General features: G+C 33.8%; 4 protein-coding genes across 10 annotated transcripts in view; all 4 read left to right on the forward strand.

Moving 5' to 3' along the window:
* The first annotated feature begins 6,604 nt into the window (after positions 1–6,604).
* LOC113508460 (carcinine transporter-like) lies at positions 6,605–8,579 on the forward strand. The gene has a single exon (XM_026891530.1). The coding sequence runs from the start codon at positions 6,684–6,686 to the stop codon at positions 8,385–8,387; it is 1,704 nt and encodes a 567-aa protein (XP_026747331.1). The 5' UTR covers positions 6,605–6,683; the 3' UTR covers positions 8,388–8,579.
* A 17,805-nt stretch (positions 8,580–26,384) lies between these two features.
* Positions 26,385–85,777, forward strand: LOC113508425 (transient receptor potential cation channel subfamily A member 1). Of its 7 annotated transcripts, none has more exons than XM_026891520.1 (21): positions 26,385–26,507; positions 32,347–32,499; positions 61,079–61,235; positions 62,403–62,493; positions 63,046–63,115; positions 64,533–64,658; positions 64,922–65,218; positions 65,600–65,839; positions 68,438–68,545; positions 71,889–72,067; positions 73,060–73,339; positions 73,841–74,010; positions 74,494–74,638; positions 75,466–75,573; positions 76,700–76,964; positions 77,224–77,429; positions 77,736–77,942; positions 78,449–78,721; positions 79,065–79,224; positions 81,545–81,675; positions 82,501–85,777. In XM_026891520.1, the coding sequence occupies exons 1-21, from the start codon at positions 26,445–26,447 to the stop codon at positions 82,636–82,638; spliced, it is 3,567 nt and encodes a 1,188-aa protein (XP_026747321.1). In that variant the 5' UTR covers positions 26,385–26,444; the 3' UTR covers positions 82,639–85,777. The 7 variants fall into 7 exon arrangements, with proteins under 7 accessions (XP_026747321.1, XP_026747304.1, XP_026747313.1 ...); XM_026891471.1 differs by lacking the exon at positions 75,466–75,573 and adding an exon at positions 75,294–75,416 and having other exon boundaries at positions 26,393–26,507; positions 71,877–72,067; XM_026891479.1 differs by lacking the exon at positions 75,466–75,573 and adding an exon at positions 75,294–75,416 and having other exon boundaries at positions 26,393–26,507.
* A 9,853-nt stretch (positions 85,778–95,630) lies between these two features.
* LOC113500144 lies at positions 95,631–127,880 on the forward strand. Its single transcript, XM_026880845.1, has 8 exons — positions 95,631–95,790; positions 96,241–96,393; positions 105,139–105,274; positions 107,907–108,034; positions 110,704–110,829; positions 115,320–115,484; positions 126,683–126,907; positions 127,712–127,880. The coding sequence occupies exons 1-8, from the start codon at positions 95,631–95,633 to the stop codon at positions 127,831–127,833; spliced, it is 1,215 nt and encodes a 404-aa protein (XP_026736646.1). The 3' UTR covers positions 127,834–127,880.
* A 15,630-nt stretch (positions 127,881–143,510) lies between these two features.
* The window catches only part of LOC113500154 (band 7 protein AGAP004871), a 9,732-nt gene continuing 9,063 nt past the window's right edge, over positions 143,511–144,179 (forward strand). Inside the window, exons 1-2 of the mRNA XM_026880856.1 lie at positions 143,511–143,562; positions 143,934–144,058. Of these exons, the coding sequence (XP_026736657.1) occupies positions 143,511–143,562; positions 143,934–144,058 (177 nt within the window). The remainder of the gene's footprint in view (positions 143,563–143,933; positions 144,059–144,179) is intronic.

Here is a 144,179-nt window from a genome sequence, read left to right on the forward strand (position 1 = left end):
CTTGCTTTCAATATTGCTTTTTCGTTATCAAAATATTTACAAACCAAAAAGGTTTCCATCCGACTCAAAAATCCGAGTTATAAAAAGGAAACCTTACCTAAAGATTTTAAATCCATAAAATCTAAGACAAAACAAATAATAATAAAAAAAACATGTTAAATCTTTGATGTGTGTCCACAGTGTCCAGTGTGCCAGTGTCCATTAAGAAGCCTTTGCAAAGTTTCGTGAGTCGGAGTCGCATCACGCATGCCTACTAGAGGTGTGAGCTATCCACGAGCCGCAATGAACTTAATAACCGCGCCGCGATCCGTCGCCTATCGCAACGCAACTTTTAAAAAGTTTAATTAAAAAAAAATCCGTTTACGATCCGCATCGGTGGGTTTCTGTGATTTTGAAGGTAAGTTTTTTTCATTCTAACATATTTACATTATAGATATTTCTCTTTAAACTACTAATGAATGATTTATTTTCGTATTTTTATTAAATAAACAAAAACTTCAACGGTATTTTTGACGGTTTCTCTGTTTTTCAAACTTATATCTATTTTTGGACCACTAAATATTATTTGTTGGACTTTCTGTCGTAACTGTCAGTCCTCAAATAATATAATTTAAGATAATACGGTTAGTTTTATGTTTATATATCACGCTGTGATTATTTTTCGTAAAGATTTAATTAAGTAAACAGTGTTTCTGTGTGCGTTTACTTCATCGTAATAATTTTATAATATTTGTTGTTTGATGTCATTTTACTGTGCGTATTTTTATTGGATTATCATTTCGGTGTTTCCCTATTACGTATTATAGTAGTAATAAGATAATTAATTACGTAAGAAATTATTATTGCTGTGGGTAGCGAAGGTTAAATCTTCAAAAATATGTTTGTTTCTTCAATATATCTTTGAAATGTTTATTTCGTAAATGCGTGAAAGATTTTCTTTACAAAATAATTGAAAATCTGCTTTTCGTCGCGAGTAGAGATCGCCTTTCATTCAGAATTGCTGGTGTCATCGAAACTGTATGCGATGTGCATTTGTTTCTCAACAAAAAATGCCGAATAAAAAGTTTTATCATTAGCTTTCGGTTAGAGAAGTGTCACAGTCTACTTATATTTATTCCAAATTAGATATAGTGTGTTAACCGTGTAGATTATAATGGCACGTTGTTATCACACGTGTCATGTCGTCAACGAATTGATCTGATTGATACGATTTGTATCGATTAGTTGTAGCTTTAATAAAGCTAGGTTAGGATGATGATGATCGAGTTAATATTGTAATTGATCAAAGATTTGCGACTAAATAAAATACTGTTTTCTTAAATTTTTGAGATAAATGCTGATTTAAATCAAAGTTAAAAAAGCATCGTCTTCAGCGAAATTTATTTTATCATGTTATGGTAAGAATTAAACTGGAAATGACTATATGCAAGATTTGGTCGACTCCACTCGTAAATTAAGTAATATACCCAAACCGTATTGTCTAATAATAGGATCATTCTTTTTGTTCTGCCTAGGTAGCCAAAATACTTTTCGTTCAGTTTATTTTACTAGAGATCATCGAACCATCAAATATAGGATCATCCAATAGAGAGGGTCTCTGGATGAAAACAAAATTTAGACCTTGCCTTTACTTTGGCAGCTTGGTCGAGGACAAAAAAAGAAATTAAAAATCGAAATAAAGTCAAGCGTCGTGCAATTATTCACGTGCAATTATCAAAAAGGAAAAGCTTGGTACTAATAATTGCATTAATCTTCACTACTTTATTTTAGAATTTCTTAGGTAATATTCAGTCTAAATAAGCCACGGGAACTTTTGCTGAAAAAACGATTGAAAAAGCAGTTATAACAGTTTTTTGCTTTAGGGCGTCGGAAAAAATAGGATTACCACCAAAATATAAACACAGCTGTACCAATCTTAATCCAAAAGATAGAGATATATCTTATGAGATCAAATCAAAATGGATGCAGGTTTCTTCAAATAGAACTAGAAACTTCAAAAATTGTCCTCTTATATTAAATCAAAAACATAATTGACTCAGCTTTTAGTAGCTGGGCGTTTTTAAGAAACATGATTGTCTAAAAGAAAACATTCTTCCATTATATGCAGGTAGAAAGTATTTGTCTTTTAAAACCTTAGATCTTCTACGAATCACGGCTCCTTACTTCCGCTAGATACAATCAAAATGATAAGAGCATCGTCTTACATATTTCGAACTAATTTTGTAACTGCAATAATAATAGGCCCCTAGCGTCATTATAAAGCTTACAATGAATTCGATAATAAGAGCCAGTGAGACTTCCAAAAAAAAGCTGTAGGATAGAGCACTTGTTTATTGCTGACGTCACTTGTAATTGTGGGTGTAACCTCCACGTTTTCATTGCGGTGTAAGCTGGGCTGTATGTAGGTATACATCGAAGTAGCCAGCGAGCGAGTAAGTGGGATACGGATAATTAAATCCTCGTACAGGAGACCTATTTTGGGATCGCTTTTTACTGCTTCTATGAAAACAAGTGACGTTTAACGATCATTTTGTTGTCGATTTCGCTGAAAACTGGATGATCGGCCAATGTCTAATAAAACGTTGATGCAATTGAGGTGATAATGTTTTTAAGCTTTTTGATCTTTTATAAATTACTGTTTGGTTCTCATTCTGGAATAATTTTCCATCGAAAAATAGACACATGAATGCTGCATATTGAGATTAGAAAAGAAAAAAAACATATTTCTGGTAATTTCGTGCAGAAGTGTGTACTTTAAAAGTTAAAGCACCTAGTCGTGGAGTTAGGAAAAAGTCTAAGGTCCATATATAGTAAAATCTCAGTTAGATATATCTATCTCTACATTCTGCTTAACTGTGATAAAGACCACATGATACTTATGAGTACTTTAAATTGAATGACGTGTGACAATACTGTTACTGAGATAGTATTTTCTTGTATAGTATTTTTAACATTCTGAGTAACAAGATACGAGGTCACACGGTTGGACTCCATTACATTTGACCGACTTAATAAATGCTGCTCTTAATGATCTTTAGATAAGTGCACAAGTAAGGGTTCAGCGGAAAATGGTCATTGTTACTACAGTAGTATTATATACACTAACAGTAAATAATCAAACGACGAAAACATTAAAGACAAGAAATCACTATGAATTGTAATTAAATTTTCGTAGCACTTATTTGGGCGTAGACGTAATTTTGTCCCCTTGGCATTTATCTAGTTGTAATTGTATTTGGAAGTTGTAAAACAATATCAAACCCGAAATTGTTGGTCAACTTTTAGTCCCATAGGATGAAGTCTAATTCCAAACTTATACAGAGACAATACAATTACCATTCCGCAAGGCGAGATAAGACAGCATGAAATATACATTACACTTGACCATCAGTAACTGAATGTAGCTCAGCCTTATTAAAGAAATATTTGAATTAAGGACTCTTCATTTTAAATAATAGTATGTGTTATAGGATTTCAGATTGATTAAGTTATAACAATCCAGCAAAAAAAAACAGAGTCGCCAGAAACATCTCCGTTTTTTTAAATGTTGCTGTATTGATATACAAAACATTTTTTCTCTGTAGGCGACTAGAAGTAATCTAGAAGGTGTTTACTTGGTTATGATTATTGCAAACCATTACACAATATTAGATCATTACAATCTCACCGCTACGTATTAAAAATGACGTCATAAAATACTAAAATAAATCTTAACAAATGTAAAGTATTTTACAAAATTATATTTGCTTAAACATTTTCGACCTTAAAGCAAAGCTATTACAGAATAAATTAACGAGTGTGAAAGTTGCACCATTACGCGCAACACGAGCTGCAGATAACCTAACAACTATACTTATGTGTCTCAATTTACATTTTAATTGGTCATTGTAGAACGACGAGCTCATTGAAAGAAAATTTATTTGGTACTGAAAAGACTCGATTGTTTTAAAACAATATAAAGAGACATCAGTGTGATTTACTTTTACTGTCAGACAGAAATGACTTAGAATCTACATATATTTTCTCTTTTTGTACGAAACTCTAGGAAGGCAAAATAGTTTGTATCATTATCGGTTCAATTCGCGATCCCGCCGCGTCTGCTCATGATTAAGGACTCCGGTTGGGTCCGAAACTAGTCGGGCTACCCCGATAAATACGCGTGAGTAAACCGTTACATCATTTAATAATGGATCTATAACAGCCAATAGAAAACTAGTGCAGATTGATGTATAAAAATATTAAATAAACTAGGTGTTGCCCGCGACTTCGTCCGCGTGGTTAGAAGATATAAGTTAGGAATTTTTGAACGAAAGCCCTCGAAGATTAATATTTTTCCCCGTTTTCGCCACATTTTCCGTTGTATCTTCGCTCCTATTAGTTGCAGTGTGATGTTATATAGCCTAAAACCTTCGTCGACAAATGATCTATTGAACACGAAAAGATTTTTTCAACTGGAACCAGTAGTTCCTGAGAGTAGCGCGTTCAAACAAACAAACAAACTCTTCAGCTTTATATATTAGTATAGATTAATAGGTATGAAAAAAATATATAAAAGGTTGTGTTTCTATCACCACAAGAAAGTATTTTATGAACGTTTTGTACTAATATACACCTGTATATTAGTACAAAACAATATATAATAATAAACCTAAAAAATTGTCTTACTTCAGCTTTTTTCTTCTGCAAAAAGTTACGCGCAATCGATTTTCAATGATGAAACGTGTCTGTCGTAAATCTTAAAAAAAACTTATTCATGTAGTCGGCAAAAACGAATTTGGTAACGCGATAAAATATTCATTGAGTACTTTAAATTGCCATGATGCCTCTCAAATGGTTTTTATTACGGAGAGCGAGTTTTATTACGACTTTTTACAAACTTTTTATATTTCCACCATTTGCTAGTAGTACAAATAAATGAAAAGTCTATCATTTTTTGGAAGAGAAAACATCAATTCGCCCTATATTCAGTGTCGGTTTATTGTTCAAGGTTTTGTGACTTTAACCGCAATAAAAAGAGGACATTTTGAGCTGAAATGAAGTGTTTGTCGTTACACGGACCATGCCACCCCCGACCTGATATAAAATTCTCGGTTCCTCATCAAATCAAAGGGTGCCAAATTGAATACCGTGGCGTTTTTGGTTTTCTGTTTCTTTTGGATCAGCATGTTACGATGTAACGGGGAAAGTCATGTCATCTGACATTGCTGCGAAGCTTCAAAACAAATGATGTGGTCTCTTTTTTTAATTAGTATTTAAACTGTTTGGACAAGGGCTAGTCCTTGTTCTTGACTATGTACACGAGATCCATTTACTTATAATTTCTAAAAAGCATCGATCAATTTACGAAATACTTATAGAATAATTTATGAGTGTTACTTGTAATTTGTTATAACATCACCGTACCAAATCAAACTGTCCTGATTCAATCCTGGGCTGTATGAAGGCTGTATGTACACAAGTTACATTTTGAGTAGCAATGACATGTCAAAGTGACGTCACATGTCGGAAAGGAACGTCATTCTTGTATTTCCTACGAGTATCTTTCTATTCTCCTGTATAATATTGTGTAGGCCTTCGATTTTCGTCTCTATATCCTCTTTGAAAATGGTAATAGATCATCACCATGCAATCAAAATATGGAGTTATTTCATAGTTTATCTATATGTAATTAATAATTATTTGCACACTACTTCAAAGAACTTTAAACGACATTAATATACTGATTTTGTAACTTGTAGATTATAATCTGTCTATTAAAGATACTATTTAACGAAACTAACAAAAAATATTAAATGTAACAATCTCTTCTAGTCCTCGCAAGTTGTATAGACTTTGGGAAAAAGTTGTTCGATTAATCTTCGTTAACATCATCTGCGGCAAAGCTTGCATAGGTCGAAAAAGGATTTACGGAGCCATCAATCGACGGTGACAATGTTGTTTACGTTATTTACCAATTAACAAATTTACTAACTGACCTCGATCTATATACCTATTGCAGATAACACTCAGACATCCGCATCAAAGCAGAACCTTTTCCATATTATTTTATTTTATAAACAATCTCGTCTTGATGTCTCGTGTAGTCTTGAACCCCTTGCGTCATTTAACCTTCAAAAGTTGCCAATTATCAGGCATATTCTTTAATTAGTTCAATTATTGAAACCGTGATGATAATTAGCACTTAGTTGAGAGTGCTCTAAGAAATCATTGTTTTGTTTAATTAACATGTACTTAAATAACCATACTCTAAATAATGGGCTCCTAAACATTCAAACCAGCATGAATGTGCAATTTAAGTATAGCTATTATTTTTTGGAAAACACATTAAACGTCATTCCGAAAAAAACAACATTTTAATTTATTTTGTAATAAATGTAAATCATGTGTTTATTTTGATTTCCCACTTACGTTCAGGAGTAATGACAAAAGTCTTATCTTCTTTAAAATTTTCAGTGTTTACGCACATGACACTTCCTAATCTTTATTTCTATATTCCACGTATTTATGTACACAAGTAATAAACAAAACAAATATTTTAATTATACTACTAAACCTTATCACGAATCTCTCAACATTATTTGTATGAATGTTCAAAAACTTACTTAAGCAGTTGTAACTGTAGCTTCGATGGACACAAACGTGGTGAACATTACAAACAAAAGGAAAATATATTATTATTTAAAATGAGCGCGAAGGAGAAAATTGCACGTGAAAATGACGTCAAGAGTGAAGTGGTCGACTATGACGAGTTGCTAGTAGCTGCCGGTGACTTCGGACGATACCAACTGGGCCTGTTTCTTAGCACATTTCCGTTCTACGTTCTTGGATCCTTTTCTTACTTCACTCAATTGTTCCTAACTGAAACATCTCCCGACTATTGGTGTATGGTGCCTGAGCTACAAAATGTATCAATCTCTGAAAGGAAAAAACTGGCCATACCGTGGGATGTAAATGCTCCGTTTGGATATTCACAGTGTCACATGTATCAAGCGAACTGGACCGAAGTGTTGATTTCTGGAGTGACGCCTAATGAAACCTCAAAGATAGTGCCATGTCAATACGGCTGGGAATTCGATACGACTGAATTCCCTTACCCAACAATATCTAGTGAATTGGGATGGGTGTGTGACAAAAATAGCTATGCTGCTTCTGCACAATCCATTTTTTTTGTTGGTTCTATTTTTGGAGGATTTCTGATAGGATGGGTCTCTGATCGGTTTGGCAGACTACCAGCTACGGTAGCTAGCAATTTAGCGGGAGCCATTGCAGGCGTAGCTAGTATCTTTGCGACTAATTTCATACAATTTGCAGTATGCCGATTTTTCATGGGAATATCGTATGATAACTGCATGATGATGATTTACATTCTACTTCTTGAATATATTGTACCAAAATATAGAACGGTCATAACAAATATGGCCTTCGCTGTCTTCTTCACTATTGGAGCCGTTGCCCTGCCATGGATTGCCCTGGCTTGTGGAGATTGGAGAACATTGTCTGTTGCCACCAGCGTGCCGATGGCTTTCACCTTGTTGGCCCCATTTTTGTTACCCGAGAGTCCCAGATGGTTACTGTCTAAAGATCGGGTTGACGATGCTGTAACCAAAGTTTTGAACATTGCTCGTGTCAACAAGAAGCAAGTACCTCAAAGTCTGATAGAAAAATTCAAACGATCTACAAAAAATAATAAAGAAGTGCCTGGCAACATAATTGATATGATGAAGAGACCACTACTAAGGAAATTGTTTATTTGTGCGTGTATTGAATTCATGTGCTGTATATTAATTTTCGATTCTTTGATTAGAACAATAGGACAGTTGAAGTTTGACTTCTTTATATCTTTTTCTGTTATATCAGTGACTGAACTACCTTCACTAGTTCTTTTGTCATTCATAATGGATTACACTGGAAGGAAACCTTTACTTATGGTTGCACTGCTTCTTGCTTCTGTATTCAGTTACCTAATACCGTTTGTGGGAGGTGGGTGGCAATCAGTGTTATGTGCAGTGGCGGCAAGGTTTGTGATGAATATGGCCTGTAACACTGCTATGCAGTGGGCAGCTGAAATGTTACCCACATCGGTGAGAGGTTCTGGGTCATCAATTATACATAGTTGTGGATACATTGCAACTGTGATATCACCATTTGTAGCATACCTCGAAATATATTACTTGTGGTTACCAATGGTTGTCGTTGGCAGCACCGCAATATTTGCGGCTTTAATTAGTATAACTTTGCCTGAAACAGCCAAAAGAGATATGCCTCAAACGTTTGATGATGCAGAAATTTTAATTAATAGTCAAGGCTATTTTGATTTTCCGTGTCGTAGAAAAAAGCAAATGGGTCATGTGCAGGGATGTGCGAATGAAAGTTTCGAATTTAATTAACTACAGTAACTAAACACTAAAATATCTGCACTAATGCTGTATTCTTGTTTTTTTCGTTTATTTTATGCGATTGTTTTCATTGTGATTTGAAATAAAATATTTTTCATTGATATTTATGTGTAATTATGGAGCTATTTTTGCGCTAGCGTATTGTATGAGCTACAAATATATTTATCAAAATGTAAAAGCGAACTCTGCTGTTATTTATTAAATTGTACCTTAGTCAGTTCACTAAATATTATTCCTACAAGAAATATTAAACCTTTTGCTGGTGATCAATTCACTAGAATGTAAAAGTAACGCTTTTGGTCCTCACAAATAAAGAGAAAAAGCACCGACTACCTGCCTGTCCTTTAAGCCAATACAAAAAATTACCTCGAAAATTCAGATGGAATCATTCTTCTCTAGATTTGAAACCTTACCTACTTAGATACAAATTCTAAAACTATGTTTGTTTTAATTTCACTTCTTAACCATAGAACAGATTAGATAGAAATGGGGAATTAGATTTATCTCCCAAAAATGTCGTGTTTCTTCCCGCAAACCTACGGGCCATAGTGCTCAGTAGACGTGTTTAATTCCTAACTGGATTGAGGTCACTTATTAACATGCAATCATTCAACCTGAAACAATTCAAAACATATGCTTTTCCACTGATAATGTGATTTTCGGCTTAAATCACAACCACACTAGAGGCCGTTATTATTACAGTTGATGCTCCTTATGATATCCGTGACAACTATAGTGAAAATGCCTTATAAAAATCGGGGCATGTGGGTTCAAATCCCGCCGCGGTTATTCTCCACCAGCTTTTTAGTGTTTTATTTAATTACTAGCTGTTGTCCGCAACTTCATCCGCGTGGCTAGATGATATTAGTTATGATTTATACCAACCCTGTTTTTCCACATTTTCCATTTTATCTTCGCTCCTATTAATCGCAGCGTGATAGCAGTAGTTCATGAGATAACCGCGTTCAAACAAACAAACTCTTCAGCTTTATATATTCAGTATAGATTCTTATCTTTTGACTTTATTTTTTAATATAATTACTTTACTTGTACTTTGAATTGTTGTGAAAAAAGTGTGGGGTCTGGCATAAATTGTATGCTACCGATATTTATAACGAATCAGCACTGACTTTATTTTCGTGTCTATCTTTTTTTGTAACGTACAATAATATTTGTAAAAGTGTATTTTGTACTGTTTTATGAACTCTCGATTTATCTCGAGTATTCCGTAATTGAGTTAGACATCAGTATTTAGAATGTCTATATAATGTTTAATCTTTATATATTATGTATTATTTGTGCAACTTCTAATAATACTTACTGTCGCTTACTTTATTTATGAGCTAGTACCTACACATTTAAAATATTTTAAATTAAATTTACTACACATTATATCTTAAGGCCCGAGAAAGGACAAAGATTACTTTAAAGATGGTAAGGGGTTATAAAGTAACAACAACATAAAAAACTAAACGCACGAGGAATAAACAAAAATTGTAACCATGGCAACGGTCTAAATACTTTCGCATTGTACTGGGTACTTATGAGAGGCAGACAATAATCTTCTAATATGTAAAACTCCCGTGTCACGATGTTAGTTACCGCACTCCTCCGAAACGGTTAACCGACTTTTACCGAATTTTATATGCGTATTCAGTAGGTCTGAGAATTGACTAACATCTATTTTTCATACACCTAGGTAAGTGATAAGAATCCTTATCACTTAGGTGTATGAAAAATAGCTCACCCTAAAAAAAAATATTTTGTTTTTTGGACGAAATTGTTTGTTTTTATTTTTTTTATAATGTGGCATTAAAAATTCATACAACTAGAAAAAAAAATCGGTAAAACAACGTTTGCTGGGTCAGATAGTAACAATATAGCTGCAATAGAATGGATGCGAAGGACACGCAGAGAAAAACGTAATAAACAAAGGGAGGTCTTTGCCCAGCTGTGGGCTATTCAAGCCTGATAGTGATGAATTGAAATTATAGTGTAAAAATACAAAAATGCATTTGCTATTATCTTTGTTATTTAAAATATTGTTGTGTGTAACGAATAATAAATAAAGGAAACCAACTACTGGAATATCAGAATACTTATTTTACGGCCGTGTAACTATATACTCGTTATTATTATTGTATCATTTTATAGCACACAATAAAACATTATCTCATAGTAACTATGTAAAGAGTACCTTAGGAGCTGTAAACGCATAATTAAAATAAATAAATGGAACTGTCAACAAGTTGACATGACGTCAGAGTATAAGTAATGAAAATTTTCATTTATCACTCCCTATATTAGAAGCGAGTCCCGCGTGGTTTACACCTATAAATTACCCACCCTTTCACTTTTCGTGAAGTCCGACTAATATTGAAAACGCGAAAGTTTGTATTTATGCCTTACTAGCTTTTCGCCCGCGGCTTCGCCCGCGGCTTCGCCCTCGTCGAGGTCGGTTATATCGCGTTTCCAAAAGAACTCTTCAAAAGCTCGTGATAAAAACTTCTTATCCCATGTTCTTTCTCAAGGTCAATTCTATCCCTGTACCAAATTTCATTAAAATCGGTTCAGTGGTTTAGACGTGAAAGCATAACAGACATACAAACAGACAGAGTTAATTTCGCATTTATAATATTAGAAGGAATGGTTGTTTGTTCCTCTTTCACGCAAAAACCAGATTTAGACGAATTTTACGTTGGTTTCAACCCGATTTGATATTCCCGTGGGTGTTCGATTTGTAGTGGACGGGCCCGCGGTGAAAAAAAACTTGTATGTGATAACGTCGTCCTTTCTGAAAAAAATTTGACATGTGGAGGTTAAGGTCGTTCGTATAAGACGCAACAAAAGTCTTGGAATGAGGCTTGAAAGACACTTTCTCAGCACTTCTTACTGCCAACAGCACGTGTAGAAAAACTTCATAGTACTTCCTAAACTTGCACGATGATAGTTGTTTCTAGATTGTGATTCCAGATTGCATAAACTTACTTGCGAAGATCCATTTAATGTACTTTCAATGAATTTAAGTCCAATATGGTACAAGGGCCGAATAACGTGTATTAATTTACTTCAAAATAACTATTTCACGATACTATTAACTTAGTTATTCATCATCATCATCATCCACGGCCTTTATCCTCCCACTGCTGGGCATAAGCCTCCCCTTTCTCGTGCCAATTTCTACGGTCCTGTGCTAGCCTCTTAGTTATTACGTACCAAAAATTGTAAATTGTAGAAATATACTAATAATTTTCTTTTCTTTTTAAACCCGTTGAGACTAGCTTACTATCTCAAGGAAACTTGATCCTGAAAAATGTTCTAAGAGTCAATTTGTCATTCTTACGTTCTTGTCATCTCAGTTTTACATATAAAACTGCATAATAAATTAGTTTCATGAGACTGTGTCAGTGTTCTGGTTTAGCTGATAAGGGTCATAAAAATAGTACGCAAGAATTTATTTTTTTAAATATTGGTTGGTAAAATGTAACAGGCTATTATTCCTACATCTTTGACAGTCTTTACAGGTAGTAAGAAGCTTGAAAAGTCTGACAACCAGTCTAACCAAGGGGTATCGTGTTGCCCAGGTAACTGGGTTGAGGAGGTCAGATAGGCAGTCGCTCCTTGTAAAACATTGTTGGGAAAAGGCTAGGCCGATGATGATGATGAAAATGTAACACCAACAATATACTTCTAGTATTTAATATTTTCCTAAGAACACTAATAAACTTCTGAAACGGTAAATTAAAGCATTGTAAGGTATCGAAATCGTAATCGTAATATTAATGGAATCTGGGATCGTCAAGTCTTTGTGAGCAAGTTTGGCGACCAATGTTCAATCCTTCTCTATAATACAGCGAGTTGCCCAACTGTGGGTCGTTGTTCAATACTCAATACTCAATCATTTATATAGCATTCCATATGTTACAGAGATAGCACAAAAAAAATAACATTTCAAGATCAATATGGACCCTGTTGGGCACTACATAGTGACCAACTAACCAAAGACATAATATAGTGTCGTGTTAGTAGGTCAAGGACGTTTCTTATTTAGATACTTCATTTCTTGAAGCAGAACCGTTGCCATTTGAAAATAAGGTAAGTTTTGGAAATAATGCGGACAACATCACATATATTGTTTTGAACCCAAAGTAAGTTGCTAAAGCACTTGTGTTATGGAATACAGATACAACGAAGGTACCGCAAATACCAGACCCGAGAAAATTTTTGAAATATTTACATTTACCCGACCGGGGATCGAACCCGGGACGCCACTCGACCACGGAGGTGTACTGGAATTAATTTGAACAACAGTAGCTGTTTAAAAGAATGTTCTAATTAGCTATCGTTAAGATGGTATACGAAGCAATATTTCTACGATTAAATATTTCTACTTTTATTTTTTTATTTCTGCAATGCTAGAAATTCCAAATTTAGGTATTTTCGTCTTTACATTTCGTTTGTTTTAATGACAAAAACAGCATGAAGCTTAAGAGCTATTTTCCTCTATGTCTAACTTCCTTGTATATTTTGAACAAATTGCTACGAGTAGCTTGGGGTACATTATCCTTATGATAAACGTGCGATACGTAGATATATAGCGGAGATACATTTAAACCATGTCTCTGCTGAACACTTAGAAAACTTCTCGACTTAGCACTTAAGAAGTTAACGAAGACTCGTTTAAAGATTGCGTAAGCTAACGTAACCAAGACCATGATAGCGCGGCATGCGTTTTTAAATTGTGCGGTAAGGAAACTTACCTGATAATGTATCTTTCAAGGAGTATTACGAAATATTTGATCTTTTTGAGTTTTCTAGATAACGGTGAGGTTTATTATAGGTGTGTGTGATAAGCTGCTGGCTTGAGCCGGTAGCATCGCCCACTTCGCCAAGGGGTATTCAATACGCCAAACCCTGTGAGGATGACGTGTCAATGGTCATCCCCGCGTGGGACGAAAATTGTGTGTTCTATGCTTGTTATGAGTTTGGGCATCTTCTGCATGTGATTTGAATGATAGTGATACACTCCGATACTAAAAAATAAATTCAGAGAAATTTTAACACTAGTCAGCTTAGCCTAGACAAACATAACTTATCCTCATTTTTTATTTGAGTTTAGCTGTAACAGAAATTTAAAGTTTCATCTGTCTAGCTATCACGGTTCATGAGAGCCCACTTAGAGGGCAGGCAGTCTCTCGGTCATATTTTTAGTAATTAATATCAATTTTACCCTTTGGGTATAGAACCCTAAAAATACGTGTCTAATATTTTCCATTAATTAACCTAAAGGACTATAAAAATAAGTCAACATTCCCATTACGATATAACGTCTCACACACGGTATTTCTACCTCGCTAATCTCAGGCTTATGTGTGTGGCTGTCATGTCCAACTATACCTATGTTATCTTATTTGCTCAGTTGATTAGTTTTATGTGTCGCAAAGGTTGTATTTATTATAGTGATGCAATAATAATAGCAGTATTTTCGCGGCTTAACAAAAGTGTGGGAGTTAATTTTGTGGTAATTCGTAACTTGGAAAATTTAATACAGGTGCGTTATGACTTAATTACTTTGTCATTGTTGAGATTAGTTGGTAGAGAAGCTTAAAGAGAGGTATTAACGTGAATAAACTGTTTTAAATATTTGCCAATTTTGTGTTTTACGTGAAATGGTGAATATAAATAGAGTGGTGTTTTGGTCGTCGTATCCATGTTCTTACTTATAAGCTGCTTTAATACAATTATCATGTTAAGTGCTTGAGAATCTTTACATAATGTTGGGACATTATTCAGAAAAACTGTGTTTTTATCTACCCCGAAAGTTCCTTTTATTCACCGTGCTTTCCCATTATTTTTGTTAAGTAAATAAATTTGGAACCATGGTTCTGAAAATAAAAGTTAAATAATCAAGGCGGTTTTTTGAAAATATATAGTTATATTGCCTCACTGATGAGGCTCTTTCCAAATTGAAGGACACTTGAATACCACGCTTACTCCTACCGGATTTATTTATCGTTCTTTATTTGCCGTTTGCCAGTATCTGTATAAATAAAGTATTTGATACATATATATGAGAACTTGTGAATACTGTAAAAAATATTTTACCAATACTGTATTAATAGAGTAGAAAACAAACGCGTATTGAGACGTCATAGAGTTGTTAATCTGTATCATATTTATGACATTACCTACGCCTAAAATCTTTTAAAACTAAAATGAATAGAAATAATTCGTTTACTAAATTGGAATCAAAAATCACACTGCAATACAGTAAGAGGCAATCAATGCTTGTTAGCAGCGACCAAATGCCTGATAAGTTTAAAAAAACACACACTATTTATTCAGAATAAATATACTCAATCCCAACGTGTTAGTTTTCATGCTAATTTCATGCATATCTGGCAAATGATAAAGACTCTTTGTAGGAACAAACGTGGCTTTGTATGACAACATCTGATGAGAATAAATGTGGGATCACTTCATTTGTAAGAGGCGTGCGATAATTTTGTAAAATTAACTGCTAAATATGTTTTTGTTTTACAAATCTCATTTGCACATTGTGCTATTGAATAATACGTCAGCAGTTCAAATAACGCAGTTTTTTTATTATATGGTTTTAATATTTGAACGAATAAAATACTAAACTTTCCGCTTGATTTCCCGTCATCAGATCCCAATTTGTAGTAAAACATCGAAATAGGACAAAGTAAGTATAAAATTTGGCGAACATAAATAAATAAAAGTAAAAATAATAGTTTAAAAAAACTAAAAACACGCTTTTTATAGAAAGCTGACCTAAAAAATAGAAAATAAATTTAAATTAATATAAATTAATATAAATTAATTTAAATTAATATAAATTAATAATAGTGTGAATAAAAAAAAAGTGCATGGTGTCAATGGTTATAGATGTTTTATTGACAGATACCTATACGAGTAGAGTGATTATCATTTCGATAATATCTTAAAAAGCACCGCACGCGTTTTTTAAAATATTTTTTATTTCGCCAAAAGAAGTCGGTTACAAACAAACATACAGGTGAAACTAATAAAAAGCGTGTAAAAATAGTACATTTAATCATACAACTTCTTTCTCTTTAGAAGTTGGTTAAAATAGACATTGCTAGGTATGTCCATAATCCACTTTTACTAATGGACATTTTATTGAGTAAACACTAAGACGGCCATAGCCTATATATCCACAATATCTGCTCTCGTACAAACGCTTTATTTTCGTTACCACCTAACGTCTGGAAAGGTAAAATATCGAAATTGTTCTAGAAAACAGGTGCCAAGATAAATACTTATTGCCAGATTCAACGTTTAGTTTGGCACGTCTCTACGTCTAATAACTGTATTTAGTTTCTCAAAATTTGTGAGTAAGTGATTATGAACATAGGTACTATAGATAGGCTAAGACAAACGATTTTTCTTGCATTAGAATAAATCAAAACCAGAAGTACCGGATAAACAACTCCAGAAGTTGGTTAAGACGTTTATATTCATATGCAGATGGTGTGCCATTAAATAACAAATAAGGCTTGACATCTAAAATAAGACACAAACACCAATACGTTAATCGGATAGAGATTCGATTTTCTTTTATTCTATACCAATCATCAATCATTAATTTTCGAACTGTAGGTATTGAAATACGGTCTTTTTGGTCCTCTCCACGCCAAACATGTTGCAGTTTTCTCCAAACCTTACGCACTTACATAGTCGTAACACATATTCGAACAGGACCCGTATTGTAATGCATACTGAATGTTTAATATTACTTCAATCTTCATAGCTTGCTCCATTACATGTCATTTTAGAAGAGTACTTTTACAGACTTTTACTATTAAGACAAGGTCTGCTGTATAAGTAGATTTGTTTTATTATTGCGTATGTCAGGTTACGGTGACTGGTGACGATTAAACACTTTTCGACATGATTAGTCTTTTACAATTATGATAGGCATGTATATACAACTTTTACGAAACCAAAAAAACAATTAGGCGGTTGAAACTTTTAGGGGCACTTTGAAGACATGTGCCAAAAACATAAATACTCAACGAATTGCAAACCTTTTTCATTTTCGTCGGATTTGCCACTCGGTTGCCATCACTGAAATCGAAAGTGTGTGTACAATTTATTCATTTTGAACATTCCAAAGAGCTACAAATAAGTACCAGAATATAATCAGATGACAAAAATAACGTTGATAATATCAAGAATATTTTGTCGAGCGATTCTTTTGGATGTCTATTGTCTACTTTGATTCAAATGAAATGTCCTCATTTCCATTTAAAGAACCACGAGTTTCTTATCCAAAGAATACATTCTAAAAATATCACCTATCGGGTCTGACTTGTCTATATTCAATTCATCATTGTCTCACCATTAAGTAAAAAGGAAGAGGAGTGGTACATGTTTAATGTTTATACCTATTACCACGAGACGTCGAGAGAGCACTTTTATGCATTCCACGTTCCAAGACATATTACGAGAATGTAGTTATGTTTCACGTTATTGTGTTTCACAAAATGGGAAGGCTGTACTGGATGTCGGTTCTGTAATGTTTTTCAATTAGGTGCGGTTCTTTGACTTCTTCTGGCAGTATATTTTTTGATATTTAGATAAGGTTCATTGGACTCTTGATAACTTTTGTGTTAACAGTTTCATAGCTTTTCTTGTAAATTTACTGTTGTTCCACGGCCTCCGAAGTTTACGATCTTCACTTAGACTTAGAAGTTCTTAAAATTGTGAGCCTAAAACAGATAATTTATATTAATAACTTAAAAGCACCCGACTCATCTTTCACTCGTCTCTCCCATAAGCCGCAAGTGACCAGTTGGTTCAGAAATTTCGTTTTAACCGTACTCGTAGATGAACAGAATAATATTACGGAATTGGTTGCCTTTTCAAGTTAAATTCTCGATGGCATTGAATTATTGATTTCTTGACTTGCATTGCTATTCACCAACCGTTTTATGATCTTTGTTTATCATCGCATCATCAATTTATTGTAAGAAACATTTTTTTTTACCTTGTCGTCCTACGACTTCTCCAGCTTTATGTGGCGACTTAAATGTGCTTTGATTATCTATTACTAAAAACCCTGAGGGTCATTAATTACCTCAAGCAGTCATTTATAGTATGTTAACCTTTCATAACTTGAAGCTAATTGAGTGTATCAAACAGATCAGACCCTCACTTTCTTCAAAGTTTCATTTTAGTTAAATTTAACGCACACAATCGTTTTTGTTTGCTTGTTTTATCGCAAATGACCCAAAACTCCGTGTATTATATATTTGACATTGTAACATGTGAGTTTTTTTACCAATCCCAAAAATAGAAAGGTAGTCTTTTTGCAAAAAGATGTTTAAATGAAAATTTTGCATCTTTATTTAAACGCCTTTTCAGGCATAAGACGAGTAAGTATGTATAATTTCATCCCTCAATAGATGCACTGTTTTATGTGCGTAATTTTTGGAGATCTCATTTTGCCACTGTCACTGCAAACATAATCTTTAATGCGGTTATTGTTCTTGACTTCAAGTTGGGTGGGGTTTTAATCAATGGTACTTCTTCAGGCCCTCATGTTGGGTGTTGGACACTTCATAATTTTTATGCAATTGGGCAGCTTTTTATCATTGAAATCACCTTGAGATTATGTCAAGTCATTGAGATTTGATGACCGGTTAATAGACCGAAGCTTTTGGATTGTGGCCAGTTTTTTTTAATCCTAATTTATTAACAATATTTTTTCCTAGGCCAGATTTTGGTTAGTATTGTTTTTCGATATTGCTGTCAAGACTCGAGAGCTCTGCATTGCTCAGGTACTCAATTCTTTCTTTTAAATATTATCGAAGCAATCTTGATCCTCCTTTTGTCCTTGCACTCTCTTACACTCTGTTAGCCATTATCTAGACGCGAGCTAGCGTTTCAAGCCAAGTTTAAGTATCAAAACTGGCGAATACCACGGTGTGTAATTACAAGACAAAGTTCCACGTGTTTGTGCACGCTTTTAATCAATGTAAGGGATTGAATAGGAAATCCGGTGCGAACTGAAAGTTAAACGACCTTATGAACTATTTTGGGTATATCGTCGTAAGTATAGTAGGTACAAGGGGTTAGGGACCCACACGTGTAAGTTTTGAAATGCTTTGTTGGCTTCAGTATAGAACAACCTAGTTAGTATTTACTGATTCCTTATAACCCTTTTTGTTCTTACTAGTTTATACAAGAGCCTGTGTTAGGAAGGAGTTTGGGTAGGTTTCTCTTTTCTTCTCTTCCGCGGAAATGACTCCTGCCCAAGTGGAAGGAGTGACTTGGTGATTCCCATTCGAAGAAAAAGGATAAGAAGAGCAAAACGAACATGTTTATAAGCTTCATATTTAGGGTCACTTAAATGTGACAACACCAAACAACTGCTTTCTCCGAGTTCATTTCCACACCAGGGCTGTAGCTATCTTTCCAAAATCCGGCCAGATGTCTTGGCAGATGGGCCATTTTAGGGAATTTAGTTCTTTGGACCTTCTCTCTTGGTACAGAATAGTAAACGCCCCTCGTTGCTCTACGTTAATAAGAATAACGAAAAGACTATATCACCTCTCTGCCTACCCTCCTCTTTAAACCGAAAACATTCGGGATTGACACCGAAAACGTTACAAAAGCTAAATGTTAACTGACGCTAGATACTGATGACTGAGAAATGGTTTATATGGTCAAAAAATGTGGTGTAATCTGCAAATCCCACTCTGCAACTTGGTCCTCCATTTTGGCCCAGCTGTAGTTGTGCTGGGTCCTGGTTGCCAAATCAACCATGTCGAGAACTAGCTGAAAGTATATTTTGCCAACTTCTAAACCGGTGGTCTAGTAGTAACAGTTCGAGTATCACGTATCACGCATACCCTAACAGCACATCATGCTCATAATTTGAACTTGCAATTTATCTCCCAGTAGTTTGGTTCCGAGCAATCAAGTCACTGCTCTCCATTCGTAATGATAAACCAGTATTCGGTTTTGTATAACAGATTTTAAGTAAGTCAACATCTTTGTATCTTCATACCGTCTCTGACATGTTAATTTAGTATAATAAACCTTATTTTTCACAATTTCAGGAATCTACTTACCCTTATATTACTTTACCGCTCTCTGTAATAATTTGCTTGTTAAACATTATTATCTAAAAGCCCGCAAACATTTTTCGCGCTTTTTTTACTTAGTGATTGAACGTCTTAATCAACGCCCGAAGCCCTTCACTGCCCTTTATTTGGGGCGAATAATATTTGTTCTCTTACTGTATTCACATGGCTAATAATAGGGTTGATAGGCCCCATAAAGTTCTAAAGTACAAAAGAATGTCGACTTTATCGTTAAACAAATTAGTATAGTTTTCTTTTGCCGTTTTGTGAGTAGTCACCCTAATGTGCCGACTTCAAGGTCAAATTGACTGAGATAAAATGTGATATACGAAGAAATCATCTTTTAAGACAACTTTTGCAGTTGATTCCACACAGGGGACTTTATGGAATCATTAATTCATTGAATACGCCTTGAAGTCCAAACTGGATGGATTTATGTCGTTTAAAAGTGGAACTACTATGGCCTCCTTTAACCCAACCGAAAACCGAAAAGTGACTCAAATTTAACTTGGAAGTTGATGACATTACGTCCAAAAAAGACAAGATGTAAGTTAAAAACCAAAATGCTCATGAACTAGTGAAGACAGTTTATTCATATTGCAACTATTGACTACACTCCTTCTAGCTGATTCAAAAGTAATTGAAAGATCGAAAGCGCTTTTGTTTCGTAAATGAAGCTACACAACAATTTATCTAGATCACTTGATTGAAGCTTTTATTACTGGCAATCTAATTACATTTTTACATCATCTATCTTAATTCACAGCTTCCTGCAAGAAGAAACATTTTTAGTCATCTATTCGTCAATACAAGTATTATTTTACTCGTAATTAATTCACTATGCAATTAATAGATAGGCCTCATCTTGAGTAGGAAAGAGTACATACCAACAATAATAATATAATATAGTATCTAAATCAATCAAAATGCACTCGTTTTAAATTTCGTATACCACAAACATTTGAGTCTTTGTCCCAAATGACAGCGAAACCAGTGGCGCGGCCATTTGCATTTCCAAGGCAGTTTTAATTCCCCGAACGTAACTAGATGGCGTTGGGATCGATTTAGATCGCGCTATTAAGATTTTCACGGGCCCTTTATAAGCCCTGAGCAACGTAGGCTCTGTACATTAGTGTAAGTTACAACTAAGTTAGCTTGTAAGTTACAACTATAAGATATACCTATATAATTTTCAAATTTTTGAATAACTCGACACTTCGGTGTCGAGTTTGTAACTGTGCCGCTTACAGATTGTGTACTTTACAGTTTTCACACATGTAGTACACGACCTGTAAGCATTAAATACATCCATACATAACTGATTTGTAATTTCAGATCAGTTTTAATTTCCTACCCCATTTTGCCAGTGTGCTTTGTTACTTTTCTTGAGATGAAACAAAAGCAAAAATCTGGCCTAGTGTGATAGTTGCTTAAATTAATTTGGCCGAATAGTTTTTTCACAGACATTTTATATTTGATTTAGTTATTGAATACGCGTTTGATGTAACGCTTTACTCACAACCGTCACTTGACTTTCCAGTTTTAGTATAATCAGAAATGATGCCTTCCATCTGTGGATTCAGATGTGACATTGAAAGATGTTTCTTCATAGAATATGTTGTTACTTTTGTTAGAAATTTAAAAGGCTTAAAGAATCATGGCTCTCTGAATACGTGAACTACAGGGTTGTATAGACTTTGTGCATTACCTTTCTTATTCTGTGAACTCATTTGTTAAAATAAACAATCAGTGTTTTCAATAAATTTTCATTGCTGTCTATAATTTGCAATCTAGCTTTTCGCGACCATAAATCTTCTGAGTGTTTGCTTTCGCGTAAGACTATAAATTTTTCATTCGTTGCTCTCATATAACTTTCTTGAGAACAATTTTGCACAAGTTTTTATGTAGTCATATTTTTATCTCACACTTTTCTTAACCTTCAAATCTTAAGAAAGTCCAAGATGTAAATCATACTTTTATTCTGATTTTGAAATTATTTTAGGGATAACAGTTTTCTTTGCTTTAAAAATAATAATTTATTAACTGTTTATTATTTAAAAATAGATTTCCAAAAAGAAACCAAACTGTAATTCTCAATTTTCTTTTTTTTAAGAGCACATTTTTTTTACACACAAGAACTATTGTATAACACATGAGTAATGAACAGTGAATTAATTTTTCACCTTACGCCTATGTGAATGTAGCGAAATGGCCAGGCCACAAAATTTGACTCAGTAAGTAAGGTGTAGAGTTTGTGAAATTAAGCCTTGTAGATTTAGGGCGTGTAGTGTTAGAAGCTTGGCTCTACATGAGATCTGATAACTTTTTGACAGTGCGAGTCATATGGGCTCGTCTTGGCAACATTTTACATGATTTTTTTTTGGTGGGATGTGTTATTCTCAATGTTATATTTAAGTTCATTGTATGTGCCCAACGGGGTCCATATTGATCTCTCCTTAACTGATATTATTTTGTACCATCTCTGTAATATAATGGTATGATATAAATGATTGAGTATTGAGTATTCCAAAAGTTAAATAAAGATGATAAAAGTTTATTACGTGGTAATAAGTTAACATTTTATATATTTAGTCAGTAATTTTATTTACTTGTTTTATTTACACAAGTCAGTATCGCAGTTAGTTTGTGTTATCATTTTCATTATGCTTTAAAGTTATATTTTTTTTCTATTTTAATTGTAGCTCTTTGCCTAATCTATATTGCAACATGCGTTCAATATGTTTTCAGGGTAAATTTTCTTTAACAGTTTTTCGTGCAAGTGATGCATAATTTATTGATGACGTATCGTGGAAACAATTCGAGAGTCCTTGGTGAAAATAAATTACTTAAAATTACTTAAATTACTACATCAGGTGCTTATAAAATGTGTGTCTTTAATGGTTGGCTCTTGCCAGTAAGCTTGTACTCCTTTGACATATTCAAGTGGACTCAGATTTATGTAGGCGCCCTAGATATGATTTACCTAACACTGCCCAAGGATCATCTGAAATGAAATCAGATACATGTCCCTTAAAAGGGACCGGTTTTTGGTATATAGTTCCGTAATGTTTTCGATGTATACACGGCAAAAATAACAGACAGGTAACTGTCCACAATAATCCACCAGCAGTGTTATTTAACATTCAAATTAGTTTAATCTGAGATGTTTAAATATAGGCGCTCTTTACCTGGACTCCGAACTCTTTAGTTATATGGTCATGTGACAAAATCACGTCGCACCTTTCTAACCCTAGCAATTTTTACTGTTGTTGTCTTATGCTGCCTAGCGTGGCAGATTACTTTGGCACTTTTGTGCCGACGACTCAATCTCTGTTGAAAGACGCCGCAGTATTATGCAGCTGCTGCAGTCTGTGCAGAAACGTCTATTAAACATAGTACCTCAAATTTTATCTCTACAATCTGCAATATTTTTGTTACCACCTTGGGCAGAAGAGAGGCGATGGATAGTCTCTAGCAGACCTATAAATTTTTTCAAAAAGATTATCTCTCACAACAATACTTTTATCGTTACATATAATAATTTAAAATATAACGGGGCTCCCTCCAAAAGCGTTGAATTCCTTAATTGCATTTAACTTTAAATAAATCAGTGATGTCGCACACGGGACTTATAGGGTCATTGCCTGACACAATTCGAATGCCAGACGACCCTTTTTAATTAAGGTTTGTTCGCACTCCTCCATAAAGGCGACATTCTGTATTTAATTATATTGTTTACTACGTAACAATTGGATGTCTTGAAAATAGATACGTTTCCTTCAATTTCTTCCATTGATCAAGGAGCTAAAGTAGAAGCATTGTCGAATTCAGCTGTAGAAAACGTTTATTAAATGACAAAGACACTGGTACTTATGTGCGTCCATTAAGACTGGAAGACCCCAACATAGTTGGGAAATGGCTAGGCTGATCATCACCACGGGCACAGTGTGTTTCTTATATTAGCAATTAATATAGATTGCTCAAAATTGCCTGAAACTTCTTATACCCATTTATTTTATATCGATATCAAAGTACTTTGTATTCCAAAGGCATTCTTCGGAACGATTTCCGAATAACTTACAATTTAACAGTGGCGTTAATACAAAATTTAGTTTTGTTCGTTGAAATATTGAGGGTAGCAAAGCAATTTTGAGGCCATGAATATTTTTAAATTGTAAGTGGATTAGTAACTTTATGGTAAAACTATTTAAGTGTTAAATTGACGATCAGTGTTATGATATAAAATTTATTTCGTTTCGGTGTTAAATTTGTCTAGAAAATATTTTTGTAATTTTTTGCTTTATGATGCAACTGATCAAACCTCCAGATCGTCAATCACATTTTAAACCTTCCGCCATCACATTAAAAGGGGCAAGACTTTTGACCTTCGGACGAGTTATTGGTGCAAAAACACTTCGATTTACCTACACTATGTAGGTCTTTTGGTTCCACATCTTCCACACTTATAATTTAAAAGGCTTTCGTAGGCAATTTAGACCGCGAGATAGTCCGAGGGCTGCCATGTTTCCAGTATACGAAAGGCGACGGAAGAAACATGTTTAGGTTTAAGTCAGTAAAAGTGTGACATTCTCTTTAGCATAGGCATCATGGATTCCCGCTCTTACTATATAATCATAAATGACTGTGTTACGACATCCACGTGTTTGTGTCGCACCCTTCATACAATTTACTCAGCCAGGACTGACCTGTGGACTGTACCGACTATATAAAATACGACCGATCATGATCATCGACGCCAATCGACCAACTTAATTAGACGATAAATGTTCCCAGTTATGAACTCTGTATTTATGTCCAACAAGATGGAGTTTAATAATACTTGGTTATAATCATTTTCTAACCATCACACCGTATTTTGTTACATTATCATCCTTGTACGCTTACCTACAGTCGTGAGCCTGCAATTAGACCCTCGCCATCTGTTTCCAGCTGTTTTTCAGTAGAAAGAGAAACGAATATACGACGAAAAGAGAAAGAAACACCTCAAGCACCTAAGTAATTGTCTCTTAGAGAACCTGTGTTAATTTTACTTACAAGTACTCTATCAATTCTGCTGCTCCTCGTTATGTCACGTCAGTTCACTGACTTTATTTTGGGACTATTAATAAAGGAAGTTTTATACATAAAATGGTAAATATATCGTCTTATGTTCATTATTTCGAACAGTCTAATCATTATCATGGTTGGAACATTATCGGTGAAGTCTACCAGCCAATAACATCTTTAGTATCAGATAGGCTCAAGTAATACTAGATTTAAGAAATATTAGAGAACCCTATTTTAACTCTACATTTTTTATGATGTTGGATAGTTATTAGCTATAACTTATTTTCAATTTTATATACATTAATTCCTACTTAATTGCCACTGACATCTTTGTCATGAATATAACTGATGCATCCAATTTCTTAATGCAATACCCATCCCAAGAAAATGTCCGCCTTTATTACTAACATTGGAGATGATTGCGCCAGCTCATGATTGATTGCTAGATGTTATGTGTTTTTAGTGATACTCAGTTAGTCGCAGGGTGCTTGTTAAAGCAGTCCGATGCGTTTCTGCTCAGTAAATTATTTTCCTTCTTCAATTACGGGTGGCTTTCTCAGTCTTAGAGGTGTGGTGCCATTACCCCGATGAGCGATGTTTGATAAGGTACGTCGAATTACACTATTAATTGATTAACGTGGCTGGTATGTGGCGAAATAATTGGAGTTAGTTGTATTGCGTGTTTTTCGTGCACGGGATTGAGTTAGTTAGTCAGGCAAAATACTTATGTTTTAGGTATATCTAGGGCCTCAGGTTTCAAGCTCCTTTAAGAAAGACAGGTGAGAACAATCCCACGTTATCCGTTTTTTTAGAAAAATCGTTGTTTTTTTATTAATTTGTATTTTTCGAATTTCGTATCAGCAACGATGATACTGTCAGCTTTCAAAATCTACTATTGTTATGGTCATAAACTCTGCATCCTAGTCCGTCATCACACTTACGTATTTTTGTATAATTATTATGTTGTGACCACGTTGTAACTCTAGAACGGGCACAGAAATTTTAGCATCAGATGAAAATCTAATTCGGTCATAATATTTGCATGTTTAGCAAAATTCTAGACAACGGATAACCAGATAGCGTTTCCTATGGCTGCAAATGTTTAAAGTTACAAGAAAACAGTTTGAATTAATAGATATTGTTGTTTGTTTCAGAATTTCATGTTATGCCGAGCATGTGGCTCCTAGGCGGTGGCGGAGTGCGTCCACCTCCGCAGCGTCCAGCTAATGGCCCGGCCATTGTAGCCAGTGCCGACTGTGGGATACCTCCTATCCAGGTCATCACTCATAATTGCGCTATGGCACCCAGGAAGAGGGGATTAGCAGTGAGTATATACAAGTGAAAAGTAATTGTAGTTACACGCGCTGTTGTCTTTTTTTCTACTTTTTTGGTTCCCGTACTAAGGGAATTAATCTTTGAGTCATGCAAGTCTCAAAGACAAAGTACCCTGAATTATAATAAGCATTCGTGCATCACACAAATGCTACGTAATGCTGTCATACGGGGATGGAACTCTAAACATAGCGTATTTTATAGTCCAAAACTATATGAGCCAGTACATGTGCCAGAGTGGTATTCATTGATCAATGCTTATACTTTGCATAGAAAGTGGTTTTGATCTAGAAGTGGCAAATTTACGGGGCAAGAGCATAATAAATGTATATAAACACACTTCCCACTCCAGCACTCACTTGATCCTTGGTGTGGGTGTCTCAGCCCACTTCTAAAGTAAGCTAGAACGATATTCCACTACAAACTATAATTATCTTCGTAAACCGTTCGATCAGTGTACGATGACTCATTGATGTCGTGTTGTTGCGAAATACTCAGTCATTCGTGTTGAGTTATGGCTGCCAAAATTACGTATCAAAGGACATACGGGCCGTATGTCAAATTCCTGAGATGTTTTGTAAGTGTTTCTCATTTGTTTTGTTGCTTTTATCTTCTTTTGTGAGTTTTTGGACACTTGTTGTTAAGATAGAGAGTTTATTTACAAAACTGCATGCTGTTTTAGGACGATTGTCATCTTTAGATCCGAATTAACGTGTAGATGCAACGCAGAGTCTATTCCTTAATCTTATTTTCGATATAACATGTAACACATAACAGAATGCGTGGAATAAAAAAAAATCCAATTTGTTGACCAATAAAACAATAATAATATCGACAATGTGGCCCATTCGAAGTATGACAAAAATTACTCAACCCGCCCTTTTCTGCGAATTGTACCTAATAAATTAAGTTAAGTAATTTATAAAAGGTGAATAATACCTTTTCGTTACAATTCCGCAAAAGCTGACAAATGTATTGACTTTTTTAATTATGTACACATACCCATAAAGATAATTAGAGATATTTTATTGCATCAATTTGTGGGCTTAGTAATATGACGTCATTTTATGGACCCTGGGAATAACCTACACGTCTCAAAGTAGGTAGTATTGCAGTTATAGGGATGTTGACTGAGTATTAAATAAAAACCTCTTTGGTCTTTGGTCCTTCCGATAGATGATAAATATATAAGACACGTATTGTTGCTTTTATCTGAACAATACAAATTAAGATAAATGTCTGTAAAGTTCTGGATGGCTTGTGATGTAACGACATCGCGAAATTTATAAGCAGAAGTGACGTCAGGAGTAAATTTTATTTACTGTAATTTGATCAATTAATGTTTGTGGGGAAGAAAATGAGGAGCCATTATTTTACCTGCATTAAAATAAAAGATTGATGTTAAAAAAAATATCATCATCGCTATTTCAGAGGGGGCAAACATGACGGTTTTTTTTTTGCACATAGCTATAATAATCTGGCTTATAAATAACTTAAAATTTTAAATAAATTATTTTTTTTTCTGCTGCTTTTACATATATGGTGATTAGCATCTCTTTAAATTTGAATAAAATTTGAAATGATTTTTTTTTTATGAAACACCAAAACAGATTCCACGCCAGCGGTACCATGGCAGGCAATAGTATAATATAAATAGTACTTGTTATAAATTAAGAATATTGAAATTAAAACATTCGTTCCCACAATCACAAACAAAGCTGTTTGTTATTTCAGGACATATTTGAAACAAACTTTATCACACACTCCACGATACGTATTAAATTTGTTCCCGAATTGACCACTAGTGGCGCCATCTATTATCTTTAACTTAGAACTAAAGATGTTAGCTATGATTAACGCTTTCAGATTACAGCGTAGAGTTTCTGTAATGGCATTGTTTACTTCATTTATGAGCTTTGAAGGGAAATAATAAGGTTTTACCAGTTTCTAAACAGATATTTACTATTTTATTTTGATAATTTTCTGTGGCATTTCTATAGTAATAACATGAAATTTGAAATAATCTTAGACACTTATGGTACCTAATTAACATGACAGTGGCACTCCTACGGCAAACTAAGGCTCAATTTAAGGCGTTCCCTAATTGCCCGTTCAATTCCTAGTAGTGTTGCTTTAGATGACCTTGACACTTTCAGAGCTCAACCACAGTAAAATAACTCTAAATCAACTCGTAAAGGAGAAATGCTCATGTCGTCTGATGATGCTGACTGCTGCAAAAAACCTATGACGTATATAACCTGCTTTCATCAAACCTCATTCATACAACTTAACCTAAACACATGTCATGTATTTCTCTAGAAACCGCTTGAAAACACTGAATCTAGCTCAGAGTTACAGGAATGGCGGCATGACACCCAACTCTACTAATTAATAGTCCTGCACTAGCTATCGTGTTCAACACCTACTCGCTCGCTTGTTTACATAATTAAATAGAATTAAAAGTAATAACATTATTAGTTGTCAACAGTATTACCTGAGATTGGATTTAGAATATTTTAAGTGTTATTAAGGGATAATTATGGGTCAGAATGTACATAACAGGGTTACAATTTTGTTTGTTTTACTGCTTTTTAAATTACACCATACTTGGTACACTAGCTTTTAACCGTGGCTCCGCCTGTCATCAGTTACGACTTTAACTTTAGAACTGAAATTTCTATAAATTTTGAAATTGATTAAATCATTATTTCATGAGGTTGTCCTCGTGTAATAAAATAATCATATCAGTAAATAAGTCGGTTTGTATTAGTGAATAGAGGTAAATAAATTTCTTTAATATGATCATTTCAATAAGTAAAAGTAGTGCTGTCTATAAGACTGTAAGTAACGCTTAGACAGGAAATCTTTAAACAGAATTTCCTGAATTTTATAGAAAAACTTGTGATCCCAAAAAAGAAATGGACTACTCCTATAATTTACGCTTTACACTGTAAGTAGCGAAAAGCAAAAGCTAGTTAATTACCAAACAATCAAATGGATCATTCAATCATTGAAAGTTCCTGGATGATAGTTCGTTAACCTTATGTTGCGGACGTATTTTGACCCGGGACTAAACATCGAGACATATTTTCATTAGTTATTCAGTAAAACCTGAAGTAGAAAATAACGAGAAGAGTCTTAAAAGTGGCTATAAGTTTATACTACAATTTTGTGTGTAAATATGTTTTTTTCGTAGATTTATACCTCATAGATACGGAAGGAAACGGCTAGCCAAGTTTAAATATTTAACTCTCTACGAATAGTATTCTGAGCTAATATCATGTGCTAATACATCTATGCTAATATTATAAAGCTGAAGAGTTTGTTTCATTGTCTGTTTGTTTGTTTGAACGCGTTAATCTCAAGAAGTAGTGGCTTAAATTAAAAAACTATTTATGTGTTCAATAGACCATTCATCGAGGAAGGTTTTAGGCTATATAACATGCACACGCTGCAAGTAATAGGAGCGAAGATACAATAGAAAATGTGGCAAAAACGGGGAAGATATTCATCTTCGAGGGCTTCCGTTAAAAAATTCGTTACTTATATCTTCTAACCACGCGGACGAAGTCGCGGGCAACAGCTAGTACCGATATATACCTACAACATTTAGAAAAACGGAAATTAAATCACGCATAATATAATCTGAAATACCAAAATAACAGGTTAACTCAATACAAATGTGCCTAATAGGGTAAAACAGTTTAGTTATTTCATTAGAGTACAAATGTTTCGTTAAAAGCTTACCATTAATGCTTTAACTTCTGATCTCTTTGATACGATCATAATTGCATTTACTTTAACGTAAAAATATAGAAAATCCTTTTGTTTCAAGTAAAGTGTTCTTGTTTTGTCACTGGGGTAAGTGGGGGGCTAAGTAGCACTTATAGTTCAAGTGAAACTTGGTACTTGATACGTACGTCTGTTTATCTCGATCTGTTGTTTGTCTTGATTTTTTTGGGTGGTAGGTTTTGCCTTCCCTTGCTGATACAGAATAAACAATAATTTATACATACAATAGTGAATAAAATTGACAAATCAGTAGCTAGTCTGGAAAAATGATAAATCTAGAGTATTTATGGATTTTACCGTTTACGAATTTGAACTATTTATAGAACGCTAAATTATCAAGCAACATAACTTAAACTAAAGAACAAAATAGTTGGTTAATTAAATTGGCTCACTGGAAATAATTCTCTCTGTCACCTATCTGTCAAATTCAACAAGCGCCAACACTTATAAAAACTAAGTTATCTGTTAATCCGGATTTGTATGAACAGTTCGTTTTTTTTTTATTTTAAATGTACACTAAAATAAGTCAAAAGTAGGTTTTATATTTTTTCATATTAGTTATCTATACTTGTAGCGTTATACGCATTACGTTTATTGCGTTACTTTTCAAGGAGGTTCATTACCCAAAAACCGCATTTCCCTTCAAATTGGTTTGTCTTTAGAATTATTTCACAATCGCCCCAGGTAACTAAACAACGTGTTTCTTTCATTATTTTCTTTTGTTTTACTTTTTTCGTGAGTTTGGGCTCACTCACTTTTATGGATACACATTTCCTAATTTTTTTCCTGTCATTGCTCAATTTGAAAATTGTTGCCATAATAAGTATTATTGATTACAGCATACGTTACTTATAAAATAATCCCACAATTAATGCTAATCGCCTATAGATTAGAGATATTTTGTTGTAAAAGACGAAAGAATCGTTTATAAATCTTTCGAGATTTACCGAAATTGTCAACGCAATTCAAGTTTACATTGCTCATTTAAAATCAATAATATAGCCTAATGCTAAGTCAACAAATCCTTGAATGGTAAAGTAACTAAACTTTTACATTTAATTAGAACAATGTAAACCCCCTGTGTGTCGTATGCTGTCATAAATTCATGAATATAATATTGTTTCTAATCCTTAGAGGTATGAAAGCCGAAATTTTGCTGAAATTATAGACCAAATAACCCGAGGGTTAATGGATGAAAGCGTTACCTGAGCTTTGTTTATTTTAGTGTCCGTTTTTACTTCATTAATTTCATATATGTTTTCTTTTACCACATTCTTAGAAGGGTTATTCACCCAAACCAGCAGTTTGTCATGTAAGTCAATTTAGAAAAGGGCTATCATTGTTTCTTCACACAACTTGAGTCAGAGCTCAAATCTTAAATCAGATAAGTACAATGCAAATCTAAAGTCGAAATGCGGAAAGGTACCTCACCACAAAGTAGACTCCAAAGCGTTCCTGCATGTTCTTTGGTGAGAGATCATATTGTAATCTAAAATGGTTGTCCAACAAAATGAAGTCAGCATCTGTGCATCTGGCACAAAAAAAGAGGAAAATATTTTTTCAACTGAGAGGAGTGGAAAATCGAAGCTTCTAGGGCGCCAAACAAAGCAAAGTTTATTGCGAAAGTAATTGAAAGTGCAAGAAGAAACGGTCACAATTTATGCCACGTGAAAGTTTTACTTAGCCTTGCCATTATAACTTGAACTTCAATAAGTATCACGAATACTGCTGTACTTCTTGGAGTCAGGGTGAGCGTTAGGCTGGATTTATGAGAACAAGGTCAGATCTAACCACTTTTATTGAAAACTGCTATACTTTCAATGTCCTTTCTAATAAAATAAGATCTGGACTTCAGTTAAATTGCTAAGTACTGTAAATTCCCCATTCGACACTATAATTTGTTGGTACTGCATCTAAAATTATCTTAGCTGTGTCTATTTATTTATCCTTATCTGCTTCGAAACACACCTGTGTTCCTCCGGGCCATATCGCACTCAACGAAGAAATCCTTTAACAAACTCAAATATATTGTGTAAATTAACATTATATTGTTGTTTTCATTACTATTACTGTAATGACTTAAATAAAAATTCTAATATTTTAGAACAATATTGAAGTAAATTAAGATACATTTTTTGTACAACCTCGAAATCGACTTTTGAGCTGTTATCCTTATGCTATACTAAATAGAATTCTCTCGCGGGAACAGTACCAGGCAACTAGTTTGGAAACCTTACCCTTCTTTACGTAACCAATCAAATGAGATTGACCCATTAACCTCATTGTAAGTTGAAATAGGGCTATACTGTAACCGTACAAGTAACTATATGTAAATTGAAAAATAGATGAGGTTTTAATCATAATGCATTTTTTACACAATTTTAATTTTAAGTTAGAACCATCATGGATCAATCGAAACAATATAATTGCAGATGACGCAAAATACACGCAAAATCGAAAACCGCAACAAACTTTGTTTAAGTCTTCGTAACACGCCCACTGATTCAATTTTAATTTGGATTCTGCCATCTGCCATCTTTGACAAAAACCCTTACAATCCCACACTTTATCATGCCAAACTATACCAACGCTGTTTTTAAATTAATGTAATTGTATTCTTCCAGGAATGGGTGTGGACCTTAACAGGTCAGAACCGTCAGAACCGGGAGCAAGTGGATCCTGGTGGTGAACTGCAGATTATGCTGCCTTCTCAGCCTGAGAGGGTCAATTCTGGGGAAGTGTGTCTGCTGGCTGAGAGCCCGTTCCGAATCTTAAGGGTAAGTGGTTATTTGTAGCACGTAGTAAAGAATGGAAGAGTAAGATTGGAATTGAAAAAGTGCATTATTTTTATCAAAATACATAGTATAGTCGCGCTGCCAGTAAAACTTGTTGTCATTTTTTTAGCTGTGCGTTTCTTACTGATTATTTTTAGTTAAAACTCAGGTGCGATGCAAGTCAAGTTAAAAGGCTCCCAGTGTCTTAATTTAACATATTTACATATTGTTATACTTATCATATTGGTCATAGTTTAAAACTGCTCTCAATTATTTTAAGAGAATATTTACTTAGTACACTTATTTTTAAGTGCAATCCTTCAAAAACTTTATTGAAGTTTCAATTTTTAATCTACTCCTCACATACCATATTGATCTAAGCTAAACATAAATGACACTGTCACTACGCATCGTTAAAACACGTTGGAACAAGCACACACTAGAACTTTCGAATGAAATATGACTAGACAATACTTTTATCTTTTTTAACATAACATTATCATAAATAACACCCAGTAATCCATGTCTCGACATTTCGTAAAGATACGATACGTTTCGTCATCCGACCCGTCAGTGCGTTCGTACTCTCAGCGAGATATTATGGAAAACAAGCATGAATCAAAAACATTATACCGTGGAATACATTTAGCTTGGACTGCTAATGGAGTGCTCAGTACTTCAGATAGTGGTTATCAGTGTCATTCAGCTTAAATGCACTTATACTAGATTATGGATGATCGATACGGTCCAAATTATGTAGAGCCCCTCGGTTTTTTGCGGCTATTGATCTTTGGCCTTTGTGGAAGCATGAATGGGTTTTGGACAAGTGACACACACATAGACAAGTCGATTTAAAATCAGAAATGACATCGTACTGTTGTCAAATATTTCGAGGCGTCTGAGAAGAACGAGACAACTGAGAGAGTTAATTGAAATAAAAGTGCTTTTCCTCTTTCCTTTTTAAATTTTGATGGCCACTTACAATATGTGAATTTGGTAGAAAAAATGAAAAAATTATCAATGTCCCCCCACCCCTATCTCCATTAAGATGGTATGCTAAACTTTGCTGTGACGCTTTTAGGATCATCTCTTTAATGGAAGTCATAAAATAAGACAATAACCATGGACCCACTCCATATGCTATCGACATAAGCCTTCACCTTTTGTGCAAGGACAACCCTTTATTGAATTTGTACGAATAAAATATACGTTGTGTAAAATAAAAGAAAATGAGGGTGGCCGTGATGGCAGGTGAGCCTGGCAAAATATGACGTGTAGTTTAACAGCATGGTTGGTATAATACTGATAGATACTATACTCATGATTTACTCTAACACCATCGAAAAGCGGATTTCTTTAATTTTTGGACTTTAATAAGAAAAAACTTGTAACATTTTTCTTTGAAGCAGTTTTTGCGTGCTATTTCTAAGGGCGTTGAGTAGAATACAAGTTAAGTACCCTGACTGATGATCGGCGTACTTAAGTGGGCACAATATGTAAATATCTTAATACTTACTTCATCATCCTTGTTGGTATTCCGCACTATGCCATTAGTGTGTAGATAGATGTATGTTACTGCCAGAGGACAGACGTTACCCTGCGAGATATTTTAGTCATTTCAGTCGTTTAAAAAAAAATATATCGTTCGTCTTTATTTTTGAACGGTAACAGCCTTTTAGGAGTTTAGTGATACACACATATACAGTAGAACTATACATAGCATATGTATAAAGATAATAACAAATACAAGTACAATACATCCCATTATATCCATTTGCGATATTGCCTAAAATGTTTCACATACACATAAATGTACGCATGTGCCCAAAACTATTATAAACATGTGCTATATAGCAAACTACAAGCTTCGCAAAGTAATGAGAGTGTTGTTTTCGCCATTTGTTGTTTATTTTTATAATGGGAATGGTCACAGTGAAAACAAGCAGCGGAAAATGTGTGACGTACCTTATTTACTAATAGACACCTGAAGACACATGGCCTTTATTAAAAAGTAAGTAAATAATGAAAAAGAGTTGGTCTTCTTACTTTCAATTTCATTCGATGAGTGAGCTATGGAGTTTCGTGCTGGTTTTTTTTCATAAGAATGATATTTTGGAATCGCGCAAGTAGATTCTTTAATATTATCTTTTTGAAGGAGCCGGTATCAAGATTGCCTCTAATACTTGAAATAATTTTATGATTTTTATTTTGATTTTGAATACCTCAACAGTTTTTTGAGAATAGTGGTCGGTAGAAAGCATTCCTTTTTACTTTCGACTCAAGGATTTAAGGGTTGATTTTAATGATTTAACCTTTAAGTGTTCTTCAGGTGCCTGACCTCTAAGGGATGTTTTTTTTATTAAATAATGGTAATAAAACCTAGTACCATTCGGGTTAACAAAATCCGGCTCCTGGTTATTTTTTACCAGAAGTGAAACCATTAAAGCTCATAAAACCTATGGATATCTCATAAGACTAACTTTCTCTCACGAGAAAATTTTAAATGCGAAATCGCTATTGCTGCCCAACAAACCCGCTTCCTCCCCTGATTGTATCCGCGACTAGATAATCGTCAAACTCGTTAACCTGTTAATGGGCTATCGTTGTATCTCGATTATGTAAGATAACATCGGACCATGTAAACCCTGGCGGCATTGTTAACCTGTTAGTGATTCGAAATAGCCGTAAAAATGGACTTAACGTGAATTGCTTGTGGAAAATGTGGTTGTTTCGTCGCGCCAATACGGTGCCAAATATACCCGTAACGCCGACTAAATTTTATGCGGTGAGTATTTTTGCTGACCCTCTGTTAACAGATCTTCCTGAAGGAAACTGCTTACATCTGCTCGAAAAAGGGCTAGTTGCAATAACACTGGATTTAATATAAAACTAGCTGCCCCAGCGAACGTAGTTTTGCCATACAATTGAGTATTAGGGAATAAAACAACACAAAAGATGGTTTGAATATTAGATGTTGTCCAAATCAACACCACAAACTAACACAAAATTTTATAAAAATCGGTGTAGCCGTTTTGTAGGTAATCAATTTTGTACACCGTTACACGATATTTGTTACATTAATTATGAATGTACAGAGATTCTGGTTCTCTGGCTTTCAGAACGATTTTTCAAATGGAAATGCTGAAAATGCTGAAAAGCTCTTGTAGGTATATATTATTTCAATTATGTGAATTTATTTACGGGAGGCACTCCAAGGTCTTTTGTTTTAGGTGTAAATTCTGAAATAATATTTTCTTTACTATAAAGAGAATATTAAAGTATGTCGAAGTTTGACTTTATACTGTTATTTTTACGTATTTCAAAAACAGCTTTAAAAACTGATAAAAAATGTAGACCAGTAAGATTTCTTACCAAATGTTTATTGATAGTTCATGAATGAGGTTGCAGACTATTCATTACAAATGTGGTTTTAATTAAAATTTAGCTATTTATTCTCATGACCATCACCGAAATATTAATAATATTCTTTTATTTTTTAATGCACTTGATTTTTTGGAAATTAATATTATTAAAACTAATTTGTCCTCAAATTTGCCATCACTGGGCAAAAAGCCTCTCTACCTACACTTCCTCCACTCTAATGAGACGCGGATGACCAGGTTGTTCAGAACTGAGCCCACCATCTTCGCCTGGATCTGCATTTTTTGCTTACAAAACCTGGCTACGATACAAATATACAATGAGCCACAAATGATCAACACCTTTTAGGCTAAAAGCAAGACAACCTTCTTTCCCATCAAAAAAATATTTTTCTTCTAAAAAGTCTTGAGATTTTATTTTCAGTTACGCTAATAGCATTTAAAAATAAATTGTAAATAATGGGTTCAACAGGTCAGATAGGCAGACGCTTCTTTAAAATATGGTATTCAAATGAATCCGCTAAGACAAGAAAGCGGAAAAATGGTGCGTAAAAAGGAAAATTGTTTATAAAATTCTCGACCTTAAAGCAAAATTAAAATGAAGAGCTTCTAATATTTTACACATTATTAGATCATTCATTATTGGCAGGCGTAAATTCATTGAAATCAGGACTGTCACGGCATCTTAATATACTATAATCAAGTCCTTGACAAATAGAGTTAAATATAAATCCTATTTACATCACCGAGGTCAACGTTCAGTTCACAGTTCTCGATTTGAGCGACTTTACGCTGTAATTTTGATCGTTGTAATAAAACAAAGCTATTAATATAGCTATTGGGTTACTATATTATTAAGTTTTGGATAAATTGAGGCACTTCGTGGCAAAACTCAATGAAGGAAGTTTTAAAAATCAGTTATCAGATTTTTAAGAACTGTTATTTCTGTTATTATTCAAAAACTTTAATTCGTTTCATTCCGTTTTCAGCACAATTCCGTATTTGGAGTAGGGAAAATGACGACATTAGAAAGCCATGAATTTTAAAATTTCATGCGTATTTTTATGACGCAAAATTGTTGGTCAACTGATACCCCAAAAATGTTCTCAAACAGGAAACAGTAGTAGGGGTAAACAATTTGCCACGTGAACTAAGTACTTACATGAAAAAAGTTTCAGATGTAACAACAAAATTGCCAAAAAACCTTTCATTTCCGGGCCTTTACTTTCTTTTACAAAGCTTTGTTTCTTTTTTTAACAACAACAGTTACACTTTACGTGGTTTCGTCCGCGTGATGACAAATCGCTCCACCGATAGGCATGAGACTATCTAAGGAGGTTTTAAACGTTTTGACCCGAGGTGCACCGAGCATTCTTTTTATTACTTTTTGTAACATTGCTTACGGATTAAATTCATCGAAAAAGATTTGGTCCTTTTTGAAAACGTAGACAAGAAAACAGGGTTGACTTACAGGGACCAACCGCTACAACCTTACTAGAGTTACTATTAGCCCAACCAATTATTTCAGTTATCAATCACTCAAAATCTTCGGAAATTATGCTTCAATACATGGTAATAAACCCTTGTCAGCGACAAATTTGGAATCCCTCTCGTTTTGTAGGTATATTTGATTTTCCAATCATGATAAAAGTATGGAAGACATCAACCTTCGCCATTTCTCTATTTTTTTTTACTTTGTCTTCAGTTAAATAAAAGAGAAAACGTTCATTGTAGTCTGTTAGACCGAACGTGCCTGAAAAGTAGTGTATATTGAACTTGTTAAGTTACATAAAGCTGTATTCACCATACCAGACGCAGGTTCTTCCAAAGCCTATTGCAAGTATAATAATCTTAGGCAAACTATGGTTTACTTGCTAGCGTGCATTAGTTACTTGTTCATCTGCAAAGTAGGAGAAACTTATAAAAAACGTTTATTTTTCATTCATCAAACTTATGGTTAATTTTAAGTAGAGACAGAGAGACTCTATTTAAGTTACATATACCTGAGTTAGGAGGAGCTCGTGTCTAAGCTATGACCACATAAGTGAATCGACCACAGGTTAAGCTATGCTTGACACGGTTTGTCCGTAGATGGGTGTCCATCTTTGTCATAACGAGTTCCACCTTGTTTCGGGAGGCGCATTAAATTGTGAGTCCCGGCTGTTATTCCTACATCTTTGACAGTCGTTACAGGTAGTCAGAAGTTTGAAAAGTCTGACAACCAGGGGGTATCGTGTTGCCCAGGTAACTGGCTTGAGGAGGTCAGATAGGCAGTCGCTCCTTGTAAAACATTGGTACATAGCTGAATCCGGTTAGACTTAAAGCCGACCCCAACATAGTTGGGAAAAGGCTAGGCTGGTGATACCTGAGTTAGGAGGTCCTCTCTGAAACCAATCAGAGAAAATGGTAAAATTTAAAAGAATATAATCATAAACGAAATATTCAATACGTTATATCCATTTTCCCTCACGCTAATACGTGTTTATCACAAAAAGAAACAAATTTGAAAAAAACTAAAACCTCTTTCTGAATGCACCTTACGTCTATGTCGTATTTTAGACGGTCGTTTTCACTAACTGGTCGTTCCATTCCTAATTGCGTTGGCTTTATGCCACACTGTGCACCACTGGCCACAATCGTTCATACCGTATGACAGGTGTACATATATTGGAAACCAGTATCATCCGATACTGTCGATGAAATAGTACTACGAGTAGTTATTATTGTGACTTTTATTTAAAATAAATTTTTGAATAATATGAGATTTTGAACGAGGAATCAGCTTAAACTCTATTGCAATTTGCTTTAGATATTTTCCCACGTTTTTATAAACTCACTTTCTTGTATGTTTGTTTGACGTTTTGGTTGGATTTTAGCAATTCAGTTTTGAGGCACTTCCCGATAAGCTAGCAGACTGTAATTTTCAGGTTAGCTTCAAATCCGATGACAATGCAGCTTAGAACTATAAAAAAACATACACTACAAAAAGACATTAATAACGTGGGTATTTTCATTTTTTAAATCTATTATTTTTTATGAACATAATTTGTAGAAAGTTAACTATGAGTATAGCGTGGCTCTACAATGGTGACATTGATGATGTGCCTCTCTGTAGACTGAATGGTTTTTAGAATATGCAATAAATTCAAGTCTGATTTGAACCATATTCGAAAATCTAAATCTTATACCTAAGGCATAGTCAATTGTTTTTACCCACAGAAGAAAACGGTGACAGGATGTGATTGAGATAAAGCTGTTTATTATTGCTTAAATAGTGAACTATTTAAGCAATAATGAACAGCTTTGTTTAATCTAAATTTTTGTATTGTTTTCAAACAATACAAAAATTTAGATTAAACATCAGATTAGACAAATAGTTTTCAAACCCTTCCTGGAATAATTGTATTAGTAGCTGATTGGAATTCAAAGGAAAATTTAAGCTCGAAAACTGGAAGATATTGGTTGGAATCTTGGAAGGGTAGCGGAAATGCCAAAATTTCACTATTTTTGGGAATTTTTGGATTTCTCAAAGGTGTTCTCTCAAAGTAATCGGGTAAAACCTATAGGTTTAGCCATTTCAATTTTTTCTTAAAGCCCTTAAAAAGAAAGAGAGAGCTTCAAAGCTTTCACATATTATATAATTATTATTTGCCATGGATGGTTAATTTTATTATAATTGACAAATATTCTATGAGTTTTTATTAATCCAGGTCCAAACATATTGGTAAACATTGCAAATATAAATTATATTTGCAAAAAAATATGTTTACCGTTTGCATTTATAATATATTATGGAAGTTCACCGAAATTTATAAAGAATTTAGTAATTTTTATCAATGCCATTTCTTACCTATGTAAAATAAATCATAATAAAACATCAATGACGATGAATAATAAGGCTACCAAAACGCGTAATTATAACAAATGAGAAAGCTCTTTATTTAAAAGGCAATTCAAGTACAGTCAGAAAAATAAATAACTTATTCTGTCTTAAAAATCTTTTGATAGAGCCATAGCCCATATTACAATTACTGTTTACAAAATATTTTCTACAGAAATTCGACAAAACCTGTTTTTTCTATCCATGACCGCAGATGAATCAAATTTGAATTCTAAGATTCCAGTGCCAAAGTCTTAAATTGTTTAGGTCTATTAAAAGAGCCATTTGTTTGAGAACCTTATCTTTCAAAGATATCACATGATTGATACCAATTTGTTGCTTTTCATCAATGTTATTCGGTATCTGTACTAAGACCTCTCAGGCAAGACAATGCCATTTTGAAAACGAGATTGTGCACTACACCGCGTAGAAGATCGTCTCGCATCCACATTTATAGAAATCCCAATTTCGGAGACCACAGTATGCTGTTTGCTTTTTCTTTTCCTTTAATTTCAACAATTTTGGTTTTACAATATCATCATTTTCTACATTCTCAGTTTTTTTTTTATCTTTCAAAATTCAACTCTACATTTTTTGCAATTTCTCCAGAAATCTCCAGAAACCAAGATCATATTGTTTGCTAGCGTGTTTCTTTCGTTTCATAACCAGCATCAGACGCGTCATATCTATTTCAAGTCCAACGATGCCATAACGTGTTGAGTTTACTCTTAAGGTCGCTTATGCGTCCAAGTGAGCCGTTAAGCCTAAGTACACGAGACCTTAAATAAGTAACTAACATGGTTCCTTCTAGAACAGTGTTTGTTTGATAATGGAAATTGCATTACGTATCTAAGTATTTTAAGTATCGCAATTAAAAAGACACTCTCTTTATGGATTTGAAATGAAATATATCGATATTAAAAAAAAAAACTCTTTACGGGAATTTAAAACGAGACATGGAACTGAGGTTAAAAATTGCAACTGCATTGAGTTGTACTTATGATTGCTTGCTTGACGAACTTTAATGATAACCAACAAAGACCAAACTAAGATATAAGCTTAGCTCATGTCAAAAAAATATTGAAAAACTTGGCAACAAAATCCATCAGAACCAGAAAGCGAGCGTTAAAAACATTTCCGAAGCATTTCCCAAATAGATACGAAATAGCATCATTACTCATTCAAAAACAAAGATGCCAATACAATAAATCAAAGTTGTTTATCAATAACTTTTATGACTACCGACTAAAGCTACGGTTTGAGAATAAAAAGCTGTCGGAATCACCCTCGAAATACCTACAAACTCGATATGAATACCATAATTTACATCCCGAACGCTTTCTGCGTGTCAAAGTGAGTACCTACTACATAATGTAACAGTCATTGCTTTTCAAACTTGTCTTTTCTTTCTAGTTACCTCCATAAAAGCCAGTTTAACGACTGTAACATATTTTCATCGTCAAATGTACTTACTTTATTAAGAAAAAACTCGTTGTTCTGAGCGTTGACATTGCCTTGAACCCGATACAATTCAGGGATTATCGCTTCGATGGCGGGAACAAATATTGTTGGGTTGCCAGAAAAAGTTGAAATATTACCCTCATTTTTAATTGAGTTTTTTTTTTGTAATTGGTCCAGAATATCTCATCGTATGGTGTTATGGTATAAAAGTTATAAATGAAGGCCACTTAGAATTGTGTTAAGTGATTTAAATAATCTATGCCAATGCATAGTAATAAAAAAGATTTAAAGCCCAGATCAGTAAGTAGCAATTTCATCGTCACACACGATCAAATAGATGAGCGTCGTTAAACTTTTCAAAATCTGCTTTATTATGAGTCGACTTTTACAACATAAGCTTAAAGTTTCAAATAATAACAAACCGTACTACAAAAACTATCGAACATTAATTACCATAGTTTCCAATAGTTTGGGAAAACTCTGAGGGACTATACTCACTCACACTTTTACTTTACAACCACCATCATACAAATATCCAGAATATCAGATACCTATAAAAAAATAGAAATAAAGGCGTCTTTGTTAAACTAAGAGTCGTTAAAAAAAACCCTGTACATTGATAAGGCCTTTTATCCCACTAACTTGCTCTACAATCGGGCAAAAGCTCTTCAAGCTTTTTCAGCTTGTGTCTTTAAAAGATTATTTACATATGTCTGTGAAACCCTAATTTCGAACCAATACATTTTGTTAGGCAGTCCCAGAATACTTTTGAAATATTTCAAATATTTTCTTTTTTAGAAAATTGCATTTTTTTACGTCATTCCCTACAAACCCATACCCATGTGTTAGTGTCATTGACGTGTGACGACACAGCACTTTCAGTGTCATAGCAGTCATGGGAAGTATTTTGTATGACCACTGACATGTAACAGTTGAATAACTGACGCCAGACACAACACTGACACAACATTCAGGTTCATGTTGCCGTAACTGTATGAAGCAAGCCTAAAGAAGGTGCAATCTTAGGAAAAATTCTGCACATTTGAAAAGTTAGTTATATTTCTGCAAGCGCTAACGATGGTCTAGTTACTCGCAACTTTGAAACCATGCGCCTGAGACAGATTAAAACGATGTCCAGACATCGTATTCATATTTTTGAAATATAGCATTTACTAGGTAACTATATATTAATAAAAATTGAAATATAATTAGTACTTGTTTATCGCTTAAATAACTTTGTATTTCAAGTATCCTTTCTCTCCAATAAGAGATAACAGAATGCTTATTGCATCCTTTCATCAAATCTGGAATTCGATCGTTGACTACTTCATCTAGCGTTACCATAGCAACGGATCCCTCCACTTGTCGCAAAGAGGGTTACTAACGAAATCGATTTGTAAACATTCCTTAAAAATATTCTATTAAGTATATTTTAAGAGTAAAATATTTTTACTTTATCTTGCTGATATTTTATTATTTTCGAGATTCATTAAATCATGAGCTCTTCTGAAGCACAACAGCAAAACTGTAGGGTTGAAAGAAAAACCCTTACCGTGTTTTATCTATAATAGAAGAAATATCTGCTATTGAAAACCCATTCCTTGCCCTTTCTTTTAAATTATTTTGATCCCCCAAATAAATTCCCACGTGATCTGCAAATATGGCAGGTTGGTTGCGTTTACAGTTTCGACAATTAGGAAAGAATACCCAAAAATAGTTTGACAAGTTTTCGCTTCGCAACTAAAGTCACGTGTAAGGACTAGTCAATGTCAGAACCAAGAAGTAGAAGAGGCTTTTTGGTTTTTAACTTTTTGCGAAATTGGTTCCTTTTATTTTTAAATAGCTTCAAATAAGGTATTCATGCAGTTTAAGGGTCATGTTTAAAAGTATTTTATGATGTAAAATGAGTTTTGATTTTCTAAAGAGGTTTAATCTCTGTGGAGAATAAAGTGCTACAGCTCTCTTTTAAAATAAATCATTTCGCCGGCTAGAACTTGTTATGTAAATCTTTTACTATAAATAATATTAATTATAGTAACATGTAGGTGCTTTATAAATAAAGTGAATAAAAATAACATATTCTCATAGTTTACCTATTTCGAGACTCATTACTTAAAAATAAGTAAAACATGTCGTAGTATATCACCTTTCTAGAAAGCTAAATGCTTTAATTAAAAAAGAAGTTTCCAGTAAACATACTCTGAAGTTATCGTTAATAAGAACACTTTTCATCATATCAGTCAATCGCAAATTCTACTTGGGAATTTATAAAATATTGAGAAAGTACTTGCGACACGAAACGAGAATTTTCCTTGTACGTTTTTAGTTATATAAGACGGGCAACACTTAGTCGAGCTTTTAGTAGGAGTCATGTAGCCGGCAGCGTCGCTCGCTTCTCCGTGTACGCGATCATGGCACTCCAAACGACGCTTTTGCAGACATAAGTCTTAATTTAACATTGATAACAATAATTTAATACAAACTTTTAAAATTATAGAATCAATTAAATTTAATTTTCGTCGGTTCGGTTTTCGGAGTTCGTTTCGGCTTTTGAGTTGTGTGTTCGAATTACCCGCGTAAATTTAATTGTTTATGATGGGTTCGTTCAGCCAATCGAAGAGATTGAAGAATTTGCAGAATTTAAAAAGTGGCGCTATTAAGTTGCCGCGCCATTGGTCGAAGATGCTTGGACTGGTTAACGTTAATAAGTCTTCGGACGAGGAGATATTACAAGTAAGTGGGAGATTTTGAGGGATTTAACTCAACAATTCATCATTTACTAAGAAGTTTACATTTGCACCTAAAAATTTCCTTTAATTGAACAAATTTTCACTAAATTGTAAGTCATTGTGTTCTAAAGTGAAACATAAAATTGAATGAATTCTTATCACGGTTTCTTCTTCTTTTATCTTTATATTATGAGAAGATAGTAATAAAATGATGTGAGCTGGAAACAAAAGTAATTGGATTAAGTTGTTGCAGTAAATTTTCTTTTTAAAATCTTTGGTTCTCTTACGCTGCATTTTCGTGTCAGCTATTATCGTCAAAATAAGTAGCCTGGCGTTCGTTTTGATGTTTTCTTATGCCAATATGATATATTTAATTAAAATAGAAAATAAAAATCGTGTTCAAACGTCTCACACAAAACTAAACCTTATTGATAAAAGATTAAAGGCGATTTGATACCTCAAACTCTATCAAATTACACTGAGATCTTAATAATATTTGAATGATTGATTGCAGTCATATTTTAAAGTATATCAGATATATTACAGTCTTATTACAGTAATATGACAAAGCGTTTCTTTTTGATCTTGACAGTTGTCAGAAGGACTGAATACTTAATATGACAGATCATTTCTTTGCATTAGAAGGAAAAGATATTATAAAGAGAACAGCTTGAGATGTATCCATTTCATGAGCCGGTATTTTGGTTGATACGTAGCGTTTATTCTTAAAATTATGTTAATAAGATCCTGAAATCAGAATCCCCCGTTAAAACTTCAGATACTCCGAAACTTTACAATTACAAATCCTCTGCAATTTTTGATTTTTGAATTCAAAAATAGAAAATATCAAAATAACGGTCAAATCAATTCATTTGCCTCTATTAATTATTTAAAGAAAACTTTACGTCTTAAATTTAATTATCTTTTATTTACCTGCACCCAGTTATAAGGAGGTACTTTTTTATTTTTTAAAGAATACGAACAATTTCAATTTTCAATTTGTAAGAAAATATTTTTTACTTTCTCTAAAGCTAATTTACATGTCAAAAGATATTTTAATACAAAAATGGTGGAGTGAAACCCGCTTAAAAGATTTTAAAAGGAACTTGTAATAAAATTCCCACAAAATTGTTAACCGTACATTTTACGAAAGAACTTATATATTATGTGTATTGTAATCTGAAGGGGTCAAGAGGGATTTTTCTATTGAAGTACTTAGGAGCCTCCGAATTGTTTAATTGAAGTTATGTTGTCCCCTTACTAGGTTAATTCCTAGCAAAAGGAATGTTCCAAAATCACTCCTTAAAACTTGGTTCGAGGCCATCGTGAAGGAGCCCTTTGCATTATTTGTCCAGGTCATCACCTCTTGACTTGGTCTCAGGGTCATCATGTTTCTGGAAATTCACAACCTCTTAATGCCAGTTTATATTACCTCAATGTTTAGAAATGTACTTTATAGAATCGTGTTAATGCTTCTTGCTTTAGTTTAACCATGTTTAAGGAGCCTAGTACAACAATGTAGCTGTATAAAAGTAGTCTTCTAAAAACTAAAGTAATGATAACGGTTATTAGTATAAAAAGACATGTTGCTCTGCGCCACGTATCACTATCTCGCTTCCTCAATTGCAACTCTCTTTGTTAAGACTTGGTTATATGCCTCTATTTCCTTTTGTACAGAAACTCGTCCAAAATATAGTAGTAGTTCCTATATAACCTTTGCTCCTCGGTCCTTGTACATTTGGCCATCGAGACTCTACCCATTTTAGACTGAAATTTTGTTTATCGTATAACTCTTTGAACCAAAATGTGGTCAAAACTCCTAACCCAATATAAGGAGTTAAACGCAAACATTATCTAACTCAAATTGATAAACGATCTCAGGAAATTGTTTCTTTAATTTGATTCGCCCAAAGTTATTGTTGACTATAAAACGGCTTTGTAATACAGATTCATTTAGTGTTTTAGTTAAACTGTTAGTAAGACTTGCTTTCTACTTAGACATCAACAACATTATTTAATAAAAATACCTATTATGATTGATTAGTAAACAATATACTGCATTTTGTGTTCTATTTGTAGAACTGTAAGGTTCACTTTAAGACCCGCCAAAATTGCATTAATCTAATAAGTATTTAACATAAATGTATGGTATCAATTTTGTAATAACTTGTATTAAGATTTAATTGATCATTTTCAGTTTTATGGATATTGGATAAGTTACTTAATAAATTACCATAGTTCTTTAAATATAAAAGATTTATTTAACAAGAAATAAGTTTGTTTAATAAAATAATAAGTGTCACTTCTTTTTATTACTTTTAATGAATCTTATTTTTAGATGATTTACGAAATTCGATTTTTAAACGACATTATGGCCTGGTTGTATTTTTTTTTGTGAAGCTGCTGCTATGAGGTTTAGTAGCTATGACTGTCCCATCTTTACAAGTTACAACTAAGCCTTCCCGTCCCTGAGGAAAAATAAGTTTTAAAACCTCTTCCGTTTACGATGGTATCCCATTTTACAGTTGGGATTACTGACCTTATCCGCATGAACTGGGTCTGACCAAGTGTAGTCTAAAACCAGTATTTTTTTTTCCTGTAAATAAGTAAATTAGTGAACTGAAGTGGTCCCATTAAATATTTTTTATGCTTGACTAACAAAGAAAAAAAGCATTTGAAAAATTTGCTGTTAATTACTAAAAAGCAATATCATGCATAGTCATTGTTTCCTAAACAATTGTTAATTTGCCTTAGTTTTCACATTTTTTGAATGACTTTATGGGAAGAGACCTGGTCCTTCCGTCCTTCTTAGCCTTATATTTCACACACTGTTGAAAGCTTTAATTTTTAATGTGAAGTCATGTGCCAATAATTAAGGCTAAATGTTTAATGTCAGCGTTACTTTCACAAATTATTTACCAGATTCTTATTATTAATAATTTGCTATACAATAAGGCACAATAGTTGCTATAGAAGTATATTGAAATCGCAAATAAATACCACTTTTCGAATGCTAGCGGTTCATTCCGATAAGACTGAAGTTTTTTTACCATGCCATATATTGGGCTGTCAGTTTGTTTTTTTTCCTTGTCGTTTTAACTTTATAGTGTCACATTTATAGTAGCGTCAACGCAGCGTGTGGCTAGTACCCCAAGGCTGTCCAAAATTTTTGTTGGAAAAAATAACCTGACTGAAAAAGTTGTGTCCTGTAAAATGTTCAGAAGTTTCTCATCCCTGTCCTTTAAGTATCGAGTTATTTATTTCTCTACTTTTACAGTATTGATCCTTGGTCACTCTCAGACTACCCAGCCCGACCTTGAAGAATTAACTCACTTCTTGAACTATCAGGTTTCATTTGAAGGGCCTTTGGACTTACTCTAATGATATAGATGTATACATTTTGACGTATCTCCTTATGTACTTATGGGCCCATTCTTTTGCTTTCATAACATTTTAGTTCGCTTTACTGGGATTATGGATAAGATGGTGTACATAAGTTTAGTCTAACACCTCTATATAGTTTTACTAGCATTTTATCATTAGAATTATTGACTTCCTTGATTACAAAATTTAAATCTCACATAAACTGCAGGTAACTTTTTTAGTCGTCTTCTATCGGATTATCCCGCCCAGATTTTCTCGACTATTGATAACGCTGTCTCTATAATGAAAGAAACATTTCTTTTAAGTTTACACTTCATGGATCTTTCTAAGTCCTCGTCAAGACAAATTCGATAAGGTTCTATCAGTTTACAGTGGAGTGTTGAGCCTCGTCCAGATCCTGCATTAGGTCAGCTCCATGTTATCATAATATTCCGTATGTCGCAATAAACAAATGCATGTAAATTTTCAGCTTAATCAAAAACCGGAACTAAGGCCGTTTAACTTGGTTTTCATACAGGCAAAGGGACATGTGAAAGTAAAAAAAAGCATTTTATATCTTAGCACGGCCTAAAAAACAATGATCATATATAAGTCACCATGCGAAAATCACGGAGCAAGACACAAACATTTTCGTGATCCACGAATACTTGTTCCGAGTCTGGTTGTCTTTGTGCAAGTGCCTACCATGTTTGAGAAACAAAAACAAAAATTTTGAAAGGCCCTACTTTAGAAATAAAAGCATGGGTCGGTAGTAATATAGCGATTTTAATTAAATTCCTTGAATAGTAATTGTAGTACAGAGTTAATATTCTAACGATACAGTTTTCTCGCGAGAACCGTGACCTCATCGTTTCTGCATAACAAATAAAGTTTTTATGACCATACCAATTAAGTAAGGACTTTTACCACAAAGTTAAAGTGAGATAAGGAACCGACTCGATGAGTATACAAACTTCTTGATGTAAGTAACATACTTTGCACCCAAATAGCTGTAAAGAACTTATTTTATTATAGCCTGTTGCTGGCACTAAATAAAAAAGAGAGTTTGACTAAAGATTGTAAAACTTTTACGCTTTATTACCTTCTTTAAGAACACCCAAAGAGAACCGTCTCTTGTTTATTACAAAGAAAGCGAGGGCCTAAAACAGCCCTTTATAATAACACCTTTTTCCTTTCAGAACAATTGCAAACTTCCAAATTTTCAAAGCCAATACCATCAAAATATGTGAGAGGTTTGCGCACACGCGCCTTCATGAACTGAAGTCGTGAAGTATCGGTAACTCAGCAATAAAAACTCAACCGAGGAATTACAACAACCAAATAAATCTTTTAAAATCTAAATTGAAATAAAAAAGTGATGCAAAACAAATGACAGTCGGGACTTTTCTATCCGTCTTAGAGAGCTGTGTAATTTCGTTTGCTAGTCTTACAGGATCAGACAAGCGTGTAATACGAAGTGCAATGTAAATTCTTAGACATAAGATTGATATTTGTTTGAACGTGATGTTGAAACAAAAGCTTTTCTTTACAACACTATAAATTCAATTGTTTTGCTTTCGAATGACGAATTTGTTGACACTACTGTTTTGTTTATCAGAAATGAAGCACGCAAAGTATTGTTGACACTTAATAATATATTATAAATGATAAGAGTAAATACCTATTTCTATTATATTCTCAGAATATTTCAATACGAAATTACGAACAAACTAGTAATTTATTCTTAATTAACTTACCTCTGAAAGCTTTAGACCTCCAGATACCGCACTTAAATTACTAATACTTAACTTGGGTACTTAAGATACGTGACAAATTTTAAATAAGACCCTAAACTATATCAAATATTATCATATGACATACCAATAACTACTTGTTCCTTTTCCATAAGATGGGAAATGTCTAGACCGACATTAGTGGCCAAAAAGTGCATAAAATAAGTTCCGTCTCAGTGTGCGTCGTACAAAAATATAAAATATAATGGCGTAGATACAAAATTCTTAAAACAAATACTCTGATCAATAATATCTTGTGTTACAAGCATAAATTGTGTGGTAAACAAGTATTCAGTGTGACCTAACTTTTTAATCACCCGTATAACGTTCGCTCGGTTAGTTTCCTGATAAATAGTTGTCTTTTCGGCTTTATTTGACCTAAATATACCAGTCTATGTAATGAGTATTTCATTCTCACGCTTATAATATATTTTTTACACTGATAAAAAAGGAACGCAAAAAAGAGAGAAATAATAACGATGCAGGGATTTTTTTATAATCTAAATACTTATAAGTAATCTCAAAATCTCAGCGTGAATACTAACGTATAGCACTTACATCTTATTGAGATCACAAAAGCTCAAATCGTCTGACCTTATTTTCAGGCAATCCATAAAATGCTATCATTAAAAAAAAGAAAAAAATTCTGGCTGCAGGCATCTAGAACCAAAGCCAAATTACTCGGAAACGGTATCATTTAAATCTCGGCATTTGCTAATCGATTAAAAAAAATATGTTGATAAAGATTTTATTGATAAAGAAAATGTTTGTCACCAATGTTTGTGCCAAACTTAGTTCTAATTTATTAACTTATCTTCAGCTGATTATAATAAGTTGTAAGTAGAGTAGTTACATTTCCATGAAATCAGTAAGCTTATCATAATTTGCGTTTTATAGACAAAGTTGCACGCGTTCAGGATGCATTGTATTATATTATTATAAGTTGCAGGAAACATTGCTTTAATATTCACACCATAGAAATCTAAATAATAAGGTAATATTATTTAGATTTCTATGATTCACACATGAACGAAAACAAAAATCAAAGTCAACGCAATTCGCTGTGATAAATTGATTATTACCACTAAAATACCGTCTTCATAGTTCCATTTAAGTAGTACTAAAATAGTCGTCTAAACGCCACTAACTTACAATACGTACGTGTCTGTGCCACAACAATGTATTAGAACGGCATAAACGTATTTACGGGGGAGACGTTTCTCATTCTTCATGTCGTATCTTAAGTAGTGGCTTACTTAATATTCAGACGACACCCGTATTCGTTACATGAGCCGCAAGACTGACGTCATCGGTATTTTGTTATAAAATGACATTTCTATTCAGCTAACCAATATCAAGAGCATTCTAATTCTCGAACGTTGCAGCTGTGGAAGAGAGATGCTAATACATCTTGTATTGCTCTATCTCACTCAGTCTAACTTTATGAGGTGAGTGTAGGTTAAGAGGAAGTTTAAATCCATTTTGCACATAAGTCATACTACCAGTATTGAGTTCTTGCGGCTAACAATTTGACCTCAAGACTAGCAGATTGTCTCTATTCAAGCTTTTTGCCGGAGTGCAATTTGTACAGTATTATGAAAATTTTACTTGGAAAAAGGTCGAATAATAAATTGAGCTGCAGTTTTACATGCATTTGTAATAGTTGGGGGAACTTGTAATACTTTGCTGGCACTACCACTTTGCCGAGCAGGCATTTTGACTTGTAATGTTACATGAAACGCGACTTACGTATCTCAAAGACGTTCTCACCCATCTTAAGACATAACTGATTGACTACTGATGCTACTCTTCAACTTTTAAGAAATTTGCTAAATATGGTCAAATCTTTCCAAATGTATTTCGGCCCAGCTTTTTCCCTAGGTATGTTGACATCGGTTTATCGTTTTTTCGCATGGAACATCAGACTATCTGATTTGCACAATCCATTTATCTTGGTAACAGACACACAGTCCCATAGTAACCTGTACCAATTAAATGATTATTTCAAGTTTTCAGGTTTATTACGAAACAAATAAGATTAAAAAATAAATACGTTTTATTTCGATAAAATTATAAAAGAAGATACCTATAAAAGTAGGTCACGAGCTAAATCTCCTTTTTGAAATTAATATTCTATTCAATCAACAATATCAGATAATCGGTTTTCTAGCGTTTTACGGGATTTGTTTGTTATCCTTGAACTATGCCTCTGTTGTAATAAACTGGGTTCCGTATCCAAAGGGTAAATACGAAACTATAAAACTTCGGCTGTAAGTCCGTTTGTCACCATAGTGTATCTCACAAATTGTGATGGCTAAAAATTTTCACGGGTGTGTACATGGTTGTCGCTTTAACAAGAAATAAAATATCTAAATCGAGGTTAAGCATCGATCGGTATTAATAAAGGCCTTTTTTTGCTCATTAGTTTTTATTTGCCTAATCCTACTGGCTAGTCGCCAATTCGACTCACACTTGACCAGTAAGTATTTTCTTCTAAATCAAATCACAAATAACCTTAGTCGTCCAAAGTTTAATGCATAATCGGATTAGGTATTATAGAGTAATACGGTTCTAGAATTTTAAATATGATTATATAATTTGATGGCTTATTTTAACGTTCATAACGTTCAAGATAGGTTTAACTTTTTACGTTCAGTTTTTGTATTAAATCACCCGATATTCAGGGTAAAATTTTACCAACCTAAAGAATTGATATTTAAAAATAGTGCTATATGAATTTGATTTTATAATAACGTAAAATATAAAAAATATTATGAAGGTGCCCTTGACTACCTAACAGTCCTTAGAAATCCTTATTAAAACTCTAAATAACTTGTAAGCGCCTGAAGCAGTTGTGTTAGTTATTTTTGTAATTACAGGCCCGATCTCTTCGTTTGTAGAATTAAGCCTTTCGGCTTGCTGTATTGTAAACGAAACTTAATTATTGTACGCTCTAAAATCAGTTTTATTATAAGTATAGTAAGGACTTATATTTTGCTGCGTATTTCTTCACTTTGATGATAAATTGTATCGTTTAGAAACGAGGCAGTATTTGGAATCGAGAATATTATTGCTTTATTGGAAATCTTCATTAAATTATCCGAAGTCCAAGTGCTCCTAATGTAGTGATATCTCACACGGCGAAAATCCCAATTAATCAATAACTTTAAAAGAGGTTCTAATCTAAAGTTGCTGAGATTCTTAAAAATGAGTTAACAGAAGAGTGTTCTTTTTTTACTAACTTTTATTTTTCCCACAAATTGAACGGTATCAAAACTCATTTTATCGTCGTGTGATCGGCAGGGTGATATTGTCAGGGCCTATTCGAGTGAGACATGACGGTCACGTCATACGTTACTACTCCTGCAAACGACTCTACTTTGAGGATATGACGAAACCATAGAAAAGGAAAACCCCAGAAGGGGGAAATGAGGAAAACATTTTTCAAGTTAAGAAAACAAACCACTTACTAAAGTTTATTTTTTGTTGAAAGACCTGATTCCTTAATTATTAGAAAATCATTACATTATTAGAAGGATGAAATTGACAAAATTCATAATAGCTTGTTTATAAGACTTTTTTTTTTAAGCCAGCCCAGTTTGTTAATAAACTGCATTTTCCATTTATTTAAGTTCATCTTCAAACATGAAAGTGAAATATCACTTGTTCCAATAAAAATGTAATTTATCTATGGAAATTAAATAAGCCTATTTTAATTTGTAGCATTTTTTGGACTAGGATGATATCACTTTTAGTACTCATGTCATGTTTACCATATCTGCGACATAACTGCGACTATTTTTTCTTCTTTCTTTCATTCTTCATTCATTTTCATTCAAGATTGAGACAGTGAGAGAGAGGTCTTCGTCAAATTAATCAATAGAAATCTTAAGTTGTCTTCGTCAAATTAAAAATTAAATGAACTCTCTTGAACTAATTATATTTAAGCTGTATATCTATTTTTGTCACTATCTAGAATAGATGTTTCTACAAATATTATGGCAGTTATTAAAGTTGTTTATCAAGTTACGTAAACAATTTTGATGTTGGCATTATTTTGTCTAAGTCTCTTTTGTTTATTTATTTTCATAAACATTCTAAGAGGTATCTATTCCCTAGAATAAAACTCTTCAAATCGTTATTTTGCTTTTAATACAAATAAGAGAAATAATTTATAAATATGTCTTTGATCAGCATCAGCCCTTTTTGCCCTGCATCGACTAACCAAGGTTTTATTCAAGGAGAGCTGTTTTCTTCATTATACTCTTGAATCGGCCGCTTAAGCGCCTAATGGCCAATCATGAGATCAATATACAAATGCTCCTTTTTCCTGTTGCATTACTCAACGTTTATTTCTATTGAACAGACTTTGACTGGTTTGTACCTACCTCACATTTTCTTTGTGTCACCTATTCGCCCTGGCGACTTTGGTTTACACAAGTTATTTATAGATTTTTTTAATACATTCTATGGTTAACTATTGTGGAGACAAATAAATGAATTCTACACCTTTTTCTATGGTAGCATAATATGATATATGTTAACTTTTGTGGAGAAAAATAAATAAATTATCACTTACAACTTTTTTTCTGATATACCTACACTTACCATTATTGTTTGATCATAATATGTTCAAAGGATCATCTAATTTGATATAAACACTAAATATACGAGAATAAAAGACTTTCTTCGAAAAAACTTCATAACATTTTCCCATTTTCCAAAATAAACCGGCATCGCAGTCGGGATTCTTCTTTATCCTCCTCGGAGGAGGGAATTATGTAGTGTCAGACTCCTTCTGACTAATCCTGAATCGCCATACAACGTCTTTATCGTTCATGATGCGTGGGAATGCATTGCAATTCATATATTTTTCACATATTTTTTTGACGAAATTAATCCTTATTCAGTACAGATTTTTATATCTCAATATTTCAAAACTTGTTTTATAGTAAAACGACTTCAACAACTCGGGTATATAAGGGTAAAAATTAATGTTAAAGCATAGAACCCTTCGTCAAACGACTAGACTGACCGGAGTTTTTAAGCTTGTACCCAGTAATAAATACTGGTGTTAATTAACTTAATTTATTGGTAATATCGTACCCTTTAATTTCGTTTGTACGTTACAGTGTGTGTAACATGAACAGACAAGGCTGATGCGGGTCCCTCCTATTTTATTCGGAAACACGAATCTAATTAGAATTTCGAAATTTGTTTTTACTTAAAATTGATGTAATGAGAATCTAAATGGCATAAAGGTTACATGGATAGTCATTAAAATTGAAATAAATGTGCTTATAAATTTAATTGCAGATTAATGGAGAAGTCATTTGCGCTTAACTAATGATTTGAATTTTAGTTAAATTTTTAACATATTAAGAGAAAACACACGAAAATTTAAGAAGAGTTACAATAACTTATTTCCCATTCTGCTGCAAAGATCTGCTTAAATATGCACCAAAAACACATCAAACATTGACAGTCAATATCAGTCAAAGCGTTTATGAGCATAAATGCGAAACACCAAATACTCATAAAGGCATTTTTATCGCTATTCTAAAGTAAATAGCAAGGACGGACTTCATTTATATTTAAAACAAAATAAAATACCTACATATTATATATTATTTTAAAAGTATTTTTTTTAATCTATTGGATTTAGCTTAACCTAGGTATTAACTTTTGTAGCTAACTTAAGTATCTACTAGTACTGTAGTTCCGAAGAGGTTTTAATTGAATGTACTCTGTAGGCTCCAGACTAGACAAGATTTAACCGCAGCCTAAAGCAGCGTGGAGTAACTCAATTACAAAACCAGCTCTTTAATCTATTACGTGACAAACTATCTTAATACTAACCTACATCTGGATATATGGAAATTATGTCTCTAATTACCGTTTAATAAAACTTTTGTAATTCCAGCTAATAGGACGGAAAGACGGATAAAGTTGATTAAACTGCATTATTTTGTTTAATAACAGTCATTGTTCGAGAATTATTGTAATAAACCTTGCAATTTAAAATAGCAAGTTGCAAAAATATTTCCTTTTTTAAACATGTATATAGGCTACTAGCAACAACTCCTGTCTCCGCCTGCATAGATAATCAAATAACATCTATCTTTGAGCTCAATTTCACCAATGTTCGTTAAGTTGTTTTTGCGCAAGAGAGAGAGCAAAGAATCTGCTTGCGTCCTCACAAACTTTTGAGTTTATTACATTACTCTTAAATATTCAACACGTAAACCAGATAGTCGGTACATGAGTTCAAACTGTTCGTTTATTCTGGACAAAATTTCCTGCGAAGCTATGCTCAATAGTTAACAAAATATCTGATTAAGTTATCGTATTCGATCCATTGGTTACTAGCAGAATATGTATGGAGACATTTAATTCTGCTTGCTGGCTTTAGATAGACGGGAAAATGTCAGAGCTTGCAGTATTTCTCGAGTTACATTTTAGAATGGATTTTTAAACTTAGGACCTACTAAATTCCAACTAATAAAGCGTTTTGTTGCTCTTCGGTCACTTATTCATGAATGAAACGACAACGAATCGCAAAGCTCAGGGTTTCCTTAAATTAGACTAAAATAATCAAATCGGTTGGGTAACAAATGAGTACGCTCAACCACAATCTTTAGGTGTTGCCTCATAAATAGAGTTTCATTTTTCCCACGTTTTTATACATTCATTTCCTTGTTTGTTTTTATTTGTTTGTCGTTCCGATGGATGCTTGCAACTAAATTTTGAGGCACTTCCCGATAAGCTACCAGGCTGAAATTTTCAGGGTAGCTTGAAATCTGATGACAGTGCAATTTATAGCTGGACCGATTTTGATATAAAAAATAATGGAGTGGCAATTAAAAACGTGGGTTTTTAGATTTTTTTAATCTATTATTTACATTTGCCTTACGCCACCCTAAAAAGAATAATACCTACATGGTGTATTTTATCTAGAATTTAATATTAAAACGAAATGTTTTCATGAAATTAGTCCGCATTTGAATATGTCGCGAAGTACTGTTGCGCATAGTAATAAGTTGACGGAAAGTGCAGTTTTATTTCAGTCACCCCGTTTCTATGATTAGAAGTATATGACATACCATATGGTACTCACTTATGTTGCATTTTAGTACATACATTAAAACGATTCCATTGGGAATATTGACTGTAGGTACGTTCAACTTTAGAATTCAGTTTCTAATAGTAAGTAAGTTTCTCATTCTTTGATTTTGTATGCGGATACTATTATGAATTTTCGGATTCAAACCCAGAATGTATTTAGCCGCCGACTGTTCGGAATTTAACCAGTATTTTTTTGTTTTTATGTACGAAGTTGTAAAGTCTTTATGCATGACACTTATATTATGTCTGTCACCCCCCGATTTGCGGCTGTCTACAACCAAAAATATTAATTAATATCTTTCCATACTTTATATATTCAACAACTTTCACGGTGGGCCTTTTTTGCAGTCATCCTTTCACAGAACGTTTGCTTTGAAAAAAGTCTTATGTTTATTTTAGTGGTCTCACGACAGCCTGCAACTACTGCAATAATTTAAGTATAAACCCTGATGAAATAACCCAAATATGTTTTGGCAACGCCAACATTTTGGCAACGTAACATGCTTTTTAAATGTTAAATATTTTGCGGTATAAAAATTACATCATATTTTATATCTGCAAATTCACAATATACACCTAAATACTAACAGTACTTATTGATGAGATATAAAACTGATATTTTATTGACATCACAAAAGCTTTGACAATGACCTAGAATAATGTACACTTGATGACTTAGTTAAAAGGGGCAAAGCAAGCAATAATGAGGAGTACAACTTAAGTACGTCCTAACATTATAATTATTGTTAGTATCTTAAACGAAGGACCTTCGATAAAATAAACATCTTAAACAGTTTATATTTATTCAAGGAGATGATATTCTTTAGCTAAGAAGTTAAAATTTATTGATGTAACTTTTAATAGTATATTTTGCCTGTCTGCTAGGTACTCTGTCGCAACTTCAGCAATTACCCGATTTTATTAAAATTTAGTAAGGGGCTAGTAAAATTTAAAAACTTCAAGTAAAAATACTTTTTGCTGCGACCTACGCAACCTAAAGCGCTTGTCATTGATTGAGACAAAATATTCGTCTGGGAATTCCAACAAAAATACGTCGAATACAAATTAATTAATTTAGAATTCTTTTAAAAATATTGGCATTTTTCATCAGCTGTTTTGACGTCATTCGTCAGACATAAACAACAGAAATTATAACCCTTTTGACATGCACAAGAACAGTCGCGAACAAAAACGAAAATTGTACGTAAGAGTACATTCACACACAATTTGCTTGATTGTTTTATTTCAATTCACATTCAATAGGTGTTCACTTCGCTCAGCCAATTACGTGATGTCTGATCTATGTCTAGATATTGTCACTTAAATGTCATAGTGTAATTATTTTTTACTTGATAAAGTAGACTATCTTTAAAAAATTGGACGCTCAAATTGACGTAACAAATCGAGCACGAGTAGCTAGCCATATATTATGTTATGAGAGAAATGTTGTTGCTTACAAGAAATCTACGAAATTATATTATTATAAATGGTGTTGGATTTCTTGTACGCGAACTAACATCAATATTAAAGACTGCTATCATTAATCAACATTCATTGAGAAGTAAGAATGGATATATTATAGCAAGTTATTAAGAAAAAATATCTCTACTTGTGAGAGAGTTGTAACTATCTCTACTTGCCCATTCCCTGATACAAATATTTCGGGTTCAAGTCTGTTACAGAGCATGAATTAGAACTTGTTAGAGTTCATATTAAGCTTTCAATAAGAAAGATTATTACAATTGTCAAATACTTTGTAGAATGATATCCTACATACTATCAAACAAACAACCGCATAATGTTACTTTACACTTTCGTCACGCGTTCGTTAAGAAAACTACCAAAGTTCAACACTGCGGTATAATTGGCGTATTTACTTCCACGTGTGCATAAAATTTAATCTTTTTAAGAAGTATTTTTCAGATTGAGACGAGATGTTGACTTTCATGAAAACTTTAAAAACATTCACGATAAATTGTTTTTTTTTTGTTTTTTTTTCATTGTAAACAGTTTCTTTCTAATTAACTTTCTGTTATTAATTATAATATATTTATAAATTCCACAATAAACACAATATTAATAAATTGAAATACGATCCGTCTGTTATGACCGCTCTAATCTATGAAAGTAAAGAATTAAAGTATAGAAAATTCTAAGGCTACCGTAATCATAATTTCTTGTTGACCTTCTCCATACAAACTTTAAACTATCTGTTGCATTTTTATAATGAAATCACGGAAACGGAATTAACGCGGTCATCCATGCATGCGATGAACGAGCTCTCCGAACGGATTTAATTCCGATCGCAGTCGCGTTCAAGGGTTCACTCTAGGCCGAACTGTGCGACAGCTGCAACAATCTTACTGTGTCAGTTGGTGATTACTGCGAGGTGATTAAAACATAGAGCTTATAAAAGGTATTTATGAATTTTCGCGTAAATTCCCAATCAGTAGATCGTCGAATATTATTTTTTAGATGTAGTTATTGTTATTAAATGATGCATCGGTTTTACTCACGCGTGTTTATCCTGAAACTTTACAAGAGTTGTTAGATGTGTGATTATTATTATATTGTTTATTTTATTGAAAAACCTTCGCAAGAAATGGCGTGGTGTATGCAATAGTTTAGTGCAGTGTTTTTGTATGGTAGTGATTCCTATAGTATCTCTATACATTCGTTATGTAGATTTTCTTTTATGCGGCCTTTCACGTATCCACATGTAATTTTCTTAAAAGGTTGAACTTTCTAGTATTAATATGATTTAAGGTTGTGTTTTAGGTAGCGGTTACCGTATAATGGATTAAAATGTGATTGGAGAAATTATTTTGAGTCTTAATGCCGAATATATAAGCGCCAAATTTAAAGACCATATATCTATCTGTTTTGAAACTTCAAATTGTGCGTTGAGGTAGGTTCATTAATAGATGCAGATAAACATTTTTTTTTATTGTTTATTTTATCAGTAGAAGGGTTTTGGTGTCTTTATCAATTCTGAATCAGTAATTAATAATACAAACATTCTGTTACTGTCGCTTCATATTTGTATACTTATTTAAGATAATCAGTTATAAGTTTACACCTGTTATACAAAAAAATAAGTATAGTTATGGAAGAAGATGACATGTTGCGCCGACCCCAAATAAAATAATTGGGATAGGGGCAGGGGAATGATGATAATGATGATACAAAAAAATTTAAGATATCAACGTAATCGTCAATTTCACGAACGAATTCAAAAGTTTATTCTTAAGAATAATATTTTAATTCATCTAAAAAGATTTTAAAGAATATTTATTTGTGCCTCGATCACAGGAATGAGAGCAATACGTATACTATGAACTCATTAATTAAAAGTGGCCATTGTAAAAGCAAGACGGCGTATTAATATGTAAGTAGCGCCGTCTTGCTCCTAAAACGGTAACAGTTCTATTATAAAAGTTTATAATATCGAGTTGTCTTAGTACTGAAGATTAGCGCTGGCAAATGAACGAGACTTTATCAAAAAAAAATATTACTTTAAACTGATATGATTTGATGTATATGAAGTTTAAAGGGACGTAAAGAATCTACTAGTCGTCTATTTTTCCATTCCAAGAAAGATAAATTATAATGCCTCTTATAATGCTTCACAGAAGTCCGAATTTACAATAGATCATGACTAAACGAAAAATAAAGATTATGTCAGAAGCTGATTTCAAGATGGTTTTTCTCGTCCAAGTAACAGCTCAACTAAATGCCTTTCAACGACTAGAATCGAACACAAAGGGTATCCCTATAAAAGATTTATTTTCATGAAATAATTTGGATCCTAAAGATTTTTTGGACGACTATTTACATAGTTTAGGAACATCTGCTCGTTATCCCATACAATTGTATGAGAGTAACTGGGAGACATCGACAACAAGCAATTTTATAAATTCAAGGTCACCTTGTCTTGGCAATAACAATGACTAGCTGTTGCCCGCGACTTCGTCCCCGTGGGAAGATATAAGTTATGATTTATACCTGCCCTGATTTTTTCACATTTTCCATTGTATCTTCGCTTCTATTAGTCGCAGCGTGATGGTTTATAGCCTAAAGCCTTCCTCGATGAATGTCCATTCAACACAAAAATAATTTTTCAATTTGGACCAGTAGTTCCTGAGATTAGCGCGTTCAAACAAACAAACTCTTTAGCTTTATATATTAGTAGTATAGATTACGTCGATTTTGAATTATGAAACAAATATTTACATAATTTGTTCTTATCCTTATTCATATGGAGGACTTTCATTTTCCATCACATTTCTTTTGTGTACGTATTTTGAATCGACTTTTTTACCAAAAATATTCTTTCTCTGTCGCTTAGAATTTTTTGAAGGACGCAAAAATGGAACCTTTGTGATGAAAATTCGATCCATCATTCATATGAGTTATTTTTTAGGGCACGTGATTGATCAAACGGCTTACGTAAAACTGTCTGGTCAGTTTTGATGTCGAAATACGAAGGTTTATGGAGAAAAAATGATGAAGCAGTATTACATATTCTATGATAGTCGCTTCCTATAATGACTGCTCTCTAAAATACTTTAAAATTGAATGAATGTAGTTAATAAAGTTATGTTAATATAGTTTAACCTACATGATTTTTGTTTCTTTATTACATATTTTTTCTGAAGAACCCAACGTTTTTTTTTTACCTATGTGCCTGGTACACGTTAATTAGAATTTAAAGGACTCAATAAGCTCCAAGAGTAAGAGAACGGTTGATATTGAAAAATATGACTGCAAAGGACTACATACTTATAGCTAGCCCTTTCAATAGAAAAAGCTGAAATCATAGTACAAGCGCTAAACTTAATTTTATTACAGGCAGCAGAAAGCGGCAATGTAGAAGATTTTATGCGGCTATACCTCAGTGAGCCATCGAGGCTGACTGTCAGGGACGGAAGGGGTCGTACTGCCGCTCATCAGGCCGCTACCAGGAACAACACCAATATACTGCACTTTATCAACAACTATGGAGGAGGTAGGAGCATTCTTTTTTTTCAGCCACTCTTTGAATCTGGAAAAAAACAGCTCTATTTTTTTAATCGTAACATTTGCAGAAATGATGAAATGGCGAGGAGCTCGTGGCTAAGCTATAACCGCATAAGTGTTTCTATCACAGGTTAGGCTATGCTTGACGCGGTTGGTCCGTAGATGGGTGACCATCTTTGTCATAGCGAGTTCCTCCGTGTTTCGGAAGGCACGTTAAATTGTGGGTCCTGGCTGTTATTCCTACATCTTCGACAGTCGTTACAGGTAGTCAGAAGCTTGAAAAAGTCTGACAGCCTGTCTAACCAAGGGGTGTCGTGTTGCCCAGGTAATTGGGTTGATGAGGTCAGATAGGCAGTTGCTCCTTGTAAAACACTGGTACTCAGCTGAAACCGGTTGGACTGGTAGCCAACCCCAACATAGTTGGGAAAAGGCTAGGCCGATGATGATTTGCAGATATGATAAATGGATTTCTATTGTTGAGATCTTTTCGACTTACAATGATTTTGAAGCTAAGAGACAGTTATAGAAAATTAATTTATTAGTAAATGCAATTAGTAACAGTTAGTGGTATGCAAGTTTTAATTAATTACTTTCATACTTAGTAACTTTCTAGATCTAGGTTTGGTTCCAGAAGCTGGACCAGGTAGGATCACGCTATTTTAAGACGATAAGCAAATATTTAATTATGCTGTATTTAAGCCGGAGGAGAGATTATTGACAAAGTTTATTCATAAATAGATGTGATCCTATTCTAAAAGCATATTAATGAAAACATTGTAATGTTATGAAAAGCTTATGATTAGGACCTTATGTGAAAGACGTACATAAATGTAAATGACGCGATCCTTACTTGTAATAGTACTTTAAAGCATAGGGTCTCCGTTTATTCGTTCGTCTGTTGAAAAATGAACCCAAATATGGGAATTAGCCTAATATGGATAAAACATAACTATATAGGTGCTTTCAACTTCAAAGTTACCATTCCAAACTTCAAATATTACAGTAAATTGCTTTTATTTCCGCTACAGGCCAAATACGGTCAAGTGGTTGATCCCGAACGCTCGAGTAAACCCATAACGAATATAAGTTACGTCCAAAAATGTTTTGAACCACACTCATGTAAAATATCTTCCAAAATGATCTATTTTTGATACAGATTTGAACGCTAAAGACAATTTTGGCAACACTCCCCTTCACGTGGCCGTCGAAAGTGAGGCGTTGGATGCATTGGAGTTTTTGCTGCAACAGTGAGTACCAACGGAACGCTTAACATAGTTGTCCTTTGTACAACTAATTTTAAACTTATCCGTTATAGGAAATTACTTAGAAGTTCGATCAAGGTAGTCAGCTTGCTGAGTTTCTTTAATTTTAAATATGAAAGGTCTCAGATGACCTCAGTCAAGGGAGGTATGGGAGGCAACTACCCTGTAGTTGGACATTATAAACTGTAATAAAAACACTTTCCCGCGATGCTATGGCCACAGTACCGGTTCTTTGTTGTCGGCTATTTATGAAACTGCCACTACTGTCTGGAAAAACAAAAGAAAATAGGCCGATGCAAGTGGGGACGGGCTTAGAGAGCTACACTGCATCCTCCGGAGAGCCGGCCGTCTCTTCCTAACCGGATTCCGGCACGAGTGAAAGCATTCGTAGAGTCAGTGAGAAAAATGGGATATTTCCCGTTCTTCTGAATTCGCACATAAAATGCTATGATTTTATCTAAGTATTTAGACCTTTTAACTCATGACCTTGCTTTATTATTGAAGTGGAAAGCGTTTAACTTATATATTTTTTTCCAGTCGCGTCGATACCAGCATTTTGAACGACAAATCTCAAGGGGCTCTTCATCTCGCGACCGAACTGAACAGGGTAAGACCTTCATCTAGTTTTCATAACAAGTTTTTATAGAAATTTTGATCACTCAGTTTACTAGCAGATGTTTTCTGATTTCAGTATTTGTTGTATTAAGTATGATTTTATTTTATGAATGTAGCATAACCTACTTTTTTATGGCTTTTGAAAGGGTTCGTTTCCATTAAAAGAAAATAAATGAATAATATGTTATGTTGAGATAATATTTGATACAATGAATAAATGAAAGTAGTATCCAAAAGAAAATTTTCGACGACGTTTCAAGAGACCATCAAAATAATCGACATATTTGATTGTACGGCTTTATATAGAAACATCCCCACGCAACAATGTTTAGAGAACGCAAAAATTCAGTGGCCGGTTAATAATGTCGCTATAACAAGCTTTTTCATTAAGATTTTTGATCAAAGGTTTTACCGATTCCTAAGGATTTTTCACTTGTTAATATCTCAGATATCTACGCCCACGTTTTAACGGCCAAGTTAATTAAATTCTGGTAATGTAATTTTATCTTTATTGCTAATCAGTTATGCGTGTTAGCACGAAAATTAATGTATGAGATACAGACATGGCGTAAGCTTCACATTAGTAATTAAAAACAGGTATTGTTAGTTCTTATTACATTTGATCATTATCACGGATGCTAGAACATGAAAATACATCTAATCTGTTGGAAATTTTCATTGTGTCACTGATTTTTACTTTTCAACCATGCTTTGTTTTACATCCAGTCTCAGTTCGAAGTTATCGATCGGAAATTAATATACATAGCAATTATGGATTTAAAATTCGCTAACGAAGCACGTCAATACCTTCATCATCTTTGGCGTTTACCTATCAACTATAGTCTGATCAAGAGCCTTCGAAATAAGACAGAGTAAACGATCACGCGTTACTATTATAATCTGTATCGGATTGAGATCGTAATTAATGTCATGTTTTGGAACACGTGTGCCGCAAACGGTCTTCAAGTAATTTGATTGGTATTACACTCTTAATTGGTACAATGTTAGAACGCGTGAGTCCCGAAAATGGTTCAAAGGGGACCTGGCCTTGAGTCTTATAAACAAACATGTTAATCTAGAGATTATCATACTTTTTCGTCTAGACTACATTTTCCGACCTAGTTAGATTAAGATAAAATGAAATGATTAAGCTATAATTAACAAAACGAGTAGAAACTATTTACTTTAGAATTTTTTCATTTCAATATTCAAAGTTTATTAATCAGGCGTCTTGACTTATGATGATGTATAATTTATTCTCTTTTGTTGGAATTCTAGTTAGTGTCTCTCAAACCTTTTTTGAACTACTAATTGCCCTTGCTTTACCTTTTTTGATGGTACCAACACTAGTGCTCGGGACTGCATTCTACGTTCTTTAAAACGAATTACATGGTGATTACTTCATGCAGGTCTCCGTACTCCAAGTCTTCACCAGATACAAGGACCAATTCAACTTCGATTTAGGAGGAGAGCACGGTCGCACTGCGCTCCACTTCGCCGCCATACATGACCATGACATCTGCGCGAAAATTTTGGTAAACAAATATTCATATCTAATTTATGTGTTATCAGTATTTCAATGTTCTAATAAGTTCATAGTTTTTTTCTTTTATCTCAAAAATTTGGATATCAGAAGCCTTAGTTATTACTGCAAAACATTTCTCTCGAAATATATTTTTAAGATTTTTCCATTCAACTTAAAGGACTAAATTATCGTTATGATAACACTTAGCTTTCTACCAAGCGATTTTTGTCCGTGAATCAGAAAATCTTAACGTAATTGCCTAAATTTAAACAGATCACAGACTTAGGCGCTGGCTGCAAGATAGCTTGCAACAACGGTTACTACCCGATTCATGAAGCGGCAAAAAACGCTTCGTCAAGAACTATGGAAGTCTTCCTGCAGTGGGGGGAATCGAAGGGCTGTACCAGGGAGTCAATGATATCTCTGTATGACAACGAGGGGAACGTGCCTCTGCATTCAGCCGTCCATGGTGGTGATATCAAGGCAGTGGAGCTCTGCCTCAAGTCTGGTGCGAAGATTTCCACGCAGCAACATGATTTATCGACGCCAGTCCATCTGGCCTGCGCACAGGTACTTGTCATTTACTTTTTGAGGCATTCCTACTTAAAAAAAATTGAAAATTTAGATAAATAACTTGAACTAGCGACCGACGTGAGCCATACTAGTAATATATTCAAATTTATTTTACAAATTTTTTTAAACGACGATTTTATTAAGTCTACTGGATCGATCATCTAGAAGTTATTGTCCAATGTATAAGTAAATTGGACAGTGATCGAGTGCTACGTTAGTTTGTATCACGTTTTCTTACGGTAAAACGGAAGAAATAATGAATTTTAATTTGAGTTTTAAAAGCTTGTTCTATATGTAAATGGAAACCTGAAGAACAAAATAGACAAATTTCGAAAGCTCACGTTACTAAATATGTTTTCCTTGGTCGCGTCATCATAGGGTGCCCTCGAAATTGTGAAGCTGATGTTCATGATGCAACCAACTGAGAAGCTCGCTTGTCTGACCTCCTGCGACGTGCAGAGGATGACCCCGATCCACTGCGCCGCCATGTTTGACCACCCTGACATCGTGAACTACCTCATCTCCGAGGGATCCGATATCAATCCGTTAGATAAGGAGCGCAGGTCGCCATTGCTGTTGGCTGCTTCGAGAGCTGGATGGAGGACGGTGCACACTTTGGTAAGTTCATCTTGTGTTGGTGAAAGACTTACTTTTCATCATAGGATTTTTTTCTTTGACCGCTTGGCGCAAGCCTTAGAATTGTAATTTGGAATTTAAATTCTCTCATTTATTTATTTAATCAATTTTTTTTAAACAACATTGCCTTCTTCTATTCACATTACGGTATCTTAAATATAAAATTTCATTCGAAATGTCTTGGAAGATCAAAGTAATGTCAACTCAGAACCAGATGGTTGATATTACATATTATGGAGACATTTATGACCCATCTTAAATATAGAACTTTAAATTATAGAATACTTCATTATACGTGAAAATCATGTTTGATATTCCGGTTGTACTTTAAGTGATAAGGATGAGTGATATCAGTATTTTTTCAACTTTAGTTGCCATTTGCCATAGCCAATAGTACGTGTTAGTGGCAGCTCTAATACTAATACCATGCGTGGCGTGGCGTGCTGAAGCGTTATATTTCCTTGGGCACTAAAGATTGAACTGATTCACTGACTTCAATTATGAATATTTTCATTTACATGCATTTTAAGTTTTTATTCCTATTTTAATGTGTTGTCAAATTGTTAAGGCTCTCTACTTATCTTCTGAACGTCGCAACAAACGATTCCAAAACCAGAAGCATGTACTTCTAACCATTTTTCATTTTACCGTTTGTGTGCAGTGAGTGCAAAAAAGGCTTATCCAAATAAATGTTGTTTTTTCTGATGAATCGATCCAAAAATACTGTCCGAATTCACTAGTCCACGCGAACGAAGTGTCTGAAATAATATTAAAAGTAACAAAAGGTTTTATGCTTCTGGGTGGCCACGACAGGATTCGAACCTGCGACCGCCGAAACTAGGTTCGGTCGCTCTGTCCTCTGAGCTACGTGGCCTGGTGGAACAAAATTTCAAATTTACCTTCTCATGAAGTTTGCCGAAAATCAGCAATGCAATATGGAACGTAGCACCCTAGACATAGAGTACAATTTAGCGATCCCCGCTGTAACGAGAATAGCGGGCACGTGACGGTTTGTATAGGCGCCAGAGAATCAAATTGCGTGGACTAAAAAATGTATCCCGTTTTAAAAATTCCTTTTTATATCATCAAGCACACGGACGAGGTCGCGGGCAATAGCTAGTATCTAATAAGAGTATCTAGTATCTTTGTCATGAAAATTGGTTTGGCACCGACTTCAAAAAGTATAAGTTTGAAATAGAGGTGTGTATTATAATATACTTAACATAAATTATTTTACCCTCTTTAGTTTGTTTTTTTGAAGGCGGTTCATTTTTTATATAGTCTTTCTGTTTTTATAAGAATTTTTGTTTTTATTTTTATTTTATACTGTTTAGTAACAGGTTCTTAATTTACTTTAAGCTTTCGTCAAGTGACCTATTAGTTTATTCTAAGAGAATTAGTGGTAGTTTTTACGGATTTTAATTTTGATATCTCTGTTCATTAATAATTATAATCGAATAACATAAATTAACATATTGTTATTGATAACTCTTTGTCTAATAATCGCGGACAAACATTCATACATACAAAAACAATCAAACAGAAATCTCCTTTTTTGAAGTCGCTTAATTAATCTAAGACACTCTAGCTCTTTACACAGCCACTGCAAACTATCTACTAAAACACGAAACGGTCCAAAGTTTCATCTTTCTCAGCGTTTAGAAGCTGAACCGACAAATACATAAGTTTAATTCGCATCGCGTGGCTCATCTCAGCGAAAGTAAACAAGTTACATCAAATTAGTTCCAACGTGATGCAGCCCAGTAGCCTGTAATTCTTTACTTTATGAAGGGATTGCAATAAACTTTTAATGAATATATCGACACTGGAAGGTCTGTAACTTTCTGTAAGAGTAATTGAATTAGAAAAGGATTTTATCGTTGTCAACGTCACAAGTCAACAAGTTAGCACGCGACTTAGCATTCCGGCCAAATGTTGAGAAAAGAGCTATTTTATACATTTAAATTGAAATTTTGTTTGCGGTTGAGAGATGACTTTTCACTTTCCAGTGATTTATGTAAGACAGTTGATAGTTTCTTTCTCCGTCCGCGCGAATTTCGCTTTTGATATATTTAAATTTTATAATGGTATGTTTGTTGGTCTTACTGTTAAAAGTCAACGTGTAAAAATAGCTTGTGGAAAACGTGAATAACTTTTCACCCTTTTAGAATATTAAGTGTACATTCTGTACTCGTTTTCTTCCGCATGGTTAGGGAGATATAAATAGGGACTTTTTTATCGGTTAAATAGTTTTACATTATTTTCGTCCTCGATAAATGGGCTATTGAGCACTGAAAGAAGGATAGAACAAAATCGGACCCATAATTCCTGAGTTTGAAATTAAAATCTTGCTATTGATTAGGCTTCTAATCCACATATGGTGTGCGAACATGTATGAATAGGTATAAACGTCACACATCGAATCACATTTAAAAAAAGTAATCGTTGTTCACCACTTCATACAATCTCTTTTAGAAATAAAAAACGTTAATCATTTTTCTACATAATGGCATTGTTATTGTCGCCCACCGTGGGGCTCTTTGCGTCAACCTTGCAAAACCAGACTATAATATTTTATAGATACGTCTGAGTGCCGACATCGAACTAAAAGACATCAACTCCAGAAATGTTCTCCACTTAGTCGTGATGAATGGCGGGAGACTGGAGGAGTTCGCGGCCACATGCAAGGTAAGTAGCTAATGTAACTGTGGTCGCACTGTCACTTATCGTCGCTGTTTGTTAACATTCTATTTTATCTATGTATTTCGTGACATCGATGTTATGGTAGATAGGCAGTCTTTAAAACGCTTTATTCGGTCAAAGCTTATTAGACTAAGCCCATCCCCATTTAGCTTGGGAAGTTTAGACGGATTTGTTAACAATCTAGAACATTTTGCATTTTTTGGGCTTTCGAATAAATGTACCATCCACGAATTTTATTTTAGTAACTAATTTATGATCATTGGATAAATTAAGAATGAAATTAAAACTCACTCACAAAATATATATAAGTATTTACTACCACCCTTTAAAGGTTTTTGAACGCTCTCAATGAGCAAAAATAACTAAATGTAAAGTTACTAAAATAAATTGATGATGCATGTCTACCAAAACTAATGACTAATATTGTAGAATCATAAATTGTTAAATTATTTACGCTTTTAAACAAACATGGTGGAAGCTTTGTGTGTCCTTGTATTTACATATTAACGTATTTATGTATCAGTAGCAACAACAACAACAAAATATCCACGCTTATTGCGCTTTTCAAAGAACTTAACAAAAGTTAGAAAATCAACAATAATATTCGTTTATATTCTATTAATAGCTTCGTTCTGCTCTTGTAAAGAAAACATTCGCACAGGTATTCCAAAATCTATTAAACGTCCACACATCAAATTACAACGAATTAACAGATTTTTTACAAATAATTTACAACACAATACAGTTCATTGTGCTTCATTGACTCAAAAGTCCATTCACCTTCATTTGACAGTTCGAAATTAAATTGATAATACCTTTGTTTATAAGGGACTAATTAATTCGACAACATGTATGTGAACTTAAATTAATTATTGTAATTCGTGAACAAGGTCAATTGTATTTAAAGTTGACGGTCGTTCACATCGTTGGGTATTGCTCGTATTATGTCAGAACAGCGTATTTTGCAAAACGTATGAATATTATAGAGTTACTTCTTGGTTAAACGACATCCATCATTCATTTTATAAAATATAAACATGAACATGTAAAAGGTATCTAGTTAAGGCTGTGTTCAAACTGTATGTATTGTTAGCCACAGACTGAGAGCAGAGTTTGATACTTTTTGTCTTTCGATATTCTTTTTTCACTTCTTACTGACAATCCTTTCTTATATAAGGCTTAACAGTGAACAAAAATAACGCTTCTCGGCTGAATTGTGAAACTTCTTTGGTTCTATTTTTATTTGATACAAAGATTTACAAAATTTAGTTTTAAAGAAATACAGATTTAAATTAGTATAACAAAAGACCATTAGCGAGTAGGTTGCAAAACAAATCAGGGCTAAAATGGTATTGTCTAAACAAAAAAGATCGGGTAGGCATCTAGTGTTATCAGCATTTCACTTCAGGTTAGTGGCAATACAAACAGTGCAACGAATAAGCTACTCAATCTGAATTAAAACAAAAAACTATCCTGTTTGCAGTAAGCCACTTACTTTCGGCAGTAGCAGCTTACTCCTAGTATCATTTGGTCACAGATTTGATTCGACAAGACTGGCAGCCAATCACAAAAAAAGCTTGAAAAAGAAAGTCTAAGATAAATAATAAGTATATACTATATTAAAATTTCACATTATTTGGCATGTATTTCGACAAAAAGCGGAAAATCGGACAAAAAAGCGACGAGATATTAAAGCCTGTATGTAGGTATTAATACCTTACTAAATAAAATACCTATAATAACAAAAACCATTAAAAATCTTTTTTTTAAAACACAAAGATGAATGTTTTTTTAAGCAAACGCTTTTGTGATATTTTCATAATATTTGATTCTTAGATATAAAGTCATGTGGAAATTTCACGTATATTTTTATTACCCACAATCTCTTTACGTCACGGCTAATGATTAATAACTTCGCAATAAGGCCTTATATACACATGACACGAGCGTTTAAGCTTTAAATAGGATTTTTTTTTTAATATGTATGTTTATATTGTTCTAAGCGGTTTTAATTTTTGCATGAACTTTATAGTTAACAACACATTGACTGTACGAAAGCCTTTTTTGAAGGACCTCAAAAAGCGCCTGTGCCAAAGAGGCTTAAGATTTCCACACAAATTCTAATAAACAAAATTCAGTATATTTAATTTAAGAACTCCTTATCCAATATTTTTACAAGTTTAATTTCGTCGACGACGTGTAATATTATGACGACGATTAATATTATGTTATGACGACAATATTTTAAAAAAAAACTAATAAAGTTTAATAAAGCATTTTACGTCTTAAGTTCATTGACATTTATATCAGCTTCTCAGAGCTATGATACAAAATGTCGTATATATTTCATCTAACGAATAGAATGAGGAACATAGCAGTCATAGTAGTTATGGAGATTTTATTAAAGATTGAAAAAAACTTCAGTAAACAATCATAAAATAATGAGTTTCCAACACGATAAGAAAATTCTTGTTTTAGAGTTAAAACCAAGAATCAAAACATTTCATAATTATTCAAAATGACTATTGATTTACATTATGGAGTTTCTTGTTATTCTTCTCCATGTAAATTACATTTTGGAGACGTGGACTTACAGTCATAACAGTCATAGCTGCCTTTAAAAAGGGCCTTTAAAACGACCTACTTGAAATGAAAAAAAAAATGATTTGGATGTACACGGCCAATCTAATGCCACACTAAATTCAGAAAGAGGTTTACAAAGGTATTATATGTCATCATCTTACATCAAATGAAGAAGAATCTTGTCAAAATTTTTCGTCCTTGATCTGAGAGCATCTGCTGTCTTTCGGCACCCTTATTTACATTAACGGTCGTTATCACGTCCCGTCGTTAGACTATATTGCTATAATCAAACAGCTGAAGATTTATTACCCTTGATGTCTCTAGGAAAAATGTAACATAAAAATACTGGGGGTTTTAGTTGTGTCGGTCACCGCTGACCGAAAAACAATATAATAATATCTTCATTGCTATACTAAAAGGACGTCTTATTTAAGAAAAAAAAGGTCGAATATTGTTTCAACAAAAAAATACAGCCGACTTCAAAATAGAACAGCCAATATTTCATCAATTTCACCTGACCAAATGACAGCTATTTCACGTTAAATAAAAGATTAAAACCGGTGCCTAAACGGGTAACACACATTAAATTTAAATTGTTATAAAAAAAAATACTAATTTTATGTATAAAATGCACTTCTAATATCTTATCCCACATCGCTTAATGTGAACACCATTGCAATGTTACACTCCAAAGTTGACGACTAACTTTATGACCCCATGTTACACCAAACAGCTTACATTCCAGGATCGCTGTGACAAAAGCTTGGCACAGCTCCTGAATGAGAAGGATCATACCGGCTGCTCGCCCCTCCACTACGCCAGCCGTGAAGGTCACATTCGGTCACTGGAAAACCTCATCAGACTTGGCGCTTGCATCAACTTGAAAAACAACAATAATGAGAGCCCGTTGCACTTTGCTGCCAGGTATGTTTAAAACTAAACTATTTTGTTCTAAAAGGTATTTTATTTGATTGTCCGGTCAAGCTATAATAGTTAGTCTAACTTTATAATTCAGTCACAAAAACTATTAACATTTTTCTTCATAAAGTAATGGTAATTGGTATAACGTACGTAAAAAAAATCGGGTCATAATGTTAGTATTATCCTGTGAAACGGTTTGTCTGATTTGTATGTTTTTTTATGCATATTTAACAGTTTTGAGCAACAGCTAGTATCTATTTTTCACTCATAAGTAAAAAGGGTTGTCCATACTTAACATTTCTTTTCGTATGTTAAGTTTTTTGTTCACCAAAAATTCCATAGAAATATTTTATATGCCAAAACAACGTTAACCCGGTCAGCTAGATGTTGTAAAAAATGCAAAAACTTAAGTTTATTACAACTATTAGAACACAATTACTTTCAAAATCTTGCATTTCAACCCCTCGTATCTCATTTATCGAACCCCTCAAGTTCAACTCAGTTACCCAGTAACCCAGTTTCGGGAGCACCTTCTAAAACGTACCGATAGATGGCGCTATTTCGAGTTTTCGAATGACGCCCTTAATTTAGCTGCGAATGGTTTTCCCATTTCCCTTAGACATTTTGAGGTTATGTTGTTATTTGTGTTTACGAATCGTAAAAGAAAGTGCCAAAAAAGAGTGTGTATTTGATTTTATTACTACCTACCAGTTTAAACTGCTTTAATATTATATAAAATTTGCTACACTGCAATTACCAGACAGTTGTTTATCATTGAAACTTTTGTGTTGTTCCATATCTTTATTGTAAAGTTTCGTGAATATAATGGCTCAACAGTTCTTTATTGAGCTTCCAATTCGCAATATTTACGCGTCATTTACAACTGCATATATCCGGTTCTTTCATTGTACTCCAATTGTGACCTATTATTACCTTTTGATATTCATTGTTACTGCACCAAAATATAGGTCTTTCAATGATTGTTTCACCGACAGATACGGCCGCTACCACACCGCTTGCCAGCTGCTAGACTCAGACAAAGGGACTTTCATTATCAACGAGAGCGACGGTGAAGGGTTGACCCCTCTCCACATCGCATCTCGCGAGGGGCACACGCGAGTGGTCCAGTTGCTCCTTAATCGCGGGGCTTTGTTGCACCGGGACCACAATGGCCGCAACCCTTTGCACCTGGCGGCTATGTCTGGCTACACGCAGACCATCGAGCTCCTCCATTCAGTTCACTCCCATCTGTTGGACCAGACAGACAAAGATGAGGTATGTATTTGTTTTTTTTTGCATGATCTTGTACAATGGTGTGACGGAACGATTTTTTATTTTGACAAATTTAGGGCGATGCAAAAGGAAATGTTTTAAAGCTGTTTATTTAATCTGTTAACAAATCAAAAAACTGGTTTTTAAATCACCTGTGAAAAGAATTTTGAATTTTTTTTTGATCAATTATAATGGTCCCCTACTGATTTATACATTGAATATACTTTCAATATTCAGCATAAAAGCAAATATAATAGACAGGTTTATAATAAAAAATCAATATCATCATTTGTTTCATGTTTTGCATGAAGTTTGTTAACACTCTTTAATTGCATGTTCTTTTTCAGTAACTTCCATGTCGAAACTTAAGTTACGGGACGAAATAAATCAGAACTAATATGGTTATTACCTAATCAGACCGAAATTTAGAAATATCTTTATAACTCACTATTGTCTAAGCCTTCGACTTGTACCTGTCTTTAATTCTTCTACTAAATCTTCCAGAATACACCACTACACCTGGCCACAATGGAGAACAAGCCAAACTCCATTGCTCTGCTGCTGTCCATGGGGTGCCGGCTGAGCTATAACAGTCTGAACATGAGTGCGATTGACTACGCCATTTACTACAAGTTCCCTGAAGCTGCATTGGCTATGGTCACTCATGAACATCGGTATGTATTAAAAATGAGCTTAATTAGGTTTACAATTAGTCTTTTTTTGTTTTCAACCACAACATAGTTGTAAGAATATGTGTCGTTGTTTTAAATAGATAAGAATATACAATATTTTAATCTGATTCTAATTATCATTAGAAAATTATAATCACGATGTCGATTATGATTTTATCGAGGTAGACTCCTTGATTTACAATGTATGTTGAGCCTAAATGAATTTCACCACAATGTGATAAACTACATCGGCATCGAAAAGGCTGTAGTTGTAGATGCCGTAAAATCCCACACATTATTATCAAGAAGTGGTAATTTTTCAATATAGAGCTCATGCAAAACATTTATCAAACGCGTTTTAACTAAATGAAACCCCAAGCAGCTACTTCTTGAAGTTAAAAAATAACATGAATTACCTACCCAAGTACTGACCCTATTGTATAATATAATTCCCATGTGTTGACGTATCAATGTGTAAATTTCCAGTGCAAAGGAGGTGATGGCTCTCCGCTCTGACCGCCACCCCTGCGTGACCTTGGCGCTCATCGCCTACATGCCCCGAGTATTCGAAGCCGTCCAAGACAAGTGTATCACCAAGGCAGACTGCAAAAAGGACTCCAAGAGCTTTTATGTAAGTTCCTAATTACATGTTTGAAGATTTCAAAATTAGATGTTAAATTTGGATCAGCAGAACTGTTTATGTAATCGTTTTTACCAATTTGTTGTTGATTCATACCCCATTTTTGGTATTTACGTAAATAAATGCTAATTATTCTGAATTTTAATTTTTAAAGTTACAAATATCTTATTCTTCAATAAACACCATTTGTTAATGTCATTTCGTAATAATTTCCAACAGTTCCATTCGTATAATTATGCAAGTAACACAAAGCTAGATTCAAGAATTTAAAAAACTTTCTTCAATTCTATTTTTAATAACTAAAGTACGAGTTCGCGCATAATGCGAATTTGAATTAAATTATAATTATACTAATTACCTAAATATTAATTTGATTAAATTTTTATCACTATGTTTAGGTTTGGGTGAAGTTGGTCCAAATTTCTTTAATCTCTATGTTTTGTACTTCATAGTACTTGTTTTGGATTTTATTTTAGAGGGGAATCTGGGTTTCATTTTCCTTATTTTATTGTTTAACTTGTCTTTATTTTCTGAATCACCATTTGTTAATTACATGGCACTAGAATAAATAATAACTATAAGCTATCACTAATACAATTATTCTTAAAGATTGAACACTGGAATTAAATATCTTGAAAATATTTAGATAAAGTACAGTTTCGACGCGCTTTGCCCACAACTTAAGATCGAAGACGGCAATAACGCACGACGAACGACGAAATCGGACAATGTGCCAAAATCACAAAAGACCCCTTTACCTGCCCTTAATGTAAGTGTTGATTATAACATTAGTTTTATTTTTTTCATTTGCTACGCAGATAAAATATTCTTTCAAATTCTACCAACGTTCGAAGCTAGAAGTCGACGCGTTAAGATTGGCTCTTAATAATCCCAAGTTTCGGCCAGAACCGTTGAGCGTTATCAACGTGAGTCAAACTCTATGCAGAGTGGGTGTCAGAGCTTTGTACACTCGTATGCCTCGATTTTTAATGATCGCTATTTACAAATTACATTGTTGTAACTTGACTTTTATGGGGCCTGCTAGCACTTCTTCAAATAAGACTACTAAAGCTGACGTGAAAGAGGGACTTTGCTATGTGCAGCGCAGGCACCGTCTCACTTCACCTTACAAGTCTTATTTTAAGCGGTGGTTGACGGCCCCTGAACTAGAACCTCGCTTCTCGCTCGGTGTACTTACATAAAACATTCATAAAACAGTATAAATACACGTTCATGAATATCGTTCATCCTAGGCTATTAAGATGTAAAAAATACAACATGAGATACAATAATGATACTAGTAAATAAGACATAGAAATCTTGGCATTTTATAAATATGAAAATCACAGCAACACTACGCTTCCACTAGAACACAACATGGGTAAGACCACACTTGGCTGCAACTGCAGCGGAGCGGTGAAGTGGGAAGAAACTTTATGGAACAACACGCTATAATTCTAAATAATTGTGACAAACCAATATTTTATATAAAAGGCATTCAAAAATATAAGATAAGCTTACTTAGTATTATTCTGAATAAAGAGAACGAATTTTGTTTGCAGATGAAAGTGACTCATAGCCACTGTTTGCTAAACTCTTACAGATTCAAGAGCAGTGAAATGTTTACTTAGCTGCTTGAAGATGACTTTAATATAAGTAGTTTCTAATCCCAGCTTCATGTTGGTAGCATCGCTTCGCTGCAGCATCCCGCAGTCTCGTGTGGACCAACCTTTTTATGAGGGAGAGGGTATATGTAAACACAATGCTTGTTCTGTATGTATTATTTGGTGATGTAAATACAAAGTACACAGCAATAGATAGCACACATAGTTATCATCTAGAAACATGACATGATGAGACTTCGATGATTTAACTAAAATTTACTGGCCATTAATTACACTTACTAAATCTCAGCTCGATAAAATTGACAACATTAAACGAACGAAATTTTTATATAGAAATGGAATTGGTAAAGACACTCAAAATCAAAGAAGTATCATCAGATGACATCAAAATGAGAAACTAAAATATTTCTGTTGTGAACGTTTTCAGGCTATGGTGGCTCACGGCAGAGTTGAACTTCTCGCCCACCCTTTAAGTCAAAAATATTTGCAGATGAAATGGCACAGCTACGGGAAGTACTTCCACTTAGCCAATCTCCTTTTCTACTGCATTTTCTTGATATTTGTAACAGTTTACACTTACTTACTGATGATGAACGCCGAAGCTACTCCTACCTCCAAAAGATCAGACAAATGCAACGTTACGGATCCCGAACATGAAAACAAAACTGATCGGAATATTTCGTTTGAACCTGGTAAGTGAGGCTTCTTTAATCTTTTATTTAATAAAAGCCTTATATAGGTTTTAATAGTTGAATGAACATCGAAATTGACTCATAAGTATGAAAAGCATTTTATCTCCTTAGACTTGGGAGTTACAGTTCACACGAGAGTAAAATATCTTGCCTAACTGTGAAGTTAGGCAAGATATTTTACTTTGATAGTTTAGTCGCACTACATTCGCTTCCACATAAGTAGCCATGATTATTCAAATATTATTTAATTCACTTTCAGATTTCGAGTCAAAAGTCGCCATGTATACAAGCACAGTCGCGATTCTCGTGTACAACGGTTTGTGTTTAATTCGCGAAGCTTATAACGTGAAGCAACAGAAATGGCACTACATGGTCGACCCATCCAACTTGGTCTCCTGGTGGCTGTACATCAGTTCGTCTATGATGGTCTTTCCAACACTGTTCGGATGTTTCGAAGAGATACAGGTATGTCCAATGTCCCGAATTATTCTGCAATAGTTTAACTTTGTGTGTATGAGCAGTTTTTATAATCACACGTTTTGTAAAATATCCCAAACTCATAATTATTTAAGCAAAAATAACTTTTATTGTTATCTTAATCTCTGATGGCAGTGGTTTCAAGTCAGTACAGAATCAGAGTACAGCCTTCATGGATTTGGGTATCATTTATGAGGCAAACGAAGAATTAATTCAACCACAAAAAATGGCACTGTTTTTTAATTGCAACTTTTTGTAATTCAGTTTTAAAATTGTTAATTTTATGTTTTCCAGTTCTCGGCAGCATCAATAACAGTATTTCTGTCATGGTTCGAGCTGCTCCTCTTACTGCAACGTTTCGACCAAGTTGGGATTTACGTAGTCATGTTCCTGGAGATACTACAGACCCTGATTAAAGTCTTAATGGTGTTTTCAATCCTGATCATCGCATTCGGGCTGGCATTCTATATCCTCCTGTCTAAAGTGGGTCCTGACGAGACGGTATTTATGTATAGTTGCTATTTATGTAGATTTTTGGTAAGATAATTATATATTAGTTAAAAACAACGCACAAAAGATGTAGTTACAACCACGGTAAGTACGTAGGTATCTAGTTCCACGTACGTGGTAACTTGCACGTTTTAAACTTTAAATCGTCTTTTGTGCACAGGGTTGGTTTTGTTAACGCAGACTCTATTTGTATAGCACAGTGTTTGTCGAGTCTTTTTGTATGTGATTTTAGGCACCCGTGACGGTATTTGTGAGGTTTTGACTAGTTTTTTCTCATCCCTTTATTTATCATAACCACAGCTTGCGTTCACATATTAATCTCACATCAATAGTATGCGATTTTACTTCCAAATTGACTCTAAAGAGCGAATGAGTTATTCCAATTGAAAAGGTAAAATTGATTTGCGATAGATGACCATATTGTGTAACGAGCAAAGGCGAATCTCGCTCAGCGAAAACAATCCTCTAACAAAATGATTAACCTCTTATTATTTCAGGGACACCACTTGTCTTTCAATAGCATCCCGATGTCGTTGATGAGGACTTTTGCGATGATGCTCGGGGAAATCGATTTCGTTGGCACTTACGTTCAGCCGTACTACAAGTCTGAGACGGATATACTGTTGCCTTTCCCGATGCCAACGTTTTTCATACTGGGACTGTTCATGGTACTGATGCCGATATTACTGATGAACCTGCTTATCGGTTTGGCTGTAGGAGATATTGAAAGTGTTAGGAGGAACGCCCAGCTTAAGAGATTGGCTATGCAGGTATGGTTGAACATTTATTTACTGAATTATACCAAAGCATTGCTACATAAATATCAGATAAGTCATGAACGCTTAACGCTACTGTCGAAGCAATATGATCGACAATAAATTTTCTGCCCAAACCATTATATTTTTTTTCGATAAACTGGGTTTTTGGTTTCATTTTGTTTTGAATGGACTATGTTTTAGATTTTAAAAGAGTCAATAAATTTATTTCTTACGTGATTTATGAACATTTCCGAAAAATAACTCCTTGTTCTTAATAATTGTTGTTATATTTCCAAAATATAAAATTTCTTGTTCTTATTGTCAGCAGCTACAAAGTTTTATTCAATATTTTCAGGTCGTCCTACACACGGAACTCGAACGCAAGCTGCCAACGATTCTGTTGGAGAAAGTGGACAAAGACGAGCTGATCGAATACCCGAATAACAAGAAGTGCAAGCTTGGCTTCCTCGACCTGATACTACGCAAGTGGTTCTGCAACCCTTTCACCGATGACAGTATGTTCATTTTTATGATACATTATGATGCTATAAACTATGTATCATTTTCAACACAGCTCCTATCTATACAATAGTCGATTTTTAAAAAGCAAGGTCTTTAGACTAATACCATTTTTCTAAAGCCTGAATCACACTAATGTGAACTACCAAGACAAAATTCTAGTCACTTGTCAAAAAAAAGATATATCAGGAGCCTTAAAAAAAATCCGTCGAAAACATTTTTTTGAGAATGTACTACATCTTTTTCGAATTAATTAAATGGAGTCGTACTCAAAATAGACGCGGTAATTTACAATAAAATACGAATGATACGCTATAAAAATTTCATGAAAATAGTCTTCTAATGCACAAGCCATATCACCCATGCAACGAGAATCAACGACAAAAATATAACCGTCCTCCATGAAAATGTCATTTTTGACAACAAAAAAAGCTTCCGATTGTGGAATCCATTATATCCTTTTTCTATCAAAGCATTGTGTCATTCGTTTACATCTGAATGCTACACGACTGAAAATTACTTATGGAAAGTTTATTTACTCTACAAAGGCCTTGCACATCATGAAATCAACTTAGCCAAATACCTTTTTACCCCAATATATAACAATGTATTAGAACACCGAAAATCCATTACTCTATCATGACTTACATTAACCAGTTAGTGTTACTGGCTAGGTAGCGTTTATAATACCATTTCAAAAATAAGTTAAGGAAATGTCAATTGTACAAATTAATATGCCAAAATAAAAATGTGAAACGCCTGTTTTTATGGTAAAAGAACGTGTTAATCTTCTAATATATAAAATTCCCGTGTCACGATGTTAGTTACCGTACTCCTCCGAAACGGGTTTACCGTTTTTTACCAAATTTGATATGCATATTCAGTAGGTCTGAGAATAAAACAACATCTATTTTTCATACCCCTAAGTGTTAAGGGTTGCTCACACTAAAAAAATAGTTTATTTTTTGGACGAAATTTTTTGTCATTATTTATTTTAAATGTGGCATTAAAAATACATACAACTAAAAATAATTCATTAGGCAAAACAACGTTTGCTGGGTCAGCTAGTTTATTATAAATTTTTGCAAGGATAAAATTTATGCCGGACCCCACCCTTTTTTCACCACAATTCAAAGTGCAAGTAAAGTAACTATATTAAAAAAAAAAAACAAAAGATAAGAAGAATGAAATAAAATACTAAAAAAATGTGGCGGCGTATAACCGCGGTGGGATTTGAACCCAAATGCCCCGACTTCATATGTCGAGTGCCTTAATCATTCGGCCACACGGTGAATTACTAATTCAAATTTGAATTCAATGAGATCTTTTGCAAGTCACGGTTCTCAATGAAAATGGAAAATGTGTAAAGAAAACCTGAATAAAAAAAAATGGTAATTTGTGATAGAAATAGGTGAAAATTTATTAAAACTTTCGCGAAAAATATTCTAATAGTTGATGTTAAAAAAAACTCTGTATTATGAACTATTGGCCATTTATAAAAGTTTTAATTTCGTTTCATCTGTGCAAGTACTATTTCGCTTCTATTTTTGTTGTAGCCAATTCCAAATTATTTTATTTTATTTAAAGTTTGTTAAATAAAAGAAAAATGATTTTCTTTTAGGAAATCGCCTAGAACCTAAGACAAAATAACTAACTCTAAAACCAAGTGACTATTAAAATGCAAAAATAGAAAATTTTACATGGTATTAATTCTATATTTCATAGTGTTTTTTTCATGCGTGCCAGTTGCGAGGTTTGGTTTTCATATTTGATTTTATTTACTATCCTTGTTCGTGATTTTATCAGCCTTGCGAGGTTTGCAATTTGACCTACTTTCATAATAATTATTATCTATATTTTGTGCAGAAACTACTTGTGTACATTTAATACGTTTTACATAGGTTATTATATAATATCATCATCTGTGATCTTCTTTACTGTAATCGGCTTAAATTCGGCTCGAAGCGACTGTTTTTGTTATCCTATATTCCATTTCATTAGGTGACTGTGCAGTTTAACTGCTCGCTGAATTTGAATGGTGGGTGACCACTTACAAACCCAGAGCTCCTTGTACTAAATTTTTTGTCTGGTCTCCGATGTGACTCTCACTTACTACACCAAATATTGCAGCGAAGTTCTGCTTAGTCAGGAAAATGGACTGTGGGTGTCAAATTACCATCCGCTCTATATTAAATATTGCATTGAAATTAATACTGTACATCTGGAAGCTGCATGCAAGAAAGAAAAAATCTAGACAGAAGATGCAAATGCTACAGTAAACATCTAAATCATCTGCGTGCGTTGGTAAATTTCCAGGTGGTCTGGACTTGGTGCTGGAGAGCAGCGAGGACTACATCACCGCGCAGCTGGACAAACAGAAACGCAAACTGAGGACCATGTCACAACTGTTGGAGCAACAGCATACTCTCCTACGCCTTGTTGTGCAGGTTGGTGCATACAACCTTTTTTCGATCCAGTTTTTGGAGACAGGATTTAGTACCCAGTAGTCGATTTGTGAGGAAAACCCAAAAACGTGTCTCCATTAAGATTTTGTTTTTTTTTGCCGTGAAGACTATTCTATCCTCGTGGGGATATTTTTTATCTTAAAACGGATTCTGTAATCCTCATGGGAATTGAAGACCACGTGGACGAAAGAAGGGAAGCGCAGTTCTCTTATCCGTGAAAACAAAAGTGCTTTTACGTTCTGCGCCCTCTTATGGTCCTACCATCTTTTATCTCTAACTTCCTACCGTGATATAATAATGTACTGATATTTTTTTTATCTTTTTATTATCATCTAGAAACTCCATCAAGAAAAATTTTGATAAGGTTCAGTATACAGATACTTCTCCGACAGTATTTGAACGGTCGTTCATTCTAACTATAAACAAGCTTTATAATGAAATTCAGATAAATAAGACTGCATTTTGAGTAAATTTCAAACTAAAAAGAATTACTGCTTAAGTATCTGGAAGTTTTCCATAAGGCTTATGGGTCTTTGTTTAATATGGATTTAATGAATTGAAATTATACGAATGTTTCAGTGTACACTATATAAAATTGATGTGCGCACGAAGATATTAAACAATTTCCACAGCTCTGGTCATACCTTCGCTGGGCATGTGTATCTCTTTCTATACAATCACTTAATTACTAACATTCATACACGTACTAACATAACGACCTACCTACAAACAACCCAAAACTTAAAGAACAATCAAGCACCAACAATAACAGACAAAAGCCTAACACAAAACATTGGAACATTTCAGAAAATGGAGATAAAAACCGAAGCCGACGATGTGGACGAAGGCGTTTCCCCGGGGGACACTCGTGTCATCCCCCGCTGGAGTTCCCCCAGGATTCGAAAGAAGCTGAGAACAGCATCCTCTTTCAACAAAGGTGGCTAAACCACAAAGAAAATCGGTAACCAACACACTCTCTACATATAAACACTTTAAACTAACGGACGAGTTTCAAACATTAGTGTAGAACTATAATTATTTTTAATCTATTTATTTATGGACACATAACACAAATAGTAATACATATTTTTATAATACAATAGGTATAAAATTTATTAAATATCATTTAATAATGTATATTCCTTGCAAATTGCTAACAGCAAAAAACATGTGATAAAATAAAGTCATTTATTTTGTCAGTCCGATAGGTCGTCACATTAGCACGCATTTTTTGGAGCTTGTTGTAGTCACCGTTTCTTATTTGACTTTGCTGAGAACAAATGACGCAAAAATCTGGAAATTGACGTTATTCTGTCGTAAAATCGGCTTCGCATAAAAATCTATTGTCATTTAACTTTTTCTAAATAGCGGTCGGTTCTTGATCAATTTGAAGGGAATATACTGCTGATTATTGAATATTTACAATGTAGGTACGTTTCAAAACTCTGGTGACGGCATTTCGTTTTTATTTGTTTTTCTTTTTAAGAATAAATCAATTTTTGTTCTGATAGACACAAATAAAATGAATTAGCATGTCGAATTTATTGTTGTAGTTAAACAAAATATAACTTATTTAGAAAATAAATGTCAGTAGCTATTAAAATATACCATAATCGATATAATTTAAAATTAAATGTATTTTAATGAATAACGAATATTTAAGTTACTACGTCATCAATTAATAGTATCTATCAAATGTATTTATTTTAGGTAAAAATAGTTTAATTTTGGTGTTAAATTTACAATTTAGTTATACCCGAGACATTCCGTAGAGTACGCACGATAAAAAAATATCATACCTAATATAAAATAAAATAAAAATTGAAAATAACTTTAATGGAATACATAACATCATGCTTAATATAAAAATTGAAAATAACCTTTATGAAATACATATAAAAGACCATAATTGTAGTTAAAATTCGATTTAGAGAAAAAATAAAACAGAAAATAATTCACACCGCTGCCGCTGACAAAAATGATTTTTATTTCTTGTGTGAATATGATTTTTATCAGCGATAATCGCCAGTAAAAATGAATTTCATTTTTGGAATGTCTGTAGTTAAGTTCATGTAAGTGTAATCGTGTCATCAATGTTTAGATATATTAGATTATTTGCTCTATATGTGTTCTATCGTGCAGACATTTTAGTGAAACAACACTTATACTCACACACACATAACCAGGTCGAAACGGGCTATTCCCTTTTTATTTTGTAATTAATCATTCATGTGCATATTTACAAGGAAGCACCCATACAACGTGTAACAAAAAAACGTCTTCCTATAAAAAAATCACATCATCTTTTTATCTACTATCCGAATAGACTAATATTTTAGTATTTTTTTCATTTTTTATTTAAAATTTGTCTGGAAATTTCTGTTACACGTTGTACATCTCAAAATATTTGTATTTTTTATAAACAAAATAACAAGCTGTTATATCAAATCACATAGCATAGATAAGATTGATTCATTTTTAATGAGTAAATCATATTATAGTAGCAACATAGTAGTTTTTATAAGATGCGAATCAATCTAGTCTTAAATACCAAATACTAACGCTGTTATCATGATAAATAATTGTATTAATATATTATGTATTTAACTCATTCAACGACCAACATACTATGAGGCTAAAACATAGTATTTATCATATAGTTATATTCTTAGTGACGAACGAATATTGAAACAGGAACTGTAATATTTGTAATTTACAAAATGGCCGACTCAACTTAGCACATTCGCAAAATTTTGCTTGAATACACACGTTGACTATTATTTTATTTTAATTACATTTTGCAATTCATTACTGCGTGCATTGTTATTTCTTGATTCAATTCAATAAATGTTATTATGTACAGCTTAATACAGTAAATTTAAACGAAAATAATAGGCAACGTGCTTTAACTTTCTATGTCAAAATGTTTAAAATCGAATTTCGTTTATGTGTAACTAAAAAAACTCGAAATAATAGAACGCAACTTAATTTTAAGACGCCTCTCAATATCTTCGTATCCATTTTTCTACTTTAAAGTGAAAAAAACACTATAAGAGTTAATTACGTCAATCTATCGATACTTTAAGTGCGAAAAGCAGATGACAATCTTAAAATTTAGTTGTGCTACAGCCACTTAAAAACATTTTAAACTCTGATTGTATACTACAACTGATTTTGTAATTTACGTTTTGATTTTGTATTGTACGTTTTAAGCACTTGCACCAAACTAACGAAATATTTAGTAAATCATGCTTTATATATATAAGTCAAAGCTTTACATGAGAGCTAAGCTCTCTATAATATACATAATATTATATAATGTACGAAGATAAAAGATAAATTGTAAGACCATACATTATTTTATCTTTTTATGAATTATTTTTATTGATATACATTTACTAATACGGTTTGTACGTAATTTTTATAAGGACGGATAGTGGTGATGCTGTTCTAGTAGCATTTCGTACTTCATTTTCAATTTTACAATTACATTTTTGTCTACATCAACAATTTTCACAAATCACCTTAATGTTTACAGAAACGAGTCAAGAAATCTACAACCATTTGAATTACAGCTGTAATATAACAAAAAAAAATCCGTAATTTCTACCAAAACAACTGCTTCACACAAAAAATAATACAGTAATATGCTAAAATTGCTTCAGTTAAGTTGTCTTTACAATTTACTTAATACCATTGAAATATTCTCGATACGAAAGCTACTAGGACCGCAGCACCAACAAAGAAGTGTATTTTTGGATCGACGTGTTTTATAACATGGTAGACTTTTGGATGATGCGACACTGACTAGTCGCATCATACAATGTTGATAAGAGCTTGGATAGTGCTAACGCAAGTAGGTTAAGTCATGAGGCCAGTCCCATGAGACTGTGGCGTCGAAGGTACCGGCTAAGCAAAGAAACACACAAAAATCTGTTAAAATAAATCCTTTTTGTTATTAAAAATCAATGTACATCATGTTTTTTGTTTGTAATTTAGATACAATCTGCCATCCAGGCCATGGTCTCAACATGTAACAACATATTTGATGTTATTTTTTAAATAAAGTCTTTTTGAAGTAGGATTTTGTGATTTTTATTCCTCCCCCATGTACTCTATACAATGCTTTATTAATTTTTAATGAATTTAGTATTAAACTATGTATTTAGCATGCAAAAATCAGAACGGCGTGAAGTGGACTGGAGGCAAAACCGTTTTGTCATTTATTTTGAAGCTAAATTACTATTTCTAAGTAAATGTTGCATACATATAGTCCAAATATCAATTCCAATATGATCCAACATTCATTATTATCAAACTGTCAGTAATTTAGATGAAAATGGAAGTTTTAAAATCAACCTCCAATCTGTGTTCCATCTCCCTCACAGTCTATACTTTATACATATAGCTATGTTTTTGCCTCACAATTGTATAAGTACTATACGTCGTCTGTCAGACTGAAGTTCCTTCGGGTCAAAATATCTCGTCCTGTGTAACTCTGAATGTTGGCTAACCTGTACAGCTTACTTTTCATTGGCTATTCGAATGACCGATCAAAACCGAGATTTCGTTCACCTATATTAGTCGATTCATCACGTCATAATAAGTAATTATAAATAACTACGAAATATTAAAGAGAACATGTTTTGGAACCTCCAAAAAAGTTCATAGAATTTTATTGTTTGTTTAATATTTGGTCATTTAGTCGAATAAAAACTGTGAATAGTTGATTTTGTTTACGTCCGCTTGACAGCAGAGGGCGCTTCGACCGAGAAACCTTAAAACAATATTGATTTTTTAGCACATGCGCTGTTGAGCTCGTGGCACCGGTTTCTAGAATTGCACCGAACAAAGAAAATGAATTCCGAGAATAGAGATGCTATTTATGATGAATATATGGAACAGAATGACCTATATAAATATTTAACGATTATTAACATACCCCAATGATATACTTCGCTAATATAAGTGTCACTTTACAAAAAGGCGCTTTTTTTGAAATCTTGAAACTGTAGATTGACATCCAAATCGGGACTTAATTCTTATTATTTTGAGCTTAAGTCTTGAATACGTGTTAGTATCCTTACCTAACACTTCTTAAAGATGAAATTGTTATTCTTACGACTTAACTTTGTTGCCGCTTAAACACCATATGGCACCGTAGTACATTCTTTCATTGTTTTAAACTTCTAACGAGTACGCCTTAAGGATTTCGGTTCGATTCCCGCCACACAAGTACGTGTGTCCGAACAAAAATTGTTCGGTAGACATAATCTAGCCTCACGGTGGTTTTTGCTTTTTGTAAAGAACTTAGTGTTGCCTTAGAGCTTGGTTTCATGATATATTGACGAAATTCGATGTTACTAAAAATAAATATGTTAAAAAATTGAAATAAAATAAGTGGATTGAAGAAAAATTTACATTTAAATAGTAAAATCGTACGTTTGACTTAAAACATTGATTCTGTATAATAAAAATATTATTAAGAATTTAATTTGGTACAATCTCGATCATATGCGGACCCCGGCGTAGATCTATGAGACGGAAACTTAAAAAAATGCTCATAACTGCGCATAGCTAAACTTTTTTTACACAAATCTTTGATGAGTAGATGTAAAATGCTCAAAATTTCATATTACGCTGTACAACTCACAACGTTAACGTAATAAGCGATTAGAAAATGCTTTTAATCGAATAGCTTTTAAAATACTCGTTCGAATGTACTTGCACAGGCAGCTAATAAAGCTAAAAAGGTTTTCTCACTAATTGACACATTAATAGAATTTTGCACGACCGCGTTCTGGACTTTTCTAAAGGATATTAAGTTGTATCTGGGCGGAAACGCGGCGAGATTGCAGCCGACGGGAATAGGCGCTGAAAAAAAAATTCTACTCTTGGTTAGGTATCGACACTTGGGTTTACGAATTAACAGTGGAATTTTTAATAAATAAAAAAGTGAAATAAAGAGTCATATGTTCGAAATTAAAAATCATGGCTTATTTTATGGTATGATTTTTTTTACCTTGAGAAATAATAATAGTTTAATAATTCACATGCAATAATATAGTGCGGTATACTCAGTATTCACCTATAAAATATTTTTCAGTTGGGGTGTTATTTTTTTTTGTTCGTGTCTCAAAATTCTGGGCTTAAGTAATTAAATCTATTCTATCATAAATTTAAAATCCTCTTCGTAGGTATCAATTTGGCAAAGTTTATAAAGTATACACCCGAAAAAACTTTTTAAAATCTTGACGAGTTTTGACTGACTTTTCTCAAGTCCAGGTTATAAATAGCCATTTGAATATACCACAAAATTATACCCACGTTCATTTTAAATATATATTCAAAGTTTCATCACAATCGGTTATAATTAATGGGCCAAAAAATGAGTTATAAGATTCGACGACACGGATTTCGCGACTGATAAAGAGATTTAAAAAAAGAAAATTGAAAATACTGGCAAACTGGTCAGTGACAATGATCTCAAAAGCATATTTAGAATATAACAGAACAACAAAGGTTTAAAGTCAATAAGAACTCTTTTACAAATTACAACAAAATTAAAAAACATCCCTAAACTTTTGGATGTCGAATTCATCACACTGACAGACGACATAAGTACATTCTTGTGCAATCTTTATTAATTTTATCCCTCTGCGGTTGCTAGGCAACGAGTTTGCCCAAAAAGCTTTGACGATGGTCAAAGAGAGGGGCTCGCGTCAATGTTGTAATGCAAGGGGTGGCTTAGTGTACGTACCTATTACGAATTTTGATAATTAATAGGCTTGTAGAATCGTTCAAGTTTTTTAATTAATAATCCGGCACCCCATCTGCTATGAATCTCCTTTGTCTCATTATTCTTGCTAATGTGTATTACAACTATAAGAGTGTGATAGATAGGTAGAAAAGTGTGCATGCTGTAGGTACGTAAATAGAAAATTACCATCAGCAGTATAAAAAAAATCAACGACTTTGTCCCTAAGTACAGTTATCAAAGTCTATACTTTGTAATATTTATGAAACATAATTAAAATTGAGTTATCTTTAAAACTTTTAAATATTACACGTTTTCTCTATCACCTATACTTAAAACGTAAAAGTGTTAAACGCAATTAGGGATCCTTTTTTTGTTGAAAAATAAATAGTGCTCATTTGGCTTCTCATTTAGAAAACCGGTCAAATGCCAACCAGTCTCGCGACACAGAGGGTTCCGTACAAATACGCTAAAGATCAAAAGAGACAAATCGGTTGGGAGCGAACTAATCGGTTAGATAAAAACACATTTCTTGGTATTCACCCTGAAGTTTATTTGTCACCCACACGTTGCTTAACCGCGTTCGATTATTAGTAGTTGTTGTAGCAGAAATATATCAAAATTTCTAGCTATAATATAGAGCGTGCTGTCTTGCTGCCGGTCACACAAACGATTTGACATATAGTTTAACTCATCTTTGCGCAAGCCACAATGTGTGCGTAACTCTTATTGACATAGTACAGTGACGTCGCGTTATAACACAGCTTTAATTTTCGGGTCACTGTCACACAAATCAGAACTTCGATTGCTTGACACGGCGCCACGTGCACAGATAAGTTGAACTATCTGTAATAGGGTTTAATTTCTACCCTTTAGGTACGGAACCCTAGAAACAACCAAAACAGCAGGCGGCAAATAGGAAATTGAATAAAGTCTGTTTATTTTTCTTAAAAAATTTTTCACTAACATTTAACGTCTGAGTAAAACCTCTTTGATCTGCAAATTCAATCGAAGCCACTTTGAAAAATTGATTATGACTCGCAGACTTAAGATGTGACGGCCTTAATTTATTTTACTTAGGGTTTTACTTTTATATTTCAAAGTGCCGTAGTGCTAATTTGTTTTCTTTTTAAAGCCAAACACAAAAAGACCGCAATTTTAAGATTGAAGTGTCTGTCTGTACGTCAGGTTCTCTCTGTCTATGGCATTATACCTCCCGAACGGATTGTGGGATTTTAATTTAGTTTGTTTTTTATTAAAGGTTAATTATGAGTGAGTGGTCTTGGCCATGCTTGATGAAAATCGGTCGAGCCATTGAAAAGTTATGGAGGGGTGAACTTATGGGAGCTTCAACGCGGTACTTACGGTATTTTTTTTCTTGTTCACAATTTTAAGTATCTAGAATCAGATAGATAGTTCTAACCGCCTAGATAGAGATCTAAGTATAACATAGACCTGCCTCATATTCGTAATATTTTAAAACGTTGTCATGTCATTTCCTGTTTGTTAACAGCATTCAAAATAATACTAATACTGCAATACATTTGTTAATAATTCGTACTATTGTATCAAATAGCGTAAGTCCGACTGACAATCCGATTGACTCTTCCGTTATTGGCTTATTATTATAATTTCATATGATTTTGAATACTGATTGCTTTGCTATTTTAAGCTGTTGTTCTATATCTAAATACTATTGTATAAATATTTATTTGTAGAGATTCCCTTATGGAGTTTTCATGTCGGTTCTTCTCCAAAGGGACTCAGACCGAGTTCAGGCACGGTTTTTAACCACGTATTACTGATAATTGTTAAAAGTGCCTAATAACGACCTATTTGAAATAAAACCTTTTGATTGCGGTCCATCTAATTCCTGATATTAGCATTAGCCTCTTTAGCATAGAAAATCACAACCTTTAAAACACTGTAGTTTTTTTATAATTTGTATCATTTACTTCCCCTATAAATCCAAAATCTCAATAAAACCAGAACGCCAAACAACAAGGAACTCCAAAAATGATGTCCCCCTACTAATGAAATAAATCCCCTGTACCAAGCGTTCGTCCCTAATTATCGTGAAACTCCACACCGCAGACAGCCCTCATATCTACATCTTGTTATAACAACATTCGATAATACGTTAGGCTGGCTTTACAACACGGCACTGTTGTGGCCAAACTCCCACCTGCCACCTTAGATAACGGGACATGTAGGAATGTCGGAAAGTGAAATCAAAATATTAACAGTTATTGCCAGCAATCGGGAACTTATGTCTTGATAACGGTGTTTATTAAGTACTTGAAAGCTTTATAAAGGTGCAATAAGTGAAAAATAGCAGCAACACCCCCAATTGAGAGGGTTAGTTATACAATTTTCGTTGGCAATTGCGATTGATTTGTTTTTGAGAGGTGAATAGTAAAGTCCTTTGCCAGTTTTTAGGGTTGTTAAGAAATAGGTTTAATGATGAAAAGCCTTATTGAGTCCATGCGCTAAAATATTGGTTGGATTTAATTATTTTCAAGTAGGTTTGCTTTTAAACCAAGTGTCAGTTTGAAGTCACAAACAACGTTCTTTGCCTGCCCCTTAAAACACTTTGTATTCAAATTGTTTTGTACAAAGTGCACCCCGCATATCTGACAAGAAAAACAGTTACAAAATACTTTCTTTCGACCACTTAAATACTAACTAAATTATCAGTTCTATTTTTTTTTTAAACAATATGTCCCGTGATCTTTTTTCCACCTCACAAAATGGATGCCGTACCATAAATACTTCATAACCTGCGCCTCTTTTAATTGATTTGGGGTCGTGTTCTGTACGTAGTGTACGTGTACTGGTAGCTTAAAAACATTCAATACTCCTTAACTAAATAGTACTCGTATGTATATCAGGGGCCCGCGACGGGAAGATAATTGGACTGGGGTGGGACATACGATGCTTTCAGTCTGAGATTAATACGTTTGACAGACGGACAGTTCAATCCTATTATAGTCTACTAGCTGTTGCCCGCGACTTCGTCCCCGTGGATAGAAGATATAAGTTATGCTTTGTACCTGCCCTGTTTTTTTCACATTTTCCATTGTATCTTCGCTATTATAAGTCGCAGCGTGATGGTTTATAACCTAAAGCCTTCCTCGATGAATGGTCTATTCAACACAAAAATAATTTTTCAATTTAGACCAGATTAGCGCGTTCAAACAAACAAACAAACAAACTCTTCAGCTTTATATATTAGTATAGATTTGACTATATTCTATGTATAAACTCAATCATTAACTAAACGTCACAGTCTAGTGGGTTTCCCTTTGATATTAATCGGATTCGAAAAATTGTTTTGATATCAAAGGATCCTATGTCCTATTGATTGAATTTCATAAAAAAAATAATCGAAAAAGTAAAATAAATGGACGAACACGCGTGCATAGAGCCGTTTTCGTAATCCTTTTTAAATATTGTAAGGATTATCATCACTAAAAGCTTTCAGACTAATCCTGCCAGCTTCGATACCATGATGTAGATGGATTGGGACACACGGTACTCCATGCCCGTTACTCGGATTGGATTTCTAGTGTGGACGGGTTTAATGGAATTTCTGCCAACGGCCGATGCTCGATGGCGTATAGGATACTTTCCATCCTGCGTCGCTCCCTAGAGAGGTGAATACGAATGGAGTTGTATCCGAAAGTTAATTAAGCATATAAGTTTTGTGTATGGAGATTTAGATTTAGCAATTTTCATATTGCTCTAGTCTTAAAATTTGTTCTGCTTTATATGGTCCGATATTGATAGCAATTTTAATGTCGTGTGATATTGTTTAATTATTTAATTTATAATATTTTCATCTGTTTAAATTGTATCCAAAACATATTGTCTAGTGCTGTTGTGAAAATTCTTTATTCAATTAATTAACTTTTACTTCTATAATTTGCAGTATGATTTTTTGAATAACAACCCAATAGCAGAGAGCTGTATTTTCATAGGTAAATAATCATTTTCTTCAATTTCCACTTTATTTAATTTTCCTTTTCATTTGATCTATTTTCCTTCTACCTTGAATCTAGAAAAGGAGATTGAAAACTCACTCAGTGAAATTTAATCTGAAATACTTTTCCGCCGAGCCAGGCCTTACCAATAAATGATGTAAATCCGGTATCCGTCTTCTATTTTTAGCACATTTTAAATAGAAGTTTGTTTCCTGGTGGATGGAAAAATAAAATAATGGAAACCGGGGCTCGTTATTGAAAACAAGTGTATCAAACATTTACCCTCGAGATTGCTGAATAATTGAGTCTGTTTTAATCAATGGATCTTTAGATGACCGCAAGACTGATTAGGTCGTGGTTCAGTCATTGTTTAATGAAATTCACAGCATTCTCATCTGAGCAATGCGTTATTATAACTTGAAAATTTGCAGACAAACCGTCGTTATTACTTGATCCCTTCAAATTCCATAGCTCCGTAGATTAATGCAGTTCCCTGCCAATTTACCTGTTTTCCGGTTCCCTGAAACAAAGCAGACAGGCTGCGGTATCGGTAATTAAAACTAAATCAAACGCTAACTACAAGTCTGGGAACAAAGTTAAAATTTAATCCATACTTTGGCGAGAGGCAGCTAATATTAAATTAACTTTGAGTATTGAGTTTAGATTCGCGTATAAGCAAAATTAATTTTGAGGAATTTCATTGGTTTTAAAATTGAAAAAGCTTTTGCAATATTATGATCTACTTGTAACTTGTTCTTTACAAACTATTTTTAATATATCTTCTCTCAAGTATATTGAAAAACAACATTTACAGCTTTTAAACGGGTTTATTTTACTCATGCTATTAATCCTTATCAAAATTAATTATTTCATCACTATGTACAGTTAATGTAGATAATTTTTAAATTTTAAAAAATTAAAAAAATTAAAAAAAAAATTAATTTACAGCTTTGGATTTAGGACTCTGTTTTGAAAATTAAAATCAGATTTAACGCATCGTTGGATTCGAAAAGGTCCTAAAATTAAATTTTGGTTTCATTACTTACGCTGCTGACTCTCCTCGCTCCCCACACATTAGGGTCTATCTATAGGGTCAATTATGTACATGGTCAAATACTGAACCCCTTAGAAAGCGTCTGGTTGCGTCACTATCGATCTTCCTTACCAAATGTACCTGACGGCGAGATCAGAACGACGTAATTGTATTCACGTACTTACAACATCACCAATAGTCAAGTGTAATTTCACCAATCTTTATTGTTAGTAAAAGGCTCAATATGAAAATGATATTACGTTTCGATAAGTAACGAGATTTTTCCTGTTATCTTCGTACATTCGAAAGTTTCCTATCAAGGGTAACGTTTTCCGAAATGTCACTGGGGTAGCGGGTCAGATTATCTTAATCCATATACTTCGCTCATAGAGGGTGTTTGGAGGAACACTTAACGTAGTTTTCAGAATTTGTATGGGCACAGTAAAATAAAAATAACAGAACATTGTCTGGAAACTGGAGATAAAATTTATGCAGATTATGATATTTCGATCATGCTTTGTTACGAATGACTTTCGACAGAGTTTCTCCAACCTCTTGAGTTTTTAATGGAGGCAAAATTGGGTGCACGTAATCATCGTTAAAGACACAGGTTTTTGTATTGCTTTAATTATTCTGGTTTTTTTTTTTCATTTTTGATAATGTTGTAATAAAATTAATCAGGTAATTTTACCAGTAGGTACTTTATCTTAAGTCTTGGTGATCAGAGAACGTTTATAATTCCCTGTAATAATTCTCTAAGCCATAAGTTTACCTAATACCAATAACTAATATTCTAATATTAACTAGCTCTGGTAACTAGTGGTGAAAGTTTGACTTTACAAGTTGTTGGAGTAGTCTCGCTCAAAGAGGATTATTGACCGCAAGCAAATGGAATCTAAAGTTAATGTTCGGTATCCTATAAGTACTCGTTGGAATATTTAGTTGCTTAAAAGCAAAGTCCGAAATCTCAGGTTAAACTATATCATGTTAAAATTATTATATATTACTAGCTTTTCGCCCGCGGCTTCGCCCGCGTCGAGATCGGTTATATCGCGTTTCCAATAGAACTCTTCAAATGTCTGGGATAAAAACTATCCTATGTTCTTTCTTAAAGTTAACTCTACCTCTGTAAAAAATTTCGTTAAAATCAGTTCAGTAGTTAAGACGTGAAAGCGTAACAAAAAGACAGAGTTACTTTCGCATTTATAATATTGGTAGGGATTTATTTATTTAATGTCTTATAATAAAGTTATCTTTTAAATTAATAAACATTATCTGGTTCTTAGTATTTTACTCATTCTAGTAAGTTTTATAGGTAGACTAATGAGCATTTATACATAGAATTTGTTGAGTGTAGTGTACTGAGTGTATATAACCTCTTTTTATTAGATTTTGTTTAGTAAACTGCCCTTTTGTGTTTGTTCGTGACTTAGCTCAAATTGTGCAAATATATATCTATTGGTAATCAATGTAATATTAAAATAACATGGAGCTGATCTGATGCTAGAGCTGAAAGATGACCACAGGAAGTCTACTATAAAGCGAAACTTGGATTCGATTCAATTGTTTTGACAACTACCTACGGAGCATACAAAATAAAATGTTTTAGCTGTAACTAGTTGTTTCTAGATACACCAAAAAAATCACATTTCATATTATAACCCTTTATCAGTTTTTTTAAAACTTTGCTAATAGTCAGTTCGGCTCGCGATCCCGCCGCGTCTGCTCATGATTAAGTACTCCGGTTGGGTCCGAAACTAGTCGGGCTACCCCGATAAATACGCGTGAGTAAACCGTTACATCATTTAATAATGAATCATTCTCACGACAGTTACTATCAAAAAACACTACAGGTAAATGTTTAACTGGTACCCGTTACACTAAACAAACACACACACATGCATCCAGCCTCATTATGGCTACTTAGCGATCCAACAATACACCACAACTGTTAGAATCGTCAAACTGCGAAACGATTACCCATATAACAGCTATCATTAACTTAACAAAGGCTTATGACGTTCCACACCGTTGACGGGTGAAAATTATCACTCCACAATTGCCAACATCGCTGTAATAAGAGAAATTCGCATTTGTTTCCCTTTCCTCGCTTGTATATATATAAAGACTCGTTTCTATGTCCCATACTTTTGTTGCATTAATGATGTTCGGGAAACTGGTGGTAGTTGTGCTCATGTATGGAGTATGTGTGTTTGGGGGTATACCAAATAGGGGAGTCTCGTTTGCTAATCGAAGGAGTTCGAAATTGCAGGATGTGTCTATTGATCAATCGTTCTGGCCGCAACGACCGAAGGAAAGTCGATGTAAGTATTTGAAATAGGAAGGCGTTTTTTTTTAGTCAGCCAGTCCTTTTTCACATTGAGTATTGCAAGTTTTCTGGAATCGTAATTGGTTTTATTTAACTTGCTAAGTTAAATAGTTTGCGTTCACAAGCGTCGGTATTCTAGGAGTAGATGTTATTAAAAGGAAATTTATTTAGCCACTGCGAGTAAATCAGCTTTGCGAGTTTATTTTTTAAAGTTATTATGTTTCAATTTAAGTTTTTTTCAAGGGTAATATTTGCATACTTAATTACAGTTTGATAAGACATTCTATCGTTTGTAGTTTGTAACTTTTAAAGTTTAAGTTAATCTCATGTTGCTTGTAACTGTAGAATTTTAAAAAGATATGCTATTTCTGTTCTATTTCCAAAAAAATCTTACTTACATCCTAATGTTTTTACGAAAACTAAAGCTTACTTTCCCTCGTCCTAGTTCTATCACTATTCACCGTAGTGACGTTTCCCAACGGGGCCTGCGCGGGTGCATCGGGAGACAACGGTACCTGCATGACTGCGCGCGAGTGTACCGCGAGGGGGGGCTCCGCTAACGGTTACTGCGCTAATGGCTTCGGGCTGTGCTGTATCTGTAAGTACTTTAGATTCAGAGAAAGTTTCAGACAACCTCTATGCATGTTTTAGAGTATATTTGAGTTATAATTTCACCTTTGGTAGTGTGACTTCTAGTTCTAGAGTGGTGTCTTTCTTCAAAATCTGTAAAATTGATAAGTGGCAGTGTAATATCGCACTTCTTTCCCTAGAAGGTTTTTCTTCCATATCTGCAATAAATTAGTTTGAGAAATAAAAGACGAGAATTATCAAAAAAAAATAAAAAAATTTCAACCTTAATGTTTATTCGCTCAATTGACATTACAACTAAATTCAGATCCAATTCTTGCTTAAAAGCCCGATTGCTGCAAGGCTAGAGTTAGACCCAAGATAATCGCCAATGACAGCTTCTGAAGTTTCGAAGATAAGTCAATTGAAGCAATCAAATACTCAGTTTAACTTTATAAAAAGGTAGAGAAAAAGAAATGAAATCTCGAATTGATTTAAATGATTTCATAACAAGCTTAATGCAAAGGGTGTAAGGACTTTTTTTGATCTTTGCACTGATATATTAGATTATTATTTGTCTTTACCACCCTAAATTATGTTTGTTTAGGGCTTCTGAACTCAGTTTTTGATCTTTCACGCAGTCAATTTGAAGGTTTATCAAACATTCACGTGTTTGTAGATCGTATGATGTATTTATACATTTTTTTATTTGATAGTTTCTACAGTTCTTTGAAACGGTCCTAAATAAAAAGTAACGTTTGCGGTAATCATTTTTGAATTTCAAATTATGTCTGTGGTATTTTAAATGATTATGTTGCACTTTGCGTATTTTACAAGTTTTTATTTACTTACCAGCTGACCCAGCAAACGTTGTTTTGACTAATAAATTATTTCTAGTTGTAGGTATTTAAAAAAAAATTCTCCATACAATAAAAAAATAAATTTTAGTGTGAGCAACCCTTATCAGTTAGGGGTATGAAAAATAGATGTTGTTCTATTCTCAGACTAACCCAATATGTATACAAAATTTCATAAAAATCGGTCGAACCGTTTCGAAGGAGTACGGTAACTAACATCGTGACACGGGAATTTTATATATTAGATATTTTATCTTATTTTCGCTTCATCAACAAATCTTGTAAATTATATTGAAGATGATTCTCGGTTCCTGACTATGCTGAATTTAGAGTTTAATTGAATTTACGTAAATTGCGTAACAATGCAATATTATGATGTCTATTAGCTCTCCGAAGTTGGAGCTGAAAAACAGCCACAAGAACTAGAGAATAAATAAAAAACACAATCTCATTAGACTTTCGATTAGTCTGATTGGTCGTGTCTTAAACTTTGGTCCCAAAAAGACGCACGCAATTTTTTTTCCAAATTTATTCTTTTTAATCATAACACACTTGCTTTTATAATCAATTTACAATAACTTGGTGCATTAAAAAACTATGATCCGAAAAAAAAAACGCCTGCTTTTAATGTTATTTCAAAATGTATTTTTAATTATAACACACTTGCTTTTTTAATCAATTTACAATAACCGCTTCTTTCCTGCTCACGACACCTCTTTTACGTTGGCGTTAACTCTACAATGTAACCCCTGTAGTGAGAGCATGTTGATGGAACATACGCGAAGCTAAAGTCACTTGCATGACTGCGTTGATGTACACTCAACGGCAAAACTCTTGTGTGGTGTAATTATTTGAAATTTTGATTCGTTAGGGTTATGGTGACAGCTCTTTTAGTTCAATTTATGGCTCTCGCAATTGAAGTTATAGTTGCGTGAGTTTTTTCGTGTTTTTAAACTGTTTTGAATAGATACGTTACATTTTGTAATGGAAATGAGAGTTTTCATCATATCGACATCATTATATTATCAAAACTTTATGTAGTTGAGTTGAGTAAACTTTTGGGTTTATAACGAGAGTAAACATCAACAATTATCTAATAATCCTCTCAAAATTTTCTGACTTACGTCGATAACTGTACCATCCTCGTTCCATCGGCGTCAATACAGCTCTCGAATCTGATGCCTTCAAAGGAACTAATGGCCTTTAACAGGGTTGTGCTGGATTGTACTTTACACTGATTTTAGTCTGTCGGCCACAGTATTACCTTTCGCAAGTCCTGCTCACAGGCATCTTGAGTTGTTAGAACATTAGTTGGTAATGGGTAAGTTAGTTATGTAATCCCTGTATTTCAGTTTATAGGGTTTTGTAACTAAGGGGTTAAAATCTATTTCCCTATAACTATCTAGTACTTCAGGACTTTTCAAAAAAGTGTGTACTATGTTAGACAGATGAATGTAGCAGTGGTGATGTATTTCTATTTGCAATTTGATACAGCAATATTTTTTGCAAGTATCTTTTCTTTGGTATTTTGAACGGGGTACTCATTGTTCTGAGTCCTACTATGTTTAGTCCGCTTATTCAATGTAAAATAATGTGCAAATTGTTTAAAGAGATCTTTGTCATGAAAATTAGATTCAAGGAATAAAATAAAATTTCTCTTAAAATTTTCGTCACTTCATACTAATTTCAGTTGTTCTTCTATCCTCGTTTTATTTCTCTTCATTTAAGCAATTATTTTGGCCGTTTCTTAGACTATTTATAATTAGGATTAGTGTCTTAACTTTCAATCGTCTTTATTACACACAATATAATAATATTCTGAATCGACTATTATAAAGAAACGCATAACTTTGTACCAATCTCGCCACATCAAAAACTTATGATGATGCATTAATATACACCTATACTTATCCAAACTTAAAAATATTCAAAACAACAATAATATTAAATATATTCAAAGAGAATATCTGTTATCCCACAAACATTTCATAACCACTGCATGAATTTCTGTTAAACGACAAATAAACTCTCTAAGCCTTTCATACATGGCAACAGACAATATTTGATGAGCGTACCTGACGCATCAAAGAACCTTGTTGGTTAGATCCCTCTCTGGTTTGTCCAGACTCATATTACATGGTCGAGTTAAATTAAATCCTGAACTTATACAAACTGTTGATATAGGTTCCCTTTGAAGCAAAGAGTTATTAATATACCTCAAATTATAGAAAGCTAGAGAGCAGTGTTCTGATTGTCGACGAGTGGTCGTCTACATATATTATATGCGTTTGTAATATGTGTGTATTAAATACGAGAAAAATGATGTTTGTGTGAAAGTTATTGATGATAGAATGTCTTCGCTTAAGAACTCGCATTTTTATTACAAGCATAACTATTCGATTTGAACAATCTCTTTGGAACTTAATACATGTTGAAAGCTTAATGTTTTGGGCTGATTAGACAAAGGTATGGTCGATGTATTTTTTATTTTATTGAATGAGCTTTCTATACAGACGTAATTAATAATAAAAAAAACGTTACGTCATATTTTAATTAAACATTCGCAAAGCAATATGACACGAAAATTAAATATTAAAATGTGACGAGTTCTGCGAACTGAAGCTTACTTCAAGAGCAGTGCAGCATAACATTCTATTGCATGTTTCATGTCTGCTTATTATTGACTTCAAAAGGGGGCGTTCTTTAATCCAGGGGGCGTGTACTTTATAGAAACAAAGAGGCGTGGTTTACATCAGAGGTCTCTTTCGGTACCCTGTTATGTAACGTAGAGAAAGAGCAGGAAGTATATATGTACAGGATGCAGTTGAAATTCACTTACGCCAACTATTGATTTATTACCAAACATGGTATGAATACTCGCAAACATTAATGGTGGACTGTATTAATGTTTACGCACACAAACACAGCAACTCACTTTGAAGTTAAATTATAGTTTAATCAGTGTGGACTGATTGATGGAGGATTATGTGATTCAATAAGCTGATACTAATTGCATTGACCACGTTATGGGACTTATGTAATATCGAGTATGTTCTGTCCTTTTGTCCGTAATCAAATCTTGCAAATTGATTTTAGTTACTGGTTTGCGATTGTGCCGAAATTTGGCGTGGATAGGTCCTGATGCTGGAGTACGGAGGTGGTTATATGCGCTCCGTTATTAATCCTTTTTCATCACACACAACCTTATCACATCTGGATAATTTGTATATTATATAAAGCTTGCAATATAAAATATTTTAGTTAATACTTTTTCATAATAAGTAAGCAAATGCCTGGAACACGATCGGAGTAAGACGAGCTATCCCAAGAATATAGCACTGGCAACTTTCGTTTTAAGAGAACGAGCAAACAACACTTCGTGAATCAAATAAAAAAATAATCTAATAAGATAATTTATTTTAACAAAAACCCATTCAGCCGTTCAGTGAACAAGTAATTTTTTTCATAGAATAAATTAATATAATATTCAAGAACTTTCAAACGACTTCATCCATATCCTCATATTAAACAAAGCTTGTAGTATGATTTTGTATGATTATTAGATATATGATAAACATTACAACATATAATTTACTTACGTATGATAAATAAACTACACTCAGGTAAAGACTATATGACAGACAAAAAAAAAATCTTTAGTGGATATCGAATCCACGACCTTCGGCACAGCCGTCAGAGTCATCAAACCAGCAGAAATAAAAATTAAGAGTTTTAATACAAAAACCAACCAACTAAAAAACACACATAAAAATAGCAAAACAAAAAGGCAAAAAACGCAAGAAAACGACAGGATTCGAATCCGCATCTTCGCAACAAGATATCCCACGCCTCAACCCCTTGGAACTTGAAAATTAACAACCGTATTCATTCCAGTGTCATTTATAATATTATCCGAATGCTTTTATCACTAGAATGCATCTTACACTTTTTTTGGCAAACTATAACTGTAGTACCTAGGTACAATGTTATGTTAGGAAAATGTTATGAGTTACCTAAATGCGTGAACTACAAAATCAGCGCAACAGGCTCTAACGGGATGCGCCGAGTGAATATCGATCCACCCCACAAGCCGCCACCCGGTACAGCGTGCATGAGCGAAGGAGATTTTAAATACTTGTAATTACTAACGTTGAAAAAATTGTTGACTATACGTATATATGTATGTATTAATTTCCTTTACCCCGAACACAAAGAATGACTTAGAACAAATATGTAGGTATGTTTGTACTTGCTTGTTCTACTCGGAGTTCGGATCCGCGGCATACATATACTGCTTGGCTATCTTTGATGGCAAAGATAGCCGAGTCGTTTAATTTACTTTTTACAGTTTTGCATACTGTAAGAAATAATCTTTTGTTTTTGCAAGACACAAGAACTTTTGTAATTTGATCATTGGCAAAAAAATACTCTTTTTTACATTACTGAAGGCGGGAAGATATCTAAAAACATTTTTATGTATTACAAAAACTTTGTGGATTGAAAGCTCTACCATGTGTCTGCAGCCGACTACTTTCAAAACTTATCTATGATGAACTTTGCTATTATTAAGAACAAATATCAGTAGATTGCAGACAGTAGAGAGCAGATAGTATAATAATTCGACGTATATTTAGATTAAAATTGCATTCAATATGAAGGGGCAATTTTTATAAACATTTTTTTAGTTATTCAGTTCCCAATTACTATGGCACTAAAATATTAAAATAAAAGCTTTTGCTTATCTTAAAACTGTAAGTATCTCTGAAAGTATCACTTGTCATAAAACTGTCGCTTTTCGCATTGTAATGTCTTAAAGGTTAATAGATAAGATAATAGACTGCTATATATCTTGTACATCCCTAAGAAAAAAGGCTTGTCTGCAAACCAATATTTTTTTTTTAATATACATGTTTTTTTTCTACACAATAAATTCGCCAAAAATAATTTATAAGTAAAAACAGCGCTTGCCGGGTCAGTCGGTACAGTTGGTGTTGTATGGTAGTATCAAGATGTGTGAGGTGGTCTGATTCCGGTTTAGATTAGATTAGATTAGAATATTCTTTATTGTACACCATGGAATTACAGCAGTGATTCTTAATACATACAATGTTAGGGTACAATGGCGGGTTTAATGTAATAGTTGGCAATTACTTGTTAAGCAATATAATACCTAATCGAACGGAACAATGCTCTCAAGAGGGATATCAATTTACAATAATTAATACTGAATTAATTTAGCATTATGTAATTAATAACAGGAATATAGATATTGAGGTTCCTAAATCCTAACCACCAATTAATTCCATCGATTTGTGAGTCCAAGACACCATATTATTATCATTTAATTCGATGGTTAAATACGTTCATTATGTCATTTTTAGCAGAGGAACGAATTTTCAGACTTACGTACCCGAAAGGTAATAACAGAATCCTAATATTGACGAATCTCTGACAGTCTGTTAACGGGATGTGAGCAGTCACAAACCTGTATTTATATGAAAAAAGAAGTTAAGCAACAGTTGATACGATAAAATATTTGATGCGTGACAAAGTTCTTTTGCATAGTTTTTAAGCCCATGTACGAAACGTTTTTGAGAGGGTATCACTATTTAAAAGAGTCTAACAGTATCACAGTGAGATACTATTTATTGAACAGTTTATTTAAATCACCAAAGTTTCTAAATGAAGCCCATTTCACATGCTTGGATTGTCAGTCTTATTTTTATTTTTTAAGTTGTTAGGGACACGCATCCTATTTATATATTCATTAATATGGGATTACAAATGGTAACATTGTACAAAATTAATTGTAATATTTGTTGTAATTATAATAATATCCTATGTATCTTAGAGATTCGTAAACTATCTCCAGTTTTAAAAATAGGTTTTCTGATTTAATAAACACGTTTTAAATATGCTATCTTTTTGATGAAATTACAGGGGATATTTTTCTCGATCATTTCCTCATTTTTCTTGCTTTACGTAGACTACTAATAATGTGTTTATCATATTATCTTTCGTTGTCATAGCAACACTAATTATGAGTTGCTTTTGTGAGAGTGTTTACGTAAATGCCCGACACAATCTGATAAGTATCTAGGAGGTTAAGAGCCTCTGAAGATTTTTGTTTCTAAGGAAATAATACATATATTAAAGTAGGAATGTTACACGTGTCGTTGTATTGAACTAAGTTGGTCAGAATGATTAAATTTGTTAAGCCGTTTGTTGAATTGGTACATTTTACTGATTCGCCTTTTGGTTGAGGGGTTAGTGGCTCTGAATACGATATCGGAGGTCGTAGATTCATTTCCTACATAATACAAATATTTTTGGGTTGATCATTTTTTTATGTCTAAATGCTATAAGTATCGCTATGCGTGAGTATAAATTTTTATAGCTGGTAATTCCATTTCGATAAGGTTTTATTTCTAGCGATGTTTCTTAATTTTTTCTGCTGGAATCAGTTCAGACATGTCTTTTCTAAAAAGGTTGTTATAATTACGCTGTGTGCATCTGTGTCTCAGTCTACATGGTTCCAAAACGAGTAAACACATTTGGATGCAAAATTTCTTTAAATCTCTAGGTACTCAGAGACAAAGGCTCATTGATTGAAAACAATATTTTAAACGTGAAGTAAAGTATCCATTTGTGTTTTATTTATATTTATTGTGAAATTCCTCTTTCTATTGTGTTTCTTTTTGTGAAAACCAGCTGTTTGCACCCGAAGGCAAGTGAGCTAGAGACAAACAAAGGACGGCTTATTTTAAATCTCTCGTTTCTCTTTCACGTCTCACATTGTCACCTGCGCTTTGAATACGATTTTTATAAATATGGCATTCAAAGAATAACTGAGAGACGAACTTCATCGTACCTTTTATATGTTTTGTACATTGTCACACTGCTTTCTGTGCCTGTAGCCAAGTAAGATTTATACAGTCGCTCACGGAGTAGAGAGCGCTGAAATATATAGAAATGCAATCAATTCATTGAGTCACGTGACCCAAAATCTGTCAGCTTCATAAATTCGAGCGTTTTCGTGTCAACGCTAACGATTTTTTTTGTAATTACTTGGTGTAAGGGGCTCGTTCTAAACGTGATTCAGAATGTGGTATCCAGACTTCTAGAAAGTTTACATTTAAAAAACTAATTGTGTTCATAAAAACCTGTAGGTATTTTTGTCCTGGGTAGAAATCTAACCAATAGTCCTACAGTCAAAAGTACAAGTACAAGTAGATGCGAGAGTTTATTAATATGAACGAATAAATTTCTTTTCTTTTCTAATATATTTTGTAAAGGTCTTACATAAAATAGTATGCTATGATATGGCTGAGATACGTTGAAAATTAGTGTATGCATTGCAATGGTTTTATGAGTGGATAGGAGATCCGATACATCAAAATTTTTAAAATCCTTTAACGCATTTCTCATGTTTGTTTGATGGATGAATCGTCTTCCATCACAATTAGTAAAGTCTATTCTATGGCGACGAATATTAGTTTGATTTCTTTTTTAAATAAGAACTAATATTCCAGTTTTATTATGACTCATTTTTGTTTTGGTATACCTAGTGCCTCTGACATGTTAATACAAATTTTATCAAGTGTTAAATATGTACCTAAATCTATTGTTACTTATATTTTATTTATCCTTGCTGTTGAGCTAGCCTTGGAGTTCCTTTACTGTTCAGCCAAGGTGCAGATTTATTTGCATTTCTGGCAAATTTTCCAAACTGAAGGCACTTTCTCCATTATTTCAAGACACCGCTGACTATAAGTTGTGGAACGTTGCAGAAACCTATCTCCAAATATAAATTTGAAATTGCCAACTCATAATAAGACAGACGGAAGTGGTGTCACAGATACAGGACATTTATGTTCTGGTATTATTGTATTATTACTTTATAATCCAAAATGTTTCAGTTATGACGTCATGCGGGAGCAGTACGTCAGAGAACGGGACTTACTTCGTGAACTCTGGTTACCCCTCAGCTTACGACGCCACTGGCTCCTGCGAACTAACGGTCGTCAAGTCACACCCTGATGTCTGTCAGATCAGGTGAGCTCTTCAATTAAAATTACCTTCATTCAAGGAGGTTATTCAGTATCTCAAGTCAAATGTTAACACGTCAATGTAAAATATATTTTAGGCTATGAAGAGGTCAAAAGTGGCTCTAAATGGTTCGTATAGTGTTTACTATGTTTACATGGTACTGCTAGCCAGTTGTTTGTGCTTAAACTTGGCTTGATTCACTGCCGCGTGTCAATATGATGATGGGTTTATATATAGAGCTCTTCAAATGGGGCAAATTGTGAGTTTGTGTAATATGTCGTTCTGATTTACTTCTTTTCTTGTAGTACAGTTTCAAACTTCTAATTCTCCGGCTTTCCAAAAAAGAAATTTTTTTTTTTAAATAAAACGCCTTTTAACTACCTAAACTTATCGCTAACTGTACTTTTTACATCCTTAATTATTATTTCCTGTTGTATAATGTTTGTTGCTCTAAATACATGTATCTTTAACATGGTTATATTTATCATCATCTGTCCTTTGTCTGTATTCAAAGTTTGCAAGTTAAATTTGACCGAATTTTTGGTTTCCGTTCGACCTGAAATTTGCATATTGTGATTATGCAATATTATGATTCGATGAAGTTGATATGATGCTGGCGGTGGACAATGGCCATAAGAGCTTTGCTTTTTGCTTTATTTTCTTTGAATTGCCCTTCCGAGTACGAAACAAATGCAAATAACAAATTAAAGCTGGTTTGTAATAAGTTTTTTTTTTTATTTTCTTGTGTTCATTCATTGTTCTTTGTTTAATATGGAAACTAAACAATTTAACTGTAATAAGTTTTGGAAATTTTCGATTGACAAAGACAACTTAAATTTCAATCGTTTAACTTAAAGTATAGCAGCCCACTGCTGGACACAGGCCTCCATCAAATCAGATCAGATCCAGTCAAGATCCTTTGAACCTGGCTACCTTAAAATATAATGTTGAAATAAAACAAAAATTTTGTAAGTAAACAAAATGTAAACCAACAAAACTAATCGCGGAGGGATTTGAACCCACATGCCTCGGCGTTGCAGTCAAATGCCTTAACCATTCGGCCAAACGTAAACTAACCACGGTATTCTAGCTTTGCCTTTGGACGTACGTGTTTGCCTTTGGTTGCACATTTGAACCTATTGAAAGCAAATACCAATGTCTGTGTTTTACTAGTAGGAATTTGAAGGAATTTGAACACGCCACAGTATTTTCGTGTTTTGAACAAACAATTTCAACTATACGTACCTAAAATTATTAGCAAAACAAAAAACAATCCCACACTTGAGATAAAACTTTCGAAATATTATAAATGGGTACTTGACTTATATATTCGTAGAATAAAATGAAATGTTTGTAAAGAGGTTATTATCATTTCGAAACAACGCTCATTAGTCATTAGTGTGATTTCAAACAAAAATTTAAGCGGCTTTTCAAAGGATCGTTTTTTTCTAATTTTTGCAGGGAAATATCTAATTAAAAGTTCAAAATTGTAATGGTTATTGAACATGCGGCTCATTTCTCACACATCACTTTTCGTAACGTCCAGGTTTGCGTATTATTTGAGATGAGTTTTTTGAACTTCCTTTACAATCTACACTACTGTTAATTCACGTGTAAGCCATTGGATGCTTCCATACGACGTAAGTAAGGGGCAGAGTCTTAATCGCCCTTTGTTGCCGAGCGCTCGGCCTCCGCTGCCTGCTCGAGAGCGAAAATGGCGGTTCGAACTCCGCTGACCGCCCGGTTGGACTGTACTTCGGTCAATCGTAATCTGTCATTTAAAGTGACACTCACGATTTCGAAAGAGATTCTGATTATAATAATTATAACAACATTAAATTAATCCCAGTTTAAACCTTCACACCTAATATTTAAATGTAAAACCACAAATCACATTATTACAAATCATATTAATTATAATAATCTGATTCGAACCGGCTTACGCTAAGGTTTAATTGAAATCCTGTTAATAGCAGATCCACATGATTCATTATTGTTTCATAATCCGTTGAATTCATGCGTATAATTTTACATTACAATTTTCAACGTTTGAATATAGAATTTCAGAGATTAAACGAAAAAAAAAACAACTATTTCACTAATAATAACGATTTTAAATCCCTTTTACTAATCTACTAATTTGAGCGATATTTCTACTTGAAATACTTAGGTGTACTTATTTACTTTCAAGTAAATAAAACAATTTTATAAACAACAAATCAAGGGCAGGGACGAGTCAAGTTTTGTAAAATTCGCTCACGATAATTGGCAATTTATCATGGGGAATTATATTGTTACTCGTGTAGAGAAATCTATATCTAAAAAAACTAGCAATTTAAAACAAGAAAACTTTCGTTTGTTTTATATAAGACACGTGTTTATGTTTTAAAAGATTTATCCAATAACTACAGGTTTAAAATGAACTTTCATTGCACTCTCTGTTTTCGTTGAGCGGCTCATTTTGAATTTGATTTCTTGGTGTCTGCTAGATGAGTTTCATATGGTCTGGAAATGACTTCAAGAATAAGAAATCATTGGAAGTTAATTAAAAAAACACAATAGAGTCTAATTAAACAATTCCATTTCACTATCCATGATTTAACAAAGAAAACTAACCAATATTCTCATAATTACGTAGATTGGACTTCAACCGCTTCACGATCGCGGGTCCTGACCAAATGAACCACGTGTGCAACCAAGACCAGTTCATTGTGTCCGGGGGGAACCCCGTGCCGGCCATCTGTGGCATCAACCAGGGAAGTCACAGTAAGTATACACCGTTTTATATCATTTATGAATAGATGTAAGTATCAATTTGTGATAAAGTTAGATGGCGCTACCATCTAACTCTGTTGTGTTTTTTGACAAGTGTCGCAACAAACAACTGTATTCAAGACGCGGAAAATGTAATGAGTTTTAATTGTACAGAGGTTTTCCGAAAGGGGTTAAACAATAGAAATTCGCACAGGGCCTTTTGGGGCTATATTCCTTTAAGGAATATTGTCACCTTTGTCACAATAGAGAAATAGATAAAAATACGATAACTGTATTTAGAATTTCAAAATCAGCAAAACCTCAGGACGACAATACAAAACACAATTAGGTAATTATTCGTAAAGTCACGTAAGTACATGACATGTAGACTTGGATATGGTTATATCAAAACTATAATTATAGTATCAAGTAAAAGGTCAAAATCAAAGTTAAGTAACTTTTTGTTATGTCATAAATATGATGGGCTACCATTTCAGAAATTTAGAAATTAGAAATATCTATTCTGTTATTCTGCCTATTTATTTTCTTTCCCTTGGCTTCGAAATAGGTATTTTCTTTGTAGTGGAAAATTTTCCTTTAAAGAGAGTATAATGTATGTGACCTTATAGTTACAAAGACTCTTTGTCTCGTCTCACACGTGTTCGTCTTAGATATCCTAGGTATTGCGCAATAAGTATTGCCTTAAGAATTAAGCTTTGAGCGAATACATTAGTAACTGAATTGAAAAAACACAATTTTTACTATGAGCTAGCTATATACTTAGACTGCACGGATAGGGGGGTGGTTTTAGTCCCAACGCCAAAATTTCTGCACGACGTGGATATTTGAAAAATATTTGTGAGATCCACACAAAATCTGGATGTCTTTCTGCATAAGAATTGAATGTTTGCGGCCCCGAATTTATAGCGAAGCCTAAACTCACATTTAACATTCTCTCGGAATGAATGATCGCAAAAGATTTGATTTATTTACTTACAATAAACACGTCTCAAATATAAGTAATTTGATAACTTAATTTTAGTTATAGAAAAACTTGGCAATTCAACGACTTATTAATACGGATTAGATAGGTCAGTAAAAATATTTTCTCCTCTATATGTCACTAATATTGTGAAGGAGGAACATTATTATGTGTGTGTATTTGAATTCTCTACACTCTGAAAATGCTGAAGTCATTTCGATAAGAGAACAGTTAAGGGTATATTGACGCCTTGAATTAACAAAGACAACTGTTCTCAGCTATAGCCGTAAAACAAAAAAAAGAAGTCGTGGGCAAAAGCAATTACTAAACAACCGCCAAGACAGCAAGCGAACGCTTACTTATCATCAAAGTCTGAGGCACTTTGACGTGTAAAGTAGTGATATAGACATTTTAAGTGTCGCTACTTTACGCCTCAAAGGACGGGAAAGCATGAGATGAGACAGCAACTTAAAAACAAGTGACGTTTTAGTATACAGCCATCAGTAGGCTAGATTATTCGTTTAGGGACAACGTTCACAACAAACTAGTTTTTTCAACTTTCAACAAAAAAGTAGAGTCTGTAGAGTCCCTCCGCGCGGAAGAGTTTCGTAATGTGGTAATGAATTCGAATGCCATGCATTACCTGCGCCCTCTCTTTCTATTCCCATTCACAGGAGCGCTGATAGTTTTATTGAAGTATCACTGCTTTCGTACCACCATCATGGCAGCGTTACACGTTTAACAAATAGAAAAATAATGTCAAACAAAAATAGTTTTATGTAAGTTCGACGATACTCATCTTGATACTCTATTGTTGCCAGGGAGAGCTGGCTTCAATGACTCCCTGAGAAAAATAATTAGCGTTTGTGTTGCGGAGATATTTTAAATTGAATGCATAGAAACACAAGAATGTAAAATAATAGTCAAACAAATATCTGCCCGCAGCACTTCGGCTCAGTCGCCTTATACCAATAAGATATCTTAATATAATGTGCAGCTAAAATATTTCTATAAGACTTGTGCTTTATTTACGTAATCTCGGATGTAAGGGGAATTCAAACAACTGCAGTTTTTAACTTGCACCAGGAGGCAAAGCGTCGGCGTTATAGAAGAAAAACAATACATCACAGTTTACCTTTACATTTCATATCAAACATTCTTTTAGTGATAACTAGCTTCTTAGACTGTGTAGGTGGAAAACAGGTATCAATTTCTTATTTACAAAGGCGTAGACTCTCATAGAAATATCTTCAGGCGCCGTTGATTAATGGGATCGGATTTCTAATGTTTTCATGTTACCTCGTGCGTCATATACCTTGTGATAAATAAAGGTGGTCTTAAGTGAAGGGAAAGACAAATAAATAGAAGTAACTACTTAAATATAGGTATTTATAGTTCAATAAGTTAATAACTATCGAGACTTATTGAGTAACTTTTTTTTATCATTTTTTGTATAAATGCCCAATAAACTCAGAAATTGTATCAAGTGGTAAAGACCTTTTTTGTACATATTTTCACAAAATAGGTTTGATTTATAGCTGTCTTTTCGTTTTATAAATTATACTAATGGTTGTCTCGTTTTCAAATAGAATTTGTTACAATTTTAAGGCTTACATCAAGACACATGTTTAGCGTCTCAAAAACTCACCTATCACAATACGTCCTCACGGCCTATTCACCTGTTATTTTTGTTTCACAGTGTATATAGATGCAGGTATCGGCATGACAAATCCTGTGAAACTGACGTTCGTGACAAGCGGTTCTACATTTGAGAGGCTGTGGAAAGTGAAGGTTACTCAAATACCCTGCAGCACCATTTACAAAGGTAAGAACAGTTATATAAGGGTTTTCTTAAGGAAAAACTGACAGAAAACTGTCAATTTAAATGTGTTGAAAGATTAATGTTTCACATTGCATCTATATTTTTGTGAATTAATTAAAACGTTACTGTGTGTTTAACATGAATAATATTTATTCATTACAAACTGACGAGATCTTTTGTAATTAGTGCTCAGCTTACCGGCCAAAGGGAACAGATTCTAGCGCGGATTTATTTTCACTAGCTCTGCTCACAGCTCCGTCCGCGATAGTTTTTTGCTTGCCGCATCGCCACGGGGTAAAAATAAAAATATGAGGTATTTAAGCCGAATGTTTGTGAATTTCGCAAAAAGAACTTCAAGAATTTGTGTTTTTACCTGCCCTATGCGGGAATGAAATAAAATTACGAGCGTAGATCGTTAGCTTGGTCTTATTTGTACCGATATTCAGGAATGGCAGCCATCTTTTAGCTCGACTTTGTGAAAAGTAGAGAAATGTATATTTTTTATTATGCCCAGTAGTGCTGCGCTTTTGATGTCGAAACTCGAACGTACCCACGCTCGTTCCATTCCAATATTTGAACTTTTAATGGAATTGAAAAATGGAATATCAAACGTTCCAACTGGAACTTTAAAATGGCTACCGAACGAAACGTGACGCATGTAGCTGTGTTGACAGACTTGTACGGATAGGAAGGTAAATCGGACGTTGAATTCTGTCAAAGCTAGTACGATCACACAAACAGAGACAATGATGTTTTTGGAGTATTTTTTAATGTTTCCTCCCTACATGACGAGACTGGTACAAAATAAAAGAATATAACTTCTAAGTTAACCCCTTGTTGAGGAAAGTTATTAATTAAGCTGTCTTTGTTTAATTAACAATGTCTTGTGCATTCCCCTGTTTATTGTACGGCAAGTAAGTAGGATCAGAAGCTTAAGTGGTAAAACACAAATATTGAATAATGTGTGTTTTACCTTAATCTCAATTTCTTTATTGCGAGCCATAATGTATTCAAGTTGTTATGTATAAATATAATTTAGTGACAATTATGAACCCTGTCGGGCACAGCATAATATATCGATAGTAGGAGAGAGGAGAAAGAGTTTATTTATTTATTAAGAGTTGTTTTAATATTATTAATTTGAAAGATATTTGACAAGAAATTTAGTTAGGTTCCAATAATTATAAAAATCACACATCTAATTTGCATCAAAGAATGCATTTAGAAAGAAATGAATCAACAAAAACAAAATATTGAATAGTGAATTTGAACGCATTAACTAATAGACTGAAAAACAAAACATTTCTATGAAATCAGATATTTTATTAAAAAAAATACACGAATTTAGAACTAACTGGCTGACCATACAACTGCTGGTGAAACGCGTACCCTCGTATTGCAATCCGAAGTTTTTTTTTACTCTAATTTTTTCACAGACACGGCAGGTCCAATTACGTGTGATGTTTGTTTTACCATATATTGCGTTAAATGTAAATACAGGAGCTACTTTCGATCCTCAGTTATTGGAAATATATTGTACTAGTTATGCCCGGCGGGTCGTCTAGCCGACTTCCTGTTTACTCAATAATTCGATATTTTGTTGTGGTAATATGAACAAAATTCTGTTTGTGTTATATGGTAGTGATATATTTGAGGATATTCTCGAGAATTTCTTTGTCATGTGGCGTTCGTACGAATGGCATTCACTCGACGTTCCGCTAGCGGCATGAGTTGATGGAGTAATATTTTTGCTTGTGTGGGAGAGAGATGCCACTCTGTCCCGTGTATTGCTCTATCACGCTTCCACGAGCAAGTAGTATACCCTCAGATCGGAATCTTACGGCAGTTGAGTTGCAACCTGTAGCATTTTGACGTCACTTATCGTTGTTTTTGTTGAAGTAAATGGTCCTTTTACTCCGCACGCCGCTCTTGTAAAATTCTCCACAGCATGGTCGTTTCGTGAAAGGGTGATCTATAACAATTCAGCAAGCGATTTGGTGTTTTATCCTAAGTTATGTTTTTCATGTAAATATAAGTTTCTTTGTTACGCTTTCATGCAAAAATAGTTAACCGTTCGTCACGAAACTTGAAGGGATTAGAAGTATCGTATGGTTTGTTTTGATCTACTTTAAAGACAACGTTATGCTTTCCAGGGATATCCCAAGCGAGATTAGCCGCAGGCGATCGCTAATTGCAAATAAATACTCAAGTATACCTACACCATTATAGTATGCAAATTTGGACGGCCATGTTTGATTGACTGTGAAACGAATATACGACCTTTAATATTTTGTAATATGAGTTTTTACGTAGATATTGTGTTTCAGCATTTCTATTACTTCCGTTCACTATGGACTGAGTTTCCAGTTCAATTATAACTCGGTTTTATGTTTAACTTTTTCTTTGTATTCTAACAATGCACTGTAATTGCGCTTTACCCTATATTTTAGGGTCCGTACCTCAAAAGGAAAAAACGGAGCCCTTATAAGATTCCTTTGTTGTTAGTCTGCCTGTCTGTACCTAAACACCCTATTTCTCGTGAAAGCGTGAAGCTATATTTTATTAAATACTCAGATCTCAAGACGTCAGGACGGTACCGTCTCTTAAAGCTATGAAAAAAAAACATTCTTTTAAACCAGCGCAGCCAAAAGATAAAGCCGCTCATCCTGCAAAATATAAAAAAAACTCGCAAACGAAAGAAGCCTTGCTTCAAAGCATCCTATACATTTTAAAGGGAAGGGAGGGAAGGGAACTTTGATACAAAGTAATGTTTTTTAGCACAGAAATGAACACCGTAATTTTAAGTACAACGCACATATTTTATCTCAAATTCATTTTGTATCTCTACTCTTTTGTACAGAACCTTAGACCGGTTTACTTTTCTCGCTTCATAAAATGCATGGATCGAGTTAACTTTTTTTTTACACGTCACGTTTGCTTACATGGCGTTTAATTAAGAATTGAGTATCAGTTTGGTTTTTCTCCCTGTTTAGAAATGTCTCGTACAGATGTGGTCTCATTTTGGTTTATTTGTATCAAGAGGACAAGTGAAAAGCTGGAAAACCCGTTTTAAAGGGTGAGAAGGACTGGTGGGGTAAATTGAGATGGATTTTGTAATGGTTTTTGAAAAGTTTTTTCGGAACACGACGACTCTCGGTGTTTTTTAATTGAATTAATTAATTAGTATGTTATTCAAAATCAAAAGTCTTCAGCACTTTTTGAAGGTCAGGGTTACTAAAGGTACTAAGGTATTATATTTACATGAAGTTTACCATTTTTATCTCTGTTGACCCCGCCAATCTTATTAATGGTATTAGTTTAATGATCTAAGAATGTTTTTTTATGTTATTTTATTGCAAGCTACATTCAAAAATTTGAGCGAGAAAGACCATTAGATCTATTTTATCACCACAGATATAATTAGCACCAGATGTTGCGTCTTATCAATTATAATAATTGCAAGAATTCTGCGAAATAAAGAATATTTGCAGCGTGCTTCATATTTTAATAACCACTTTTTTTTTCGTCTTACACAAGAGTAGTTAACGACAAGAGAGACAGCTTTTTTCAACTGTCAACCAAATAGGTACTCATCTTTTTGCGTCTCATTTCCAATAGTGACATTAATGTAATATACTATTATTAAAACACTTCAATACCTTCAACGAAGCAAGTACAAGTTGACTAAAACAGATCGTGTTGTACAGTTAGCAAAAAAAGTCGGTCACAATATGATTTCTGAAACAAGTGTTGTTGCTGTTGTGCCATTATGTAACATAAAATTATTTTTTTAATAACTGCCAGCAATAATCCACCTGACAAATCATCTTTAGAATTGCAAAGATTGAGATAAAGTAATTGATACTCCACTTAACAATCGACCTTCCTATTAGCGTCGGGTCTTAAAAATATTCATAACAATATAATTAAATCATACTAAACAAAAATTCTTCGGGGATTCGTCGGGATTCTGCCCGACTTATGTTGCTGGCTGTACTTAGCTATGGACAGATTGTGTAGCACCGTCTAGTCTCAAATTGTAGCCGAGATAGATGGCCTCAGGTGAAATGTGGCGGGAAATCAATAAAGGGATGTTTCCACTCACCACGTTTCATGCATGCTGTGGACTACGCGCGCCAATTGATTTATAACTGAACAGAATTTAGGCTGACAAAGTTCACATAGTAAAACCTTTTTCTTTAAAATAAAATGATTTATAAATTTAATAATTCATGTAACCAGAGTTTTTTTTAAACAGCCAACTAACTGATTTTCACATGATCCTACAAGAAATAAGGTTAAAAAATCTTCTTAAATTTACCAAGACTTAGATTTACTTTGAAATTAACACTTAATTGCGCTACGAAACACACTTCTGAATAAAAACATACGAATCAATATCCACACTATACATATGCGAAACTGCCGAACCGCCATAGGCACTATTTTCGGTAGCAAACAAAAGAAATCAACTAGCACTGTTTTATTTCCAGCGGACGAGGGGTGCCTGCAATATTACACGGGAGTGTCGGGTCAGCTGCGATCATTCAATTATGATCCCACGTCTGGGTTACAGCTGAGTAACCAGGACTATGGGATCTGCGTCAGAATGGAGAGGAACTTCTGTGGGATACAGTACACAGCTTGTCCTGATACAGGTGACATTTGTTTTTATTTGATTACTACCTGTCAAAGCAGACGTTGTTTTAGCATAGTGCATAAAGAAACATATAGGTACGAATACAGAAGTGTTTGGGGTATGAAATAAAGATGTTGCCCGATATTTAGATCCACCCAATACAAACACAAAATTTGATGTGAATTGGTCGAGCTTTTTTGGAGGAGTTCGACGAAGATTTTTAATTTTATTAGAAGAAGATTATAGTATATTACGAGCCTATAAACGTTCTACAGCTGGACATAGGTTTTTTCCCGTAAAAGGAAGGTTTCATTGATCAGCATTCTAGCTCACTGCGAGTTGGAGATTTCAAATTGCAATATTTGAAATCCAGTTTTCTTCAAGATGCTTTTCTTCACCATTTGTCAACGGTGTCTTAAGTGTAATGATTAAGTAAGTACATATAACTTTGAAAAAGCCGAAAGAATGTTAGTACTTCGCCTGCCTTGAGATCAAACCTGCACCTCGTGCATACAAATTGATGTATAAAACCACAAGGATCATCATTATTTTGCCTTTTTTTCGTAGTTTTCATAGTTTTTTGGTCAGACCACAACACTAAGGCTTTGAAATAGAATGTATTAATGCTTTTACACCTTAATACCTATTTTAATGTATAAACTCTTCGCGTTCCTCAGTAAAAGGGCGGCGAGACAGACGAACAAAAAAGTTCCCAAGTAAGGGTTCCTTTTAAGAGTACAGAAACCTGCAAAGCGACTTTGTTGGTTCCCCTGAATTCTTTTCTTGCAAATACCATACAAAATCATAGACGTCTACGTAGCTAGACTGTAGAAAAATTGCTTTGAGTTGCTTAAGAATATCTCGAATATGTTTGTGTTCTACGTACCTAAATGAGTGCATTATATATTACTAGCTGACCCAGCAAACGTTGTTTTGCCTAATAAATTATTTCTACTTGTATGTATTCTTTAATGCCACATTATAAAAAAATAAAAACAAAAATTTCGACACAAAAATACAATATTTTTTTTTTTTGTGTGAGCAACCATACTTAGGGTTATGAAAAATAGATGTTGTTCTATTCGAAAATTTGGTAAAAATCGGTTAAGCCGTTTTGGAGGAGTACGGTAACTAACATCGTGACACGGGAATTTTATGTATTAGAAGATGACAACTACAAATAAATCAAAATCTGGGCAATAACTCTACAATAAACCTTCATTTCGTACGTGCACTGGTGTGATGTTAACTTGAGCTTTGATCAAACCGTGTAAGTAGATGAAAGACTGCCGCAATATTGTGTGTCATAACCAATTTCAAGAACTCACTTCTTCGCTATTTGATTCACGTCAATCTATGTCAAATAAAAAATAAACCCCTTGTCTTAAAAATATATCAAAAGAAAAAGTATTACACGATTAAATAAAAATAGATAGTTGAATTTCTCGAATGAATATATTTGCTATGTTAATTTATATTTTCTTAGACTATCTACCAACTACGTGAACTTTAGTGTCACTTCCTCTAAATCTACTTCTCTACATTGCACGATTCAGACAATTGATACAATCACCAACAATTAGTGCCTCGCTTGACCAAAAACCAACTCGGTGACGGATCGGAATACGTAATCATGTGTACGAGTACAATCGGAGGCAGAATGCAATCAAATACATTTAAAAATAACATAATTTTATAAAAAATAAAATTCTAAATTATAAAAATAATAAATTAAATTTTAAATTGATTAGGGGTGGTCCATCGAAAACATACCACTTTAAGCTTAATTTAAATATAATACTGAACACAATAAAAAATGATGAATACATTTTCACAGCTAAGTTAATCTTAAACATTAATTTGAAGTAATTAAAACTTAATTTACATTATCTATATTAAATATAGGTACATTATATTTTTTTCAATCGTTGAGCGTTGAGCTACTTACTCAAAAAGAAAACAAATGGAAAAAGAAATAAATAGAAAATCCACTTACAGGCAATACTCGAAAGATAATAATGATCTATTATTATAACAAGTTTTCATTTTCTATGGAAACAAACCAAAAGAAACTCCATGGTATAATTTGAAAAAAAAAAACAATGAAACCCGTACCTACTGAACTTGGCCACCCCTGAGACGAGGTAATTGATTCTTAACGTTCTCAATAATCGATATCGTTCGGTCAAGGTTCAAGCTAAACTGGCAAATGATTGAGTTAGCAGAAAACTAGTATTCACTTGCCCTTTGTTTACCACCAGTGACCTAGTAAATAGACAGTTTATTATTAAAGCTAATGGCTAATACGTGCTTTCGTTTAAGGAATATTTTTTATTATATCACTATTTCTTTTTAGGCCCGTTTTGGGTGAAGTTGAATGAGTCGGTAAGGGTGATGAAATCTTTTAAGATTTAATGATTTTGGCTGAATAGTATCTTTGAAAACTAAACAGATCACAAAAATACTTTTAGATACAAGATTTCTAATGGTATTTTGTAGTATTTAATATTTTTAGTAGTATGTAAATTAAACTTCAGAGTATTAAAACTGAGATGACTTTCCCTGTTAACGCAAAATTTAAACCAAATAACGCTGCAACATTACTAAGCTGAAATATTACTAAGATTTTTCCATGCTTGTTATTTTAACGCGACTCAAAACAAGTAATTGTTCCAGTATGTTATTTGTTTATAATGCTCTTAATATTTCTCTACACTTCTCAATGACCACATAAAGGAAATAAATAGGTATATCAAACATCTATCCAAGTATCCACCTAAACAAAGAACGAGCTAAGTAAGCTCTCATAAAAGAAACACTGCCAACAAAAGAACAAAGTAAAAACACTTTATAAAGAAGCCCTCTATAAAATAAAGAAAATAAAATAAACCATCTCAACATCAACATTATTAAAAAACTTTCCAATAGATTACTTAGGAACTAATAAATTCCTTGCCTTCAGAACCTCATCTTCCAAGAAAGTAATCAGGAATAAAGAACTACGGAGTAAGCCTATTAACTGTAAGTAGCGGGTAATGAAATGCATATTGATCGCGACTGTACATTTCTTCGACAAGAGGATAAATTGCGCTCTGTTTATCATGGAAACCTCTACAGACGAAGTATTGTGTGACGTCATGTACCTAAATTCCATTTCCATGCATATTTCCACGGCATGAAAAGCGTGTTCATTTCGTAAAATGTGCGTTTGAACAGGCTAGTAGAATGGCTTAAATGACATTGCAAGTAAGTAATTAGGAGCAAGTGACTTGAGCAGCAACTGTAGTAGTTATTACTTTGCTTAGTCGAATTTTGAACATATGATTTAGGAATGTATGTACAGTACGATAATTTTAAAAGATGTTCTAACTAATGTCTCATGACATAAGGACATATAGATAAGTTTTAAATAATATTAACTAACCGTAACATAAATAATTTCTAGAATAGAAAAAAAACAAAACAAAGAATAAAGACAAAAACACTAAACTAGATAGTAACTGATTCTCACCCTTAAGCACTACAATATGCAAATAAAATTTTATAAAATCTATCTATCCGTTTTGGAAGAGTATGCTAACTAACATTGAGACACGAAATTTTATACCTTCGCATAAGATACTGTCGATGTAAACGCACCATAAGACAGTTTTCAATCCATTGTTTCAGTCAAACAATGCCATTCATAGATCCTTTCGCCTGATTTTCATATGTAACACTGCAACCACTAGCTGTATTTATACCGAAATCATGCAGGATTTCATTTTAATCCCGTATCAGTCCCTATAGCGGTAACCACAATACATATTAATGATGTGGAGAATTTTGGTGCTTAAAGCAAAATTATTATCATTCAGTTCCTATTTGAAGCCCGTTGCAAAAGAGGGATATTATTGGTATGACGAACACTCGAACGGATTTAGCGATTCCAACTTAGATGGTTTTATATTAAAAGATGAATTATGTGTGAGTGTGTTTGATAAAAAATAACCTAATGTTAGCAAATCGAAATCATTAGGGTTCATGGTGCGGCTTTCCAAATGCTTTACAAACTCTAAGACACTCAAAATTCTTTACTTTACCTACTTTCGTAGTCACTTGGAGTACACATCGGTATGGAATCCGCGATATCAAAAATATATTGATGGCATTGAAAGTGTACAAAAACGCTTAATTAAATATCTATGCTACCATCAGCGGATTCCATATGATTCTAGTAAGTACTTCCAGCTCTGCAGGAAATACCATCTATTGCCACTTCAAAACCGTAGAGAAATAGCAGATTTTGTTTTCTCTCCAAAATTATATCAAGTGAAATTGACAGCTGCGACCTCTTCGCGAAATTTGGTTTTAATGTTCCGGCCACATCGGTTCGTTTCAACCCACCAATACGAATACCAAACACCCTAACAATCTATAGGCAAAATACTTGTGTTGTACGTGCAAGTAGAACCTTTAGCAAATTATGTAAGCAGCACGATCTTGATCCATTTTTAACTAGTGTGTCAGCGGCAAGACGATGCATACGCCTAAAATTCTTTAAATACGAGTAATTTCCTTTTTATTTGTATTATATTTCTTCTACCTATGTTTGCTCACAAAACATTAATTGCCATGCGATCTCCTATAAGCGAAGGCTTGTAATTGGCTCACTGTTGCACAAACTGTTTTTTATTAGAATTGTATTTAGCTGTAAGCCTTCCATGCTGTATTAAATAAATAAATAAATAATATTTCGAGTAGCGAAAGAACAAGATAATTATGACTTAATCAAAGTAGTTCTTAGCTTCGTTTGATAAGGCCATGATGGTGAGAAAAGGGATATGGAAATCTGATTGTCAATCAAATGTCGAAGAACATATTACTAAATCGAAGTCTTCACGATTACGATTTTACTACAGCCTTTCATTTGCAAGTCTGATTTCAATCACTTGAGTATACCGCCTGAAATAAAATGTGGGTAGTATCATAAAATAGTTGACTGCGTATTGAAGAAGATTGTTGCATAAAAATGACGTCTACTTTTAGTCTTACGGGCGATATTGAATTTTAATTTCATGATACACATATTCATTACTCTTAACCAATGTAAAATAAATATCTAAATATCAACTAGTCATTTAAGATCAAAACCAAAAACAAAATTACTCTATAGTCCAGTTTCTCGTCTGACGAATCATCTAATACATATCACAAATGCTCAGAAGTCGAGAGTCTATCAATTAACTCTATACCAACTACCCGATCAAACAGCCGACATAACAGCTTATCCTTAACCAAACACTCAACTAATATCCCGCAGACAACCTTAATTATCCCGAAAATATTATTATAATATTTGCACAGATCAATCGCATCCAATTAAATAAGAGCGGGCAGAATGTAAAGCCTATTGATATTGGGGAAAGCGTTAAGCGAAGGCCGGTTGAAACGATCACGTTTGTATACTTTGTATGACGGTTCGTGCTTTTGTAACTAGTGGACGAATCTATGGTGAAATGTTGACGGACAAATAATGGACAGGGCTTACGTTGGCACGGTCTGGTAACTAGCGTCGGTATTACCAGCTTTTATCGGATCGGGGCTTTTGCACCTGGCGATGTACAGGGTGGGTGAATTTGTACGGTATTTTGTTTTCATGAATTATTATTTAGCAGTTATGATGACGTGTTGTATGTGGAACTAGTCTATTTTTTATTGCCGACGCAAAAAAGCATGGTTTTATAAGTTTCATAGTTGTGTGTGTCTGTCTGTGGCAATGTAGCATTAAACTTGTGAACTGTTTTGATGCGGTGTTTTTTTTCATTTGAAAGGCTCTTATCTAAAGATGGTTTAGCCATAAAGATATCATGAGCTGTTTTCTATGAGAGATGTGTGAGTTTTACCGCTATGTTTGATTATCTGTGGCACCGTTAACTTCTTATTTGTCAATTGCAAAATAGCTTTGCTAATTGAATAATCATTACATAATTTGAATGATGATTTAACTCTAAACTTCAGCCAATTGCTTTGAAACTTTGCTGGTAGAACTAGAATCCGCCGCTATGAGCAGTAATTTCTAGAATTAACTTACCTCAAGACAAACCAGTAATACGTACTTGTTTCAAAACTTACCTTTACTTAAATAAGAAAACCTTTCACCATATCTTATAGAAGAAGTGGTACGGTTGTGGGAAAGAGACAACGCTACATACTGAGCTCATGGCATCTCTTTTTAACAAAGACAAGAGCCTTACTTTAGGAAGCGGAGGTATTGCCGCAGATTTGAAACGTACGCATTTCATTAATTAAATTTGCTGAAACATTGAGACATCAAAGATATGTTTAACTTTCAGATCTCTAGTGTGTTTGACAACCGAGGGAAATTCCGCCGCGGTTGATAAAGTTGTTGGGAAACTAATATTATTTCTGTCTTTTGAAACATTTAATTTTTATTAATACTATATTAAAGTAGATTTTAGTTATCAAGAGATCATACTCTGGGTTACCCTAAAGATACATGTGACCATTTTATATTATACAGACCTTAATTCAAACCCAATCCAAATGCTACGCGTAACTTTGATAAAAAAAAACCAAGGGTTGTACTCCGGGAGTGCTGGCAGAAGTGAAAATATGGAAATGGAAAATTTTTGCACGAATTGTTTTTATTATCATTATAAAAGTTCTATCATTTATGTAGTAGAATTCGGAATTTATTTATATCGCTATCGATGCAGTATTGTTCTAAATGAGTTCTCATCTTTCGCTTTTTCGATCAGCATCACGTGTCCCTGATGCGAGTTTAGATGCTTTTACCCATACAAAAATAGTGTTCAGCGCCGCTAAAGAAATTTTCACTTCAATAAAAAATATCTGGATACAAAACAAAATAAAATTATGATTCTTTAAAAAAAAATAGCACGAATTTATTCATGAAAATATTTTTATAATTATCAAAGAAAATTTTAACAGTTTCCAAATCAATGAACTAGTTTATTGAACAGTTTCACTCAGGAGTGTAATTCGTCATTATAGTTCAAGAAAATCAGGGATTTGAAAACTAAGTTCAGCTTTTTAGGCAAATTAGCTATCGCGATTCAATGAACCGTTGGAAAACCTGGATTGGGAGATTAACTATTTTAGTTTTTAAATTGAAAATGTGATTTTGTGTAAAATAGCAAACGTCACTTCAGAAACCGTCTATACGTTAGTATCGCTGGAAGAAATGAAAAGCAAAAATGTTTAAACAATTGATTTGAGAAGTTTTCGAGTGCTGTTTGTGTATTTTTTGTCATGGTCCTTAATTTATTTACTTTAACTATCCATAATTATCTATTGAAGACTGTGTCAAAAAAATAAAATTTAAAAAAATAATAAGAATGGGGTAAATTTTATTACTTTGACCTTAAAAACAACCACGTGTTCTTGTATTTTTAATGTCATAATCAATGGTTCATACTCTGACCTTTGAAAAAGAAATTACATTTAAAAATCCAACTGACATTTTAAATGTAAAAAAATATGAGAATGTATGGATATATGTTTGGTATCCTTTCACGCGAAAACGCCTGATACGATTCGGTTGAAATTTGGTATATAGATAGATGTAATCCTGGATTCACACAGGCTACTTTTTATCCAGGTCAAAAAAACGATATTAGTAAAAGAACGTTGTTTTTAAGCTTTTAACGAAAACGATGCATGAACCCTTTAATGTATAGCAAAATAATGTATCGTGTAATTTTAGATACTAGAACTTTTCTGTTGTAGACCTATATAATTACTATTAAAAAATAGTAATTATAAACTTTAAAACTTAAAACTTTCCACAAGTCTTTCTCTTAAGGATAACATACTATATACATTTTAATACGCAAACTTGAAAAGCTTTTTACAAATACAGAAATAATCCTTATCATTTCAAATAGGTTGATTGACATGAGCATTTCATTCTAATATTTTTTTCCTTAACATAATACAAATTAAATAAATACTTTAGGAGATATAGCAAAATCAAAATGAAGCGCCACAAAACTAATTTCGTGTCGCCGAGACTACGCTGGCCCGTGCGAGCGTTGTGAGGGAGCAAGTCAATTAGATAATTAGGTAAGGCAATTAGATAATTAGAAAATCAGAAATAAAACAAAATGTATGGTTTAGAAAAATCACATTTTTTTTTCTTCGCCTTATTCTGATGTCTAATGCCTACATTTCTGTGAACCGTCATTTTTTTTTGTTAAGGCGTGGGAATCGAGGAAGACCTCACGAGGACATATAAATCCACTATTCCATGTGGTAATCCTGGTTATATGCTATATGTGTACAAAATTTTGGTCGATAGAGTGATAAAAATACAAACTTGCACGTTTATAATGTTAGTTCTACTTAAATCAATTAAATATGCGTAATGCTAAAATAGCTGAGTATGTCCGCCTGTCTGTCTAGTCCTGTTAACTGAAGTCCACGCGAACGGAGTCGCGAGCAACAGCTAGTGAGGGTGAGTAATCTTTTCATAGCTGCTTTACTCTCTGCAAATAGATCAATCTGAATCAGTTACCATAAAAAAATTTCTTTAACCAACCTCTTGAAAAAGCTTTATTTTCTGACAAAATGATTTTTTTTTCTAATATATATAAAATTCCCGTGTCACGATGTTAGTTACCGTACTCCTCCGAAACGGCTTAACCGATTTTTACCAAATTTTGTATACATATTGGGTAGGTCTGAGAATAGAACAACATCTACATATTTTTCATACCCCTAAGTGATAAGGGTTGCTCACACTTAAAAAATATATTTTATTTTTTGAACGAAATTGTTTGTTTTTTTTTTATAATGTGGCATTAAAAATACATAAAACTTGAAAAAAAAATATTTGGCAAAACAACGTTTGCTGGGTCAGCTAGTAACAATATAAATATCCAAACCTTTACAAAAATAAAACTTCCATACACATTATTTTTTTTATTTATTTATTTATCTTTAAACAAATAGGTAGGTAACTTATTAACTAAGCCCCACAAAACCATGATTTACTCATGATTACCTACTCATGTCAGTTATTGGCACAGTCCTCTTCATTTACAGGGTAGTATTGTATGTCATGCTTGCTCACTGCGGGACGCGATTCTACATTCCAATAAAATGTAAAGAAACTCGATGTTATAGTATTGAGTTAAAAGTTCAACGTTCGGCTCGAATACGGTGCTAAATTTGAATTGTAGGGTCTGGACCGCGTGGCCGAATGGTTAAGGCACTCGACTCATGTAGTCGGGGCATGTGGGTTCGAATCCCATCGCGGCTCTTTCTTAACCTTTCTCTCTCTTTGTTTTTTTTTTATTATTCTTGTATTTAGAAAAATAAAAACTAAAACAAAAAGTTTATAATAAAGAATAATAGTCTATCTTGTGTCATTTGTAATTAATATTTGTATGTAACGTGTCAAAAGCTCTAGCAGAAAATGGATAAAATTTAAATACGTTCCGTTATAAAATATTATTATATTACTAGCTATTGCCCGCGACTTCGTCCGCGTGGTTAGAAGATATAAGTTACTCATTTTTGAACCAAAGCCCTCGAAGATGAATATTTTTCCCCGTTTTTGCCACATTTTCCATTGTATCTTCGCGTTTATTGTAGTCATAGAATCTGACCGGTAAACCTTAGGGGAAGGTGTTTGTTGTGTCTCAGTGTTATTATCCATAGTATGTTTTAAAACATAAAAATAATAACAAATCTTTCCTCTTCATAATATTAGTGTAGATATGCAGGACTTATAGAGAAATTACAATTTAAATTATAAAAAGCCATGCATTACGTACCGTTGTTACAAAAGTAGTTTGACTAGCATGGAACTTTTACATAGATACAAATTATTGGAGCTCTGTTCGCGACGTATTGTCCTAGAAACAGAGGATTTATTTGAGTAATAATGTCTACAACTGTTTAGATTCAGGAAATAGAATAATTTATGTAGTCTCCAGAAATGCAACGAGGCGTGGGGTGCGCGCATAAGCTGCAGTTACAACTTTCCGCACAAACGTAGGTTCCTCCAAACCCCTACGAAGCAAAACAATAATATTTTTCAAACAATTAAATTCTTTATTGTGCCTGTTGGACGCTTTAGAACCTTAGTATATAAGACAATCTTATATTTAGACCAGTAATTTTTCATTTTCATTATTGTAAGCTTTAATTTTTTGTGCAGTTTTAATTTTGTAAATTGCCACACAGTAAATTGTTATTGTAGTTCATAGATTCACACATGCTTTGTACTACGTTCAGAATCGTTTCTATTACACTAACTGACCCAGCAAACGTTGTTTTGCCTAATGAATTATTTCTAGTTGTATGTATGTTTAATGCCATATTATATAAAAAATAAAAACAAAAAATTTCGATCTCTTTGGGCCTTGGTTAGATCGTCGTTTGCCGTTTCTATGAACTTTTAAAATGAGTTTGTTACATTGATTGAATCCTAATTTAGCTCCCTGCACCCAATGCAAGCCTCGTGCTCGAACGGTCACTCAATTATGTAAGTGACATTTCGCTGACCTTAAGAACTTTACAAAAGATTTCAGCCTTTAACTCAATCTAATACTGACAGTTCAATTAAAGAAAACGTGCCATCGTTAGGTGATATACCTAGTTTTTTACATTATATTCGTTACTAATAGTTTGATATTAGAAAAATCATACATGCTTATTTTTGCAGTGAATTATTCTGTCATGTTACGTGAATATTGAAGACAGGGCTTAGAATAAATACAAATATACACAGATAGATAGAAAGATATACATAAAATTTTACTGATAACTCATTCTTTTTTTATAGTTTCCTACGGCTGCCTATCAGGATGTCTGTCATCAGGCTATGTCTCATAATTCCTGATGTCTAGACTATAGGCACTTTAGACACGATGTATTTCTGCCGATGCTATAACGAGAAATAAAGATCGAGGTTAAACAACAGTTGTTACAGGCATAAATGTATTAGGTGAAAGATATATCTGTTTGCACCTTTATTAGTTTTCTTTAGCATATTTGAACGGAATCCTCACAAATCCGACTCGTACTTGACCGGTTCATCTTTACGGCAACCTATCTTTAAGACTCTATAGAAATTACCTAAAACAATGAATAAAAAGACATTGCCGTGGCCCGAAAATATCAAGTAGCAAACCCAAAATATTGCCCATCACTAATAACTAATTATATTTTTCTGCTATCTTTCAGTAAACAACCGTTCCCGAGCTTTTACCCTAAGCGGTAATAGCAACACTCCAGTCAACGCCATGATTGGCTCAGGAGCTGGACCAAATAATTGTGCCAACGATTGGCTGCTGGTGCCATGTGCCACCAATGTTGGTCGGATCCAGCCAGCACAAGCCCTTTGCACCGACAGAATCTGTGGAGGGACCTTCTCGGCTGAGTTGTCAATGCAAGCAGCAACTGTTATGAGTAAGGAGTTTTTAAATCTATTTCTTTCTTATTTCCTTTTTAGTATCACGTTTTGATAGTTTAACAGTAAAAGCGCAACACAATAAATAATTGACCAAGTTGCCAGAACAATATCATTACATTATCTGAACGTCAAAGACAAGAATGAATCACTTCTGTGCTGATTGAATAAGTAACTTGAATGTAACAAAAACAAAGTCTGAGTCAATTATCAATAAGATACTTTTATACGAGAATAATCCGAATTCTTGAACATTTAAAGTTTTAAATCATTTTTGCTATAGTTTTAAATTTAAATGAAGATCGATAAAAATGTAACCATATCTTGCAGTATATTTCCTATTTAGAGGCCAGTAGAAATGTGTCAAATATAGGATTTACAAAACACATTTCCTAAAAAATATTACAATTGTGAAAGAAGATCTGCTTAACATCTAGTACTGCATTGTCATACTTCATCAACCACAATAACATTCTTCTTGGTCTGTTGGTCTAGTTTAGCGGCTCTGACCACTATACCGGAGGTAGTGGGTTTCATTCCTACCCAGGCAAATGTTTGTGTGATGAGTCACGATCTTTTGTTCTGCCTGGGTGTAATTGATTTATAATATGTATGTGTTTTGGGCATGTTTTTTAGTTCGTCTAGTACTGACAATACATGTTTCGCTAAATTTGAGACTAGATGGCGTTGTGTGGAACTTGTGGAATTTTATAGTATAAATCTTAGAGGTGGCAATAAGTCCTTTGTTCAATCTCTATAATTGTTTAGTCTTACAAAGAATACAGAGTGTTTCTTTTATACAGGTACTGTAAAGCCGTTCCGTCTATGGTTTCACACTGACAACATAGAAGCCCCGATCGACATAGACAACAGAGGATTCTGCCTCAACTATATTCAACAACCCTGCACTAATAATGTTGTTTAAGTTTTTGACATATTCATATTTATATTAAAATTAAAGCAATAGAATAATAAAAAAGTGATTTTAAGCGAACGTAAAAAAGGTTTTAGCTTTGCTATTATTTATACTAACTTTTCGCCCGCGGCTTCGCCCACGTCGAGGTCGGTTATATCGCGTTTCCAAGAGAACTCTTCAAAAGTCCGGGATAAAAACTATCCTATGTTCTTTCTCAAGGTCAACTCTATCTCTGTACCAAATTTCATTAAAATCGGTTCAGTGGTTTTGACGTGTAAGCGTAACAGACAGACAGAGTTAGGTACTTTCGCATTTATAATATTAGTAAGGATTTCATTCGTGCAGTTTGACACATTTTTGCTGCACTTGAGAACCGATACCAAAAATTTAAGCATGATAATTTTCTAGAAATGAATACACTGGTCTTGTGGAAACCAAGTGGGTATGATATTTTATAAGACCAATTCTTAAATTGATCTTATAAAATATCAACAACATTGTAGACTTTGCTTTGTCTGTACACCTAAATTATGAGTAGATGATATATATTTGGATAATTACTGTATTATCATGTATTAAGAATGCTAAGTACAAAATAACAAAGTTTTTTTGCTATAGGTGTAAGTATTCATATGTTATGTGTGTTTTATACATTTGTACTTTTATAAATAAAAGAACTAACAAGACCGAGTGTTTTATTTACCTGACCAACAAGAGACATTAACCGGAGGTCCGTAAAAACATCAACAGTGGTAGGTATAAATGCCGACACTGACGATTAGTTACTGTGCGACATAACGAGGGTTCCAGGTTCGATCCCCGTATAAGGACAAAATCAGTGCTATTGATACGTTGTTTTATGTTCGCTGGTGGTGTGATTTTAAAGTTTATGAAATCCCGACCGACATCAACACTTACTTCAAATATAAACTAATGATCTAAACTTGATGACTTCGTTATGGGATTAAATGGTTGCTATAAAATTTTAATTAAAAAAAAATCAAAAAACTGAGATACCATACATGAAAAATACAGACGAAGAAACTCTCTCTTCTTAAAGTAGGTTAAAATACGTTGTACGAGTTGTACGGAATTGAAGTAGAACATAATAACTCTTCACAAGCAAGTAAGTCCACGTATTCTCTTCGGCGGAGAACAATCGTATTGATCGGTTTCTATAATAAGCCATCGAAACGAAACGACGACACTTATTTGGGCGCGTAAGTATTAAACGCCTTCATAATTCCTTCTGACCTTCTCACACTGGAATATTTATTTCCTTGAACATTTCAAGTTCAGTTTTTTTTAATATCTCCCGCAGTAGAGAATGCAATCCTTGTGTTTTAAACATACAAATCACATGCACAATGACACCCAGACTCAGAACAAACATTCGTGGATCGCACAAATACTTGTTCTACGCGGGGATCGAACCCGCGACACGACGCGCACTGTGAGTTTGGCGTGGTGACTCAACCACTCGGCTATGCGTGCACTTGATTTTGCACAGAGTGAAAAGTATTGATGAATAGACAATTAGCAACAGAACCTGATTTCACAATCATCTGGTTTACTACCAATACGAAATGTCACGGATTAAATGTACATGATGCAGGTTCAATCATTAAAGCAGGCAAAGTGAAAGAGTGATCATCAGGCCGTCTCTGTCCACTGCTGGACAAAAGGCTCTCCCATCTACAGCTGTAGAAGTTTAATATTATAATATACTAGCTGTTGTCCGCGACTTCGTCCGCGTGGTTAGAAGATATAAATTATAATTTATACCTGCCATCTATCTATCTATCTGCCTTCTATCTATCTTGTAGGATTCAGTCAGCGTTTGCAATGTAAGCGCAAAAAATGTGTTTTTTTACGACCTCACATTAGAAACCTCAACAATTTTAGCCTATGTGTTACTCTGATGTATAAGCTATATTGTGGTAAAGTTTCATTCAAATCCATTCAGTGGTTTTTAAGTGAAAGAGTAACAAACATCCATACATCCATACTTACAAACTTTCGCCTTTATAATAGTAGGAGGATAGGTATATAATGTAATAAAAAAATGACACAGCACAAAACTTTTTTTTCACGATCTTATTATTTTATTCTCACTTGGAATTGATTCGGTTCAGGTTTTGATTAAATTTGGTTCTCTCAATGCAGTCCTAAAACGTTGCTCACACAAACCAGATTGAAGTAGCGTTCGAATATAATCAGCGTCGTTAGCTCTCAATCGTGCCTAGTTCTAAATAATGCCGCTGCATGAATTGGCGCTAGTGTCGGCTTCCAGAACGCTTCAATATCAACCTACTCATGCCTCTTCCCGTATAGGGAAGTTGCTAATATGACCTCAATCCGATTGAAATAGATTTCTTTTGTGTCGGGAATAAATATAGTTTTAAAACAATTATGCAACTCTAATTTTGCGAGTTCTATTGTGGGTGCGAGTAACAATTCTTTTTTTTGTACATCTCATTTTGCTGACCGACTACTGTTGCTGACTATAACTTTGCTTGAAATTGTTTTTATTTCGTTAACCTCAGTTTAACTATCTACTTTTTACTTGTGACTTCGCAGGCCTGGATGTCGGTTATAGCTAGAATATAAAATCCCTCCTTTAACTAACTCAAATAACGAACAAGCATATCTGATAATCCAAAAAGCGTCAGCTATCATCATACTAAATTACATCGAAATCGGTCTAGCCTTTTTTGCGCACAGAGGTAACAAACGTTCACATCATTTTGCTTTTTTTAATACCTTATAGAGTTTCTTTAAATCTAAGAAGTGCAACAGGCTTGTATGCAATTGTTATAAAGGTACAAAAAGGCTGGTTTCCAAATTGTCCATTCAACTTGTACGGTCCTACCTTACACACGACCCGCGCGGGTAAGGCCCGTTCCGAAACGATAACACACATAATGGTGTACGCGCTCAACTCGGACCGGGTTGAGTAAGGACGAAACCGCGTTAAGCGCTTCACGTGGGCCTTAGGGGAGGCGGGAGGATTCGTTTAGATCTCCGGAGGGTAAGATTTATAGAATTGGTAAGGTAAGGGTTTTGAGGTACGGTGATTATGATAATCAATAAAACTGTCCTCGGTTTGATAAGTCACGTGTAATTATATGTTTAGTATTCTTAAGGTTTTGCTATGGTCTTCTTATGTCTGACGCAAAAATGGGTGTGTTATTTTACAATTTGACGTTTCGGTGTATTTGTGGCATCATAGCTCCCGAACGCCTTGAGCGATTTCAATTTAGTTTATTTTGTATTAAAGGTGTATTACGGGTTAATGTTTTCAGATATGCTTGATAAAAATAGGTTTACGACTCTCGCGCCCTCCTTACGACTGTGTGCTTGCGTTCGATCCCGACTATCAGACTTATCTACATACATATTTTATGGTATTTGTCTGTTTAGGATATTCTTTTTTTAATCTACATTAAATACAAAATTCAAGCATTTACTTTATTTATTTACAATCTGTCAACATTAGTTTTGCCTTTACCTGTTGAGTTTCAATTAAATATTAAAAATAAGATCATATTCATAAAAGACCTTCGATCCAATAGGTATCACCACCATATCATAACAGCACTACATTTAATTTATTCCATGCTCTATATCAAAAAGCTAATATCTAAAAATCAAACATCAAACATTTTCATGAGACCAACTTTCATATTGAATTTTCCGCACATGTCTGTTAGCGTACCATCTTATTACATTTTACGAGAATGGATAATACAGGATGCATCCAGCACTGCGTTTATTAAATCCGGTTACATCGCATATTAATAACGACTAGTCGACAGACGTACTCAAATTAATATACCCTACATGTTGCTTCATGTCATAATTTATTTCGTAGTTCTGTAAAAACTATGTTTAAAAGTACATTAAAAAACTTTAGTACACCAAGGTTCTGAATTCTAAATATCATACCACCTTTATTGCCCCTAATTTTTGACTTTCTGTTGTTTTCTTATAAGGAAAATAAATTGCCGAGACCCTTAGTAACAATCTCTGAACCATCTTCAAAGTCTGGGCTGATATTATAAAATATATTCGATTTCAAGAGATCATAAGCGTATTAATATATCATCGAAATTCTCTCAGTAAGGCCTTCAGACTTCTTTATTTTTTGCGGAGATTTTAGAGAATTCAATCATTTGGAAAGCCACTTAAAATAATGATAGGGATCAGAATAATGGTTTTATTGATAATTGCTAAGTACTCGAAAACACTTCACATATCACTGGATACAAAATAATATACAAAAAATTTAAGTCAATTAAACAAAGAGAATATTTTTTTACAAAATAAGCAATCTTTTTTAATGTAAAATATTTTCCATTATATCGATCTCGTCTTGAATTTTACGCAACAAGGCAGACTTTTTCATACTTGCTTCTAATGCGAAAAAGAAGCGACATTTCTTAGTCATCCCTCAAGTATGCATTTTATGTGGCATGAAGTTCTAATTTAGCTGAATAAATAATTCTTGAAGACATACCATCATTTTAGAAGAGTCGCTTTACGCCCCGTCTGGCTTCCCCAAAAGCAACAGTCTAAGCTACCATTGCGTCCACCGAGAAAAAGTTACCGACTCTAAAATTATCACTTGGCGACATGTGGCGATCTGTTAATAACTTGCTTGGGCTGGCATAAAACATTGACAACTAATCATAATAAAAATTCTCTATTTTTTTTATTTTTGGTTGACTGTTTAATAGTTCCAAACCCGCAGAACACAGTCACAGTCACAGAATGGAACAAACCACCTAAAAACCTCCGTTCTTTTGTTTCTCTGTCATCAAGTTGCATCTTAACCGTCATATCGCACATGACTTTTTTTTTAATAATATCAAACATTGCAATAATTGTGATGAAAAGTGCAAATCTAATTAGTTCCTCACTGACATTATTAAATACTAGCAGTTGCCCGCGATTTCGTTCGCGTGGTAAGCAAACCCATAGTACATCATTTTGTTCTATTTTCAATAGTATTAGCAGCGTACGCAGAAATAGGATTCCGATTTTACACCTTTGGTTACATTATCTAAATTTTCTTACGGATCCCTAATATTTTTCGAAATAAATTATAGCCTATGTTCAGCGGGGATAATGTAGCTTCTCAATAGTGAAAGAGATTTTCAAATCGGTCTAGTAGTTTCGAAGCCTATTCGTGTCAAACAAACAAACAAACAATCAAATCTTTCCTCTTTGTAATATATATAAGTAAAGTATAGATAAAAGATACGTATTGTTTACCTCTTTTTGAGCAACAAAAATTGGCAAAGATAAACTGTTTTAAAGTTTAATCCTATGATGTAGCAATTTTAATAAACAAGATTGTGGCACTCTCAAAACCATTGCAAGATGTTACAACATAATCTTGTAAAGTTACGGGATTTGTTCGAAACACGATCATAATTAAAACTTAGATTAGACATTGTACAAAGCAAATGACGAATTACGACGAAACGTTTGTCTTTTGATATAAATTATTTCGTCTTTGTGAACACATCACTGTTTCTAAGTTAAAATGAATGTCGAATTGGATTCTTGTGGAAATGTCATGTGGGAAATGGAAAATTAGTTTCTAACATCGTTTTATTTTACAAGACTTCAACGATTTAATAAATAAGTCTCCCGTAAGTTTTTAATAAAATAATAATTGTACCTAGTTTCGTTTAGATTCTACTGGCCACAGTCGTAAGCGGACAATTTTTTTTAGATATCTGTGCGTTGAATACTTTTCTTAATTGCGTTTCTTCTTCGAATAAAAATATTTTGCTTTATAATACAATAAAACAAATCTTCAATTTTATCAATAACCATAGTAATTAAAACCTTATTTCAAGGAAACAACAGTGAACTCCTTTTATTTGATTAACCCGGTTAACATTCAGAAAGTTTTAAAAATGTATTACAATTTGAAGTCAACTGAACGTGTGAATAATACAGCTGGTTTCAAAAATAGTGCCCTAACCTTATTATACCAAGTTTCATGTATTGATCCTGATAGTCCCACATATTGAGTCTGGCCAGCAAAAGCTGTTCATGGCTGTTTTGCTAAAAATAAATATATGACAACGATATTTCTTTTCGCAATTACTAAAAGTTATGGGACTGTTGAAAAACACTAGGAGAAAGTTTATATTTATTATAACTAATTAGATTACTTTTTTACTATAAACTGTAAAAATGATAATTTTAGTTTACTAATCTATATATATAAAAATCAATGCCACTTTTCGTTGTAATTCCATAACTCAAGAACGGGCTCACCTATCCAAACCAAATGCTTAGGATTTGGTCGGCATATTTAGTAGATGGTTTATGTGAAGTTTGCACAAAATCGGTCGAGCGGTTCCTCATTTGTCACATTTTTTGTAATAAATGAATTCAATAGAAACTTTTTTCACAGAAACTTTTTTGAAGTTTTGTTGACAGGACAAGCACGTTGTTATGTCATTCATGCCGTCAATTCATTTTGGACGTGGTTTGATTAAATCATATTATCAGCGATAAATTTCTTTTCACCTGGTGGCACAGGTAAAACGTTCGTTATATCATTGATTTTAGCGACTATTCGATCAGATCAGAAAATTGCACTAGCACTTGCATCTTCGGGAATTGCTGCTACATTATTAGAAGGTGGTCGGACCGCACACTCTGCATTAAAATTGCCATTGAATGTACAGGTGATTGAAACTCCAACTTGCAATATATCGAGAAATTCTGCTATAGCAAAAGTTCTGCGATTAACGTCAATTATTTTATGGGATGAGTGTACAATGGCGAATAAAAAATCACTAGAAGCATTCAATCGAACAATGCAAGATTTACGTGGTAATCAACAGCTTTTTGGTGGTGCTTTGATATTACTTTCAGGGGATTTTCGTCAAACATTGCCTGTCATTCCTCGATCAACTCCTGCTGATGAAATAAATGCCTGCTTGAAGTCATCAGTTTTTTGGAGATATCTACAAAAATTGACACTAAACATTAATATGCGTGTTCACCTACAAAATGATCCAGCTGCCCATGAGTTCTCAAAACAATTGTTAGAAATTGGTGACGGCAAAATACAAATCGACAGAACCAACGGATTGATCGCTGTACCGAACAATTTTTGTACAATTGCGCAATCGATAGATGAATTGATTGAATGTGTTTTTCCGAATATTGTTCAGAATTACAGAAATCATGATTGGTTGACAGAACGCGCCATTTTAGCACCGAAAAACATTCATGTCAATGCAATTAATTTTCAAATTCAAGCGAAACTGCCAGGCGTAGTCACGAAATATAAATCAATTGACAGTGTTATGAATCAAGATGAGGCAATGAATTATCCAATTGAATTTTTAAATTCATTGGAGCCGGCTGGTATGCCACCGCATTGCTTGAATCTGAAAGTTGGTTCTTCGATTATATTATTGCGAAATATTAATCCACCAAAACTGTGTAACGGAACCAGATTGGCAGTGAAAAAGTTATTGCCAAATTTGATTGAAGCTACGATCTTAACTGGTAAATCAAAAGGAGAAGTTGTTTTGATACCGCGTATACCTATGATTCCAACTGATATGCCTTTTGAGTTCAAACGTTTACAATATCCTGTGCGTTTATCATTTGCGATGTCCATCAACAAGGCCCAAGGTCAAACACTTCACGTTTGTGGTGTGAATTTGGAGGAACATTGTTTTTCACATGGCCAGTTATATGTTGCCTGTTCCAGAGTCGGTACCCCCAGCCGTTTGTTTATTTATGCTCAAAATGGAAAAACAAAAAATATTGTTTATCCAAATGTTTTGGATTAAGTGTGTTGTAAATAGCTAGCAATTGATTTCGATTTTAAATAAAATATTTTTTTGATTAAATAAATGAATTTGATGTTCCGATTTGTTTATTTTATTTCACTTTATACGTAGCGAAGCACGTACCGGGCCGCTAGTCTAATATATAAAATTCCCCTGTCACGATGTTAGTTACCGTACTCCTCCGAAACGACTGAACCGATTTATACCAAATTTTATATGCGTATACAGTAGGTCTGAGAATAGAACAACAACGATTTTTCATACCCCTAAGTGTTAAGGGTTGCCCACACTAAAAAAATATATTTTATTTTTTGGACTAAATTGTTTGTTTTTATTTTTTTTATAATGTGGCATTAAAAATACATACAACTAGAAAAAAAATATTCGGCAAAACAACGTTTGCTGGGTCAGCTAGTAATTATATATATTATTATTTGACACTTAAAATTATTGAAGACACCGTCTAAAGACGACCCCTTAAAATACTTTTCACCAAACCGCGTAGTCACAGAATGGAACAGACCATCTAAAAGTGTTATAGAAGCAGCCGCGTTGAATTGTATCAAAACTAGACTGACTAATTCTAAAAATTGCTAGAAACACATGCATCGGCTTATTAAGCTGCTAGTGTAATAACAACTGCAAAGGTGTGAAAAGTGATTTAAATCTGACCTACTCTGAAATAATATGACAGTTGGATTCCATCACTTCACTTTTAGGTTAGTATTTTCTAGTTTTATAAAAACATCCTAATATTTTTATATTATTTGTAGTCTCTTTATGATAATTCTCTCAGTGATGTAATTTTTCTTGTTATAATTTGTCTTTCGAAAGTGTTAATTGTGAGGAATGAAAACTTATTGTGGCGGAAGGAGTAGATTTTGTAATAACACGAAAAATAAAAATTCTGGCAAGAAGAACACGTAACTTGGAAAAATATGCTGGATGGTTTCGAGGCAACAGCATACCTGTTTTAATCAAACCCACATTGAATGGTATTACTTGCATGAAGTTTTGAGTACAAGCATTAAACTTTTGCGCTCCCACAGATCTTGTTTTTTTAGCGCTGCACTGAAAAAATACAACAAAATCGACTGGTTAAAATACTCGCTAAATGTCAACTTAATATTTTGTTGTATAGATCGCCCGCTGCAGGTTTCTCCAATTTTCCGCTATTTTGTTTGGGCATCTTTCGCTGGCCAGACTCGTATCGTAGTTTTTAAAATATCATTCCCACTCTAAATGATAAGACTGTCGGTGTCAGTTGGTCTTTGGGTTCGTTTTCTTTTGAATTCAATACGATATCTAATGTAGTTTTAGAACATTCACAAACAAACTCTTTAACTATTAGTTTAGTAGAAAAATGATAGTAGATATGCTAGAAATTCAAATGTTTAGAAAAAGCAGTGACTATTTTATATGCTACTAGATGTTGCCCGCGACTTCGTCCGCGTGGTTAGAAGATATAAGTTACTCATTTTTGAAAAGATGAATATTTTTCCCCGTTTTTGCCACATTTTCCATTGTATCTTCGCTCCTATTAGTTGCAGCGTGATGTTATGTAGCCTTAAACCTTCCTCAATGAATGGTCTATTGAACACAAAAAGATTCAACTGAACCAGAAGTTCCTGAGATTTGCTCGTCTAAACAAAGAAACTCTTTAGCTTTATAATATTTAAAATATTCTTTATTTGTACAACTGCTTTTATTTCTCGCGTAACTTTGTGGGTAAAAGTTTAATGTGGCAAAAATATGAAAAAAAAAACGTAAAAAATAACAAAAGGCTACACCTTTTACAATCCAAGCATGGGAGCGCCGGGTTTTGATCCCGATACCTCTCGCTTGCTGAGCGAGCGCTCTAACCATTGAGCTACGCCTCCCGTGAAACACATTTGAGAATACGTGTCCTGTTGAAGTACGTGACCTACTTTTATTGTAGTCATAGAATCTGACTGGTAAACCTTAGGGGAAAGTGTTTGTTGTGTCTTGGTGTTATTATCCATAGTATGTTTTAAAACATAAAAATAATAACAAATCTTTCCTCTTCATAATATTAGTGTAGATATGCAGGACTTATAGAGAAATTACAATTTAAATTATAAAAAGCCATGCATTACGTACCGTTGTTACAAAAGTAGTTTGACTAGCATGGAACTTTTACATAGATACAAATTATTGGAGCTCTGTTCGCGACGTATTGTCCTAGAAACAGAGGATTTATTTGATATGAGTAATAATGTCTACAACTGTTTAGATTCAGGAAATAGAATAATTTATGTAGTCTCCAGAAATGCAACGAGGCGTGGGGTGCGCGCATAAGCTGCAGTTACAACTTTCCGCACAAACGTAGGTTCCTCCGAACCCCTACGAAGCAAAACAATAATATTTTCAAACAATTAAATTCTTTTTTGTGCCTGTTGGACATTTTAGAACCTTAGTATATAAGACAATCTCATATTTAGACCCGTAATTTTTAGTTGTATGTATTTTTAATGCCATATTATAAAAAATAAAAACAAAAAAATTCGTCCAAAAAACAAAATATATTTTTTTGTGTGAGCAGCCCTTAACCCTAGGGTTATGAAAAATAGATGTTAGTCGATTCTCAGACCTACTGAATACGCATTTAAAATTTGGTAAAAATCGGTTGAGCCGTTTCGGAGGAGTACGGTAACAAACATCGTGACACGGAAATTTTATATATTAGGAGATTTATGTTTTTGTACATACAAGTGGTACTTCACGGTTTTCACCAATTCTTTACACCGCTTTCAATCCGATTGCTTTGTAAGTCGTGGCAGTAATGATGACAAAACATTAGTACGTCACTAATGACAAATATGTTGGTAGAGCTATTTCCAGCAGTATACCGCTATAGGCTTAATTGATTAATTTGAATTAAAGTTATATTTAGTACCTATAATAGGGACGATGACAATTTTTTTTTGCAGTGTCCGTCTTGTAGTTTTTAGGGTTCCGTACCTCAAAAGGAAAAAACGGAACCCTTATAGGATCACTTTGTTGTCCGTCTGTCCGTCCGTCTGTCCGTCCGTCCGTCCGTCCGTCTGTCAAGACCCTTTTTCTCGGGAACGCGTGGAGGTATGAAGCTGAAATTTATATCAATTACTCAGGTCTACTGTCCCTTAAAGCTGTGAAAAAATCAAACTTCTAAGGCAACGCAATCAAAAGATACAGCCGTTTATACCGCAAATTTTCGACACTTGCAAGGGAATCAAAACCTACAGGGTGCTTCCCGTGAACTCAGAATCTTGAAATTTGGTGCGAAGCAACGTCTTATACCATAGATAAAGGAAAAATTACAAAAACCATAAATTTTTAGTTACATCACATAATATTTTTTTTTTTTAATTATTTTAAACTTACTACCTATTTCCTCATAAACGCGTAGAGGTATTAAATTGAAATTCATACCAAATACTCAGGTCTATAATACCTTTAAGCTGTAACAAAATCAAACTTCTATGTCAACGCAATCAAAAGAAACAGCAATTTAAGCTGCATATTTTGAAACTCGCAAGTACTCGCAAGGGAATCAAAACCTAAAGGGTACTTCCAGTCGACCTAGAATCTTGAAATTTGGCACGAAGCAACGTTTTATAGCACACATAAAGGAAAAATTCCGAAAACCTTAAATTTTTAGTTACATCACATAATAATTTTTTTTTTAATAATTTTAAACTTACTACCTATTTCCTCATAAACGCGTAGAGGTATTAAATTGAAATTCATACCAAATACTCAGGTCTATAATACCTTTAAGCTGTAACAAAATCAAACTTCTATGTCAACGCAATCAAAAGAAACAGCAATTTAAGCTGCATATTTTGAAACTCGCAAGTACTCGCAAGGGAATCAAAACCTAAAGGGTACTTCCAGTCGACCTAGAATCTTGAAATTTGGCATGAAGCAACGCTTTACAATCGAGTCATATATATCTGAGGGCACGGCAGTGCCCCTGCCAAGTCTCGAGCAAAACGGGCACGGCCGTACCATCTTTTCTCGAAGCGATTCGCGGCTGTTTCGCCCCCCCTGTATCTTCGACGTGGACAAAGCTAGGAGTTTAGCTTTTCGGGGAATAATAGTAGGCATTAGAACAAGCTTAAGTTCGAAATTACATGCCAATTGAATTAATGGTTTAGGAGTTACGGTCGATCAAAGTTACACCATTTTGTCACTCACTGACTCACTGACAGATCATCAAAAATCTAAGGTACTTCTAGCAGACTTAGAAACTTCAAATTTTGCACCAAGATAGGTCCTTAGCCACATATAAAGGAAAAATTATAAAAACATTAAAAAATAATATGCCATAGAAAACAATTTTATATTTGCGGTTTGGCAAGAACATTATGTATGGATTTTGACTGCATTGTTAACTTTGTTCGTTGTTTAAGTACCTATTCAATTGGATGAATACATACATAGAATAGAAAAGAATAATATAAATGTAATACACAGACTATCATTAATACAAATTAATACATAAAATTCATAATTCATTAAATTAATAAAGCTAAAACTCCATTGTATTGCGATAAATATTGTATGCGCGCTCGATAGATGGCGTTGTACGTGTCTGAATCGCGCTATGGTTTCGTTACAAAGCGCAGTCTAAGTAGTACTTCAGAATAATTCGATAATTTTCATTTGATAGCGCCACCTGTCTATGAAAAACCATTTCGAAACTAAAAAATATTGTAGTGATAATTGATATTCGGAGAACTTTACGTGTTATTTAGTTTAGCTATAGTTTGTAAGTTAGTAGATATATATATGCATATATATATAAGTTTAAGCTTGTTTACATTAGAAGTAACGAAGTCTCAGAGAAGAAACAAAAGAGATAGAGATAGAGAATGGGTTCTAAGCAAAGCAGTAGCTGAAGTCCTAGAAATTATGACACCTAAAAAAAAAGAAAGAAATACACTTACAAAAAATAAATGAAATCCCACCAAAAACATTAAATGTAAAAAAATGCCAAGTCTCTCGATGCAGTCTTTCCATCGTAAAAAGTTTTGAGATCTCATAGAAGCCAAGTCCTATTCAAAATATTTTGTAGTTATAAATCAACATTTAGTAATTGTATCAATAGTTTTCTTTATATTATAATTATAGTGACTTGGCAATGAGCACAAATTAAAAGCTGCTTGATGCCTGGAATTATGTGCAAATGTTACTGACGAGACCAGTGATCAGATTATTTGTTATGTGTGAATCATGATGGTCACTACCGACTACATGCTCCAATACAATAATTAAGAATACCTTACGGGCCATCGCTTTATGAAAGTAAATGAATCGAGAGTACACTAAGACTGACTGCCGTTGCCGAAATTCGGTTGGGACGACACGGATAAACCAAAAGAAAATTAATTTTGTGATATTAATGTTTACGCATGCGGTGTGTGTAACTTTCAACTCCTACAAATATGCCGTTTTATTTGTTTCTTCTTGTGCTCATTGCCAAGTCACTATAATTATAATATAAAGAAAACTATTGATAAAATTACTAAATGTTGATTTATAACTACAAAATATTTTGAATAGGACTTGGCTTCTATGAGATCTCAAAACTTTTTACGATGGAAAGACTGCATCGAGAGACTTGGCATTTTTTTACATTTAATGTTTTTGGTGGGATTTATATGACTCGATTGTCGTAATGAACGAACTTTGTAAACCTTGCAGGTTTGTACGGAACCCTCGGTGCGCGAGTCCGACTCGCACTTGGCCGGTTTTTTTGTATAATACGTATTTTTTAATGTGTCCCGCAAACATAAATTGACCAAATTACAGTGAATGAAACTTACGCGTGACGTCACGATTAAGTATAAATTTTACTCTATCGTTACGTCACCTAAACTTTAAAGCAGTTAATCTTTGTCAATTCTAGTTTTTCTGAAAAAAGAAAAAAATTCGTCTCATACTTTTCAATTATCTGAGGGACTAATGAGATTTTTTCTTTTTATACCCAGTCATCATCCCTATTTAGTATGTAGGTCATTGGTCAGGGCTTGTTAAAAAACCCATTGTTTTTCTTCGCTTTTGGGTCGAAAGGCAAGGAGTGTCAGATTTTAACTGACTTAAACCTTTCTATGTTCTTTACTTCGCTTTTGGTTCCCTCTTGGACAATCGCGCTGATCCGGCAGGCGGTTACTTGTATCAAGTAAAAAGCCATAAAAGATATACCTATATTTAGCTTATGTACCTATGTCAGGTTTCAGTAAATAAGCTAAAATAAAACTATTTTTCCATCTTGGAAGTCATCGAATAAGTCGTCCTGCTTTGGGTTGGGGGTGTCAGATTATTACTTACTAAATCCCGACCATGGTTCCCTTAATTGTCGTTTGTTTACCGGGGCTACGATAATCTTTTCGGGCAATCCTACTTTATTTGCAGGCTATGACTCAGCCCTTATGAGATATATAGAGGATCAACCACCAATTCCTATCAATACTTTTTGATAGAAAATGACGAACGGTGGATCAGGGGTTAAGCATCATCTTGCTTCCTTAACTCCCAATGTTTTACTTCAAAAGGTAGTAAGGCCTTTACATTTTAATATACTTTTAAAAATAGTTGTTTTGTTATCTACCTTTTCTACCAATAATTATTTAATGGAAAATATAGTTAAAACATCATTCATGAAAATAGTGCTGTAAAATAGATAAAGAAAATTCGATTCGTGAAAACAGTGCCGTAAAAATGGAATAAGCAGTTCAAAAAACTCTTTTCGCACTAAAGAATTCAATATTTGTACTTGGGGATGATATCACAAAGATTTAACTCACATACATAACCAGATAAGGACAAGGACTTAGGACAAACATCTGTACTACGCAGGAATCGAATCCGCTACATGTAGCTTTGGCGTCGTAACCTCAACCACACAGCTGTCTGTGCCGTGCAAATAATCCCACGGTTGCATGTATAATTATAATGTTAGTGAACGTGCTACATAATATGTATTATGTAAGTGACATGCCATTTTTAACCAAAGTATCAACTATCATTTTAAGCTAATAAAACGTATTTAACATAAAGTAGTGTATTAAAACTACTTTCTTAGATCACCAGATAGACTGGGATTGCCTTTTTCTTAAGATTATCCCTACATTATTCGTTGATAGTCGTTATTAATATCACTTTAAACGTAATTGTGAAGATAACCTAGTCCTATGCGTGTGACGACAGCAACTGAGAAAGTAGGTCACCAATAATATACAGGTGTTCGTGCTGAGAAATCGATTTTAAATATGGTATTATGAGTAAAAATACTACAGGAGATAAAGCTGTTTTTGTTTTATTGTTTAGAATTTTAACGTTCTAACTCATTAGAGTTTTGCGCTAAGAAACTCTCTTCTTTATGTCGTATTTGGTTGGCCAGTCAGTAAAGAGAATAATTTTATTGATCACTGTTCATACATGATTTAAAATCACTTTCAACAAATACGTATAGAATAAAGTAAATCAAATTATAAAAATCAATACATATCGTCATTAAAATCGAACAGTCCGACTAATTATGTACCTTGTTACCTGACGCAACAAAGTTAAAATCTGTATAAACAATTTGTATAATAACAATTTGTTGAGAACCTCCCTTTCGGGCTGCTGCAAACCAGTTCACCAATAATAGCCAAGAGATTCTGTGTAACATCTACGTGTAATATAGATATATGCCGCGCAAGTGCAATGCAGGCCCCCCTAGAGTATATAAAAGCGATGCAAGCAGCCTTCGGTATCAAAACGGCTCACCGAGCTTCTTTCTGTTAGTACCAGTCTTTGAGTAGCCCCCGTTCCGGCCACACGCCATGTAAAAAGTGGAACATGGCAATGGCGCGCTATTCAGAATCCACCACAATGGTGGTGACCGAGTCCGGTAAATAATTAAATACCTAACTACAGTTTTCCGAGTGATATATTTTTAATCGAAGACGTGGTAGTCGCCACCTTTCGATTCTCACGTGAATATTTAATGGGCCTCGATACACTTGCTGTAGCAGTGGGTAGTGGTCGCTCGCAACGCATGGTCGTTATGCTTTCTGCCACTGATGTCCGATAATGATTATGGAGATGTCGAGTCGGCAACATTTGTACCCGACTATTACAAACAGTGGGTTTTTATCGTGTTCAAAGTTTTTAATAAAGGCCATGTAAATTTCAAGTGAAATAAAAATAAGAATTGCGCGACGTTAAAATTAAAAAAAGATTTAAATTTTACTTTTCCTTTTAAAAACTTTATCTAATTTGTTTGGTGTGTTTTAGCAAACGAAGAGGCGGACTCAGAGAGCAAAACATGTGGGAAGATCCTGGTCATCCTCTCGTGGATCCTGGTCATCATTACCATGCCGTTTTCGCTGTTCATCTGTTTCAAGGTCAGTCACTAAATTAAGCATCGCTGGCTCTTCTAAATTTCATTTAAGTTCAATTATTTAATTTTTTAAATTCCCCGCTATTAGCTTCCGAAGTTATTTTTTTCCGTAACCCAAAAAGCGT

The sequence above is a fragment of the Trichoplusia ni genome, chromosome 1 (assembly GCF_003590095.1).
Source record: "Trichoplusia ni isolate ovarian cell line Hi5 chromosome 1, tn1, whole genome shotgun sequence".
NCBI lineage: Eukaryota > Metazoa > Arthropoda > Insecta > Lepidoptera > Noctuidae > Trichoplusia > Trichoplusia ni.

Excerpts from the sequence above, each read along its gene's own strand:
- LOC113508460 (XM_026891530.1), top strand. The coding sequence starts at position 6,684 with ATGAGCGCGAAGGAGAAAATTGCACGTGAAAATGACGTCAAGAGTGAA.
- LOC113508425 (XM_026891471.1), top strand. The coding sequence starts at position 26,445 with ATGGCTGCCAAAATTACGTATCAAAGGACATACGGGCCGTATGTCAAA. Across the intron at positions 64,659-64,921 it reads ACATCTGCGCGAAAATTTTG|ATCACAGACTTAGGCGCTGG; the intron begins GTAAACAAATAT and ends AAATTTAAACAG. Across the intron at positions 81,676-82,500 it reads TCCTACGCCTTGTTGTGCAG|AAAATGGAGATAAAAACCGA; the intron begins GTTGGTGCATAC and ends GGAACATTTCAG.
- LOC113500144 (XM_026880845.1), top strand. The coding sequence starts at position 95,631 with ATGTTCGGGAAACTGGTGGTAGTTGTGCTCATGTATGGAGTATGTGTG. Across the intron at positions 110,830-115,319 it reads CTGCAGCACCATTTACAAAG|CGGACGAGGGGTGCCTGCAA; the intron begins GTAAGAACAGTT and ends TTTTATTTCCAG. Across the intron at positions 115,485-126,682 it reads CACAGCTTGTCCTGATACAG|TAAACAACCGTTCCCGAGCT; the intron begins GTGACATTTGTT and ends GCTATCTTTCAG.